This window comes from Jaculus jaculus, chromosome 9 (genome assembly GCF_020740685.1).
Source record: "Jaculus jaculus isolate mJacJac1 chromosome 9, mJacJac1.mat.Y.cur, whole genome shotgun sequence".
Lineage (NCBI taxonomy): Eukaryota > Metazoa > Chordata > Mammalia > Rodentia > Dipodidae > Jaculus > Jaculus jaculus.
Genome location: NC_059110.1, coordinates 2,821,610 through 2,964,686, shown reverse-complemented (window position 1 = coordinate 2,964,686; position 143,077 = coordinate 2,821,610). Strand labels below are relative to the sequence as shown.

Here is a 143,077-nt window from a genome sequence, read left to right as displayed (position 1 = left end):
ACAATTCTCTTTCCTTCCCTCTCTCTCAAATAAATAAAATGTTTAAAAAAAAATAGAACACACACGTAGCCGGGTATGGTGGTGCATGCCTTGAATCCGAGCACTTGGGAGGCAGAGGCAGGAGGATCACCATGAGTTCAAGGCCACCCTGAGACTACATAGTAAATTCCAGGTCAGCCTGGGCCAGAGTGAGACCCTGCCTCAGAAAAAAGAGAACACACATATGTATTGTCTAATCCCCCTCAGCCAACTTTCTTGAAACGCGTGTCATTTGTGCACTAACGTGTGTTTATTCATTGAGCAGTGTCTATAACTCTCTACCCTGAGGCGAGCTGAGCCTGATTGTTGAAGTTGCAGCCACCTTCGTGTTGCGGGGACAACACCTGACTAGAGGCAGCCTATGGACACGAGGAACGCCACGGCACAGCAGGAAGCAGCGAGGGTGAGCTGAGGCTAGTAAACTACCAGGTCCACTCCCAGGGTCACATCTCCCAGTAAGGCTCTCCAAAACAGCCACCAGCGGGGGGCTGAGTATTCAAACACATGAGGTCAGAGTGCCTCTGGGGTGCAGGCAACAAAACTTATGATCGAAATGATAGTAATCTCACCGACAAAACAGCATGGCTGGAAACATAAAATAATAAATAATGTCTACAGCCATACCACCCAGAACATGCCCAATCTTGTCTAAAGTAACAATAATATTATAATTAATATCTTAATAATAAACAATATGATCATTTATCTTTTTTTTTTTTTTTTGGTTTTTCGAGGTAGGGTCTTTCTCTGGTCCAGGCTGACCTGGAATTAACTCTGTAGTCTCAGGGTAGCCTTGAACTCACGGCAATCCTCCTACCCCTGCCTCCCGAGTGCTGGGATTAAAGGTGTGCGCCACCACGCCCAGCTCATTTATCATTTTCAATAACAATCCTAGGGGCAAATTTCTCCCCTAGGTTGGTTCACACAGCCACTCTGCAGTGTCATCTGAGACTCAGGGTCTCCTTCAGTTAACAAGGGCCCTCTTTGACCAAACTTCCTCCAGTACTTTAAACTGGTGGTGTAGAGAAAAGTCCCCTGAACATTACAGATCATTGCCAAGGCTTCCCACCAGATATATGGTAAGACTCTATTGCTGAAGACTTCACATACTTGGGCATCAAGGTCACTAAGAAATCAAGCTGGAGCTGAGGTGAAAACCTCCTCCATGTAGACCAGCTGCCAGAAAGCTGGAAAAAGCTACTCTGCATGTAGCCCAATGAGAGAGAGAGAGAGAAATCATCAGTGGTGGAAACAGTGGACACTGCATGCCTTAAGTTTGGCCAGCCAGGCCAAATTAATGAACAGGTACAATAGTGGCATGTCTGTTACGGGGGAAACCAATCACTTTCTAATTGGACTGGAGGCCCACTCCATGGGAGGGAACACATGCCAGGTACTGAAAACCTACTCAAAAGAGTATGGCAGGGGCATCAGAGCCCTAGGAGTGTAACACCTGCCCGTGTCTGGATAAATGCATACTTATGCTCAAAACTGCCCATAAGCACGCTTCTTAACATTCATACCTATATATCAATGCTGCTCTCACTTCTGGTTAGAGAAGCTTCTCTTTTCTGATGGCGGTGACCACCGGGATGACCCGAAAGGCACCATAGTGCGGAGAAGAAGTGGCAGGGGAGTGCTCCGCACCGAAACATCTATGCTGCCTTCCAAAGCTCAGGGTCCACTGTGAAAGAAATGGTGGAAAGAACGTAAGAGCCAAAGGAAGGGTAGGACTGCTCACAATGCAATCAACCAGGCAGAAGTTGGCCTCAATGTCCATGACCTCACAGTGCCTAGCACTACCTTCACAAGACCCTCAAAATAGGAGGAAAAGATGATGACATCACAATAAGAGAGAGGGAAGGGATATGATGGAGAGTGGATTTGCAAAGGAGAAAGTAGGAGAAGGGAGGGGATGATCATGGTCTACTGTCTATAATTATGGAAATTGTCAATTAAAATGTTTTAAAGGGGGGAGCAATAAGAGTTAATATAAAAAGTAAATACAGCAGGCTGACTCAGTGGTTAAAGGCACTTACTTGCAAATCCTGATAGACCAGGTTCAACTCCCTAGTACCCATGTAAAGCAAGATGCACAAAGTGACACATATGTTTGGAGTTCGCTTACAGTGGCAGAAGGCCTTGGCATTCTCTCTCTCCCTCCCTCTCCCTCCCCCCCCCTCTCTCTGTCTCTGTCTCTCTCTCTCTCTCTCTCTCTCTCTCTCTCTCTCTCTCTCTCTCTCTCTCTCTTTTTTCTCTATCTCAAATACATACATATGTACATGTATGCGTACATTTTGTTGGTTGCAGTGACATAAACCAGTAGGAAATTGTTAAAGAGGTGGAGGCAGGAGCATCAGGAATTTGAGGCCAGCCTGGGTTACACATTTTAAAAATAAATAATTTCAAGAAGCAAACTAACCATGTAACTATAGGAGGTAGAGATGCAAAACAACCATGGGAAAGTTAGAAAGGGAAAGAAATTTAAAAAGCAGAGTGGGAATAAAATAAGGAAAATTCAAAACAACTATGAAGCCTTTTAAATATGTTTGGGCTGGGAAATCGCTGAGCAATTAAAGGCACTTGTGCACAAAGCCTGATGGCCCAGGTTCAATTCCCCAGTGCCCATGTAAAGTCAGGTGCACAAAGTGGCATGTGTGTTTGGAGTTATTTTCATTGGCAAGATGCTCTAACATGCTCATTTTCTCTCCCTCTCCTTCCTCCCTCCTTCCATCTCTTTCTTTCCCTCCCTCTGTCTGTCTTGCTCTGTCTCACAAATAAATAAAAATTGTAAAACACAAAATAAGTTTATTCCCTTTTATTAATTCCATTCTCACTTTTGGTCAGAGAACTCTCTTTTTACAGATGACAGCAAATACCAGGGAGACCCAGGACTCACCAAAATGACAAGAAGAGAACGCCCTGGTGCTTAGCACTGGAGTGATCATCTCTGTCCGCGAGCCAGGGCTCACTGGGGGAAAGTGGGGGAGTGCTGCTCTTCCCACTGCCAGCCAGAGAACCTTCTCTATGGAGATGGCAGCCAACACCGAGGAGATTCAAAACTCATCAGAGAAGAAAATAAGAGGCTGCTCAACACTAGAGGAGATTCCTATGGTGGCCTGCACAGGTTAGGGAATGTTGTGGGGAGAAAGAGGGTGGAAAGAACGTAAGAGACACAGGGTGGGGGCTGGAGAGATGGCTTAGCGGTTAAGCGCTTGCCTGTGAAGCCTAAGGACCCCGGTTCGAGGCTCGGTTCCCCAGGTCCCACGTTAGCCAGGTGCACCAGGGGGCGCACGCGTCTGGAGTTCGTTTGCAGAGGCTGGAAGCCCTGGCGCGCCCATTCTCTCTCTCTCCCTCTATCTGTCTTTCTCTCTGTGTCTGTTGCTCTCAAATAAAATAAATAAATAAAAGAGACACAGGGTGGGAAGGCATACTTCGGGGCACTGTCCTCCCAACATGAACTGATCAGTGTCCTCATGGTTAGTGATACCCCCACCAGAACGGCATGGTTCTGAGCTCGTCAGCATTTTGACATGGAGGACAGAGGACAGAAGGAACGCAACAACACACAGAGGAAGGATGACCTTGAAAGAAGAGGGCCCTCCATGGAATGGGGGCCTGGGAGAGCGACAAGAGAACAACATGACAAAACATGATCAAATTACAGTATACCCATATACTAAAGTTCTCTATTTACAAAAAAAAAAAAAAAAAAAGCAGCTGTTTAAAAAAAGATCAAAAAGCCCTGGTGCAGTCCAGTTCTCATTGCTGGTAGAAATCACCCAACCAAGAGCAGCTTCTGGGAAAAAGAGATTTATTTTGGCTTACAGGCTCAAGGGGAAGCTTCACAATGGCAAGGGAAAACGATGGCATGAGCAAATGGTGGACATCACCCCCTGGCCAACATAAGGTGGACCACAGCAACAGGAGGGTGTGCCAAACACTGGCATGGGGAGACTGGCTATAAAGCCCATAAGCCCGCCCCCAACAATACACTCCCTTCAGGAGGTATTAATTCCCAAATATCCATCAGCTGGGGAGCTAGCATTCACAACACCTAAGTTTATGGGGGACACCTGAATCAAACCACTACATTCCGCCCCTGGCCCCCATAAACTGATAATCATACATGATGTAAAATGCAATGCATTCATCTCATTTTAAAAGTCCCCATAGTTTTTATCAATCCCAATGATGTTCATACATCCCCATAGTCCAAGATCTTTTAACTGAGCCATAATACCAAAACAAATAACCTCAAAAAAACCCATAATGGCACAAAATAAATATTCACACTGCAAAAGATGGCATTGGGCATAGCAAAGAAACAGTCAACCAATACCATACTTAAAACAACCAGGGCAAATATCAAACTCTGTAGCTTCAAGTCCAGCAACTCTAACCAGTGACAAATCGTCAAGTCCGATAATTCTAACCAGCAACAAGTCTCTGGCATTCCAATTCCACCCCTCCAGCTAGGCTACTCACAGTCCTGGGAAATTTCATCGGGGCTGGCATCTCCTTGGCAGCCATCTCATGGTCCCGGCATCTCCACTGAGTCTCCACTGCAGCCCATGGTTCATCCTCATGGACCCATGGGGTCTCTATGTAGGCAACCAGCAAACCCGCTTCACACTGCCCATGGCCATTTCCAAAACACAAGACCGTGTTGCAAACTCAATGACCCTCTTTCCAGCATTTCTTATACTCCTTGATACCAGGTAGGGTGCCAATTTGTTAATCCAGGGGGAATAAAGCAGACTTTGAAGAACAGGACACTCCTTGAGCACCCAGGCCCCTTTAAAAGAGTGCACATTCTTCTTGTTGCCCCAGCGCAGGTCAGCTAGCCCAGTCTCAAAGGTTATAATCTCTCAGTTGCAGCTGAATGGGCAACAGTTCACCCAAAAATTTTTCTTTCTGTGCCATATCCCTCTGCATACACCAGTTCATTTCTACTCAAAGCAACCCTGCACAACTTTTCAGGACACAGGCATAACAGCAAGCTTTTCACAGTCTAAACCCAGTCCAAGCAAAGCTCTTTCTCACCCTCATAAGCCAAACCTCACAGTCCATGGTTCTTATTGCATTCAGGTCTTGCAGCTCAGACCAGAACGGTCCATCAAGCTGTACTTACAGCACTGCAAGGCATTTCTTAGGCCAACATTTCAAATCCTCCCATATTCCTCTTGAAAATCAGCTCCAAAAGGTCAAAGCCACACAGTCTGGTGTCTAGCAGCAATACCACTCCTTGGTACCACTTTACTGTTGCAGTCCGGTTCTCATTGCTGGTAGAAATCACCCAACCAAGAGAAGCTTCTGGGAAAAAGGGATTTATTTTGGCTTACAGGCTCGAGGGGAAGCTTCACAATGGCAGGGGAAAACGATGGCATGAGCAGAAGGTGGACATCACTCCCTGGCCAACATAAGGTGGACCACAGCAACAGGAGGGTGTACCAAACACAGCCATGGGGAAACTGGCTATAAAGCCCATAAGCCCACCCCCAACAATACACTCCCTCCAGGAGGCATTAATTCCCAAATATCCATCAGCTGGGGAGCTAGCATTCGCAACACCTAAGTTTATGGGAGACACCTGAATCAAACCACCACAAGCCCCAAACTTGGAAGACTTTGTCCCTGGACTCCTGTGATCAGTGGATCTCAAATTGTTGACAAGACTGAGTGGGCTCTGACCTTGAATCTGAGTTGCCCCTGTCTGGCCACTGAGGGTCCCAGTCAGTCTCAGATGGATTAAGATTAGAACCCAGGTTTCCATTCCCCAGAAGAGCCTTCATCTCTGCAGGGGAAACCCCACGGGCAACAGCAGGGCCTCTCTGGCCAGGTCATAAAGGTGGGAGGTAACCAGCATTGGAACAATGACATTGTCCCCTGAAACTCACCCAGCCTTCCTCCCCTGACACCCTCAAAGCAGGATGATGCAAATGTAGGATATCATCTTTTCTTCCCTGTAAACCCAATCACAACTTCTGGCTGTATAAGATGCTTTGACAGTTCAAACTATGACCTTCTGGCTCTGTTTTAAATTAACAATGATGGGGCCTGGAGAGATGGCTTAGCAGTTAAGGTGCTTGCCTGCAAAGTCAAAAGACCCAGGTTTGATTCCCCAAGACCCTCATAAACCAGATGCACAAGGTGGTGCACGCATCTGGAGTTCATTTGCAGTGCTGGATGCCCTGGTGCACCCATTCTCTAACTCTGTCTGCCTCATTCTCTCTCTCTCTCTCTCTCTCTCTCTCTCTCTCTCTCTCTTTTCCCTCCCTCCCTCTCTTTCCCTCTCTCTCTCTCCCTCTCTCTCTCTATCAAATAAATAAATAAAAATTAAAATATTTAAAACTAACGATGATGGTAATGAAGTGATGTCTTGAGGCCATTGGTTTGGACAGGCCCCCTAAAGGCGCCTCTGGGAGTGAATTAGTTCCACATGAATATTAGGGCCTGAAGGGTGAGCTGCAGCGCCCTCTGGCGGTTGCTCCCAGAACGTCGTTGAAGTCCAGGTCAACATCTCAAGTGGTAAAAGCAGGTGAGGAACCCAGCTCCAGGGGAGACCCCCAACAGAGTCCTGAGGGCCGCGGTCAGTGACAACTGGTAGACCCCGTTCGTGTGCAAGGCTATGGAGCTCATGTCACCCTGCAGAGCAGCCCGTCCTCACGGGCGACAGGAGTGGCCTTAGAACTGCACGGACCACGGCAGCTTCAGAAACCCCTGCCAGGGACCCGTGTCCTCAGAGGCCAGGACTCCTGCAGGGAGGACATACTGATCCCTTGCAATCCACCTGCTCCTGCCCTGATCCCTTTATGGAACCCCATTTCTTTTTTTAATATAAATATGACAACTTCTATACTTACAGACAACAAACCATGGTATTTCCTTCCCTTGCCCTCCCCTCCCTCACTTTCCCCTTCATAACTCTGCTCTCTATCATACCCCCTCCCTCTCTCCATTAGTCTCTCTTTTAATTTGATGTCATCATCTTTTTCTCCTATTATGAGGGTCTTGTGTGGGTATTGCTAGGCACTACAAGGTCATGAATATTGAGGCCAAATTCTGTCTGGATTGTTGTATGTAAGGCGTGGTACCCTTCCTTTGGCTCTTACATTCTTTCTGCCACCTCTCCCACAACGGACCCTGAGCCTTGGAGGGTGTGAGATGTTTCAGTGCTGGACACTCCTCCATCCCTTCTCAGCACCATGTGCCTGCTGGGCCATCCCAGTGGTCATCACCATCTGAAAAGAGAAGCTTCTCTAACCAGAAGTGACTGTAATGTTCATACTCATATGTTAATGTTAAGTGTAGTGAGTTCAGGGCAATTTGGTGATAGTAATATATACATTTATCCAGACAAGAACAGGCTTTATACCCCTATGGCTCATGACCTCCACTGGCATAGGCTTTTCATTAGGTTTTCAGTACCAGCCATGTATTGCCTCCCAGAGAGTGGGCCTTCAGTCCAATTAGAAAGCAGTTGGTTTCCCCCAGAGCAGACATGCCACTATTGCACTTGTTCAGTCATTTGGCCTGTCTGGCCAAACTTGAGGTTTCCAGTATCCACTGTTTTCACCACTGATGACTTCTATCTCCCACAATACTGTGTACAATGCAGCTTTTTCCAGCTTTCAGTTGGCTGGGCTACAGGGAGAAGGTTTTTTGCTTAGCACCAGCTTGATTTCTCAGTGACTTTGCCTCTCAGGCATGTGAAGTCTTCAGCAATAGGGTCTTACTATCTCTTTCTCATGGGGAACCAAGGGCCCTGGCAATAGCCTGTAATGTTTTGGAGGCAACAGGGACCTCCCTGGCCAACGACTCACTGGAAGGTATCCATCTCTGGCCCTGGAAATTTTCTAGTAACAATCTATGGCTTCTGGATGTGCCATTATTTAAGAAAGTAGATTTTCATATGAAAGTAGATTTTCATATTCAGAATATCTTGAATTTTGATTGACCCTTCCCTCCTGCCCTTCTTTTATGCAGTGTCTTCCCCTGACCTCACGTAGGCCTTTCCCCTCCCTGTAATCTGTTCTTCTACTTACAGATATACAACACCATCCTTTTAAGCTCTTCCCTCTCCTCCCTCCCTTACAGCCTTTTTCTAGCTTATGGGCCTCTGCTACTGATTTTTGGTTCCAGTTCACACACAAGTCTATACATCTGTAGCTAGTATCCACATATGAGAGAGAACATGTGACATTTGGCTTTCTGGGTCTGGTTTACCTCACTTAGTATAATAATCCTTTCAAGATCCATCCATTTCTCGGCAAATTTCATTTTTTCTTTACTGCTGAATAAAACTCCATTGTGTAGATGTACCATATCTTTATTATCCATTCATCTGTGGATGGACATCTAGGCTGGTTCCATTTCCTAGCTGTTGTGAATAGAGCAGCAATAAACATGGTTGTGCAAGTATCTCTAAGGTAGTGAGAAGAGTCATTAGGATATATGCCTAGGAGTGCTATAGCTGGATCATATGACAATTTCCACAATGGCTGTACCAGATTACACCAACAGTGCATAAGGGTTCCCTTTTTACCACATCCTCACCAACATTTATCGTTATTTGTTTTCTTGATGTTACCCATTCTGACGGGAGAGAGATGGAATCTCAAGGTAATTTTAATTTGCATTTCCCTGCTAAGTATACAGATCACTTTTTTAGATGTTTATGTGCCATCTGTCGTTCTTCTAGTGAGAACTCTCTATTTAGTTCCATAGCCCATTTTTTGATTGGGTCATTTGATTTCTTATTGTCCTATTTTTTCAGTTCTTTGTATATTCTGGGTATTAATCCTCTGTCAGATGTGTAACTGGCAAAGATTTTCTCCAATTCTGTAGGTTGTCTGTTTGCTCTATTCACAGTGTCCTTTGCTGTACAAAATCTTTTTAATTTCATGAGATCCCAGTAGTTGGTTAGTGGTTTTATTTTCTGAGCAATTGGGGGTATAGTCAGAAAGTCCTTACCTATGACAATATGTTGAAGGGTTTCCCCTATGTTTTCCTATAGTAATTTCAGAGTTTCAGGTCTGATGTTAAGGTCCCTTATCCACTTGGATTAGATTCTTGTGCATGGAGAGAGACAGGATCTATTTTCATCTTTCCACATATAGATATCCAGTTTTCCCAGCACCGCTTGTTGAAGAGGCTGTCTTTTTTCCAGTGAATATTTTTGGCATTTTTGTCAAAAATCAGATGGTTGTAGCTGCCTGGGTTAACATCTGGGTCCTCTATTCTGTTCCATTGATCTATAAGTCTGTCTTTGTGCCAATACCATGCTTTTTTGTTACTATTGCTTTGTAACATAGCTTAAATCAGGTATGGTGATACCACTAGCCTTATTTTTGTTGCTCAAAATCGTTTTGGCTATTCATGGGGGGTTTTGTGTGTGTGTGTACTTCCAAATGAAATTTAGGATTGTTTTTTCTATTTCTGTGAAGAATGCCATTGGAATTTTAATGGGGATTGTATTCAATGTGTAGATTGCTTTTTGTAAAATTGACATTTTCACAATATTGATTCTTTCAATCCAAGAACATGGGATATCTTTCCATTTCCTTGTGTCTTTTGCAATTTCTTGCTTGAGTGTTTTAAGTTCTCATTGCAGAGATCTTTCACTACCTTAGTTAAGTTTATTCCAAGGTACTTTTTTTTTAGGCAATTGTGAATGGGAGAGATTCCCTGATTTCATTCTCTGCATGTTTGTTGTTAGTATATAGGAAACCTACTGATGTCTCTGTATTGATTTTATATCCTGTTCATTGCTAAAAGTGTTTATCAGCTCTAAAAGTTTGCTGGTAGAGTTTTTAGGGTCTTTTCTTTATAGAATCATATCATCTGCAAATAGTGATAATTTGATCTCCTCCTTTCCAATTTGTATCCCTTTTGAGTGTCTCTTGCCTTATTGCTACAGCTAAGACTTCCAGTACTATATTATATAAAAGTGAGGACAGTGGACACCCTTGTTTTGTTCCTGAATTTAGTGGAAAAGCATCAGGTTTCTCAACATTTAGTATTATATTGGCTATAGATTTGTCATAAATAGCTTCTATTATATTGAGATATGTTACTTCTAGTCCCAGTTTCTGTGATACTTTTACCATGAAGGGATGTTGGATTTTGTCAAATGCCTTTTCTGCATCTGTTGAGATGTTCATGTGATTTTTGTCTTCCAGACCATTCATATAATGTATCACATTTGTTGATTTGCATATGTTGAACCATCCCTGCATCCCTGGGATAAAGCCAACTTGGTCAGAGGGAATAATCTTTTTGATATATTCTTGTATTCTGATTGCCAATATTTTTTCAGAATTTTTACATCTATGTTCATGAGGGAGATTGGTCTATAATTTTCTTTTTTTGTTCTCTCTTTGCCTGGTTTTGGTATGAGGGTGATGCTGGCTTCGTAGAAGGAGTTTGGTAGAATTCCTTCCTTTCCTATTTTATGGGAAAGTTTGAGAAGCATTGATGTTAGTTCTCCCATGAAGGTCTAGTAAAATATGCCAATGAATCCATCTGGCCCTGGGCTTTTTTTAGTTGGGAGACTTTTTATAACTGCTTCGATCTCTGTACTTATTATAGGTCTATTTAAGTGGTTTATCTCATCTTGATTTAATTTTGGCAAGTCATGTGAATCAAGGAAATAATGCATTTCTTTCAGATTTTCAACTTGGAGGCATATATATTCTTAAAGTGTGTCCTTATAATTGTCTGAATTTCTTTGGCATCTGTTGTAATGGTGCATTTTTCATCTCTAATTTTATTAATTTTTGTCTCTTCTCTCTTTCTTCTGGTCAAATTTGCTAAAGGTTTATCAATTTTGTTTATCTTTTCAAAGAACCATTTCTTTGTTTCATTGATTCTTTGGGTTTTTCTAGCTTCTATTTCATTAATTTCTGCCCTAATCTTTATGATTTCTTCTCATCTACTGATTTTTCATTTGCCTTGTTCTTCTTTTTCCAAGGTCTTAAGGTGGAGCATTAAATTGTTTATTTGTGAACACTGTAATTTCTTAATATAGGCACTTAGAGCTACAAATTTTCCTCTTAGAGCTGCCTTCATTATGTCCCAAAGGTTTTGGTATGTTGTATTATCATTGCCATTTTATTCTATGAATTTATTGATTTCTTTTTTGTTTTCTTCAATAACCGATTGATCATTCAATAGTGTACTGCTAGTCTCCATGAATTTCTGTATGCTCTGTAGCTTTTCTTGTTGCTAGTTTGCAGTTTAATCCCATTATGGTCAGATAGAGTAAAACGGATTATTTCAATTTTCCTATATTTGTGGATATTTGCTTTGTGTCCTAATATATGGTCTATTTTAGAGAATGTTCTATGTGCTATTGAGAAAAATGTATATTCTGAAGAATTTGGATGGAATGTTCTGTAGATATCTGTTAGGTCCATTTGTTCTATGATATCATTTAATTCAGATGTCTCTGTTTATTTTTTGTCAGGATAACCTGTCAATTGATGAGAGTGGGGTATTAAAGTCTCCCACTACAGTTGTGTTTGATGTTATCTGTGACCTTAAGTCTAATAACGCTTGTTTGATGAAACTGGGAGCCCCCACATTAGGTGCATATATGTTTAGGATTGTAATGTCCTCTTGCTGGAGTGTTCCTTTAATAAGTACAAAATGACCTTGTTTATCTTTCCTCACTAATGTTGGTTTGAAGTCTATCCTGTCAGATATTAGGATAGCAACCCTTGCTGTTTCCTAGGCCCATTTGCTTGAAATACTGTTTTCCATCCTTTCACCCTAAGGCGGTATCTACCTTTTATTGAGAGATGAGTTTTCTGGAGGCAACACATGGCAAGATCCTGCCTTTTAATCCAATCTGCAAGCCTGTGTCTTTTGGATGGTGCATTGAAGCCATTGATATTAAGAGTTATTATTGAAAGATATGAATTTATTCCAGCCATTCTTCTTATTTTGTAGTGTTTCCTATTTTCCCTTTATGTATGTGTTTTAACTGTTATTTGAGTGTGGTTTATTTTTTCCTATTTCCTGCTATGTGTGTTTTGCTTTTTCTTTGGCATTAAGAATTTGTTCAAAGTATTTTCTGTACAGCTGGTTTAGTTGTCATAAATTCCTTTAGCCTGTTTTTGTTGTGTAATGTCCTTATTTCTCCATCAATTTGGATAGATAGCTTTGTAGGATAAAGTAATCTTGGTTGATAGTTGTTATCTTTCAGAATTTGGAATACATCATTCCACGTCCTTCTGGCTTTTAAAGTTTGTGTTGAGTAATCTGCAGTTATTCTGATGGGCTTGCCTTTGTAGGTGATTTGCTTCTTCTCTATAACTGCTTTCAGTGTATTTTCTTTTGTTTGCATGTTTAGTAGTTTAATTATAACATGGCGAGGAGAGGTTCTTTCCAGGTTTTGTGTGTTTGGAGTTCGAAAAGCTTCTTGTATCTGCATTGGTATTTCTTTCCTAATTTGGGGAAATTTTTCTTCTGTGATTTTGTTGAAAACACCTACTAAGCCTCTGGATTGAAATTCTTCACCTTCTGTTATACCCTGAATTCTTATGTTTGATCTTTTCATAGTGTCCCAGATATCTTGAAATTCCCAATTCATACCTTGCTATTAGCTTGTCTTTCTCTTTGTAGGACTGTATTAGATATGCCACCTGGTCTTCTAGTTTAGACAATCTGTTTTCTCCTTCATCCATACTACTGGAGAGATTTTCCACAGAGTTTTTTTATTTTATTAACTGTATTCTTCAGAGCCAGGATTTCAGCCTAGTTTTTCTTCAGTATTTCTAGTTCCTTACTCATGTCTTGTAGTGACCTCTTTAGTTCATTAAGACGGTTTCCTGTGTTCTCTTTCAGAAGTTTATTTTCTTCTTTAATTCCTTTGTTTTCTTGTTCGATTCCCTTAATTTCTTCTCTGATTTCTTTGAGCATAGATACCATCATTTTCTTGAAATCTTTGTCAGGCATTTCATGTAAAGCAGTCTCACTGGTGATCATTTCTGATGGATTTGTAGTATTTGGTGGGACTGTATTGTCTTGATTCTTTGAGTTTCTTGGATTAATGTAGCTACTTTTGCATCCTGAATTGATTTGGTGCTTGGGTTTTCTAATTATCTGCAATGTTCCCAGACGTGGCAATCCACCTATATACACCCTCAGGATGTGAGTTCAAGGTGCCAGGCGTAGCTCTTGTTCCCCAGTCAAGCCACAGAAGTAATCCTAGATGTTGAGTTTGCTTACTAAGCAAGTATTCTAGTGGATTGGGTGGAATAATTAACTGGAAAGTTCTAAACGTCAACCGAGTAACATACACAATCAATAAAAACCAGCACAAAGTATGCAATTGTGGGGATTAAAACAAACAGATAATCATATAAAGCCAAAATCCCTTAGGGTGTGTGCTGTTCTACACCCTTAATCTTGCCAACTGGGAGGTAGAGATTTCTGTTCTGAATTGGGTTCCAGATCAACCTGGATCTGCACCAAACCCTGCCCCCAATCAGATGCAAAAGACCTAAAGGCCCTACAAATATGAAAGCATCAATGGCAATAATATTCAACCCCCAAATACAGGTTATTTGAAAATGGTAAAGCCAACCAAGAATATATAACCTATAACCTGCCCTGACAAGGAAGGACTCTACCTGGTTTTTATTTGTTTGTTTGGTTTTTTTTTTCTTTGTTGATTTTTTTTTTTTTTGTCAGTCAGCCTCATTATTTTGGGGGGTGGCTTCCAATCTCACCAATGCTGAGTACCCCCTCCATCCCTCCGTGTTGTGCTGGGCAGCTGCACCTCTGATCCGCTCTGCTGGCTGCGCTGCCGCTGGGCTGAATGCTGGAGGTTCACGGGCCTGATGGTGGGGATGGGAGAGTTCAGACTTCTGGGGTTGCTCACACTTTCAGTAGCTCTTTAGTTGATCTCAGCCCTCTTTCCTTCAGATTTCTTAACTTTGCGAGGAAGCTGATGGAGCTGAACCATCTTTTGCTTGGACTCTGCTGCTGCTGCCTGGCAAGCCTGGCAGGACTGCTCCGGGTGGGCACACGGATTGCGGGCCATGGTCGCCTCAGTGGCACTCTGGCCATTTTCCTCCTTTCTGGTGGGTCTTGGTCTCTCCGTCTTCTCTGCTGTGTCTAAGAATAACCTATACTCCTTCGCTTTTCAGAAGAAGAGTGTATTTTTCTGGGGTTTTGCTTAAATCCTCCCTAGGCTGGCTTGGCATGGCTCCTAAGCCGCCATCTTACCCAGAAGTCCCACCTGGAGCCTATCTCTCCCAGCATTCCTCTCTTCCTACGCGGCCCTGCATCCACTGTTACCCGGACAGAAGCAAGAAGGAGGACCAGCCACCCCATAATAAGAAGACATCTAGATTTGAATTATTTTGGTTTTGGTTTGGGTCTATTTGGGGGACAGAGTCTTGTTATGCAGCCCAGACTGGCCTTGGTCTTGGGGTAATCCTCCTGCCTCTGTGCTCTTAAGTATTGAGACTGTGTGTGTGGCGCCACACCTAGCTACATTCATCATACTCTCGTTGCAGGAGACTCTGTTCTGTGTTTTCCTAGTTCTGAAACACAGCACCTAGGAATGGTCCAGCCAGCTATGTCACCAGCACTCCGGGACTCTCAGGCAGAGAGAAGAAAGCTCCAGGAGTAGAGATGTCCCCTGTGAAGCCTGACTGGACAGCCTACCACCCTCTTCTTTTCCCTGTGTAATAAAGTATGAGCCAATTCACTTTCACTGGATAATCAGACAAAGGAATAGCGGGGTTTATAAAGTTGCTAGTATCATTTTAGGAAAGAAAAGTTTTAAGTCAGATCAATTCATGTCCAGCCATATGTGGTGTGATGGTTCATAGTGATTGTCAACTTGACAGGATGTGGAATTACCTAGGAGACAAGCATCTGTGCATGTCAGTGATGGAGTTTCTAGACTGGGTTAGCTGAGGGGGAAACCCCACCCCAACTGCATACAGCACCATTCTTCCAGGGGCCGGGGTCCTTGAGTGAATGGAGAGAAGAAAACTAGCCGAGCATCAGCGGTCCTCCCTCCCCCCCCCTCCCTCCCCCCCTCCTTTCCCCCTCTCTCTCTCCCCCGCCCCCGTCCTGACTGTGGCTGCAATGTCACGGCTTCTTCATCCTCCTGCCACCACACCTTCCCCACTGCAATGGACTGTGGCCTCAGACCGTAAGCCAGAATAGACTCCTCGTTCCTTAGTTACTTTTGTCAGGGGTTTTCTCACAGCAAGGAGAAAAGCAATTAGTGCCAGCCATCAACCATGAGAAGAATTAGTCTCCACATGGATAAATGACTTGGGATGGGGCAGCAAGACCCGCCCCACAGTGCTGGTGTGTCAGGACCCTCTCGGCACATTCCGTGTGAAGAAACTCCAGATGCATGTACCTTCTTGTACCTCTGGTTTACATGGGTCCTGGGGAATTGAACCTGGGGCCTTTGGCTTTGCAAGCAAGTGACTTAACCACTAAGCCATTTCTCCAGCCCTAAATAAATATTTTTTAAAGATGATGTGTTGTTGCCTTATTTTTTAAAGCCTCTTTTTTATATTTGTCAAGACTTTTGTTGTTGTTTTTTTTTTTCTAGGCCCTGTGGACATTTTCATGGGCCTTTAGACCACGTGGGTGTACCCACTCCTCTCCCTCCAGTTCCTGGATGGAATATAGTACAATGATCCACGAAAATAGTCCTTCTCAGTCTTGTTTTATGTCAAGTCTTTAAGTAAAACAGACACGGGCTTGGGTTTGGGGTTTGCATTTGTACCCCAAAAATAAAGTTTTGTCTTAGGTAGAAGTGTGAGTGGGTAGATGGTGAATGGCCCACCCGGGTCTCTGTGTCTGCCCGCCAGCTCATTCCCTGGGATGCTCAGTCTTCACACTCCCGGTGAGCAGTCCGCTGAGCGAGCGCTGCAGCCCACCGACCTTCCCGGGCAGCGAGGTCTGCGCAGCTCCCGCAGTGCCGGCTCGCCCTCTTGTGGCCTGCGCTGCTATTGCAGCGGGAGGCCCCGCCAGCGCAGTATGAGGTCCCCCGCGCCCGCCCCTAGGAAGTGGGTCTGCGGCACAGGACCTGCCACCTCACTTGCTTCTCTCTAGCTTCCCTCAGAGCTGTCTCCCTAGACCCAAACCTGACTTCTGCTTTGTCGCCATGATGTTGTACGGGCCGGTAGCACCTGGGGGCTAATGCCTGTTAGCTCAGCGCCAAGACCCTTGTCTTCCCCAAGCTTGCAGCACCCTGGTAGGCACTGAAGGTGACCAGCTGTTCTCTAAACATCAGCTGCAAGGCCCACAGAGTCCCACGTGCTGTGTTTTTGTTATTGAGCAGGTAATGGAGATATTTTCTTTAGTATTTTGCTTTCGTGTGTGTGTGTGTGTGTGAGGTGTATGCACATGTGCGTGCAGATGCACCTATGAGCAGACATGCAGAGGCCAGAGGAGAACGCCAGTGTCCTCTTATTGCTCCTGTGCAGATTTCTTTGAGACAAGGTCTGTCATTCAACCCAGAGCTGCCTCTGGTTGTCCCAGCAATTCTCCAATATACATAAAATTAAGTGAGCTGCCTGTTTATTTTTCTGCACATCTAGCTGTTTGTGTGTGCATGCATAGGCACGCGTATGCACAACCTGTGTGTGTGTGTGTGTGTGTGTGTGTGTGTGTGTGTGTATTTAAAAACCTAACAAGAGAAATATAACCTGACTTTCAAGTGAGCAAAAAACATGAATGAATGGCATTTTTTCCAAAGAAAATGCAGTAATGACCTAGGAGCCCAATAGAGCTCAATAGAGAGATACAAACCAAAACCACAGTAAAGCCTGGTGTGGTGGCACACTCCTTTAATCCCAGCACTTGGGAGGCAGAGCTAAGAGGATCGCCATGAGTTTGAGGCCACCCTGAGACTACATAATGAATTCCTGGTCAGCCTGGGCCAGAGTGAGACCCTACCTCGAAAAAAATAAGAACCCACAGAGATGTGTGATGCTCCACCACATCACCTAGGGCAGTTAAAGTGGAAAGGTAATTATTGGTGAGGGTGGGGAGCCCCTGATGCCTTCCTCACACACATCTGCCTAAACTGGAGATGGTATAGCACCCCAGTGAGCATCTTGGAAGTTCTTCAAACTTTATAGAAAGTCATCATGCAACCCGGCCATTCCACTGCTAGGAAAATACCCCCAAAGAAAAGAAGAGAAAACTCTTAAACAAATGTTCAAATCAGCACTGTTCATAATGTTCCCTAAAGTGGAAACAAGTCAATTCTTCATTGGAGGATGGCTGGAGAAATAAAATTTAATACATCCACATAGAGTATTACTCAGAAATAAAAAGGGGTAAGCATGATGTGGTACTGCAAGCCTTTAATCCCAGCACTCAGGAGACAGAGGCAGGAGGATTGACGTGAGTTCAGAGGCCAGCTTGGGCCTACACAGGGGGTTCCAGATCAGCTTAAGCCCCCCTGCAAAAAAAAAAAAAAGAAGAAGAAGAAACACTGAATCGTGCACTTAAAAGAGGGAAATGGGGGCTGGAGAGATGGCTTAGTGGTTAAACGCTTGCCTGTGAAGCCTAAGGACCCCGGTTCGAGGCTCAGTTCCCCAGGTCCCACGTTAGCCAGATGCACAAGGGGGCGCACGCGTCTGGAGTTCGTTTGCAGAGGCTGGAAGCCCTGGCACGCCCATTCTCTCTCTCTCCCTCTATCTGTCCTTCTCTCTGTGTCTGTCACTCTCAAATAAATAAATAAATAAAAATTAAAAAAAAAAGAGGGAAATGGTTGTCCTGATCATTTCAATAGAGTGGTTACTTTAAAAATGAAGCCAGGGCTGGAGAGATGGCTTGGCAGTTAAGGCGCTTGCCTGTGAAGCCTAAGAACACATGTTCAAACTGCCAGATCCACATAAGCCAGACACAAGAGACACAAGCATGCAATGTTGCACATGCACACAAGGGGCGCACACGTCGAGTTCATTCACAGTGCCTGAGAGGCCCTGGAGTGCCCATTCTCTCTCCCTCTCTGTCCCCCCGCCCTTCTCCCTCTCTCTGTCTCTCTCAGAAATAAAGTTTTAAAAAAAGATCAAGGTCATTAGACCTTGTAGGCAAGCACCTAATCTTTCCAGCCCAACGAGTCTGTTCAAAAAAAAAAAAAAAAGAAGAAGAAGGCAGGCCTGAGAGAGAGCTTAGCTGTTAAGGAGCTTACCTGCAAAGCCTAAGAACACATGTTCAAATCTCCAGGTCCCACACAGCCAGACGCAAGTGAGGGAAATGTGCAATGTCACACATGCACACAAGAGGGTGTTCTGGAGTTCATTCACAGCAGCTGAAAAGTCCTGAGGTGTCCATTCTCTCTCACTCTCTCTCTCTCTCAAAAAAGTAATAATAATAAAATAATAAAAATGAAACCAGTTAGGCATGGTGGCTTGTGTCTTTAATCCCAGCCCAGAGGCTAGAGGAAGATGTCTATGATTTTAAAGCCAGTCTGGGCTACAGAGTGAGTTCCAGGTCAACTTGAGCTAGTGTGAGAGCCTGCCTCCAAATAAATAAAGAAAGAAATAGAAGGAAAGAAAGAGAAGGAAGAAAGGAAGGAAGAAAGGGGAGGTAAGAAGTTGCATTTTTCCCTTATCAGAAATACAGTACCTAAAATCTTAGTGCACAGAGCCGACAAGAGGGAGGGTATGTAAGCCAATGTTCTGTACCCTAAAGGTGGTCATGAAAGTAGGCAAACCTCTTTAAGGGGTAATTCTGCAGCTGCTATTATTCTCAGTATGACAATTTATGCATTTTCATGCAGAATTTCCAAATGTTGAAAAAACGCCCTATTAGTAAAAAATCACTTGTGTACGGCAAAGGCCTGGCAGGTCTGTGAGCACACGGGGTCGTCTCTTCCACGACAGGAACTGCTGAACTGGCAGGACGTGAATAAGGCCTGTGGTTCCTTTCGCAGTGTTGATGACTTCCCGACCGGTTAACATTTGGGGTCAGCTGGGTGAAGCGTGTGGACACTGCTGTGACCGCAACACTGGAAGTCCTGAAGTGTCATAAACTAGAACATCCAAAGTATGGCAGTGGCTCTGAGAGAAGATGCGGGCTGTGAAAATGAGTCCGTGGGATGGGGTGAGCGTGTGGGTGAGGGCGAGGGTGAGCGTGTGGGCGAAGGTGTGGGTAAGGGCGAGGGCGAGGGTGAGCGTGTGGGCGAAGGTGTGGGTAAGGGCGAGGGTGAGGGTGAGCGTGTGGGTGAGGGCGAGGGTGAGCATATGGGCGAAGGTGTGGGTAAGGGCGAGGGTGAGGGTGAGCGTGTGGGTGAGGGCGAGGGTGAGCGTATGGGCGAAGGTGTGGGTAAGGGCGAGGGTGAGGGTGAGCGTGTGGGTGAGGGTGAGGGTGAGCGTGTGGGTGAGGGTGAGGGTGAGCGTGTGGGCGAAGGTGTGGGTAAGGGCGAGGGTGAGGGTGAGCGTGTGGGCGAGGGTGAGGGTGAGCGTGTGGGTGAGGGTGAGGGTGAGCGTGTGGGCGAAGGTGTGGGTAAGGGCGAGGGTGAGGGCTCCAGGGGCAGAAGGTGGAAAGCGTCCGGAGTGGTGCCCAGGCTGCGGCAGTATTTCACTCGCGTCTGCCAGGCGCCTGTAACACAGCACGTTGTCAGTTTTGAATATATTCATTTTAAAGTAGTTATTTATTTATTAAAGAGAGAGCGGTGGGGGGTACGCTAGAGTCGAATAAACTCCCGTTGCATACGCCACTTTTGTGCATCTGGCTTTACATGGGTAATGGGAATCAAACCGGGGCATCAGGCTTTGTAAGGACGGCCTTGAACTGCTGAGCCATCCCTCCAGCCCCAAATGTATTGTTTTTATAATAAATTACTGAGAGGAAAATGTACAGAAAAACATACAAATCTGGTGTGGTTTCATGAGCCGGAACGTCTCCCTGACTCCATGCCTGAGGCCCAGGCTTCAAGCTGCTGGTGCAAAGGTGTTTGTGGTGTTAAAGAGCCCGTTTGCTCCCCAGGGATGCTCTCTTCTCCGGGACTGGACGCGCTCAGAGAGGAGCACACTCTGGCGGGGACGCTGTTCTCTCACGAGCACGAAGGACAAGAGGATCAGGTGGATCAGATGGGAGCAGGAGGAGAAAGCCCCCGGGACCATTTGTCCCGGGCTCTGCTGCCATCTCACCAAGGTGCTGCCTGCCACTCAGGAACGGGCAGGACACCCTCTCCCTGGCTCCACGCACTCGTGTGAGCACGGGTTTGTGTGCCGTGACTCACAGATTCCCTGGAAACAGTAGCTAGTCCCTAGCAACAGCCTATCACAGTGGCCCAGGCATTCATCAGGGCCTGGTCTCCGTCTTTGCTTCCACTTTTGTGTGATGCAGATCGGCAGCCCGAGAGTGCTTCTTCTGTCTGGTCAGCGCTGGCCCAGATGCCCTGAGCCAAAGCCCCCAGGCTGTGTAGACCAACAGCACCGAATAGCCAGGCCACCTGGGCACTCGTTGAGCCTTAAGGAAGAGACAACTGACTCCCCGTGAGCCCCATCTGCTTCCTGGACTGCAAAGGAAGGGAGCCACAGGCCAAGCGTGCTGCAGACAACATGGCCGCAATTGCATTCAGCAAGACCCAGTGGGCATGAGTCAGAGGAGCAGCTCCTCATGAGGACGGGGGAGGAACGCGGAGCTGCTTCCTGCCCAGTGTTAGCTTAAGCCAGACTCCTTTTCCTTTTGCATGTGGTGTGTGTGTGTGTGTGTGTGTGTGTGTGGTGTGTGCACACGTGCAGATGCACTCACAGGCGTGTGGAGGCTACAGGAGAATGTCTAATTCCTTCCTCTAGCGCTCATCAGTGTTCTTCCTTGAGATGAAGTCTCCCTCTGAACATGGAGCCCAGCAATTCCCTCTCCTCTCCACTTTCCACAGAACTGGGGTTACGTACACGTGTGGCCATGCCAAGCGATTGACTTGGGTGCAGGGAATTGAACTCGGGCAGTCTCAGACCCTCTCCGGCCCTCATGCGTGAAGCAAGTGCTCTTATGCAGTGATCCATCTCCCCACGGCTTTTCCTCTTTTCTGAGGCAGGTTCTCGCTCTTGCCCAGGCTGCCTGTGGGGTTTGAGTGTGAACAGTCTCCCATAGACTCACGTCCTTGCACACTTCACCCCAGTTGGCAGTGCGGGTTTGGAAGATAGAAGAACCTTAAGGTGGTGGAATTTTGCTGGAGGAAGGTTGTCACTGGGGCAGGTCTTTAGGTTTGATAACCTGGCCCCGCCTCTCTCTCTCTCTCTTTCTCTCTCTCTCTCTCTCTCTCTCTCTCTCTCTCTCTCTCTCTCTCTTCCTCCCTCTCTTTTTCTATCCCCCATCAATATGACCATGTGACCATGTGTGCCCTGCTTTCTTTACTTCCCTTAAAAACTGCAAGCCAAAAATAAACTATGTTTTCATAAAGCTGCTATTGATTTGATATGTTGTCCCAGCCATGAAAAAGTGACTGATACACTGGCCTTGAACTCACAGGGATCTTTCTCCCTCAGCCTCCTGAGTGCTGAGATTATATGAGTGACCCACCGAGCCTGGCCTTTAAGCCGACGCCTTACTGATCGGTTCCCATCCTTTAGTCCTCAGCTTCCCATGCAGGGTCTGGCTTACAGTGGATCCTCGCTCTTTATCGACACCTGTCTTCCCCACCTCTCAGCTCAGTGGGTGACTCTTCCTCCCCAGCCTCTCCTATACATGATAGTTTTCCAGGTTTTCATGCTAAGTGCTTTTATCTGCATGGTATGAACACCTGTCTAAGACTTGCCTATCTTGGCTCAATGCCCCCCAAAGGTCCCAACACCTCCCAAACATCTCCACTCCAGCGCATCTCCATTTCAGGCCTCTTCACTTGGTTAACTGACAGACACACAAGGCAACCACACAAGGGTGTCAAACTTAACATATCTAAATGGTGCCCAGGGTCGGCCTCTGGCTTCCTCCTCCAGGCTTTGCAGTGAGCCCCCATCTGCTTTAGGCTTGAGGCAGACCTGGCCTACCCCCACTGTCTCCCCTCCTTCTTGTGCTCCTACTTTTCTGTCCCCTTATCCTGCCCCTGCTTCCTACTTGTCAGCGTCTCCTCCCTCTCAGCCTGCTGAGTTTTAGGGGTGGGGATCATGAAGGGACACTTCAACCAGAGTCACTGCATAGAGAATGGCAGTGCCCATGGCATCGGTATCCCCCGGCTGCAGCAACAGACAGAACAGAGGATGCCCCTGGTGGGGAGATGGGGGGAAATGGGGGCAGCTGGGGCTCAGTGAGGTCTGCTGGGAGTGGGAGGGGATTCCTGAGGAGGCAGGCATCAAAAAGACCTGGACCTGAGCTGTCAACAAGCATAACCCCCCCCCAACACACACACACACACACACACACACACACACACACACACACACACACGTCGCCTCTAGGCTGGGCTTTTTCCACTGACTGGTTCCACCTCCTCCCCTGGGGAAGGACTGCCAGCAATGACAGTGGTGTGAGAAGTGGCACCTTCCCTCACTGCTGCGGAAAGCCAGGCTCCTCCTGATGCCAGCTCTAATCATCCAAATCCTAAGAGAAATAAAGGACCATACATGATCGTGTCGTGGACTGTGGAAGCTGCATGCCATGTCACAGAGCAGAGCTCCCTCCTCAATGCTAGCCATCGCTGCCCTGGAGGGACAGAGGTGCTGGAGAAGGGCACGGAAGGCCTGACAAGGTGTCACACACAATCCTGAGGGGTTACTTGGAACATGGAAACCAATTCGCAGCCAAGAAACATGGCCTGTGGTACGTGCCAGGGCTGAGGGAGCGCAGGAGCCAGGGTGCACTGTAAGGCCTCAGAACACATAGAAGGGCCCTTTGTGGCCGGAGGTCTGTGTGCAGGCAGAGCTGAGCTAGGCATTCCGGGGGGGGGGGGGGGTTCTGAAAAGACTTCTGGACTTAAGCCTGGGAGACCAGACTGCATGTTTCAGTCATCCATTAACTTTAATAATATGAATTATGCCAGGTGTGGTGGCACACACCTTTAATCCCAGCACTCAGGAGGCAGAGCTAGGAGGATTGCCAAGAGTTTGGGACCACCCTGAAATTACACAGTGAATTCCAGGTCTGCCTGGACTAGAGTGAGACCCTACCTCGGAAAACCTAAATAAATAAAAACAATATGCATTATTAGGGCTGAAGAAATAACTCAGTGGTTAAGGTGTTTGCCAGAAAAGCCTAACAACCCCTGTTCAATTCCCCAGTACCCACATAAGGCCAGATGCACAAAGTGGCGTGTGCATCTGGAGTTCATTTGCAATGACTGGGGGCCTTGGCTCACCCGTTCTCTCTGCTTGTCTCCTCTCTGCTTGCAAGTAGATATACAAATATAATAATAATAATATGAATTATTAGTGAGAAAATACTACCTATGAAATAGTTTCCTCATTAAATGAGAACACAAAAAGGGCTGGAGAGATGGCTTAGTGGTTCAAGTGCTTGCCTGGGAAGCCTAAGGACCCACGTTTGACTCTCCAGATCCCAGTTAAGCCAGACACAAAGGTGAGGCAAGCACAAGGTTACTCATGCCCACTAGGTGGCGCAAGCATCTGGCGTTCCATTGCAGTGGCTGAGGCCCTGGTGCAGCAATTCTTTCTCTCACTCTCACTCTCTCTAAAAATAAAAGAAAATGAGAACACATATGTGTGAGTGTATGTATACATATTTTATATATATGACTGTATATTTCATATATATGGATATTTAAATGTGTGAGTATATGTACCTATGAATGCTGTGAATATGTGATACATTGTGTTCACATGAGCAGATGTATATGTGCATATACAAATGTGTGCATGCATACATGTACAAATATGTGTGTTGTGCATGAACACGTGTGTGCTTGCACAAGTGAATGTGTGTCTATGCACAAGGACTGTCACATGACCACATACATAAACCCTGCTGCAGCTGGGCCAAACCCTGCCACCACCAGGACCCACATCACTTCAGAGAGAGAAGATTCTCCTGCCGTGCCCCTCCCCCCGCCCCTGCCCGAGAGACAGAGGCCTGAGGGGCCTGTGATAGTCCTTCCTGGGCTGGCCATGTCTGCAGGAAGTAAGCAGTACCCGTAGACCCAGGTGGTCCAGCTTGACTTGGCTGCCCACCTCCAAAGCAGATGCCCAAAACTGGCGCTCTCAGCTCCCTCAGGCCAGCGCACGCGCCCTCCAGCAGCCAGGGCCAGGCGGCCTCTGCTCTGCCCTGGGCGCTCCCTCACCCACCTTCTCCGAACCCTTCAACAGGCATCAGAAGTCACCCTCCGCGTCTCAACATTTGCGCCGTCGTTGGGGTGTGCGTGACGTGCAATGAACTGCGCAGACTTGACTGTACGAAGGGACGACTGGCAGGCGCGGGCTCCGGAGCAGGTTGTCATGACCCTGAGCACCCAGTACCTGCTCATGCGCTCTATGAGCCCGCCCTCCTCCCAACTTCCCATCCCGGCAACCACAGAGGTGACTAGTTTTTTTTAACGTTTTTATTTGGACTGGAGAGATGGCTTAGTAGTTAAGGAACTTGCCTGCAAAGCCAAAGGACCCAGGTTCAATTCCCCAGGATACACGTAAGCCAGATGCAGATGGTGGCACATGTGTCTGGAGTTCGTTTGCAATGGCTGGAGGCCCTGGCATGCCTATTCTCTCCCTCCCTCTCTCTCTCTCTCAAATAAATATAATAAAAATAAAATTAATCTGGGTGTGTTGGCACATGCCTTTAATCCCAGCACTCAGGAAACAGAGGTAGGAGGGTCACTGTGAGTTGGAGGCCACCCTGAGATGACATAGTGAATTCCAGGTCAGCCTTGACTAGAGTGAGACCCTTCCTTGGAAATCCAAAAAATAAATTAATTAAATTAAATTAAAAATACATACAAATTTTAAAATATTTTTATTTATGTGTGTGAGAGAGAGAGAGGAGCACATGGGTGTGTCAGGGGCTCTTGCTGCTACAAAAGAACTCCAGACACAGGCACCCACCACTCTGTGCATCTGGCCTTACATGAGTATGAGGACATTGAAGCTGGACCAGAAGCTTTGCAAACAATCATTTTAACAGCTGAGCCATCTCCCCAGACCCAAGATATAAGCTCTGAACCAAATACTAGTTTTCATTTTGTGCAACTTTATATAGAAGTAGCAATATGCTGATCCTTCTACTGTTGAGCTTCTTACACACAACATAAACATTTTGGCCATGTTGGGTCATTTCCACTCCCACTTAAATTTCACAGTTAGCTTCTGAACTCGTAAGTGAAAGAGCCTGCTGGGGTCTGATCAGTGCTGCCTTCAACCCACAGGCCACTGTGAGAACCGACCCCTGGGCAATACCAGGTGTTCTAATCCGTGGACACAGTGCATTTTTCCACTCACCTACATCTTCAGGTGTTTTCTTCAGCAGTGTCTGGTGGCAAGTTTTACAAGTAAAGCAAATGTCTGTAATCGGGTAATATAGACTGTGATGTGTCCACTGCATTATCAGGTATTATGCCAGGTAAGACAGGAAACTCACATGTCAGAAGAGTAAGCAGATCGGGACTTAGTTTTCCTCCAGTGCTCACCTTTGAGGGGCAGGCAGTTCAAGGCATGTTTGGAAGAACACTAGGGCCCTAGGCCTTCTGCATTTCTTCTCGATCTTCCTTATCCATCCCTGGTCACAAAGACCCTGGGGGCTATAAGTCAATTCATCCTCAGTTCAAATAAAAAAAAAAAAAACTTGGAGGAGGGTTGTGGGTGGGAAGAAACTTGCTCAAAATGTATAAGTGTGAAGCAGGACTGTCAGGAAAAAAAAAAGACAGCTTAATAAGGTAGAGGAGAGCAAGCATTTGAGGAATTGAAAGTGAGGAGGGTGTGCTCAGGTCCGTGAGATCCAGCGGATGCGCCCGAGCAAAGAGAACAGAGTGTCAAGCTCCACAACATAAAGCAATTGCAGGCCAAGGCGATGTTCAGTCAGGAACATTCCCGCCTTGCCGCACGAGGCTGACTTTGAACCCCTGGACCTGTGTCAACAAGCAGTTCAGGATCTGGAGAGATGGCTACCTGGTTGAGAGCTCTTGCTGCACAGCACAAAGAGCTGAAGAGGCCTGAGGCCACTGAGTGTTATTCCCCAGAACTCCCATGAACGGTTGGGTGTTATCTCAAGCATGTGTAGCTGCAGACCTGTGAGGAGCAGAGAGCAGAGGCTCTGCGGCTGTGAAAGCACCAAAGCTTTGAAGTCAGCGAGGAGACTCCACCTCGAGAGAACAGCCAGATGAGCGACGGAGGCGATGCCCAGCACAGCTGACCTCTGTGCACACTGGTGGGCATTGCGTCCGTTCACACACATGGACGTGAACGTAACAACATACACACATGTAACACACAGCACATCACACCTGCTGCAGGCACACACGTGTGTAACATATACACACTGCATCGCGCTTCCCACGCACATATCCACAACTCCAGGCATGGCAGCTCACTTATCACCCCAGGGCCGAGAGGTGCACAAGTGCTCCCTGGAGCTCACCAGTCAGCCTTCTCATTGAGCTCCAGGCCAAGGACAGATCCATCGCAAACACAGGTGAACGACGCCTGAGAAGGACACCTGAGGTTGTCCTCTGGCCTCCACCCATGCGCACAAACATATAAAAATAAGTAAAATATAATACTAACCTATCAGTTACAATCACAACCTTACAAACTGTTTTGAAGCCATATTCTTTACATGGAGAAGCCCACATAGCCACTGAAAGTTCCACAGAGTGACCCACAGGAACGGGAGAGCAGTGGTAAAGAACAAACAACTCTGGGCTGGAGAGATGGCTCAGCAGTCAGGTGCTTACTTGCAATGCCTGACGGCCTGGGTTCGATGCACCAGTACCCAAGTAAAGCCACACGCGCAAAATGGCACATGCATCTGGAGTTCATCAGCTGTGGCAAAAAGCCCTGGCATACCCATTCTCTCTCTCTCTCTCTCTCTCTCTCTCTCTGCAAATAAATATTTTTTTAAAAAAACTTGCAAGTAATTAGCAAGTTATTTTAATTTTTTTTTAATTTTTCATTTATTTGAGAGCGACAGACACAGAGAGAAAGACAGAGGGAGAGAGAGAGAATGGGCGCGCCAGGGCTTCCAGCCTCTGCAAACAAACTCCAGACGCGTGCGCCCCCTTGTGCATCTGGCTAACGTGGGACCTGGGAAACCGAGCCTCGAACCGGGGTCCTTAGGCTTCACAGGCAAGCGCTTAACCGCTAAGCCATCTCTCCAGCCCATAAATATTTTTTTTAAAGAAGCCGGGTGTGGTAGTGCACACCTTTAATCCCAGCACTTGGGATTAAGAGGTTCACCAAGAGTGTTTGAGGCCACCCTGAGACTACATAGTGAATTCCAGATCAGCCTGAGCTAGAGTGAGACCCTACCTTGAAAAATTAAAAAAAAAAAAAAAAAAAAAAAAGAAACTTTTGACCAAGCAAAAAAGGTGGTCTGTAAGGGAAAATTAACCTCCTGGCCCATATGGTCCCAGGGGCACTCCCCCACACACAGCAGTGGGGCAAGGTCTGCCTACACCCACAGAATTGTCTCTGTTCAGCCAGGGAGTTCCGTGCTCAGCCAAACTGCTTTGTACATCTTTGTCTGTAGACAGAGAGCCACCACCCCCAGCAGGCTGTTTGTTACATGCTGAGACACTAATTCTAAAATGGAAATGCAAATGCCAATGGCGGAAATGGCACTGCCAAAGAGCAGTGAGATGGTGCATCCTGTACGGTTTGCAGACACGGTGTGGAAACGTGCTGATCGAGGCTGCATGGTGCTATGAAACGATGGAGGGCACAGATGGACAGTGGCCACAGCGCAAGTGCCCAGCTTGCTAGAAGTAGACACGTAGTATGAAACAAAAGAAATGATCACAGATCAACTCAGCGGGAACTGAGTTTGACACGCAGAAGAGACTGTCACTGTAGCATAAAAATCGGGACAAAATGAGCACTAAAAGTTCTCTTCACAACAACGAATGTTTTCAGTTGTTTGAAGTCAAACTAGGGGCTGGGGCGAGGCTGAGTGGAGAGAGATCTTGTCTCACATGTGCCTGAAAGCACGGTCACCCTGGCACGTGTCACGTGGAAACCAGCACTCCTCATGCCGGTGACTTACACGAAGATGAGGCAGTGCCCAGACAGGATGGTTCTACCCCACCTTCAGAGTATTTACTCTCTTCTGTGAAGTTCACGGTCATTCACTGGAAATCACTTTCAGACGTGTTAACTACGACGTCGGTGGACCTCAGTAAGGAGAAGATACAGTGCTGATCTTCTTTGCAGTTATCTTCTCAGTCTAGATATGGATGAACACTGAGCCTGGGTCAGGCGTCATCTTGTTCGAAACATTTACAGTCATATTTTATAAAGTGATGGTGTTTATGGAAACAATGGAGCAGGCTGGAGAGATGGATTAGCAGCTAAGGCACTTGCTGGCAAAGCCAAAGGACCCAGGCTCAACTCTCCAGTATCATGTAAAGCCAGATGTATGAAGTGTCAAATGCATCTGGAGTTCATTTGCAGTGGCTGGAGGACCTGGTGCACCCATCCCTCTCTCTCATAAATAAATAAAATATTTTTAAAGAAACAATGGAGCAATGCCTCAAGTAATACAGATTAGCTGCACAATTTAACTTGGAATTAGTTATACTAAGGTGAGTGACCATGTTATGTGGTAAGTACTTTTTCCCTCTTACAATTATTGCAGCCATGACATACTGGAAAGACTGTGGCTTTGGAACAGACATGCCAGGTTTTGACCTGCACTCCATTAACATGCAGATGGGGACAAGCCCCCTAGTCCCCTAGCATCTACTGTGGCTACAACAGTAAAGCAACCCATCACCTCCCCATCAAGGTTGTGGTGGAAAAAATCACTTTGGAAAAGCACTGGCTGACCTCTAACCCATCTGTTGCTGTCTGTCTCCTTTTCCTTCCAAATTTCCGAGGGGCACATTTAGAATTTGGTGATATGTCATCTCCCAAAGGGTCTTACTGGTTCCATTCTATAAAACACAATGTCTGCCATGGTGGACCCTTGTGGGGTGGGATAGGAACGCATAGATAGGAACCAGTCCTCGATCAGAGGGCACTTGAGACATTAGCTAGCATCCTGGTGCCTTTCCAAGGTCCTGCCAGATTCTCTGAGGAGACGATAGCTATAATACGAAAAGAAAATGAAGTTATAGAAAAAAATATTTTGACTTATCAGAAGGCCAAGAACAGAAGGGAAAGTGTCTATATTGTGCAGAGACATTCAGTAAGATCAAGGCAAAGACACAAATGGAGTTACTATTAGAAGCAGAATACACAGAAGTGATGGTACCGTTACCCATAAGGGTTATAAGTGGAACAATTCACAAAGACCAAAGCCATAAGCTAACACAGAGGTAACTGGGCACCGTTACCAATAAAGGTTATAAGTGGAATGATTCACAAAGACCAAAGCCATAAGCTAAAACACTGTTTACAAAACATACACACATGTACTAGATACATTTCCAAAATTGGAGCTATAATTAAGTGCCATTTAAAGTGTTTGATTCTGGGATGGAGATATTGTTCCACGCTTAAAGGCACTTGCTTGCAAACTCTGATGGCCCAGGTTTGATCCTCAGTACCTACATAAAGCCAGATGCCCAAAGTGGCACATGTCTCTGGAGTTCCTTTACAGTGTCAAGAGGCCCTGGTGTATCCATACTCTCCCTCTCTCTCTCTGTCTAATAAATAAATAAAATATTTTTAAAGTATTCAATTCTGAATGTATAGTAAATTTAAAAATGGAATACATGGGCTGGAGAGATGGCTTAGCGGTTAAGCGCTTGCCTGTGAAGCCTAAGGGCCCCAGTTCAAGGCTCGGTTCCCCAGGTCCCACGTTAGCCAGATGCACAAGGGGGTGCACGCGTCTGGAGTTCGTTTGCAGAGGCCGGAAGCCCTGGCACACCCATTCTCTCTCCCTCTCTCTGTCTTTCTTTCTGTGTCTGTCGCTCTCAAATAAATAAATAAATTTTTAAAAATGGAATACATAATTAATCTTTCATGAGTGTTTACAATGCTTTTAATGTAAGAGCTCTAAAATGCAACTCTTTTTTCCTTCTAATACTTACTAATATAGTGGTATTCCTTTTTTAAAAAAAATAGGTTATTCCAAATTCTAAAATAGTTTAAGTGTCTTTTGCTTGAATTCCATCTCAGTTCCTTGAACAACAATATGCAGTTAAATTATAAGCATTTTAGTTCATAAAATACTATTCTTGGTGTATGTTCTTGAAGGTATACAACCTCAAAATGTTTTCCCAATGTGAAAGTAAAATATATGAGCAAGTCTATGTAACAGACACTTCACAAAGTAATCACATATAAGTCACCACTCAAGCCCTACTTAATTATCCACGTCAAATATAAATCCTCAAGACACTGTTGTGATTGCACCATTAAAAGACAAGACACACCACCTCCTGTTTCTCAGTCCATCATCCATCAATCACTTAGACACCAGGAATTTTCCTCAGCACAGTCTGAATCATTTCTCCTACAAGGACATTCTCCTACCTAGGTGAGGAATGGCATGCATTTCCAACACTCAGCCTCTAAGAGCAGAGCACACAGAAATGACCTTGGGAGGGACCTTCTCTGCCTCGGGCTGGCAAGGAGCCAGGACCAGTGACTTCTGCGTGGGCTTGCTGGGTGGCCAGAACAGCAACTCTCACGGAGGGGGCTTTCCTGTGTGGGGAGTGCTGTCTCGCCTCTGCAGTGCAGACCAACAGATGAATGGTGACCCCATTCTGGTCTTTGACAGGAAAGTAGGACGACCACATATTGAGAGGGAAACATGTTTGTCATGAGGGAAATTGTCTGGAAGAATGTAAGAGAACCAGGGACGTTTCAGGTACAGTATCCGGGCTGGAAGAAAGAGTTGAAAGAACAAAGTGTTCAATGAAGCCTGCTTTACATCTTACCCTCTGTCATGGACACTGTGACAGAAAGAACTTACAACCCAAAGGAAGGGAAGGCAGGATTACAGTACTGTCTTCCAGACACAATGTGGCCAGGACAGTCACGACCTCACCCAAGACCCACATAATGCAAGGGGAAGATGGGATCAAAATACGAGAGCAACTAGATGGAAAGAAGAGATTCAGTGAAGAGGGGACTTCGGAGGGGAAAGGGAGGGAGGTGGGAAGAATTATGACCATGTTATATGTTCATATCTATGGAAGGAATCAATAAAAGGGTTTTTTTAAGAAGCAGAAAGACACCTATCTCTGGCTGGGGAAGTGGCTCCATGGGAAAGGGCACTTGTTTGCCAACTCTGCAGGCAGGTTTGATTCTTCAGCACCCAGGTAAAGCCAGAGGTGCAAAATGGCAAGTGCATCTGGAATTCTTATGCAGTGGCAAGAGGCTCTGGCACACCCATTTGCACTCTTTCTTTCTTGTGAATAAATTAACAAATAAATCTCTCTCCATACTTGATGTAATGATTTTTAAATCATTTTTGTTTGTCTCCTAAGATATTACTGAATGGAGTTACTGAGTCGAAAAATAAGACAGAGCTGGGCATGGTGGTGCACACCTTTAATCCCAGCAGTCAGGAGGCAGAGGTAGGAGGACAGCTGTGAGTTCAAGGCCACTCTGAGACCACATAGTGAATTCCAGGTCAGCCTGGGCTAGAGCGAGACTCTACCTTGAAAAACAAAAATAAATAAATACATAAATAAAGCTACATGATGCTACCACTTTAAAGGTACTATTTAGTTGCAGTAGGAAATAATTGTACTCAGGAATGAATTTTATTACTCAGAGTTGACCAGTTTGGAAAATTCTATTACTGTTCCCCAAATAGTCACTATTCCACCAACTCCCATAGCAGGAATGTAATTGCCATCCCACTGAGGTTTTGGCTACAGCCTTGCTTTGGTCAACAGAATGGCCTGGAGTGAAAGTTTGCCAGCTATCAGGTGCCCAGCCATCTTCGGCCAGCTCGCACTGTCTATCACACGAGGTTCTGTGAGCCCTGACGAGAAAGCCCTTCTGCCTGGACCTGTCGGTAGCCACCAATACCATGTGAGCAAGAACTGGCCGTGGTTCTGTGAGGTTTGCAGGATGTTTGCTCCATACCATTCTCACCCCAGACCCCATTTAACATGGCTTAGGGTAGAAGTATGTTTTATAAAAATTGAGAATATAGTAAGCTATGTGCCACCCAGTGGGAACTTGGAAGGACCTGAAATTCTGTGTCTGAACACAAACATGTAACAGCCTCAATGCTGCACCCGAGCTGGGTGCAAGACAGAGGTTCATACAGATGCCCAATGTGATACTCCAGGATCAGGGACGGTGTTCCTCCTCGCAGGCACAAGTCTGGGCCTGTTTTCAGAAGCAGAGTGGAAGAAGTGTCCACAAAGTGATTTCTACATGTGTCAAGGGTGAATTATTTGCTTCTAAGAACAAGAGGAGAACTTTGAGAATAAGGCCTTTCTAAGCTATCATAGATAAATGGTCTGATCTTCTACCCCAAGACATGGGGGCTCCTCATAGCCCAAACCTGAGGCAATGAGGACTGAAAAGAAAAAAAATCGACATCAGTTCCCGTCTGAAGGCTTGATGCCTCCTGGGTGGTGGGCAACTTGACTGCAAGGCCGGCCAGACCCCAATAAGGTGCCTCACTTCAGGAAACTCCGCAAGGAACACTGCTCGGTGTGCCTTTTGGCTTCAGTATCGAAGAAACAGAGGGTGGATTTCAGGAGGTCATTGGATGCTAGTGTCCACTGCTCACAGAGCTGCTCAGAGAAGACCTCTGGCACTCTGCTCTTCAAAAGGCAGAACCAGGACCCTGGACAGAGGTGAGTGGTTTTCCAGATGGTTCCAAAGTCACCTAGTCACTGCCGCCATGCCCAGCCCCCTCTGGTCTACGTCCCTGCACTAAGGGCAGTGGGGGCTGCTGTTAGATCAGGCTGTGCGCCGGCGACCACCATTTAAGGGCGTGATGTGCCTTTACTGAGGTCTCCCAAGGAGCTCACTGGCACGGCTCTTCCCGCCGTCATCACTGGCCGGGGGCCACTCCTGGTTGGAATAACGTCTGGCACAAGGAGTGTCTTCACGAAGTCGCTTCCTCTGCCCCGCACAAGTGCTTATTGTAAGTTGAGGAACAGCCTGGGAGTCACACACCCTTCTTGGATACATAACCGATGCTTCCAAATCATTTTTTTTTTCTTTTAGAAATGTGTTGGAGAATACGTTTCTTATTTACTTCTGTATCTTTCAACTCTGCTCTTTCCATCCCATTTATAATCCTGGGTGCCTATTCCCTTTTCAGAGATGGTGTGACTACCCAACTTCATCAGGAAACACCATTCTTGGGGGTTTGGGAGACAGCTCAATCAGCGAGGTGCTTACCTTTCAAACATGAGACCTTAAGCTTGATCCACAGTAAAATGCTGGGCATGGTGGCCCAACCCTGTAATCCCAATGCAAGAGGACCCCTGGGATTCATTGACGAGTCTCAATGGGTGAGTTTCAGACCAACGAGAGACCTTGTCTCAAAAGAGACACCCAAGGTTTACATGTGCACGCATGCCCACACACAAACAAACAGCATATATTCACCCACATATCCACATTTGCATGCACAAATACACACAGGAGAAAAAAGATTTTTTTAAAAGAAAGAAATTTCACTCTTGGGAGCTGGGGAGATGGCTCCGCTTGTTTGCAAAGTCAGCTGACCTGGGTTCAGTTACCTAGCAGCCCTATAAAATACCAGATACAAAAAGCAGAATGTTTGTAGCAAGAGGCCCTGTCCTGTGCACTCACACTGTGCACCAGCCCCAATGACCAGAGCAGACATCTTGGCTACCTGTCAACCAACAATTAGGACGTCACGGGGCTTATGTTTCAGTCTTACTCTCTGTTCAGTCCCTTACTCTACTCAATAATGGCTGCTGTAGTGGTTTAAATATATGTCCCCCGATTAATTCAGGTGTTTTATTAAAACTTGGATCTCCAGCCGCCTAGGTGGAGAAAATGTCACTGAGGATGGACGGAATTTCCAGCCCAACGGTGTGCAGGGTGGCGTGGGCTCTGTCCGGGGCCTGCTCCTTGCTGCAAGTTTTGCGCTCGCTTTTGGCGCTGCCTGTTTGATGCTGGATGTCTGCCTGGATCTGGGAGAGGGGCCGGCTTCTCCCATCCTCATGGGACTTCCCCTGGATCTGGAAGCCTAAAATAAACCCCTTCCTCCCGTAGACTATGACAGGTTTGGAAGTTCATCTCAGCAGTGTGGAGCAGAACGCAACATCCCACACATAGGGTAGTGGTACTGACAGCGTTCTTACAATATATTAAACATCCAACTTTACTCTGAGTTATTTTGTTGATCTCTGGGTGTGCTTAATTTATAAATCCAGTGCTTTCACATATTTGTGTACGTGAGGGAAGCATATACACAGTTTGGGCACTGCCCAGTAGCAGGCATCCTTTACAGGTCATAGGACATGTCCCCTGTGGATGAGAGAGGGTTGCTGTATCCAAATCCAGGTCTTTTATAGCAATTTCCAGGGGTTTTGTTTAAATATTTTTATTTATCTGAAAGAAAGTATTGGCACACCAGGACTTCTTGCCACTGCAAACTTCAGACATATGCTTCACTTTTTGAATCTGGCTCTATGTGGGTATTGGGGAGTGTCCCATGCCAGCAGACATTACAAGCAAGCACCTTAAGCCGTTAAGCCGTCTCCCCAGCTCCAGCGCCCTTTTTATTCTAGCCTCCCATTGTTCCTACAGTATAACCAGAAATTTTGGATTATTTAAATATTCTCAGGATGGAGGAATGGCTTAGATTAAGGTGCTAGCCTGCAAAGCCAAAGGACCCAAGTTCAATTCCCCCAGACACCACATAAGGCAAATGCGCAAGGTGGCACAAGCTTCCGGAGTTCGTTTGCACTGGCTGAGGCCCTCGTGTGTCCATTCTTATCTGTTTCTTTCTCTCTCTCTCTCAAATAAATAAAATAAACAAATAAACCAATACAAAATTTCTTTTTGAGGTTGGGTCTCAATCTAGCCCAAGCTAACCTGGAATTCGCTGTGTAGTCTCAGGGTGGCCTCAAACTCATGGTGATCCTCCTACCTCTGCCTCCCGAGTGTTTGGATTAAAGGTGTGCGCCACCAATCCCAGCTCCAAAAAAGATTTTTTAAAACATATTTTCTGAAAAGCCAGGTGTGGTGATGCATGCCTTTAATCCCAGCACTCAGGAAGCAGAAAGAGGAGGATTGCCATGAGTTCGAGGGCACTCTGAAACTACATAATGAATTTCAGGTCAGCCTGAGCTAGAACAAGACCCTACCTCAAAAAAACTGTGTGTGTGTGTGTGTGTGTATATATATATATACATATATATACATACATATATATACATATACATATGTATGTGTGTGTGTGTGCATATATATATATAAACTATTCTCTGGATTTGAAATCTGGACTTTCAGAAATTCAAGCAGGTCAAGAACCTACTCACTGTTCATAATAGAACTCCCCACCGTGGTGTGAGGCTTGGAAAAGACATGCGTAGGACTTGGCCTCTCTGTTCCCTAGCAGTGAGGTAGGAGGAGACATGTCCCCTGGGGCAACTCAGAAGCTTGTAGCTTCTTTGTCCCCCAGTATTGAACCAGTCTCTGCCAAAGTACTGAGAATACAAAACCACAGTCCTGTCCCTGAGGAGAGATAGGATCAGAGTGGGAGTCACCACATATAATAAAGACACCACAGAAGTGACACCTGTTCCCACCTAGACTCCTTCCCAAATGACCCCCCAACCCTGGCCCATGCCTGAAATGCAATACCTATCTAGTCCAGATAAAAGGACCTGTTTTGTTTCCCAATTCTGACAGTAGATTTCCTCTGAAAATACTCTTCTGAGAAATCTGCTCCGAGGAGATTTCAACATAGAGTTATAAACAGCGGTAACACAGCGAGAAGCACATTCCACTGGAAAAGCAGGGAGCCACCAAGCACTCCGCCACTAGATGGAGAGATTTCCCCAACCCAGACCCCTCAGCTGGACCCCACCACTGGGAAGGAACAACAGAAAAGATATTTGCAAAGGCCACCATGTTCAAGTTACTAGGAAACCACAATTTACACTGGTCAACTTCTTTTTCAAAATGTTTATTTTTTTACAGTGCTGGGGATTGAACCCAGGGCCTTGTATGTGCTGAGCAAGTGATCTACCCATCGCACACTGATCTACTTTCCATCCGCCCACTTCAGTGACTCCCCTTGCGATGGGAGCATCCTTATTTTTATGTCCTCAGTAGGTTTACATCCCACAATTACCCACTTTCATCCAAGAATTTAGACCTCTTGAAAGCCATTTAATTTTTAATTTTGTGACAATAAGCACATGAAATTTTTACCTCCTGCAACTAATCAGCTGCAGCATTGAATTTCATAGAAGATGGAAAGGTTGCTTTGCAAGAGCATCTTTCTGGCCAGAGAAAACAGCCACTAAGCAAACTCTTCCCACAAGAGGAGGAACTTCAAGGATTGACCAACCGTATTTTGCATATTGCTTTTATTTTGCAGAAAATGTTTTCTGCTGATTGTCTCCGGCTACTTCGTCAACAGAACAAGTTGATTTCACAACACTTGAAGCTGCATACACTCGGTACACACCAAGTGGGTAGAGTCGAGTCTCCAACCCAACTACGTTTGCTGACATCGCCTGCTGACCTCAGTATGACCGGTTATGTCCATAACTACTCAAAAGCAACAAGGAATGGGGATTAAAAGTGTGCCTGTGGCTCCCTAAATAAAGACCCCTGAAGTTGAGATCCCAGTGCAAAGTCACCTACATAAGGTTTATGACCCTGGAAAAGGTTCAGCTGTGAGCCATGGGGAACTGGGTCTGCCACACACACAAGCGAGAGGTGGTGGGGAGTGACGGCTATCGCACAGCTCCTCTGCCCTCCTTGACCCCAGAGGAGGCCACGCTGGGCCCAGGGGATGCGTCTCATCAACACCAGCTGCCACAGCAAAGTCACAGTGCCTGTGCGACAAGGGCACATTCACATGGAGGGAGGCGACACAGGTGTCCATGAGGCTATGAGACGGTCCTGGGTGGAGGCGTCATACTGCCCATCAGGAACATCTGGGACCGCGGCAGCCCCTTCGTACAGCGGAGAGCCGGAGGAGGACGTGGCGGCCTGGATGGCGTGGGTCATGGGCGTGTAGTGTGCAGGGGAGCCTCGAAAGAACTGGGCTCCCAACCCATTGGATACCCCGGCTGTCTGGGAACCTGGGGTGATCGTGCCATTGCTCACAGACCACAAGCTGGGATACTGGCTGAAATGAAAAAAACAAGGATGTCAAGGGCCTGAGAAGAAGCTCCAAGTGAGCCACGTGGAGGATGGGGACCCGTGCTCAGAAATCTTCCTGGCAATAATGCTTTGCATGGTTTTGCAAACCGGTCATTTTTTTCCCCCTCAAATTAGTAAGTGACCCACAACCACATTCTAAGGTTAGAGGCTATTGTCATTCCCAGCAACACAAAACAAAATCAGGTAGGAAGCAGGCTAAAAGGATGAGGGGCATGCCTTCTAAGTGTCCATGCCCACAGCTGAGTGCTATTCTCAGCGGGGTCAGGGCTGCTTCTATTCAGTGACTGGTTGGGACTGGGGAAACCCAGCACAAGGTGCTGAGGGCAAGCAGCACCTCTAAATGGAACATGTGTACATCACCCCCCAAGGCCTAGGGAGCAAATGGGCAGAAAGAATGTGAGAGACCTGGAGAGATGGCTTAGTGGTTAAGGTACTTGCCTACAAAGCCTAAGAACACATGTCCAACCCTCCAGGTCCCACACAAGCCAGACACGCAAAGTGACAGAAGCACACAAGGCGGCGCACGCATCTGCAACTCAACTGTGGCGGCTGGAGGCCCCGGTGCGCCAGTTCTCTGTCTCTTCCTTACACAGAAATGTTTGTGAAGGCCAGTGTGTTGAGCTTGCCATAAGTAAATAAATACACAGCCAAGGGCTGGGGAGGAGTGCTGTGGAACACCTTCAAAGCACGACATGGCCCTTGCACCCATGGATTCATGGGAGCCATCCTTACACAAGTCTTGCACAAGATTTCATCTCAGGGGGGTGCAGAGGCTCCTGAGGCCTCACCCAACCCTGAGGAGATATTATGCATTAGATATTAGATTAGACACATATATTAGATATTACAAATGGTTGCTTGGGGAAGTGGGGTCATGTTCTTCAGTGGCCAATGGTACGTTGCCCTGTGCCTGTAAATAACCCTCCACCCATGCTCATGCAAGCAACATTAATTTAACTCAGTGAACCATCAAACAAAAGACATCAAAATGGAAGGGAAAAAAAGAGGTTTAGGCAGAGAGCAGTAAGAAAAGGGAATGGGGTGAATATGATCAATGCATAAAGATTACCAAAGTTATCTTAAAGGCATCATATGTACAGTTCACAGAAGAGTGCTATTAAGTTCTGCTACCAGAAACAGAGTAGTTTCTCTCATCCAGCATACAGGACTCCCTGGTGCTGAGCACAAAAGTCCAGCAGCTTCACGGAGCCGCATCTCTGTTAAGCAACACACACTCAAACCCAGTGCTCAGCAATTCCTGACATCCAAGAAGAAGTCCGGGAGTGATGCAGAGTGGAGCCCTGACCTGTCCAGTGGGCTGGGCCGTTAGCACAAGGCAATGTGACAGTCCAAGAAGTGAGACCATGTCCGTCTGAGCTCTGTCCCTCATGTTAGCTGTGCCCTTAGACTTTTTCCAGGCTGTTTCCTACTATATAAACTGAGAGGGTTAGAAGTGAGGCTAAATCCTCCTGCCTGAGCAAAATTGATGCGAACTCCATCAAACTATGCTAAAATTGTTTGAAGAAACAACTATACTATAATTTAGGGAAACCTTCTCACGGTTATTCTGTGAACAGCTGAGACCTGATGTAATCCTATATTGTCTGTCTATGGTCTGCAGTGCCTCAATGCATTAAATGACCAGAACCAGCAATGCTGAGTTAAACCACAGCAGATGTCCTTCCCACTTTCCTCTCTGAGACACCCAGCTGGAGCCACACTGACACCCCAGGTGACTCCGAACAGGCAGTGTGCTACCTAAACATCAAGTGACTGGTGGACAGGCTTCTTAGGGTGCCGGAGCCATTGACACGTTTGTGGTTGGTAGCTGTTCTCTGTTTTCAGGAGCAGACAATTAAGGTGCATGGTGGCGCAGTCAGGAGGCTGAGATAAGAGGATCAAGAATGTGAAGTCACAGGTTGGAGATGGCTTAGCGGTGAAGGACCCAGGTTCAATTCCCCAGGACCCACGAAAACCAGATGCATAAGGGTGGTACAGGTGTCTGGAGTTCGTTTATAGTGGCTGAAGGCCCCAATGCACACATGCTCGCTCGCTCTTCTTCCCCCCTCCTCAAAATAATAAATTTTAGGAAAAGAATTTGAGGCCAGCCTAGACTAGGTACTGAATGAGTCCAAGGCCAAGCCTGGGTTACATAGTGAGATCCTGTCTAAAAAAAAAAAAAAAATCCGGGCTGGAGAGATGGCTTAGCGGTTAAGCGCTTGCCTGTGAAGCCTAAGGACCCCGGTTCGAGGCTCGGTTCCCCAGGTCCCACGTTAGCCAGATGCACAAGGGGGCGCACGCGTCTGGAGTTCGTTTGCAGTGGCTGGAAGCCCTGGCGCGCCCATTCTCTCTCTCTCCCTCTACCTGTCTTTCTCTCTGTGTCTGTCGCTCTCAAATAAATAAATACATAAAAATTTTTAAAAAAAAATCCAACCTCCCCTCGCCCCCGGCCCCGCCCCCCCCACCTGAGAAAACTCACTAGAACTAGGGTCTTCTGTACAGAACTAAACAAAGACAAGGAGATCTTAGGTCTATTTCAATTCTAAACCATCAAGGTACACTGCCTCTGCAGTCAAGGTCGCTTGACAGTAGACTCCCTGTGCTAGGAACTAACAGCCACCATTCAACCTGGCCACGCTGCTTTCCTCACTAGAGGGCTGGCTCCTAGCCTTCCTACTTTCGGCTACTGTATTAATCCCATGGAGGATTAATAATCCTGGGAAGGAAATGCATTTCTTCAAACTTCTGGCTTATCCCATCAGCCTGCAAGAAACAGGCCGAGACTGGGCTCCATGTCATTTTACTTATGGAGAATCGGAGGCTCAGAGAAGCTAGGAAACTTGTCCATCATAGGAAGCAGTGTAGGGCCAGGCATGGAGGCGCACAGTAAGTAATCCCAGCACTAGGGAGGCCGAGGTAGGGTGACTACAGTGACCTTGAGGCCATCCTGAGCCAGAGTCGTAAGTCTGCCTGGGCTACAGGGAGACCCAGCCAAAAAGATCGGAGGGAAGAGTGGGAGAAAGGAAGGAAGGGAACTAGACAGGAAGAGAAGAAAGAAGTACGCAGGAGAGGCAGAGCTGCGGTGGGGTGGACCCTTTCTGGGTTAGGACACCGCAGGGACCACTGCGGGCCATCATGAGAAGTGTACAGAGCCCATCACAGCAAGAACTCGGCACTCTGGGAACCAGGCGTCCCTAGTCACGCCCCGCTAAGAGCGGAATCATCCACATAAACCCAAGCACTCACAGGTGTCACAGACACAAAATAAGGAGAGAAGACCGAGAGGAACTGTAACCAGTGTGAGGCCACGGGCCGTCATGCCTCACTTCCCAGACATACGTGCCTAGAGCCAGTGGGTGGGCTGCCGTTGTGGCTCATGGGGAGCATGCTGGCGTGGGCAGGCATGCCGAGGCTGGACCAGTTGTCATGAGACTGCAGCATCGATAAACACGCAGACGAGTTGTCGGCATAGGCTGAGGAAGGAAAGCAGCGGAGGAGAGTCACTGGACGGGGCTCCCAAAAGCAAAATACTAGGAGCTGTTACCAATCACTGGAACTACCCAATGCCGAAAGCAAGCACTGCAGGGCTCTTAGATGCATTTAGTAATCTACTCTTCTGCCTAACTGACCATCAGGTAGATACTTATTGTCTCAAATGACAGTACACCAAAGCTGTGTCTTCCTTTATCACTTGACCAGGACATACCCTGAAGAAACGGAAATCCACACTCAGTGGCAGGGGCGTATTTATTTTCTTTCAGCTATTTATTTGTTTGTTTGTTCATTCTGTTGTGCTGGGGATCAGACCCAGGGACCCCTGATTGCTAGGCAAATGCTGGACCACTGAGTTCCGCCACAGCCCAGATAGCTAGAAATGAAAGTACCTGTGTCTTTAGCCTGCCCTCCCTTGAGGGTTATCCGTAAGGGTTGAATGGGCTATGGCAAGCATGACTCTGGGCAAATTAAAAATATGATCTTCCTGCTCAGTCTGGCCTCTGGCTGAACAAGTTCCAAGGACCATTTCCTTTCATTTCAAATCAGCTGTAATGGCTGAATTGTTTTATGGTGTTCCTGGGCCACTCTCTTCCTCCTGGGGCAGACAAAATTCAGTGTGAGCAGGCAGAGGCCAAGTCTTCAGACTGTCCTGTGGCTTGCAGCTCAGGGCAAAGCTAGCATCAGGTTACCAGGAGTTCTTGGCCTGGTGGATCTAGAGTGGGACCTGAGATGTGGCCAGTTCTCAGGCAACACTAAGGCTATGGGTACTACACTCAGAGAATCCTGAGTTGAATCAGGAATTTTGAGCCTGGCTGATGGAACATAGTCTTCGGAGAGTACCATGAAACATTCAAGCCAGGGCTCCTCCCTGGAGAATGACCCATGCTTCCCTGCAGAGACTCAGAAAGCTGTCTTTTTAAAGGCCTGGTGCATGCACTGAGGGACCTGGACGTCGCAAGTCTCCCATACAGACCTCGCACCTCTCCAGAAGGCTTCACCACCCACCAGGCCCCAGCGAGTGAGATGTGGAACCTACTTGGAGAACTGTTCCGATGAGCGTACGGGCTGGGGTAGGGTGAAGAGCGGTGGTTCCTCAGGGCTGGGTATCTCTCGCAGCCATGTGTGGAAGGGAGGGAGAGCGTGCCTCCAAACTGAGGATGGGAGCTGGCTGGTGGGCAAAGGGTGCTGGTGCCAGGAATAAGCCACCCCCCTGCTGTGAGAAAAGAATGCTGGGTAACTGTCACTTGTACTGGCTCTGTGATTTCAAGGGGGGAATGGCCCACGCAAAGTGTCACAGACCATGGGGTCCAAACTGTAAGCCCAGCAAGCCCAAAGCCCCTGAGTGGCCAGAGCTGAGCCACAGTCCTGTGGTCCTTCAGTGGAGCAGGAACAGGAACACAGTGTCAAAGGATTTCAGTGTGAGGACACGGGAAGGCAGGGAGCCAGGCAGAGGTGAGTCCCAAGGGGCTGGGAGCTACTGCTCCTCTTTCTCCTGCTCTTTCTCAACTGCTGAGGTTGCAGCCCTGCCTGGGGACCCACCTCCCAGCTCACTACCTTCTGATGTTTCCAGGGTCTCCCCACATTCTCACCACTGTGCACCTGAAAGTTGCTAAGGCCATAACATGCACCCCCCAAACTTCAATTTTCTTTAAGAAAAGTTTTCCTTTAATTTAGAAGATGCAAACCTCAAGAAGACAATTAAGTACTCTGCTCCAATTTCCAAACAAAACAATTCCCCACACAACACTTAAAAGAGAAAGGGTCACAAGATGCCCACCCCCCACACACAGCTCCTTCATTTCTTTCTGCTCAAGCTGCAGAGGAGCCACTGCTGGGAAACCTGTTTGCTAAATTCACTGTCAATTTAGCCCAAAAGTTGGTGTTTAAATACACAAAGAGAGCCACATGTGGTGGTGCACTCTTTAATCCCAGCACTCAGGAGGCCAGTATGTAGGAGGATCACTGTGAGTTCCAGGCCAGCCTGAGACTACATAGTGAATTCCAGGTAGGTCTGGGCTAAAGACCCTACCTGGAAAAAAAAAAAAAAAAAGAAGAAGAAGAAGAAGAAAGAAAAAAGACCATACACAAAGAGAAAACCAGATCATGGTTTAGGGAGGGATGCTAGGCTGGCTCAAGCAGCCTTTGCAGTGGGCCACAAGCTTGGTGCTAAGCTCTTGGTCACATCCATCCTTGGGGGAGAAGAACTAGAACAGGCCTTTTCTCTTCATACATATCTTATCGCTGTAGAGACCTGCTCACCCTTTGCTCAAACCCACAGAATTCCTGAAGGACAGCAGACAAAGCAGACAGACAACTCTTCTTACAAGCCAGTTTCCACCAAAATCAACAACCTGACTTTGTATCCCCTGAACCAGGAGGACTAAGTGACCAAGTTGCCCCAAAGGTGGACCTGAATTCAGTCTTCCTCCACTCCTAAAGGGAGGCGTCCTCTCCAAGGTAATGCCGAGGCTGACCCTCCTCGGAGCTCCCAGCGGCCCACCCCAGACCAGCTTACCAGGTTACAGCGTCCAGAACAAAGCCCCACAGCCCCCTCAGTGGGTGCTACAGGCTACGGAAGATTAGGAAGCTTCTATAGCACAGGGAAGACTGCTCCAGCCACACCCAGAAATGCCTCCGCTCCCCTCTGGTTTCTGCAAGCCTACTGAAACAAGCCACGTGAGGACCTGGGGGGGGGGGCAGGGTTGCATCAAACCGTACATTGGGAATACCCAGGCTGCTGGCTGTCCCCTGGTTCTTCCATCAGGTCTTTGTGATCGCTTCTGCCAAAAAGAGGATGGGATTATCAAAGGGAGAGCTGCCAGGACCCCATGTGTACACTAACAGGTCATCCCTGCAAAGTGCTGTGCCCCAGGATGAAGCTAGAATTCTCTCACCTTTCCTTTGCATCAAGGAAAGCTTTGGCAAACGGGTTGTATTTGATTTTAAGAGCTGTGATCTGAAAGAGAAGAAAGGCCATTTACTGGCACGTTGTCCACGGACCAAAAACACCACAGGCCTGTAAACCCAGCATTTGGAAGGCTAAGGTAGGAAGGACTGCTACCAGCCAATGCTACAGGAAGGAAAGAAGGAAGGAAGGAAGGAAGGAAGAAAGGAAGGGAGGGAGGGAGGGAGGGAGGGAGAAAAGAAAGAGAAGGACAAAGAAGGGAAAAGGAAAGGGAAGAAGGGAAGGAGAAAGTGAGGGATGGGTTAGAGATACAGCTTAGTGGTTAAGCCACTTGCCTGCAAAGCCAAAGAACCCAAGCATTGTCCACATAAGCCAGATACACAAAGTAACGCATGTATCTGGAGTTCGTTTGCATCGGCTGGAGGCCCTGGAGTGCCCATTCTCTCTTCCTCCCTCTATCTCTCCCTGTCTCTCTTAAATAAATAAATAAAAAGAAAATAGTTTTAAAAAGAAGTGAGTGAAAGAAGGAGGGAAAACAGATACAGTGTAGAGTACCAAATCGAAACATGCAAATCAAAGACTAATCTTCTGATATATTTTTTTCTATTTGGGTCAAAATTCACTGAGAAATTGCAAAGAAGAGCAATTTATGAGTAGCATATATAATTTTCTGTGTGGACGTTACAGTAAATTTAGCCTTCCAACATCACCTGGGGTTGCAGAGCAAACGGGAGAGAGCTGTGGTTTGCGGTCAATACCAGCAATCTCTCATCCACTAGTCACATATTGTTAATACTTTGTGGTTAGAATTAAAACATTGAGGCACGGGCCCCACCCAGCCAGCATTCTCACAGGCTGGGGGTTGGAGGGCTGTCCCGTGCCCTTGTGCCCTTTTCAGAAGTTTGGAGGAATAAGATTGTGGACACCTCACTCAGGATGCTCTCCCAGTTCTCAAACTACATCCTCTGTGCACCAAGAATGTTTCTTGTCTTAAACAATTTTTTGGAAATAAACAGGAAAACTGCTTGAATGCTGATTTAAATGTATCTCCTCTGTGCCACCCAGCGTGGATCTCAACCTCTGTGGTTTGCCCATGCTGGAATGCACAGGGAAAAGGCTCCCTCCCTCCCCGGTGACCACCTCACCTCCTCATTCTGATAGGCTGTCACCGCAATAAATTGGGTCTCCGGAAAGCAGTGGCTAGTGATCATGCGCTGCGGACCCCCAACTCTCACGATGTGAACCCGAGGTTCATACTTGTGCAAGGAATTCAGCATGATCTGTAGGTGACAGAGCAGTGATGGTGACCCCAACAAAAAGTCCATTGGAACTGCTCTGTAAGAAACAGGGATACAAGTCCCCACAACGTTCTCCCGGTCCCAGAAAGTATTGACAGTGTTGAGGGCCAAGGAAGGCACAGGTGACACCTCAACATTTTATACATCTGGTCTGGAAAGGGGATGTGAGATGCCCCGCGTCCTAACAGTCACCACTAAACGCTCGCGCCTGGCGAAATATAGCGCTAAGGTGGGCAGGCGCGTACATCTTAAGAACCTTGGCTTGTTTGCTTGCTCGTGGCCGAGTTATCCCCGAACCACCACTGCCTGGAGACTTGAGAAATGGGATTCACGATTCATAATTCAGACTTCTCCCAGTATTAGTGGGGTGCACAGGTGGCAATAACGCGACTACCAAAGCAAACCCTTCATCATCTGGCTTCCCAGCTGTGGACATCTGCCCGGCTCGGCTCCCGTTTTCCAGACTTTGGTGTGACCCTCATCAGCTCAGGATAAACACAGCTCAGGAGTTAATTGAGGAAGGCTGTGGCGCTTCTCCAGAGCAGGCGGCAGCACTCGCTCCAGGGCTCCAAGCTGGCTGGAGTAGGGCCGAGCCCTCAGCCCCGAGCCTAGGGTCTTCCAGCCCCTCCACGCCTACCTGGCCCCCTCCGTTGAGCTTGTTGGTAAGCTTGACTTTACTAAAGGACACCGGCGCCTTCATCCAGTGCGCCCCGAAGTTGGGCGAGTCCGGGTGGATGTAGACACAACTCGGGGCCTGTGGCTCGGGCTTGCCTCCAGGCACCCACTCCCCGTTCACGTACTTCCAGCGGTGGTTGTCAGCCGCCACGAAGTCCAGCAAGAAGGAGTACATGGCGTTGGGGTCCAGACCCGACACGCTCACCTTCAGCACCGGGAACATCCTCCTGGGAAAGACAGGACGCGGCGGGAGGGCGCATCAGGCTGGATGGAGAACTCCTGGCAAAGAAGTTCTTATTACCTGGCCAGGAGGAGCCCCTGAGGCCTACAGAGGGTCTCCTAAGAGCTCCTTTGTTCCAACCTTCGGCCAACCCTGAGCCCAGGTGACCTCCATGCCTTGCCTACAGTCCCCAGGGGCAGCATCAGTGCGGACCTGGCCACCCAGCGCGGGTCAAGGCGCGCTTTGCCTCCGAGGTTGGAACCCAGAGGAAGTTGGAGTACCCTCTCCCCAAGTTTCCAGGGTAGTGAACAGCAAAGGAAAGGAGCAGAAACTTCGCCTGGGGAGGGAAGAGACAAGGACTCCACAGGAAGGTGCTCTGGGACCCTAGGGTGCCAGGCTCCCGGCGCGCGCTCACCTGCCGTTCTTGGTCACGATCATCTCGTTGGTGAGCTCCTTGAAGCGCAGCCACAGCTCGCTCTCCTCCAAGCCCACGCGCAGCTCGCGCTCCGTGGGGTCGCCCTTCTCGCTGCCCGCCTGCAGCTCGCTCTCCACGGCGCTCAGGAGGTGGTCCACGCGGTACTGCAGGCTTTTCCCCGCGCCCTCGGCGCCGGTGCCGGGCGAGCTCATCCTTGCGCCCCCGCCTCTCCGCCGCTCCGGAGCGGGGACTCGCTATCCAAGAGCCACCTCAACCCTCTGGCCGCCGCTTTTCCGAAAAAGAAAAAAAGGGGAGGGAGAGGACGCGGGGCCCAAGGCCCGCCGCGGTCGCTCTGGGATCCCAGCACCGAGGCCAGTGAAAGCCGGGATGGGACGTGGGGGGAAGGGGCAGGGGCGGGGGAAAGGGGCTGGGGGACCGGCGATTCCACTTGAACTCCCACAAGGCGCAACTAGAGTAGGTCTCTGGGGAGAGAAATTGGGTCCCCTCCCCATAAATAGAGCGGTGGCGGGTGCGCAGGGGGCGCGGCGCATTGGGCCGGGCGTCCTTTGATGTGCCGGGCCTCTGCCCATTGGCGGCGCGCGGCCATATCAGACCCGGCCGGGCGGGCCCCGGAGGCCGGGGGGCCAACAATGGGATCCCGCGCGCCTGCTTCCTGTAAATCCTTCGCTCCGGCGCAGTCTCTACACCCCGGCCCTCCCCCAAATGTTTGCACCTCCATCAAAGCGGCGGGGCGGGGCGGGCCCAGGAGGCCGGAGGGGAGCCGGGCGCTGGAACCGCACCTCGGTGAGGGGTTGCCGGGCCGCCCGCCACGCTCCCAGGCTCCCCAAGAGCATCGGTACCCGCGTGGGGCGTCCGCTGCTAGCGCGCACCTGAGCGGGACCGGGGATGCTTCCGTCCCCTCGCGACGACCTGCGCACCGACCGTCTCCGGGAGCGCACGACCTCTCCACTCCCCTCGCGCTCCGCGGTGTAGCGGAGCAGCTTCGGTACCTCGATACCGACTCGTCCCCGCCCCGGGATGTCTCGGGGAGTGCCACGGACGTCCACCTCGGCGTCAGGGTGCCCTAAGCCATCTATACAGAAAGAAGGAAGCCTGGTGTGCGGACTCTGCCGGGAGTAGGAAATAGACCGAAAGCTAACGACCCCTTTCCTTCTAGGAGGTTCCTTATTCCCCTGCATAAAAATCAGAGTTTGATGATGGAGTCTGCGCGGGTACTGAGTGTGGCCACGACTGTGCCCGGCTTGGCTCCTCTTGGGATTGATTGCTGTGGGCGGTGGGCGCGTCTCCCCACCGACCTCAGCGCCAAGCGGTGTCGGCAGCAGTTGGTTTATTACCTTTCGGTGAGAACTTCCGCGGGCAGAGCGAGGGGAAGGTGACAATGAGCAGGAAACAGTTCAATGGGGTCTCTTTAAACAATGGCATTCCTCTAAAACGCGAGCCCCGGAGCGGGAAGGAAGCCGAGGTCCGCGCCAACGCGCACTGTGCGGGACGTGCCGCGCCCGCCTCATGAACGGGGCCTTAGGTCCAGCCTCAGTTTCCTGACCTTCCTCGTGCGCACCCCCTCTCTGGAAGAAGACAGTGCATGTGGTGGGTCACCGGGTCCTGAGAACCCCGCGCCTCAGCAAGAGCGCTCCCGGGAACGTGGAGGCCACGCTGGGCGGCTCGGGGGTCGGGAAGTGCATTGCGGGACCTGCTGCCCAAGACTTCCCAGTCCGGATTCCTGGCACTGCCTGTCTCGAGCTTCTGGGAGAGTGCTATCCGGGAACCTATCTTGGAGGAAGAGGCCCCTGGAGTAAACTAGGGACAGGTCCTGGGCTCCCCTCCACCCCTTTCTAACCTGAGGGAGGGGGTCGTTTAATACCGTCCCTGCAGGCACTTTCGTTGTCTAGGCCGTATGGAAATTTCCAGGGGGCTGACCTGAGGGGGTCGCTTCCTTTGGCAGAGACACCAAAAGGCTCTCATTTGCGCCCAGCCCCGGACGGACCCTCCCGCGAAGCTGAGCAGACGGCTTGTGTCAGTGAGCTCCCTTCTTTGGGGACTTTAATGAGAGACTCTGCGCCTCCACACTTGGAATAAAACGTCCGGGTGGAGAGGGGGTGGAGGCAGAAGGAAGGGTCCACGTGATTTAGGGTCTCCAAAATTATACTCTCTTAACCGCTGAGCCATCTCTCCAGCCCAACTGATGCCCCTTTGAAAGGAAGGTGGAGAGGTGGGGCATCTAGAGTCCAAGGATGGGTCTGCGCAAGGTTCAGGAAGCTCGTAGATACTGTCTCTAAGACACAGGGGTTCAGGTCACATAAGTAAAGACTGTTACATTTCTGATGTGCAAAATGGAACCCCAACACTGGAGGGCTCCAGTCCTGAAGACACCATCCTCCTGGAGCTAGATCCGAAAGTTAGACTTTGGTCTTGCCTGTCTTTCTCTGCGCAGCCACCAGCCCACCCTCCTGGGTGGCTGATTTCTGATCTTTGTCCCTGGGTCCTGGGGACCAAGTCCTCACCCACAGCCTTTTCAAGGGAAGCTACAGTGCATGACAGTTTACAGCCAAAAACTTCCTCTGGCGGGCTGTAAAGAAGTCCCAGTTAATAACAAGGCTTCCCTGGGTGGGAGGCGGGGCTTGGGCCTCTCCGGTAACTTCTCTCAGGTTGGCCAGTCTCAGGGAAGCCCAGCCATTTCCAGAAAAAGACTGGGGAAGCCTCGCGCTAAAGCCCCAGCTTGCAACTCCTCCCCAAAACAAACAGAAAGACCTAGGAACCATAAAGGTGTGCTCACCGTGGTCCAGAGTGACAGTTTTCCCTGGGCTCAGTCCCTTCTCAGACATCAAAAACAGCTGTCTTTAGGAGCTGGTACCACAGAGGAGTGTCCTGGGTCCTGACCTCAACTGCAACCTCTTCTTTCCCGAGAGAGAGAACTCCTCTCTTCTGATCCTGTGAGGCGCGCCCCCTCCAAGCAGCGCGCTTGTTCATAGAGCTGGTGTCTTCACCATCCAGATAGGAGGGCAGAAACCTCTGCCCTCATCAGCTTTGGCCTTCTGGGGTGCCATCCATGCCTTTGTTTCTACTCACGAAGAGACAGGGCACTCCCAAGTCCTAGATCTAAAGTGATAAGGAGACACTTGCAGAGCAAATAATTTTATCACCAGCTAGTTTGCCCCTCTCTACGCAGCAGCCGGAGAGCAAGAGGGCTCAGACTCTGAGCACTGAGCAGTTGTTTTTAAAGTCCACTGGACTGTTACAGGGTGATTTGTAGGAGAAAAAAAAAGACAGGCTTTTAACCCCCCCCTTTTTTTCTTTCCCCCTTTCTCTCCCCCCCTCCTCTCTCTCTCTCCCCAGCACTAGCTCCTCCAGCACTGACTAGGCTCCGCACTGCCGAGTGGGCCTCGGCCAGGGGCAGCTGAAGGCATCAGGTTCAGGCCCAATCCCACCCTGGCTGCCCTTTGTGAACCCCTGAGCTTCGTCACACATGACAGTGTTTGAGGACAGGCAGCCACACATTGAAAATAACTGGCCCACCTCTCCTAACACGCCAGCTCCCTGCTCCCTGCCTCAGGATTCAAGGCTGCAGAGGGCCCTTTGGGCGGCTTGCGGTCTCTTGGGGTGGGGAGCTTGACTCTCCTCAGGCTCCATACCTGGGAGTCTCCTCGCACTGGTCTTTCCCCCGTGTGGGGAGAGTTCTTTCCTCTCCGCCTCACCTGAAGGCCTCTTAGTTTGCGTTCTGGTTGGGCGAAGGTCTTGGGGCTCCATTTCTGCCTCAGGGCTTACCTGTACTTGCCCCTGCCTATTTTCGCCTCTCCCACCTTCTGCTCTGGACCGTTTCACCCTCTGGTCTTTCTGCTTGCATTAAATGGCCTGGGAAGTGTTTGCGCCACACCTCTCTGCCAATTCACCTCCATGTGACTTTGGGTTTTACTGCCTCCCATGCGGGCTTTATTTCTCTGCTGTCCCTTTGAGCCCCTTTCTGGCAGTCTTGGGTCCCTCTGGGTCCCTGTCATGCTATTTATTCCATAAAGTTTAGTCTATCACAGCCTGTTGTCCCCTTAGGTTTGCTGTGGCTGTGGGTCTCTGTCCTACAGTGATGACCACTCTGTGGGTCTCTGCCATATTGATGACCATTCTTTAAACTTGGTACTGACAGCTTCCCTAAGTATAGACAATATACCATGATCATAATCTCCTTCCACCCCACACTTCCCCTCCCAAGTCCCCCCTCCACTGAATCTCCTCTTCTTTCCAATTAGTCTCTCTTCTGTTTTGATGCCATTATTTTTTTTCCTCCTGTTAGACAGGCCTTGTGGAGGCAGCGTCAACCACTGTGAGGTCGTGAATATCACGGCCACTTTGCATATGGAGGACAGAATTGTAAGCACTCCTTGCCTTCCTTTGGCTCTTACATTTTTCTTTTTCTTTTTCTTTTTTTTTTCGAGGTAGGATCTCACTCTAGTCCAGGCTGACTTGGAATTCACTATATAGTCTCAGGGTGGCCTCGAACTCACCCTCTGCTGGGATTAAAGGCATGTGCCACCATGCCTGGCTCAGTCCGTACATCCTTTGGTAGGCAGCTATGCTCACCATTCTACCCCCCAATGCTGCACACCTCACATTCCTTCTGCCAGCTCTTTTGCTATGGTTGCTGGGCGGCGTAGGGTGTGATAGAGATGATGAGATGTCTCATTGCGGGCTAAGCACAGCACTGCCAGCGACACTCTGCCAGTGTCTACAGAGAATCATTTCTTCTTCATCACAAATAATCCTCATTCTCTTTAGCCTTTTGTTTTTTTTTTGGAGGGGGAGTTCTGAACTATTTCTTCTCCACCCCACCCAGGCTCTCTCTTCTCCACACCTCCTTGTGCAGCTGGCTCTGTGCCCAGTGGGGCACCCCATCATCTTGAGTGTGAGGTTGACTGTGTAAGCACCAGCCTCTGCGTTCGAACCCACTCAGACGGACCAAATGGCATACTTCCTGAAGACAGGGCCATAGAACATGGAGTGGCCTTCCTGTCCTGGTCTCTCACTGCTGGGATCAACTAGCTGTTCGCTTTGGGAGGACATAGGAAGAACTCCCCGAGAAACTGTTAGCTGAAACCTTAAGAAAGAACTAAAATTCTCAGGGAGCATTGTGGGAGAGGCAGCAGAAAGCATGTTACAGCCAGAGGATGGGGAGGGGCATCGTCTCCAGTGACATGTTCACTGTGCCTGTGACCTCACAACTGTCATCTGTACTAGACCCGCACACAGCAGCCATCAGTGTTCCCTCGCGGATGATGGAAGAGGGTGTGAGGCCCCCACCCTCCCTGAGTTCTAACTGCAGCTAATAGTTGCTGGAAGAGTCAGTGACAATTTTTGCAGTGGAGTGGCTTCTCTGACAAACAACCCCCCCTAAGCTCGTGCAAGCAGCCCTAATTAAATGCAGTAGGGCACACGCACACAGAGACCACACCAAAGTAGAAGAGGGTCTGTTGGGAAGGAGGGGTTCGGTAGAAGGAGGGCAGGAAGGGGAAAGAAGAGAAATAATAAGAGGGAATTATGATCAAAATACATACGCAGCCGGGCATGGTGGCACACGCCTTTAATTCCAGCACTTGGGAGGCAGAGGTAGGAGGATTGCCATGAGTTCAAGGCCAACTTGACACTACATAGTGAATTCCAGGTCAGCCAGGGCTAGAGCGAGAACCTACCTCAAAATAAAACAATATATATATGTATATCCACACACCATATACATGTACAATAATTAAAGGCATACGCCACCATACCTGACAGATTTTTATGCTATCTCCCAAGAGTGCTACAGATAAAGACGATAATAAAAGAGGGGCGAGGCGATGATTGTGAGTGGTAGGAACAGGACAAGGCATCAGTGGGCAATACCCTGCAGGCCGCTTCCCTAGAGGGAGAGGGAGTGAGGACAAAAGCTGAGCCACCTGCAGCCAGGCGGGCACTGAGGAGCACCGGGGGTCAAGCAGCCAGGGCCCCAGGGGAGCTGGGTGGCAGAAGGAGGCGCTAAGTCTCTCCTCCCCCCAACACACACACACACAATTGAGTAGCATGGTGAGAATAAAAATAAGACAAGAAGTGCTTAGCACACCTGTGAGAAAAGATTTAGAATCAATGTGTTCCAGCATGGGACCTCTGCCAGCTGAAAAGAGCCCCGAGAGAAACACCCTTACAGAAATTACACTCCGCGTATCCCATGCTTTCAGAACAGAGGAGCTGCTGGTCTCTGGGTCCATTCTACGCAGGGAATTGTGCACACATGTCACTTATATGAGGCCACCCATGTGGTGGCAGCATCTCCTCTTTATACACAGGCAGCTGAGGCTCAGAGAAAAAGTGACAACTTGAAGGGAAATTGGATTTCTGACTTCTTTTAACTTAAACCCATCTTTTTGTGTTTGTTTGTTTTGGTTTGTCTTTGAGGCAAGGTCTCACTCCAGTTCAGACTGACCTGGAATTCACTCTGTAGTCTCAAAGTGTCCTCGAACTCATGGCCATCCCAATTTAAACCCATCTTACTTTCACTGGACTGGTTAACTTTACAGGAAGCAGAAGCAAATACATCTTTCTTTAGCCCATCACCCTCATCACACAGCTAGTTACCACAGGGAGGGATCTGACCTGGGCAGGAGGAGGAAGAGGCGGAGGAAGGGACAGTTGCTTGACTTGATACCTTTTGAGACCTCGAGAAAGAGAAAGGGCTGTGGTCCAAAAGACATCAACAATGAGAAAGTCCTAACGTCCTTGCTCTCCAGGGCTGGCGTGTAGCTCAGTTGGTAAGGTGCCTGCCTGGTATGTACAAGCCCTAGGTTTCACACGACCCAGGCATATAGTGCCTGCTTGTAATCTCAGCACTTGGAAAGTGGGGGTGGAAATAGGAGGACCAGAAATATGGTTACACAGTGAATTGGAGGCCAGCCTGAGCTACGTGAGACACTGTCAAAAACATCTTGTGTGCTGGGGAGATGGCTTAATGGCTAGAAGCACAAAGTCTGCCAGCGTAGGCTGAACCAGGTTCGATTCCCCAGTGCGCACCTAACTCCAGATGCACAAGTGATGTATGCATCTGGAGTTTGTTTGCAGCAGCAAGAGGCCCTGGCATGCCCATCCATTCATAATTCTCTCCCTCTCTTTCTCTCTCTCTCTCTCCCCACAAATAAGTAAAAACCCACATTGGTATCGACTTGATATCTCCATCCTCCATCCCTTGATATCTCCATCCATCCCTGTCCCTCCCTTCCTCTTTCTATCCCCATTTTCCTTCATGTCACAGGCTGGTTTGCACCTCCTGGGCTTAAAAGATTCTTCTACCTCAGCCTCCCCACAAGCTCCGACTTCTTGCACAGATTATCACACGGACTTGCGAACTCCACCCAGGCCTGCCTGTGCAGGTGAGGAAGGCGCCGCCCAGAGCAGTCAGGAGGAAGGTCCTCTGAAGTAAAGCAGAGAGAACACTGCAGGCGCAGGGGCCAGACACTGGGCGGACGTCCAAAGACCGAAAGCTTGATGCAGCCATTTCTCTTCTCTGTGAGACCAGGCAGACACTGTCTGGGAGGAAGGACTGGCCAGTCAGCAAACACCCTAGACCCAGCTAGAGGCCTCTCCCTCTCCTCCGAGTACATGCTTTCCTTCTACCTTTGTTTTCTGAGTGCAGGTCAAGCATTGCTTACCCCAAATCCCAAACTTTGTGTTTTGTTTTTTCGAGGCAGGGTCTCACTCTAGCTCAGGATGACCTGGAACTCACTAGGTACACCCAGGTTGGCCTTGAACTCACAGCAATCCTCCTACCTCTGCCTTCCCAGTGCTTGGGTTAAAGGCATATGCCACCACACCAAGATATGGTTTGATGCATCCCAGGTCTGAATGTGCTATGTTCCTTGAACTTCTGGTCCTCCTGTGTCCACCTCCAGGGCTAGGATTACAGGAGTCCACCGTCATGCCCAGTGTATGTGGTGTTGGTGACCAAACCCACTATGTGGTAGGCAAACATTCTGTCACTGAGCTACATTCCCAGCCTAAAACTGGAGACATTTTAAGAATCGGTGTGCTATGTAAAAACTTTGAGATTTTGGAGCATTTTGCGTTTTAGATTCTCAGAAGGGGATTCTCAACCCTTAAAATCTGTACAAATTTTCCAAAATCTAATAAGCTCTGAAGTCTGAAACTCTTCTGGGTGGCAAGTATGTTAGGTAGGGTGCTTCTACCTGCACAGTTGAGTTGACTTTGCTTTCAGTCCTCTCTGGTGGCCAGAATATGCATTCAGGAAGAGTGCTAAGGCTCTGTATTGGCTTAGACACTTCCTTTTTCTTGAATCCTTTCTCATCCTCTCATCCCTTCCTCCTCTCTCCATCCTTCCCTCCATTCCTTCCTCTCTGCCTTCCTTCCTTCCTTCATCCCTCCCTCCTTTCTTTCTTTTATGTCTATATAGCCCAAGCTGGTTTGCACCTCCTGGGCTTAAAAGATTCTTCTACTCCAGACTCCCAACAAGCTAGGACCTCTTTCTTTTTAATTTATGTTAAGAGAGAGAAAGGACAGGAGCTCCAGGGCCTTAGCCACTCCAGGCGTGCGAGCCCCTTTGTGCACATGTGCAATGCTGCACACTTGTGTCATTGTGTGTCTGACTGCATGGGACCTGGAGGCTCAAACAGAGTTCTCAGGCTTTTCAGGCAAGTGCCTTAACTGCAAAGCCATCTCTCTAGCCTTTTTCTTTTCTTTCCTTTTTGATGTCTTTCTTTTTTAAAAAGTTTTTACTGGGCTGGAGAGATGGTTCAGTGGTTGAGGTGATTGCCTGTAAAGCCCAATAACCCAGGTTCATTTCCCCAGTATCCACATAAAGCCAGATACACGAAGTGGCACATGGATCTGGGATTCATTTGCAATGGCTGGAGGCCCTGTTATGCTCATTCTCTTCCTCTGCCTCTCTCTCTCTCTCTCTCTCTCTCTCTCTCTCTCTCTCTCTCTTTCTTGTGTGTATACCTCCCTGCTTGCAAATAAATAAGTTAATTAATAATATTTTTAAACATTTTAATCTGTGTGTATCATGGTATAGGTGTGAAGGCAGGAGGACAAGTCTCAAGATGTCTGTACCCGGCCTTCTTTGAGGAAAGTTCTCTTGACACTACAAATAAACTGCCAGAGACACCCTGGGATCACATATGTGTGGGCCACTTTGCAATCAACTTTACATGGCTGCTGGGGACTTGAACCTGGGCTATCAGACTTTGCATGCAAGTGGCTTTAACCACTGAGCAATTTTTCCCAGCACAATTTCTTTCCTTTTGAATAAATGTGTTTATTATGCCAGTGATATAGTAGCTATAAATAAGATATCTAACTATTACCCACAAAATGAAAGAAAAAATTGCTCTGATTTATTCCATAACTTTTCAAAAAATCTTCATTTACCCTGGCTTGTCCTTCTTAACTAACTTCTTAATTTTCCCAGGAGCACTCATAACACAATCCACAGAGTTCCATACTCTTACAGGGCACAGTTCAATTTTGGATATAACTTCACATCCTACTTTGCTCATTAAATATTTATGTTCTTGCCCCTGAACGTCATCAGAACCTTTCAGAATGACAGCTTTTCCTGCTGCCTCTTAATATAAGCAGAGCATTGCTCCTGCAGGCCCATAAAAACAGGGTGAAGACAAAGGCTGCATCCCCATTGCCCAGTCCCAGCTGGTTGCCCCCACCAGGTGAGACAGAGGTGTAGCCCTGAGCGCTCAGCATAAGCAGGTAAGAGAACAACACTTGAAGCATAACTTCTGATTTCCCTGCAGGATATGAGGAGCCAGCACAGAAGTGTGGGCTGACTTCCCCTCCTTGGAACCTTCTGATAAGAGCTTCACCTAATGGAGGGCCTGTTCTGAAGTTGATGCGTGGATAGATATACAAAAAGATGCCATGGCTTTTAACCACCTTGCCCTGGTTAGTGAAGGGAATCTCTGTGAGTCTACTACTGAATCTCCTTTAATCCAAGTACAGATCTGTAAAATTTAGTAGTAGCAAAATATTCCCCTTCTTTGTTGTCTACTTTAGTTCTTTTTAACTTTCTGGGCTGGGGAGATGGTTCAATGGTTAAAGGCGCTTGCTTGCCAAGTCTGCCAAACCTAAGTTTGGCTCCCCAGTACCCACATAAAACCAGATGCACAAAGTGGCACATGTATCTGGAGTTTGTTTGCAGCACCAAGAGGCCTTGATGCACCCATTCATTTTCCTAATCTCTCTCCCTCTCTTTCTCAAATAAATAATTAAACTTTGGAGTGGAGAGATGGCTCAGCAGTTAAGGTGCTTGCCTGCAAAGCTTAATGGCCTGGGTTCAATTCCCCAGTACCTAGGTAAGCCAGATGCACAAGGTTGCAGGCACATGTATCTGGAATTCATTTGCAGTGGCTATAGGCCCTGGCACACACATATTCACCCACTCTCTTAACTGTCTGCTTGCAAATAAATAATATATTATTCTCTTCTATTTATATATTTGAGAGTGACAGACAAAGAAAGAGGCAGAGAGAGAGAGAGAATGGACATGCCAGGGCCTCCAGTCGCTGCAAATGAACTCCAGATGCATGTGCCCCCTGTGCAACTGGCTAACGTGGTCCTGGGGAATTGAGAATTGAACTGGGGTCCTTAGGCTTCACAGGCAAGCGTTTAACTGCTAAGCCATCTTTCCAGCCCCAATAATATATTTTTAATTAAGATAAATAAACTTTTTGAAAAATTCCTAATAATGTTTTGTTTTTGTTTTCCTTCCTCTATGAAGTGCTTGCACAGCTCTTCCAAAATTTATTATTACAAAACTCATTTTATTATTATTATAAATGGCAGACTTTTAAATTGTTTTTATAATTTTTATGTAAACACTTTTAAGTGCCTTTAACCTGTTTGTTTTAATTTTATTTCTTATTTATTTGCAAGCAGAAAGAGAGAGAGAGAGAGAGCCTTCCAGGGCCTCTTGCCACTGTAAAGGAACTCCAGATGCATGTGCCACTTTGGGCATCCAGCTTTTTTGAGGATCCTGGGGATTTGAACATGAGTGGTCAGGCTTTGCAAGCAAGAGCCCTTAACCACTTAGCCATCTCTCCAACACTTTCATTAACTCACTATGAAGCAAATGTGGAGCTGGGTGTGGTGGTGCACACCTTGAATCCCAGCACTCGGGAGGCAGAGGTGGAAGGATCGCCATGAGTTTGAGGCCACCCTGAGACTACATAGTGAATTCCAGGTCAGCCTGGGCTAGAGTGATACCCTACCTCAAAAAATGAAACACCCCCAAAAAGCAAATGTGGTTTGAATGTGAAATGCTCCCATAGGCTCATGTGTGTCTGAACATGTGGTCATCAGCTGATACTGCTGTTTGCAAAAGTTGCGGGAACAGTAAGAGGTAACACCTTGAAAGACGTGGATCCCTGGGGCAGGCTGGGAGGCCCTGGCTATCCTCTGCTGGACTGTGGATGAAATGCTATGAAACCCACTTCCTCGGCTGAAGAGATGGCTTAGTGGTTAAGGTGCTTGCCTGTGAAGCCTAAGGACCCATGTCAACTCTCCAGATCCCACATAAGCCAGATACACAAAGGTGAGGCAAGTACAAGATCACACATGCCCACTAGGTGGCACAAGCACCTGGAGTTCATTTTCAGTGGCTGAGGCCTTGGCATGCCAATTCTCTCCTCTCTCTCTCTCACTTTGTCTCCCAAATAAATAAATAAACCAGCCGGGCATGGTGGCTCACGCCTTTAATCCCAGCACTCGGGAGGCAGAGGTGGGAGGATTGCCATGAGTTCGAGGCCACCCTGAGACTCCATAGTGAAGTCCAGGTCAGCCTGGGCTACAGTGAGACCCTACCTCGAAAAACCAAAAAATAAATAAATAAATAAATGAACCAAAAAAAGAAAAAAATATATTGAAAAATAAAACCCCTCCTCTTTCCCCAGCATGATAAAACAGGTTCCCTCAAAATTATAAACTGAAATAATCCTTTTCCTCCATAAGCTGTTCTGGCAATGTATTTGGTCACAGCAATGAGAAGAGTCACTACTCCAGCAAGCATCAGAGTACCTACTACCCAGGCCAAGCAATAGCCCACTTTCCACATCCCAGAACACCCCCCCACACACACACACACCCTTCTCCCTTTGAAAGTTAACCACTTTCCACTTAAGAGCTGGATTATATCTGTAAACTTCCTTTTGAACTTTATTGAGGGCCACCAGGGTCACTCCTAAGGTCCATGCCAGCTTACTCAGCCTTGTGACCGCGAGATTATAACACACAGCAAGCTTTTCACTCTCATTGCTGTCTACAACGTCACTGTTTGAAAGTCTCTTGCCCCACTGCAGATGGACATTTGTGTTTGTAGCCTGAGCAGATGGGGGCTATTTCAGAGAGTCCTGCCAGGCGATTGTTTTTGCTCTTTCGCTTCTAGATGCACATGAGAAGATTGCTGGGGTACACTCATTCGTAGACTCACTGTTCCTTGATCAAGCTGAGAAGACAAGCTGTAGGACTGGCCTTGTCTTTTTCTGTTTCAGACATTCCGACCAGCCTAGTGACAGGTCACCACGACTTTCGCATCCCGCTCTGAGCCCGACAGCACCTGGACACGTCTTCAGCTGGTCACTGGCCGTTTGCTTGTCATCCTTTCTGACCTTCCCATTCAAACCTTTAGATGTTTTTTAACTGGGTTGTCTGCCTTCATATTATTTTTAAAACATTTATTATTTGGCAGAGAAAAAGGACAGAGACCAGGCATGCCAGGGCCTCCTGCCACTCTGAATGAACTCCAGATGCATGCATCATTTTGCACATCTGGCTTTATATGAGTACTGGGAAATCAAACCTAGGCTATCAGGCTTAGCAAGCAAGCACCTTTAACTGCTGAGCCATCTCTCCAGCCCTCTTTATAATTAATTTTAAGAGGTTTTTTTAATACTATGGCTACAAGCCTGTTATCAATTCAAGTATTATAAATATTTGACTCTTTTAATTAACTCATGGATGTCCTTTGGCAAGGAAAAAAATGTGGGCATAATTTAATGTATCCTAACTTTTTTTTTTTTTTTTTTTAGAAAACATGCCATCTGGGGCTGGAGAAATGTCTTAGTGGTTAAGGTGTTTGCCCATAAATCCAAAGGATCCAGGTTTGATTCTCCAGGACCCACATAGGCCAGATGCACAAGAGGGTGCATGAATCTGGAGTTTGTTTGCAGTGACTGGAGGCCCTGACACTCCCATTCTCTCTCTCTCTCTCTCTCTCTTTCTCAAATAAATAAATAATATTTTAATTAAAAAGAAAACATGCCATCTGAAGCCAGGTATGGTGACACACGCCTTTAATCCTAGTACTTGGGAGGCAGAGATGTAGGAGGATCACTGTGAGTTTGAGGCCAATCTGAGTGAATTCCAGGTCAGCCTGGGCTAGAGAGAGACCCTACTTCAAAAACAAAGAAAGAAAGAAAGAGAGAAAGAAAGAAAGAAAGAAAGAAAGAAAGAAAGAAAGAAAGAAAGAAAGAAAAACAGGCTGAGACTAATTTTAAATATTTTTAATGATAAATAATATTTGTTCCCTGTACATTTCCAACCTGTGAAGAGTTGATTTGTATCATTTTTCTTTTTTTTTAATTTTTTATTTATTTATTTGAGAGCGACAGACACAGAAAGACAGATAGAGGGAGAGAGAGAATGGGCGTGCCAGGGCTTCCAGCCACTGCAAACGAACTCCAGACGCGTGCGCCCCCTTGTGCATCTGGCTAACGTGGGACCTGGGGAACCAAGCCTTGAACCAAGGTCCTTAGGCTTCACAGGCAAGTGCTTAACCACTAAGCCATCTCTCCAGCCCTGTATCATTTTTCAATCCAACTCTACCCGATTGTCCCAGAACCACTTACTGAAGAGACCGTCTTCTTCCCGCGCCCCAGCACCACGCGTGTTAGAAGTCGGGCGCAGCTCGACGCTCCCCCTGGTGTGCTGCCTAAAAGCTGTTTGTTCTGTGCTTAGCATTCACGTCACTGTTAAAGCAACTCGCGGAAACTCTTCAAGAGAGAGATTTTGATGTTTCCCATAATGGAATTAGGGTCAATTTGTTATTTTTCAGTTAAAGTAAAACTGTAGGATATTAACCAACATTGCATGAAAACTACATTAACTTGTGGAGTACTTCAAACCCACAGACAGGTATGCACACTCATTTATTTATATGAAAAAAAAAAAACCTTTCCCAAAAATCTTACCTAGTTTTCTGGGTGTACAACAGGATTCTAGCAATATTTTAATTCTACTATAAATAATGCTTTGCTACACCTTTGTTTATTTTTTTATTTTTGCTGGTATGCAGAAATACAATTAATTTTTATACTTTTAACTTTATTCCAGCAATCTTCCTAATTCTTTCCAATAGTTCATAGATTCCTCGGGATATTTTTTTATTTGGATTATTTTGTGTCTTCTTTTACAGCATTGATAGTTGTTGTACCTTCCTCTTGTCTATCAAGGGGTCAAACCTCCAGCACAATATTGACCAGATCCGGGAAAGACAACTGTCCTCTTGTTCTCAGCCTGGAAAGACCTTGGTGTCTTACTATTCAGTGTGCTGTGTTTACATAAGCATATTAAACACACAATCAGATGGAGGCATCTCCCTCCTGCTGGGTGTGGTGGCTCACACCTCTAGTCCTGCACTCTGGGAGGCTAAGGTAAGAGGATCCCAAGAGGTTTAAGGCAGGCCTGAGGCTACAGAGTGAGTTCCAGGTCAGCCAGCCAAGGCTAAGGTAAGACCCCCACCTTCAAGACAACAATAACGAAAGAATCTCTCTCCTGTTCATAGTTGGCTATTATTTTAATTTGGAGGAGTTCCTGAAATGCAGTGTTACTAAGATTGATTATCGGTGTTTCTTTAGAAGTTTCACACGTGTGTTCTTGAATGAGACTACCACCTCTCTGCTCCAGCTGTGGTCTTGATGCTGAGAGTACGGAAGAATGAGGACATGCTCTTTTCCTTCTTTTTTCTTATTTTCTAGAGAATTTATGTGTGAGCATTGCATTATTTCCCTTTCGTGTTTGTAGAATTTGCCAGTGAAAGACTATGTGCCTAATGTTCCCTTATTATCTGTGTGGGAAGGTTCTAAAGTAGTGATTTATTTAAAACTTGCAGGACTACTTATGGTTTCTATTTCTTCCTCTAAAATAATCCTCTATTAATTTGCTCTTTGTTTCTACTGGGAAGGGTCAGTATTTTGGTGTCACTTCTCAGTAAGTGAGCTGCTTTTCCTCCCAAGATCCCCTCAAGAGGTGCTCCCCTCAGGAGGTGCTCCCCCTCAGGAGCTGCTCCCCCTCAGGAGCTGCTCCCCTCAGGAGCTGCTCCCCTCAGGAGCTGCTCCCCCTCAGGAGCTGCTCCCCTCAGGAGGTGCTCCCCCTCAGGAGCTGCTCCCCCTCAGGAGATGCTCCCCTCAGGAGCTGCTCCCCCTCAGGAGCTGCTCCCTTCAGGAGCTGCTCCCCTTCAGGCACTGTGCCCCCTCAGGAGGTGCTCCCCCTCAGGAGCTGCTCCCCCCTCAGGAGGTGCCCTGCCCCAGGAGCTGCTCTTCAAACTTAGGCTGCTCTTTCACTAGTCATGTTTGTGATTCTTTGGTTCCATAAAATCATGGATCTTATGACTCATGTTTTCAACCAATTCTGGAATTTACATTTCTCTTTAGGTATTGCCCTCCCTCATTCCTACTGGTTCTTCCTCACTCTGGCCACCTGTCCCTCATTCCTCTGTCCTGTAGGTCACCACTCTGTTTCTCAGAGCTGTATTTCATATTATGTCTTCTGAACCATCTAGTTCACAGTTTGTCTTCAGGTATGCTGAATCCAGCCCCTTGCTGAATATTTATTTCCAACCCCTTGATGAAAACATAGTTTCCACTCAACACACACCCTATCGCAGCCTTCTTTGAGCACCCTTGTTTCGTGTTCTACCTCTAGTCTTGACTCACAATCTGAAGCATCATTTTTAGTTTATTTAGTCATTGTATTGTCTGATCACCACCATGATCTGACTGCATGGTGACTTGGCGTCTATGGACATTTGTTTCTGTGGCTCCCTTTCCACATGGAAATGCCGCGTTCACGGTGAAGACAGAGCTGAAGCTTGTGTCAGGAGCGCTCTGCACTCGGTCCCATCACTGCTCATAACTCTGAGCCAGAGAAAGAAAGCTGATGTTTCCTGTTTGCTCGGATTTCTTCATCTTTTTAATGTAGTTACTGTGCTGCAACTTTATTGCTCATCCACGTAGTTCACCCAGTATCGACTTGCTGTCTTAGCCTCCTGGAATGAATAAAAGAAATATATACATATATTTGTATAAACTCAGTTTACTATAGAAAAAATATACATTCTGAAGGCAAAGTGCCATGGGAATGTATTATGCATGGTCTTTTTAAATTACATATTTTATTTTTAATTTTTGTTTATTTGTTTATTTGAGAGAGAGAATGGGCATGCCAGGCCTTCAGCCACTGAAAATGAACTCCAGATGCAATGTGCCCCCTTGTGCATCTGGCTTACGTGGATACTGGGGTGTCAACTGGGGTCCTTGGGCATTGTAGGCAAATGCCTTAACAACTAAGCCATATCCCCAGCCCTGCATGGTCATTCTTGACCCTTGATTTTGACCATTTGCTCCTACTCACCAGGGTTCAGGAAACAAATCATTCCTCTCCAACATCCACCATTATCCTGACAATTTCCATACTCCATCCATGGGCAGCTGACCCATCTAACTCACCATCCCTGAAAACATCAAAAACCTCATACTTTCTTGGATCCTGCTTGGCCACACCTCCTTCTAGCATCCCCCACTCTCATTTTTCCTTTGCTCTTAAGGCAAGGCAGCCACCACTCCCAACAACAGAGAACAGGGGCTAACCACCACGTGATGCGTCTGAGCCACATGCTCCAAGGTCAGGGGTGCTATGAGTCCAGGGGCGGTGGCTTCCACAGCGGGACCAGGCTTGCCCTTCACATGCTCTGGAAGGTTACGCCTAGGAGGAAAAGGAGAGCTCCTTCTCAAAGGCTGTCTTCACATGCTCTGAAAGGTTACACCTACGAAGAAAAGGAGAGCTCCTCCTCAAAACAAAGGCTGTTTTCACTTGCTCTGGAAGGTTACACCTAGGAGGAAAAGGGGAGCTCCTTCTCAAAACAAAGGCTGTCTTCACATGCTCTAGAAGGTCACACCTAGGAGGAAAAGGAGAGCTCCTCCTCAAAACAAAGGCTGTCTTCACATGCTCTGGAAGGTTACACCTAGGAGGAAAAGGAGAGCTCCTTCTCAAAACAAAGGCTGTCTTCACATGCTCTGGAAGGTTACACCTAGGAGGAAAAGGAGAGCTCCTCCTCAAAACAAAGGTTGTCTTCACAGGCTCTGGAAGGTTACACCTACGAGGAAAAGGAGAGCTCCTTCACAAAACAAAGGCTGTCTTCACATGCTCTGGAAGGTCACACCTAGGGGGAAAGAAGAGCTCCTTCACAAAACAAAGACTGTCTTCACTTGCTCTGGAAGGTTACACCTAGGAGGAAAAGGAGAGCTCCTCCTCAAAACAAAGGCTGTCTTCACTTGCTCTGGAAGGTTACACCTAGGAGGAAAAGGAGAGCTCCTTCTCAAAACAAAGGCTGTCTTCACATGCTCTGGAAGGTCACACCTAGGAGGAAAAGGAGAGCTCCTTCTCAAAACAAAGGCTGTCTTCACTTGCTCTGGAAGGTTACACCTAGGAGGAAAAGGAGAGCTCCTTCTCAAAACAAAGGCTGTCTTCACATGCTCTTGAAGGTCACACCTAGGAGGAAAAGGAGAGCTCCTTCTCAAAACAAAGGCTGTCTTCACTTGCTCTGGAAGGTTACACCTACGAGGAAAAGGAGAGCTCCTTCACAAAACAAAGGCTGTCTTTACTTGCTCTGGAAGGTTACACCTAGGAGGAAAAGGAGAGCTCCTTCACAAAACAAAGGTTGTCTTCACATGCTCTGGAAGGTTACACCTACGAGGAAAAGGAGAGCTCCTTCTCAAAACAAAGGCTGTCTTCACATGCTCTGGAAGGTCACACCTAGGAGGAAAAGGAGAGCTCCTCCTCAAAACAAAGGCTGTCTTCACATGCTCTGGAAGGTTACACCTACGAGGAAAAGGAGAGCTCCTCCTCAAAACTAAGGCTGTCTTCACTTGCTCTGGAAGGTTACACCTAGGAGGAAAAGGAGAGCTCCTCCTCAAAACAAAGGCTGTCTTCACATGCTCTGGAAGGTTACACCTAGGAGGAAAAGGAGAGCTCCTCCTCAAAACAAAGGCTGTCTTCACATGCTCTGGAAGGTTACACCTAGGAGGAAAAGGAGAACTCCTCCTCAAAACAAAGGCTGTCTTCACATGCTCTGGAAGGTTACACCTAGGAGGAAAAGGAGAGCTCCTCCTCAAAACAAAGGCTGTCTTCACATGCTCCGGAAGGTTACACCTAGGAGGAAAAGGAGAGCTCCTCCTCAAAACAAAGGTTGTCTTCACATGCTCCGGAAGGTTACACCTACGAGGAAAAGGAGAGCTCCTCCTCAAAACAAAGGCTGTCTTCACTTGCTCCGGAAGGTTACACCTAGGAGGAAAAGGAGAGCTCCTCCTCAAAACAAAGGCTGTCTTCACATGCTCCGGAAGGTTACACCTAGGAGTAAAAGGAGAGCTCCTCCTCAAAACAAAGGCTGTCTTCACATGCTCCGGAAGGTTACACCTAGGAGGAAAAGGAGAGCTCCTTCTCAAAACAAAGGCTGTCTTCACATGCTCTGGAAGGTCACACCTAGGAGGAAAAGGAGAGCTCCTTCTCAAAACAAAGGCTGTCTTCACATGCTCTGGAAGGTTACACCTAGGAGGAAAAGGAGAGCTCCTTCTCAAAACAAAGGCTGTCTTCACGTGCTCTGGAAGGTTACACCTACGAGGAAAAGGAGAGCTCCTTCTCAAACAAAGTCTGTCTTCACATGCTCTGGAAGGTTACACCTAGGAGGAAAAGTTTTGGTTTTCGTTTTGGTTTTGGTTTTGGTTTCGGTTTTGGTTTCTCGAGGCCCAGGATCTTGCTCTACCCCAGGCTGAGCTAGAATTCACTGTGTGGCCTCAGGATGGCCTCGAACTCATGGTGATCCTCCTGCCTCTGCCTGCCGTAGACTTATTTAATAAGATAATTTTTTAAAATGTTTCATTTATTTGAAAGTGAGAGAATAGGAAGGAATGTAGGGTCTCTTGCCCCTGCACATGAACTCCAGACACATGCACCACTTTGTGAGTCTGGATTTACATGGGTACTGAATATTCGAACCCAGGGTTGCAGTCTTTAAAAGCAAGTGCCTTTAACTGCTGAGCCATCTCCCTGGTTCCAGTAAGCTAATTTTAAAAATATACATGATGCCAGATATGGTGGTGCACACCTTTAATCCTAGCACTCGAGGGGCAGAGGTAGAAGTATCATCATGAGTTCGAGGCCAGCCTGAGACTACATAGTGAATCCCAGGTCATCCTTGGCTAGAGTGAGACCCTAGTTCAAAAAATGAAAAATATGGGCTGGAGAGATGGCTTAGTGGTTAAGCGCTTGCCGGTGAAGCCTAAGGACCCCGGTTTAAGGCTCAATTCCCCAGGACCCACGTTAGCCAGATGCACAAGGGGGCGCAGGCGTCTGGAGTTCATTTGCAGTGGCTGGAAGCCCCGGCACACCCGTTCTCTTTCTCTCTCTCTCTGTGCCTCTTTCTCTCTCTGTTGCTCTCAAATAAATAAATAAAAATAAACAAAAAAATAAAAATATGTGTGTGTGTATGTGTGTATGTCTTTTCTCCAAGAAAACTGTATGTACTTCATCACGTATAATTTATTTTAAAGGGGTTTCACCTCCCCACCTTTCTGAGTCTTTAGTCAAGCATCTCAGTTACCGCTTCCCACCTGACTTCCTCCCTCAGTAGGCTCTGAACATTGCTTTCCTTACAAACCATGCCTTCAGTGAGCTCACATCACATTGCATAGACAGCCCCTCTTTCTTTCCTGGTTACTTGAATTCACAAGGCAAATGAATCAAAAAGTAGAGCTAATCATGGGAGAAGGCATGGAAATAAAGTGGATAAATGTTGGGATGAGCATTTTGTAACAATCCTACATTGGCTATTGTTTTGAGATTCTGGCTAGAACAGCATCTCCTTCTGTCAAGACACTCTGCTCCTCAGTAAAGGCAGTGCTCAGGGCCATGGGAGCAAATACCAAGCGACAAGGGGGTGCGCATGCCTGTGTCTCTGTATGTCCATGCGTGTGCACCTGTTGTGTAGAGAAGACAACACCTGCCTTGGAACCTGCAAGAAAACCAGACAAATGAGTAAAAAGCTCTTCCTGCCAGCTACACGGGCTGCGTGTCAACATGTGCAAGTACGCGTATGCGGATGCGTGTGTGGCCCGAGGGCCTCACTGGGGGTCTTCCTCCATTGCTCTCCACCTCATCTTTTAAATATTTATTTATTTATGAATGGAGAAAAAGAAGGGGAAAGAGAGAGAGTCCATGAGCGCTGGCTATCCAGACTCAGGTCCTCGTGTTCAAAGTGCCTGACTGACCCACTGAGCCATTTCCCCAGCCCTGGCTCCCTTCTCCTGATGAGGTCTCTGCTCAGGATTGTGAGGTAGTGGGTATATGCTGAACACGAGCTACGATTGATAGCTCATCTGATGGACTCAACATTCATCAGCTGCTGCTGTCCCAAGCGGAATGGGGGATGGCTTGCCATATGACTGATGTGGGTCCTTCCAGTAACCCAACAAGCAGATAACATTCCGTCCACAGCCACACTGAGGACACTGAGGTGGAGCTTAGCTGAGGCCTGTCCTTGCTGGGGGAAGAGGACTGGCACCAGCCACGCTGATGGGCAGTACCTGTAACGCGGCTCAACTTCCCAAGAAAAGCAAAGGAAAACAAGCGTGGCTGGGATGTAACTCAGGGGTAGAGCGTTTGCCTGACACACAGATCCCAAGTTTAAACTTCAGCACTGAAAGTTTTTAAGTAAAATAACCCAAAGGAGCTCATTCATTCATTTCAGAAAACTCAAGGGCTGGAGAGGTGGCTCAAGGGTTAAAGGTGCTTCTTGCAAAGCCTGACGCCCTGGTTCATTTCCCCAGCGCACATGTAAAGCCATTTGCACAGAGTGGAGCATGTGTCTGGAGTTCATCTGCAATGGCAAGAGGCCCTGGTGTGCCCATTCTCTTTCTCTCTCTCTCCCTCTTTCTCTACCTTTCAAATAAATAAATTTTTTGTTTATTTTTATTTATTTATTTGAGAGCAACAAACAGAGAGAGAAAGAGGCAGAGAGAGAGAGAATAGGCACGCCAGGGCTTCGAGCCACTGCAAACGAACTCCAGACGCGTGCACCCCCTTGTGCATCTGGCTAACGTGGGTCCTGGGGATTCGCGCCTCGAACCGGGGTCATTAGGCTTCACAGGCAAACGCTTAACTGCTAAGCCATCTCTCCAGCCCATTCAAGTAAATAATTTTTTTAAGAAAAATTGAATTCTACTATTTTCCAATTCCTGTACTAGAAGCAGTAGACGTGACAGTATGCCACGCTCCCCTGTCTCAGCGGGGTGCCCCACATGAATCGAGGGCGCTGGGAGGCAGGAGACAACACGCTGCCACCCTTGGTCTTCCTAGAAAGAGAAGCTGTGAGGGCGGAGTCTTGAGCGAACAGGGGATGGACACCTGCCCCACCTGGGGTGGGGGGCGGCAGGAAGGACTCGTGGGGAAGTGGTCTCGATTCCTACAGCATGAACCTGGGGGTGCAATCTGGAATTCACATCGGCCCCGTCTCAGTTCCTTTCACCTTGCCACTGCCAAATTCTTCTCAAATGCTGAGCACACTATGATTTTGTGTGCTTTGAGCAAAAACCTCCCATTTTTTTTTCACATGAACTTGATGACTCACATGCCACACAGGGTCCCTCGGGGTCCTGTTCTCGGGTGGGAAGCTCCCCGTGGACTTGCTGTGCTCTCATGCTTCAGGAAGCAGAGGGCAGGCGGTGCCTGTGACTGCTGGGCAGTGAGCTCACAGTCCCCCCTCCCTGCCCCCACCACACTGGGGGGGGCTTCCGGGGGCTGCGGGTGTCCATCCGGGATCATGTAATCTAGCTGCAGGGAGCAAAGTGTACGTGCATCTTGTAATTGTATTCCAAACATAAGAGTTTCTAGATCAGAATTTGGGAAAACAGGCTGAGCAAGGCACATTAATATCCATAGTCATTCCTATTTTAAATTTCTTCATTATTTAATACACACTACTTTGGAAAATGCTGCTTTTTGTAAAGAGCTACCGCTTAGGTCCCCTCTCATACTACATGAGTTAGATGGCACCATTAGAGTGACAGTCACACCGTGTCATGAGGGAAGGGGTGAGAAGTGAGACCAGAGGAGAGCAGGGTGGTTAAGGTTTTGTTTTGTTTTTACGTTGTACTTGAAATTTTTATTTGGTTACAACCCAAATGGACCTGTCTGGCCCCTGCCCACTACCGCATAGGAGTCTGAGCTGAATCACAGTTCAGTGTGAATAGACTGGATCTCACTCTGGCTCTAGATGGCAGTTACTGTGAACTGGCAACCCGTATAGCCACAAGAACCTCAGGTATGAAGTCTGGCGCCCTGAGGCCATGAGACACTGTGTGCCCCAACCCAGTCTACTCAGCCTCCCCACCCACAGGCCTCTGCAGATCTGGCCTAGACAGGATAGATGCACGAGGGCTGCCCCTGGGCCCCAGGACACTGACCAGACCTCCAGCTCTGCGCTCGGTATGCATGTCTGCAAAGCGGCCGTCTCTCTCCAGCAGTCTGCCCAGGTGGCACCAAACAGAGAAAAGCAAACACAGAGGAAGCTGTCAGGCTTGGCACCCCTTGAGTACACAGAGGCCCCGTCCCAGGCCCTCCGCATCGGGAGAACGTGCACCCTTGGCTGGGACGCATCCTGCAGGAGGCCATGGCGATGGATGGAGCAGCTGCGGTCACACTGGGTGAGTGGCGAGGAAGCGCATCCACTGCTCAGGACGCAGACGCTGCTGTATTTTCCTTTTCTTCTGACCATGTGTTGGAAATAAAGCCTCGGGGCTGGGGAAGACGGCTGAGCGGTCCAAGCGCTCTTTTGCAAAGCCTGTAAGCTCTGGTTCTATTCTACGTAAAGCCACACGTATCGGAGGACCCCTGGGGCTTGCTGGTTAGCTAGTCTAGCTGAATTGGCACACTCCAGTCCAGTGAGAGACCCTGTCTCAAAAAATAAGAGAGTATGGGCTGCATAAATGGCTTAGCAGTTAAGACGCTTGCCTGCAAAGCCAAAGGACCACTCACAGTTCGATGCCCCAGGACACACATAAGCCAGATGCACAAGGTGGCACATGAATCTGGAGTTCATTTGCAGTGGCTGTAGGCCCTGGCACACCCATTCTCCCATGCTTTCTATCTGCCTCTCTCTCAAATAAATAAATAAAAATAAAATATTTAAAAAAAATAAGAGATGGGCTGGAGAGATGGCTTAGCAGTTAAGCACTTGCCTGTGAAGCCTAAGGACCCTGGTTCGAGGCTCAGTTCTCCAGGACCCACGTTAGCCAGATGCACAAGGGGGCACATGTGTCTGGAGTTCGTTTGCAGTGGCTGGAGGCCCTGGCGAGCCCATTCTCTCCCTCTCCCTCTCTCTCTCTCTCTCTCTCTCTCTCTCTCTCTCTCTCTCTCTCTCTCTCTGTTGCTCTCAAATAAATAAATAAAAATAAAATTAAAAAAATAAGAGAGTAAATGAGGAAGACACCAGACATCAATCTCTGGTTTATCCACACATATGCACACACACACATATGAAGATGCATACACATATGAACACCCCAGACACACACACAAAAGAATAAAATAGAGGCTGGGAAGATAGATCAGCAGTTAAAAGTACTTGTAAAACCTGCTGGCCCAGATTTGGAGTAGGGTCAAATCCCCAGGAACCGTGTAAATTAAGATGCACTAAGCAGTACATGCAGCTGGGGTCTATTTGCAGTGACAAGAGGCCTGGGAACCCCCATTCTCTCTCTAACTCTTTCTCTGTCCTCTCAAATATATAAATAAAATATCAAAACTACATTTTAAGTCTTTAATCCCAGCACTTGAGAAGCAGTGGTAGGAGGATCACCATGAGTTCAAGGACAGCCTGGGACCACCAGGTTGGCCTGGGCTAGTCTCAAAAAATCTGATCTCAAAATAATAAAACCAGGGGCTGAAGAGATGGCTTAGCAGTTAAGCGCTTGCCTGTGAAGCGCAAGGACTCCAGTTCGAGGCTCAATTCCCCAGGTCCCACATTAGCCAGATGCACAAAGGGGTGCATGCGTCTGGAGTTCGTTTGCAGTGGCTGGAGGCCCTGGCGCGCCCATTCTCTCTGTCTCTCTCTGCCTCTTTATCTCTATGTCGCTCTCAAATAAATAAACAAAAACTTAAAAAATAAAATAAAACTATGCACATATATATGCATGTATTTTTTAAAGAAGAAAATAAAAATAAAGCCTATCATAAAAATGGCCCCAAGCCCAGAGAGGAGCAGCTGAAGGAGTCCGCCACGGTGGAGGGCCGGCTGCTAGGACAGGCTGGGGTCAGTGATGCCCTCTCCACCTCTTGTTGGCTGTGGTCATGAATCCACTTTACTAGCCACTCTGGGCCTAGTTTCAGATCTGCAGTGAGTGGTGATTTTGTCACTTATAGTGTCAAGGGCAAGGACTGTCCACCGTTAGGAAAAACACTTATAGACCCAGTGCAGTGCCGGCTCTTCCCACAACGCTTGGGAAGGCACACGGGGCCCCCATAGTGCCCTTCGGCTGCATGGCTGTGTGTGTGTGTGTGTGTGTGTGTGTGTGTGTGTGTTTCCTAGCCCAGGGGACATCCATAAGACCGTCTTAAGGACAACCCTCTATTAACAATTCCTCTGTAGGCTTCCACTGGGTTCTCATAGCAGCTCTGAGACTACGGGGCGAGTATGCCCAGCTGTTTTAAACTCATGGGCTCTAGAACCAATAACGGTGCAGTCAAGGCCTTCCCTTCCCCATTGCCTCTCTCTGAGAGCCGGGAGCACCTGGTGAGGAAGGGCAGGGCGGGCCGGCCACTCCCCACGGGCCTCAGCTGGGCTGACAGCGCAGCCAGGGGCTGTGGGTCACCCGGAAGCAAAGGCAAACAAGTTGGGGCTGGACCCTCCCGAGCCAGGACAGGCCAGGTGCCATTTGTCTCTGTACACAGGATGCAGCAAACACCAAGACAGGGACAAACACGCAAGCCTTTTATCAGCTCCCAGAGTTGCTGTTTGACAAATTGCTTTCCTTGGAAAAGTCCTCTGGCCTGTGGGAGGATGCTCAGTAATTAGGAGACTGGGTGACTGCCTTTGAGGCACTTAGAGACCTCCAACAACCAAATGCAGCCCAAGAAAGTTGCTTTACACTGTCTCCCAAAAGGAGCTTGGTGTGCACTCAGAGGTGCATGAGGGGTGACCCTCATGGGGGGGGGGGGGTTCTTCCTGGAGTAGTGATGGGTGGCAGAAGCCAGCCTCAGACGGAAGTGGCCTTCAAGGTCAACAAGATGGAGGGGAAAGCAAGCAAGCACAGGCGTCAGCTGGGATAGCCGAGAAAATGCATGGTGGTGCCTATGGTTGCCTCTGGATAGGCGATCTAACACCTGTATGGCACAGGGAGGCTGCAGTCCATTCCAGCCCCACATGCAAAACAAGCTACGAGACTGGCTGCGGACACAGCACCACCCCCCTTCACACAGAAAGTTGGGCTTCCTTAGTCATTTGCATTTGGGAAACCCTAAAGTTTTATGTCTCTATGTCCAGCGTATGAAACATGTAATATGTAACACAAACTCGGGAAAAAGAAGCAGGATTTTTTAAATTTCTATTTTTATTTACTTATTTAGAGAGAAAGAGGCAGAGAGGAGAGAAAGAATGGGCGCATCAGGGCATCTAGCCACTGAAAATGAACTCCAGACACATATGCCACCTTATGTATCTAACCTGAGTCCTTTGGCTTTGCAGGCAAATGCCTTAACTGCTAAGCATCTCTCCAGCCCAAGAAATAGGATTTTGCTTGGCCTTCCCTCTTTTTAACCTAAAAATTGCAGCTTTTATTACTACAGTTCCCTTGTGTGCAAAATGTGGATCAGCTAGTGGAAGGCAAGACCTACCATCCAACCCACTGTTTCCCTAACTGTGTGGATTGGGTCCAAGCAAACAAAGGGAATGTTCTGCAGGTACTGGAGGAGATTCTAAGTGAAGGGCAGCACTGAGTAGAGCTCCCCCCGGAGCCACTGCCAGACCCCGGATCCGGGGCTCACAGCCTCTGGAGCTCTGGGAGAGGAGGCCTTTTGCACTCCCAGGCCAGACGGGCTTTTCCTAGCCATGGCCATTTCCCCCCATTCCAACTGATTAAAGGAGGCCAGAAAATGACTAACCCCTTAAATTGCAACAACAAAGGCTTGCCTTCTCTTTTCAATCAAAACAGCTTGGCTGTCTGATTCAAATGCTAATAGAGGGGCCTGAATTGGTCCCTAAATGAGGGAGACACTCCCCCCACCCCCACCCACCACCCCGCAAATGATCAGCAAGTGGTCCTTTGCTCTAGGGATCTGCAGGCTTCTTCTCCCAGGTGGACGGTCTGTTAAAATGTTTCTTGGGAAACACCTAGTAGGGTTAGATTTCCCCGTGGATAGGAGAGGGGGAGGGGAAAGCTTTGGCAGCACAAAGCTCTGGTTCAGAAAGACCTTGGCCTCTGCCTGCGGGGCCAAGTCCCCAGTAGCATGTTTGGGAGATCTGGCCCAACTGCAGGATCTTTACTGAGAAGTAAGGCTCCAAGTTTAGGGGTGGTGGCCATGGGCCTCAGTCCATCTACTTCCTAGACAGCCTTACTTCTGTGAGTGCCTAACAAAGAACTGGCTTCTGAGGTCAACAGGGCTGTTTCCTGCCCCAGCCCCCACCTGGTGGAGGCCTGCAGAGCGCAGCCTGCCGGCCAGGTAACTGCTGGCTGTGCCCACCTCTACCGCACAGGGCAGGCCAGATGGCCCAAGTTCAAGTGTAACTCGCCCACTGCGAGAGCAACCTCAGGCCGTGTTCTGAGCCTGGACACCAGGACTTCCTGTGTTCCTGGTCAGTGTTTGGGGACAGGGGGCGAAGGCTGTAGGGAGACACACACAGCAAGCACAGACCCCCACCCCACACCCACGTTAGTCTGAGCCTGGCTCCCCTTGCCTGTGGTGGGCTGAATCCCAGGTCGGGCTCTACGCCTGGAACCCCGCTGGCGTGAGGTGAGGGAGCTCTGTCCATCGCAGGGAAAGAGGACGGCGGGTTTGCAGGCTCTTTCCCGTTGTGACGGCACGTGTCTTGCGAACTTTACATTTACTGCTCTCGCTCTCCCAGCATGCTCAGCGGTGTGGACGCCCAAGGAGTGACATGTCTAAGGCCCTGGGAAGCTTACTTCCTCCAGTACACACACATGGCTGGGAGCAGAGCTCCATCTAAGTGATTAATACACTTCAACGATTTCAGCTCTAGGGTTAATGAGTCTCCCTCTCTCTCTCTCTGTCTCTCTCTTTGTCTCTCTCCTCCCCACATTCTTAGGAAGCCTCACAGGACACAGGTCACTGAGTTGACATTTTATGTTTACACTATGTCAGGTTCTCTCATATGATATTAAAATGTATATTCTTTTTAAATTTTTTTTTAGTTTTTTTATAATTATTTATTTATTTAAGAGAAGCACATAGATGTGAGAGAGAGAAAAAAAAAAAAAAAACTGCCAGAGCCTCCAGCCACTGCAAATGAACTCCAGACCCATGTACCACCTTGTGCATCTGGCTTATGTGGGTACTGGGGAATCGAACCTGGATCCTAATACTTCACAGGCAAGTGCCTTGACCACAAAGCCATCTCCCCAGCTTATTTTTTTTAAGTATTTTTATTTATTTGTAAACAGAGAGAAAGAATGAAGGAGAGAGAATGGGCACACCAGGACCTCTTGCCACTGCAAATAAACTCCAGATGCATATGCCACTTTGTGAGTCTGGCTTTATGTGGGTACTGGAAAATTGAACCAAGGCCATCAAGCTTTACAAGCAAATGACTTTAACTGCTGATCCATCTCTCCAGACCCACATTCTTCTTTTTAAATGTTATTTATTTACATGTGCGCATGTGCATGCATGCAGGACTTCGGGCCACTGTGAACAGATGCCTGTGGCAGCTGGGGAGCTGAACCTGGGCCAGCAGGCTTTGCAAGCAAGTGTCTGTGACCACTGAGCCATCTCCCCAGCCCTCATTTTTCCTTCTCGGGGAGAGAATGTGCTGGAACAGCAATTCCTTAATCCACCTATGGGCACAGACCGTGGGGGCGACTGTAAAAGTTGAAAGTTGAGAGTGCCGGCTCTGTGCGGCCAGGTTCTGGGTCCCATCCCCAAGTCAATAACAACAGCAATCTATTAAAGCAGCCCTTGGGAGGTTAAGGCAGGAGAATTATGAACTCATAGCTAAAGTGAGACCCTGTCTCAACATGCAAACAAATAAACAATAAACCATACCTTCTAGAGAATTCCCTGTTGGCAAGAGAGGTCGAGTACATCTGATACAGACGCCTAAGATAAATCTGACTTCGGGAATTCTTCTCCTTTGTTTTATCAGTGATCTTGTTCTGTAATGAATATTTCATGTTGAGCATTTTTTCATATCTTTGTGCCTCACCTTGCTGCTGGTGGGAGGGGACACACACTGCTCTGTATGCCACAGGTCACAAGCAGCCACACCCTGCACCGCTCCTATGGCCGGGCGGTGACGGGCCTTATCCCTAGCTTACGCTTCTGCCTGGGGTGTGGGGACAAGCGTTCCAGTTCTATGTGCAACATCGGTGCTCGGTGTCCTCAGCCAGAGCCTTAGCTAAGACGCTGGGAGCGCTAAAGACAGCCACGCCAGGCTAAGATGCTAAGGAGAGCCCACATCAAGTTAAGATCTGGGAAAGAAAGGAAATGTCGTTGTAGCTTGACGCAGCGAAAGGTGACATGAGACTGTTTGGGATAATTTTTTTTAAAACTCCAAACACAATGACATGAATTACTCTTTAAAAATGTAAGGAAGACTGAGCGTGGTGGCTCACTCCTTTAATCCCAGCACTCGGGAGGCAAAGGTAGGAGGATCACCATGAGTTCAAGGCCACCCTGAGACTACAGAGTGAATTCCAGGTCAGCCTGGGCTACAGCGAGAACTTACTTTGAAAAAAAAGTAAGGAAAGAGCTGTGTGTGGTGGAGCAAGCATTTAATCCCAACACTCAGGAGACTGAGGTAGGAAGATCACTATGTGTTCAAGACCAGCCTAGACTACAGAGTGAGTTTGAGGTCAGCCTGGGCTACAGTGAAACCCTGCCTAAAAAGGAAAAAAAGAAATAGAAAGCCAGGAGCTGAAGAGATTGCTCAGTGGTTAAGGTTTGCCTGTAAAGCCTAAGAACCAGGATTCTATTCCTCAGGACCCACATAAAGCCAGATGCACAAAGTGGCACATGCACCTGGACTTCCTTTGCAGAGGCTGGAGGCCCTGGCATGCCCATTCTCTCGGTCTCTCTCCTCTGTCTGCTTGCAAATAAATAAATGAAAATATTTAAGCCAGGTATGATGGTGCACGTCTTTCATCCCAGCACTCCGGAGGCAGAGGTAGAAGTTGAAGACAGCCTGAGACTACATAGTGAATTTCCAAGTCAGCCTGGGCAAGAGCAAGACCCTACCTCAACCCCCCAAAAAAAGTTTAAAGAAAAAAAAAGAAAGACAGATGGAAGGAACAGGAAAGAGAGAGAAGTGTTTTTTAGTTATCTGAATATTTAACCATTATTATCGTCATTATTATTTGTAGTTCTTGAAGGGAAAACCCGGCTGCTGATTGAGTTCAGTATGTAGTCTACCACTGAACCATACCCCACTCCAGAAATCACCTTTTGCATGTAGGTATTTAGTTACTCAGGAGACGAGGTCAAGACTGTGAAGCGCAGGCTGGACTAGAGCTCACTACCTCTCTAACTTTACCTCAAGTTCACTGTCCTGGCTCAGACTGCTGATCGCTGGGGTTATAGGTGTGTGCCGTCACTCCTGGCTTTATCTAACCATTTAATTCAGTGTGGGAATGCTTGTCTTTCTTTTTTAAGATTTTCTTTTTTTAAAAATTTTATTTATTTATTTGAGAGAGGGAGACAAAAAGAGAGAGAATGAGCCTCTAGGCTCTGCAAATGAACTCCAAATGCATGCTCCACCTTGGGCATCTGGCTTACTTGGGTCCTGGGGAATTGAACAGAGGTCCTTTGGCTTTGCAGGCAAACGCCTTAACTGCTAAACCATCTGTTCAGCCCTGTTCCTCTTTTTTTTAATGGCATGTGCCACTGTACCTCATTTCTTATGGCTCATGTGGATTTATTATTTTTTCAACTTTTTATATATGTATTTATTGACAAGTAGGATGGGAGAGAGGTGAAGAGAATGGATATGCCTGGACCTCTTGCCACTGCAGAAGAACTCTAGACTTATGTACCATTTTGTGCATCTGGATTCATGTGGATACTAGGAAATGGAACTGGGACCAGCAGGCTTTGCAAGAAAGTGCTTTTAACGGCTAAGCCATCTCCCCAGCCCAAGATTTATCTTATTTTAAAAAATTTTATTTATTTATTTAAGAGAGAGAAAGAGGGAGGGAGAGAAAAATAGGAGTACCAGGGCCTCCAGCCACTGCAAACGAACTCCAGGCACATGCACTAACTTGCATATCTGGGTCCTGGGGATTCAAACCTGGGCCCTTTGGCTTTGCAGGCAAGCACCTTAACCACTAAGCCATTGCTCCAGCCCAGGATTTAATTTTTATTGAAATAAAAATTACTTTTTGAAAGAAAAAGTAGTGGGAAAGCAAAACCTAATTAACTTGTAAATGATAGATTTCTAGATGAGAGGAAGTTTCAAAAAGAAGAAAATAAACCAGGAAATGATGTGATATGTGAGAAGCTGAGGAGGCAGATGAGGGCGAAGGATCAGATTGTGCTGGTGGGAACGTTGAGCCCCGTGATGGAGAACCGATTACAGAGAGGCTCTCCCACACTCAGGCTCTGTGTGAGGTGCCCTGGGACCAGGAGCACCCCCCTCTGAGCCAGGAATAACCAGCCTACAGCAGTCACACACAGGCCTCCCAGGGGCTCCCAGGCTGGCCTGGAATTAGATCCAGAAGGGTGATAAAATTCAGGCTCTTGGGTCTAACTCAGACACCCACCCCCAAATTGGAACCAGAAAGAACCTAGAATGTATGTATGCTCCTATCAAGTACCCTAGATTACTGCTACAGTCCTTCTTGTGTGGAGACGCTTCTGTGGCTCAGAAAAAGATATGGGAAACAAAAACAGAGGCTGGCCAGACCTGGTAGCACAGGTCTGTTGTCCCAGCTCCTTGAACGACTGAGGTAGGAGGATTGTGCCTGGGCTACACAAGTTCAAAGCCAGCCTAGGAAACTTAGTGAGACCCTGACTCAGAAAATAAATAAATAATAATAATACAAAAAGGACTGGGGATATAGCTCAGTGGTAGAGTGCTTGCTTGCCTTGCATGTGCTGGGATCAATGCTGGGTATCATGCGAGAAGGAGGAGAAGGGACCAGATAGGAGGAAAGGGGAGGGATGGAGAAGAGATGGGATAGCAAAGGAGGGGATGGAACCGAAGGGAAGACGGGAAGGGAAGAGCCAGATGAGAAGGGGAGGGAAGGGCAGGTCTGTGTTTCAGACAGCCACAAAACATATCCACATAAACAAATTAACAACCATGTTCTTGCTCAAAGCATAGAATTAAAAGGTACATTATATTAATTATATGACAAGATGTGATTTATAAATGAGAGTCCCCAGGGTCCATGTGTGTGTTTTTCTATGGTGTGTGGTGTGTGTGTGTGTGTGTGTGTGTGTGAGTGTGTTCCTAGTTCGGCACCTCCAGTTGGTTGGCGATTAGAACCTGGTTCTCAGACTTCTACACACACTCGTCAAACTTCACAGTCAAGGTGAGTCCCTGAGAAGTAAATCTTGTGGAATCCCTTTTTTTTTACGGGGAGTAACACGTGCACCCCATGTGCTCAAGTGTCTGTGCATAGGTGTTTTTGTATGCTTGGGTCTGAGTTGGGGAGACTTCTGTACTGACAGTGTGAACTAAACTAAACGTGGCCCAATTCTAACCTTCAGGATCCCTGACAGCAAGTCTCAGAACCAAGTGTGCTCAAGAATCCACCTGATCCCACCCGCCATCAGGGCTCCAGCCAGCCTCCATTTCATCACCACTGCAAGGAGGCAACTGTGAGCTCCATTCCTGTCCTCCACCAGCAGGTCTTCTGACTGTCTCTGAGCTCCCACCCCTCTGGAACGAAAGGTGTTCTGAAGGCCCAATAGAAGAGAGAAGCCACTGCAAACTGCTGTGGGAATTGTGCAGTCCCACACGCTCATTTCCCTGTCCTCCGCCACACTCACCTCCCACTGTCCTCCCCCACACTCACCTCCCACCGTCCTCCCCCACACTCACCTCCCACCGTCCTCTCCCACACTCACCTCCCACCGTCCTCCCCCACACTCACCTCCCACCGTCCTCTCCCACACTCACCTCCCACCGTCCTCCCCCACACTCACCTCCCACCGTCCTCCCCCACACTCACCTCCCACCGTCCTCCCCCACACTCACCTCCCACCGTCCTCCCCCACATTCACCTCCCACCGTCCTCCCCCACACTCACCTCCCACCGTCCTCCCCCACACTCTCACCTCCCACCGTCCTCCCACACACTCACCTCCCACCGTCCTCTCCCACACACTCACCTCCCACCGTCCTCTCCCACACACGCACCTCCCACCATCCTCCCACACACTCACCTCCCACTGTCCTCTACCACACTCACCTCTCACCACCCTCCCCCACACTCACCTCCCACCGTCCTCTCCCACACTTACCTCCCACTACCCTCCCCCACACTCTCACCTCCCACCGTCCTCCCACACTCACCTCCCACCGTCCTCCCACACTCACCTCCCACCGTCCTCCCACACTCACCTCCCACCGTACTCCCCCACACTCACCTCCCACCGTCCTCCCCCACACTCACCTCCCACCGTCCTCTCCCACACTCACCTCCCACCGTCCTCCCACACTCACCTCCCACCGTCCTCCCCCACACTCACCTCCCACCGTCCTCCCACACTCACCTCCCACCGTCCTCCCACACTCACCTCCCACCGTACTCCCCCACACTCACCTCCCACCGTCCTCCCCCACACTCACCTCCCACCGTCCTCCCCCACACTTTCACCTCCCACCGTCCTCCCACACTCTCACCTCCCACCGTCCTCCCCCACACTCTCACCTCCCACCGTCCTCCCCCACACTCACCTCCCACCGTCCTCCCCCACACTCTCCCCTCCCACCATCCTCCCACACACTCACCTCCCACCGTCCTCCCACACACTCACCTCCCACCACCCTTCTCACGCTCACCTCCCACCGTCCTCTCCCACACTCACCTCCCACCGTCCTCCCTCACACTCACCTCCCACCGTCCTCCCCCACATTCACCTCCCACCGTCCTCCCCCACACTCTCACCTCCCACCACCCTTCCACACACTCACCTCCCACTGTCTGTGGGGTGGTCTTCCTGCAGCTTCTCTCGTGCAGCATCTTTTGCTCCACTCCGTAAACCGAGAAAGAAGATTCTTGGAGGAAAACAAGAAAGGTCTTCTTACAAATGGGAGTTTGGGGTTCGAGAGATGGTTCAGTGGTTAAAGACATTGTTTGCAAAGCCTGGTGGCCTGGGCCTGGTGGCCTGGGCTCAATTCCCCAGTGCCCGCATAAAGCCAGACCTACAAAGTGCCTCATGAATCTGACGTTCATCTGCAGCAAGTCTCTCTCTTTTTCTCTCTCCTTCAGATGGGTAGATTAGATGATAGACATTTACAAATAGGACTAGGGAAACAGCTTAGCAGTTAAGGCATTTGTCTGTGAAGCCTAAGGACAATAGTTCGATTCCCCAGGACTCACGTAAGCCAGATGCACCTTGGGGCACATGTATCTGGAGCTCATTTGCAGTGGCATGCCCATTCTCTCTTTCTATCTGCCTCTCTCTCTCAGATAAGTAAATAAATAGATATTTACAAATAACACAGTTTATTTACACTGCCCACAAATTATGCTCCTCTAATTCTTCACAATTTAAAAAGCTAAAAGTTTAACTGAGTGTTTTGCTTGTAGGCAAAAGGAGCAGGGTGGCTGACCCCCCCACACACACACACACACAGCTAAGGAAGCACAGTGGGGGCCCTCAGAGCCCACCTCAGTGACATTTCCTTCCTAATACTAAGATGCAGATATACAGCATTTTGGCTTGACAGTTCCAAGAGCCTTTTTTTTTCTTTTCTTTTTTTAATTGTATTGTGACAATGTCTCATCTATGCTGGATGCCAGGGGTTGCATGGGGCCTTCTGGTTGGTTGTATAGCAAGTACAGGCAATATTTAGCAATGTTGATGGTTTCCTCTTTGTTTGTTTCTGTTAATCATGTTGCTCATTTCACAGGTTCTTGGGTTTTCTTAGTGTAGTGATTATCACATGTACCTAGCACAAGTTTAGGGATTTCAGTTCTTAGCCTTCCCTAGAGTCTGTGTAATTGTTATTGGAGTGTGTGTGTGTGTGTGTGTGTGTGTGTGTGTGTGTGCATGTGTGTGTCCTGTAGTAGAGACTGGCCTTAAACCCTATGTAGCCAAGGATGACCTTAAAATTCTGACCCAACTGCATCCATCTCCCAGAGCTGGGGTTACTGGCCTGTGCCACTGCACTCAGTTTTATGCAGTGCTGGGGTTCAAACCCGGTACCTCAAGTATGCTAGGCAAGCACTACCCACTGAGCTACACTTCCAGCCCCTACGATGCTGTTTCTTAAATGACTTCCACAGGCAAACCAGGAGACATGCCAATGGCCTGTGCATGCCACTCTCCCGCTTCTACAGGATAGTGGGGGTGATAAATTGGAGTTGGATCTTTCTGTGTGAAAACCTCCCGTACTGATGAAGGTTGTCTGTGACCTCTACACACGCACGATGTCACACATGCATGCCCACACTCAAACATGTAAAAATGCACACACACACACACAAAGTAGAATACACCATAAACGTAGGTAAAGAAATCAACTGATACAAAAAAATGATGAATTCTACACATGCTCATGCGTAGGAACAGAGGAAAACCTCACCTATCTCCGGCAACATCCACAGAATGCCCACAGCCAGCACCATTCCCATCTGTACAGCCTAGCCCTCAGCAACCCTGTTCTCCAGGCAGGTTCCTCCTCCCAAAGGTCCGGTGGCCTCCCAAAATAGCACCCGCAACTGGGGGCCAAGCGTTGCAACACATAAGGCTGTGGTGGACATTTCACATCTGAGCCCTAACTTCAGAGCGGTCAGGATCCCCAGGCTGGTGGCCCTCTCCATCAGGACCACGTGGAGCAGAGCAACTGTGATCGGCCACCTCCAGAAGCCTCCGTGTGTGCACACTTGCTCTCCTCACCTGTTCTCTTTAGGGTCACTGTCTCACAGCACATCTGTGACCATGCTAGTATACCCTCAAAACACTCAATCTTTCCCCAAGAGAGGGACGGACACCCTACCACGGTGGCCACAGTCCACACAGCTCCTCTCTCCTCAGTGACCATCCTTGGCACATCCTCATAAAGAGCAAAGTGGTCACCTTCTCCTTCCTGTATGCCCCGTGTCCCTCCTCAAGCTCCCCTGCGTCCCTCCTGCACGATGGGCTGACCGCTTGATCTGTGCCAAGCCCAGCCTTTCCAGTTCTCAGGGATGAGGTTCCATCCCAGCAGCTCTTGCCCAGGGGCAGCTGCAATCTCTCTCAGTGATCTTTCGTCTCTGGTGGCCTATGGGCTCCACACAGGATCACCATGGCCAGCAAGGGTCTGAGCTAGGGTCCTAATCATAGCCCATGAGATGTATCCATGTAAAGGCACCCTTCCACATTATGACTCCTTTCCCTATCCTCCTAGTTGGCTGAGTGGTATCCCATTTCTCGTTACGTGGAATACTTCAGACTTGAAAACTATACCAGGCATGGCCGGAGGTAGAGCGGCATCCACATCAGAGATGCTTCTGCACAAGGGGGAGTGTGGATATGAGCAAAGCTCTCAGTAAACACAAGAAGAAGTTTTCTCCAGAAAGAAGGCTGTCTTGAGAGGAAGGAGAAATGACTCTGTAGCTCTTCAGCCTGTGCTTCCACAACAGGGAAGTTCCAGGTCAGGTCCAAATGAGGTCACGGTAGTCGTGGGCTCTTTCCTGCACCCTTTGCCCTGCTGAGAGAGCTGGTGGGAGCTCCAGGTTCTTGTGGGATCCCCTCCCCAGGTTGTTCCGACTGTCCAGCAGGACTCCCAGTTAGAGGAAACCCTGCCCATTGTCCTGATCACCTGGGTTAAAGAAAGCAGCATTCAGAGGACCAAGCCCACAGTTAGCATATCACAGTGCTTTTAGGAAAAAAATGTACTTTTTGTGGGGGGGGAGGGTGGTGTTTGAATGACTCACTGACTAGCATGAGTCAATAGTAGGTTTGGGAGCTTTTGTTTATATTTTCCACTTTTTCTGTATAAGGCTGGACTATAACATGTTAGGTTTATGGGAGAAATGACATCTCTCTTCCTTCTTGAATAAGCCAGGCTCTTCATCTCCGTCTCCACCCCCAGCCCTTCCCCAGTGCCTGTACCCTGACCTACTCTAATTACCTGGTGCTCCGCCATCCCAGTCCATTCCGCCTAGAAGGCTGCTGGAGAAAGTCCAGCCAGGGAGGGATCTTCCCAGCCAGCCTCTCCTTCCCTCGGAGGGGAAGACCTCCTCCTGCCCCAGCTCCGCCCCTTACAACGGACATTTGCCTGCCTCATCACTCAGCCCTTCTTTTGTTTCAAACTTTAATATTTTATTTGTTTGTTTATTTATTTGTTTAAGAGAAAGAGGCAGCTACATAAAAGATAAATGGAGAGTATGGGCATGCCAGGGCCTCTAGCCACTGCAAACGAACTCCAGGTGCACATACCCCTGTGTGCATCTGGCCTATGTGGGTACTGGGGAATCGAACCTGGGTCCTTAGGCTACTGAGGCAAGTACCTTACCCGCTAAGCCATCTCCCCAGGCCTCATTCCTTCTTTTATCTTCACCTGCTTCTCTTTCAAAGGCCATCCATGTCTCATTGTCTCCACCACACTGTTTTCCATCTTAACCTTGAATCCAGAGCCCTCTTGGTACACAGGGGCTTGCATATTCACAGCGCAGGATGTCTGGGTGGCCCTTAGACCAGCACCTCAAGTTGAGGAACACATCCATTGCTCAGCGTGACGGAGGAGAGCCATATTAAGGTGCCTAGGACACATAGACCGCAAGCTGGGAGGAAGGGCGCCTTCCTTGTAAAGTTAGCCTGTAGCTGCTCTCAGTATAGTATCTGGGACACCCACTAAAGAGGAAAAAGGAAGTGGTCAAAGTCATGCTTTTTGGCAAACTTCAAAGGTGGCCCCTCCCCCCTCTTTACATTTTACTGTCTGGGGAGCTAACTTGTCTGCAGCTGTTGCCAGAGACTGTCTCTGGCGTCAAACCTGCCTCCTCCCTGGCCCATAAAACTATAGCAGGGAGGCAGGCACAGGTGTGGAGGGAGAGAAGTGGGGTGTCTTAATGATCTCCCTGACACCCCTGGGAGCTGCTGAAAGCGAAGGGCCAGGCTGAAGAGACTGCTGAGGTGGCCTGAGCACATGCCACAGTGAGGTGTTATGGGCAGCAGCCCGGGGACAGCTGGAGTAGAGTCCCCTCACCCCACAGAGCTGCAGGCCCGGCCACCTCCCAGTGGAAATCCCTGTGCAATAGACGGCCTTCAAAACATCCTCTGCTCGGCGTCCAGGAGCAGCCAGATCAGCTCCGACATGCTGCCCCCACCTCAGGAGGCACCAGACGCAGCACCAAGGACGCTGCTGAAACCTGCAGGCTGGAAACATCAAAAGATGTTTCCCAAAGGGATGGGCTTCGGTTGACATTTGCATAAAGCATTTTGCTTTCTTTGTCGATTGATTGATTGACTGATAGATTACAATTACAGAGCACACCTGTGGGCTATCGCAACTCATTCTGTCTGGCTCATTCATGCCAATATTTTGAAACTGAAGGAAAGAAAACAAAACAAAAAAAATCATTTTATTTGAAGCAATCTTAAATGACTCGTGTTGGTTTTATTGAGAAGATTAAGAAATAAGCACATTTCTGCCAGGCTTGGTGGCGCACTCCTTTGATCTCAGCACTCGGGAGGCAGAGGTAGGAGGATCTCTGTGAGTTCAAGGCCACCCTGAGACTAAATAGTGAATTCCAGGTCAGCCTGAGCTAGAGTAAGACCCTACCTCGAAAAAACAAACAAATATAAAAGAAATAAGCACATTTTTTAAAAGAAAACGAGAAGGAAGAGGAGGCAGAAAAGGAGGAAGAGGGGGAGAAGGAAGAGGAAGAAAAGGAGGATAAAGAGAAGAAGAAAAGAAGGGTTTTTGAGACCCACTGTACAAGAGAAGTGAGGACTTCCCTACCTGGGGAGGGAAAGGGTGAGGGCAGAGAAAGGGAAGACCCTAGAAGGAACAAAGTCAATCCTGGCCCGGCCCTCTGGGACTGCCGTGTTTGCATCCCACGCCTTATCAAGGTTCTAATTTGGATGAATTGTATCTATTGAGTTCTCTGTTTTAAATTCTACAGAAAGCTGGGGTTGGGGTTGGGGTAGTCCATGAAAACATTTCTATTCAGGCTGATGGTAAAAGCCCATCCTTTGAAACAGAAATCACCTTTCAATACTGTAGAGTTGGGTGGCAATAAGAAATGATGTCACAGGAAGAGAACGTAAAAGGAAACAGAATCCGACAAGATGGAAGTCATTTTGTGATGTTCTCCATTTTACTGATAATTTGTTTGTCCAGTACAAACACAACAAGCCCTGGTTTCCTGGAGGCGGGAGGGATGAGCGGAGTGTAGCCCCGCTCTAAGCGCAGGGCTCTCTCAGTCCCTCAACGGAATGGCCCCATTTGGCCTCTATCTTTCGAGGCCATCAGTGCCATTTGTACTACACAGGACTGTGGCCACCTATCACGGGCTGCGGGTCCAATGGGGACTGACCCTGAGTTCTGCACTGTGACCTGTGGCGGACCTGCAGCCCCAGCAGGGTCTGAGCCTGGGCATTTTGTCTGCCACAATTAGGCATCTGCCTGTAAAACTCCCAGCTGAAGCTATAAAGGAAGGAAGGTTCTAAATGCACAAACTGACAAACAGGCCTGGCAGCGACAACTACGCCACGTCCTCCCACAGCTGATGTTCACAGTCCCTTTGCACAGGACTTACAGGGACAAATCTCTACAGCCCAGCAAGCCCCGCAGAGTTGCAATGTGTAGGGAGTCATGCTTCAAAACAGACCCAAGTGGGCAGGAGAGATGGCTCAGTGGTTAAGCTCTTGTCTGTGAAGCCTAAGGACCCCGGTTCAAGGCTCAGTTCCCCAGGACCCACGTTAGCCAGATGCACAAGGGGGCACACGCGTCTGGAGTTTGTTTACAGTTGCTGGAGGCCCTGGCGTGCCCATTCTCTCTGCCTGCCTCTTTCTTTCTCTCTCTGTCACTCTCAAATAAATAAAAATAAACAATTTACAAAACCAAAAAAAAAACAGACCCAAGTGACCGTTCATGACACTTCTGAAGTAAGTCTGAGGACAAAGAAGGCTGAGAGGTTACCTTAAGTGTTCTAAGTAACCTGGGGAAAAGGAGTGTCTAGAAGCATGAATGAATAGCCACGCACATTATCTCAGGCCCTGCTCATAACAGAACTGTAGACCATGGCTTCATTCATCCATTCTGTCTTAGTGTTCTCATCATGTTATTTATTTATTCATTCATTTTTTCCATTCATTTATTCTTTCATTCATGTATGTGTATGGGCATGCCAGGGTCTCTTGCCACTGCAAACAAACACCAGACACATACACCACTTTTGGCTAGCTGTCTGTGAATGGGTACTTGGGACTTGAGCGGAGGCTGACAGGGTTTGCAAGCTGACACCATCAACCTCTAGACAAGGGTTCTACCGTGGAGCTGCACCCAACCCTAAGTCTTCCAGCTTAAAAATAAACCACCAAAGTGAGCTGGTGCCCTGTGAGCTGCTAAGCTCTGCGTCATGCCCGGGAAACTCTGAGCCACACTGAGTGCTGGGGAAAAGTTTTGACTCAGACCTAAAGCACTGTTGGTGGCATACTGAGTTTATCTGTGTCCTTAAACAACATTAATTTGTCTTATGCACATGGGACTTCCAGAGACCTGAAGGCCAGAGCCCAGGGTGACATGGCTGGGGTGGGTCATGGAGTGGGTTGGGAGCAGTGGCCTCTGTCCCCCTTGTCATCACTAGCCCAAGCCCCCGATCCTGGGAAGACGCATAAGCTTCCTAAAACCAGTGCCATGTCTTTTCACAAAGAAAAGCCAAATGTGGACAACACAATGAGAGCTTTTAAGAATTGCCCAAAGCCTTGGGTTACAGAGGTGGCTTAGTGGTTAAGGTGCTTGTCTGTGAAGCCTAAAGAGCCATGTTCAATTCCCCAGGACCCAGCTAAGCCAGAGCACGGGGGGCACATGTCTCTGGAGTTTGTTTGCAATGGTTAGAGGCCCTGGTGCCCCCCCCCCATAAATAAATAAGTAAATAAATAAATAGAAAGAAAAGTAAAAAGAAAAAAGTAACCCGGAGCCTCCAGTGATCTGGCAACTGCATCACCTTGAAGGCGGTAAAGCGCACGGCCATGTTTACAGGCCGGCCAAGCAAATGTTCCACGGGGATTCAGGCACAGCCAACAGATGGCAGACGGGAAGGTCAGAGTGCACTCTGCCAATACCCACAAATGAGGAAGTTTTTTAAGCATTTGAAGACTGTTTATGGTCTGAGCACTTACCACTCTCAACCCCTGTAAGCTCCAGGGACACAAGACACCGTTAGAGTGTGTCGTTGTCACATGATGAAAGGCTCACCTTTGTGGCCCCCTGCAATGAGGTATTTTTTTCCCCCTAAGCACATGACTTTTCCCTTGCAAAAGCAGCCAGATTCTCCACCTTCTATGTGAGGTGAATAAGAAGCCTTGTACAGCGGGGATCTGCCCGAAGGAGGACAGAGGCCCAGGAGGAGCCAACCTGACCTGCTCCTCCCTGGCTCCAGCCCCGGAATCCTGCCACTGCACCCAGTCATTGGTAAGTCAGCTTTCAGACTGGAGAGATGGCTCAGCCGTTAAAGGCTCTCGCTTGCAAAGTGTGCTGGCCTAGGCTCTGTTCTCTCCAGTACCCACATAAAGACAAATGCACAAAGTCACATGAGTCTGGAGCTTGTTTACATCAGCAGGAGGCCCTGGGATGCCCATTTGCCCCCTATAAATAAATAATCATATTTTAGATAAAACTTCATTTTGGAGGTTGGGAAGATAGCTCAGCAATTAAAGGCGCTGGCTTGCAAGTGTGGCACACTGAGTTTGATCCCCAACACATGTTAAAGTTGCACAAAAAGTGACACGCTCACACCAGTGATACAAATGCACCCCCAAATTCAAGGTGAGGCATAGCCAGGCAAATCTGGAAGCTTGAGGGCCAGCTAGACTGGCAAACATCGAACAGCAAAACCACAGAGAGACCTGTCTCAAAGAAAGTAGGCAGCGAGGACAAGCACCCGGAGACTGTCCCCCATGGTAGTTGGTGCTGACTGTCAACTTCACAGGACCCAGAGCCACCCGTGAAGGACTGTGTAGATGAGGTTGGCCTCCATACATGTCCGTGAAGGGTTTTCTTGATCAGGTCAATTACAGTGGGAAAACTTGCCGTAACTGTGGGCAGCATATTCTCTGGCCTGAGCTCCAAGGCTGTATAAAAAGGATAGGGGCTGAAGAGATGGCTCCGTGGCTACGTGGCACTTGCTTGCAAAGCCTGGTGGCCTGGTTCCATTCCCCAGTACGTACACAAAGGCAGATGCACAAAGTGACTCATGCATCTGGAGCTTGTTTGTAGTGGCTAGAGGCCTGGTGTACCTATTCTTTCTCTCTCTCTTTTTGTTTCTTTCTTTTTTTTAACTTCTTAAATACATTTTTTTTTAATTTGAGGGAGAAAGAGGCATAGAGAGAGAGAGGGAGAGGGAGAGACAGATACAGAGAGAGAAAGAATGGACACGCCAGGGCCTTCAGCCACCGCAAATGAACTCCAGAAGAATGTGCCACTTTGTGCACCTGGCCTCCGTGGGTCCTGGGGAATCGAACCTGGCTTCTTTAACTTTGCAGGAAAGTGCCTTAACCACTAAGCTATCCCTCCAGCCCTTCTTTCTTTCTGTCTTTCTTTCTTTCTTTCTTTCTTTCTTTCTTTCTTTCTTTCTTTCTTTCTTTCTTTTCTTCTTCTCCTCCTTCTCCTCCTCCTCCTCCTCCTCCTCCTTCTTCTTCTTCTTCTTCTTCTCTCCCTCTCTCTCTCTCTCTCTCTCTCTCTCTCTCTCTCTGTCCTCTCCCTCTTTGCAAACAAATAAAAAAAATTTAAGGAGAAATGTCAGAGCAGCAGCATCCATTTCTCTCTGCTTCCTCCATGTGGATATGATCGTGTGACACTGGCCTCCTGCTCCTGCCGTGTTTTCTCTGCTGCGATGGACTCGACCCCCTGGAACTGTGAGCCAAAATAGACTCTTCTCTTCCCAAATTGCTTCTGATTGGGAAATTTGTCCCAATAATGAGAAAAAAACTGTACATCCTCTGACCTTCATTTATTTATATCTCATATGTATAAGGGGAGAGACATACCAGAATCTCTTACTATGGCAAGTGAATGCCCACCTGGCTTTATGTGAGTTGCTGAGCAATTGGACCTCAAGCCAGAATGCAAACAAGTACCTTTGATTGCTTAGCCATTGTGCCAGCCTCCAAATGAGAGATTCTTAATGTATGGATGAGTAGACTGGCAGGTGGATGGACAGACGGCACAGTAGACAAACCCATGGACTGATGGACCAACAGATAGATGAGTATGTGAGCAGACAGATGGACGGGCGGATGAGTGCGGGAGTGCGTGGATTTATATAGAGATGCATAGATCAATGAGCAGATATGAGTGAAAGGGTGGAAGAGTAAATGGATGATGGGTGGAGAGATGGATGGGCTGGTGGGTGGGTGGGTAGACGCCATGTGGTTAAATTTAGAAGCAAACATTTTGGTTTGAAAGACCAAGCTTCTGGCAGAATACAGCTTCTCTCATGGGGTCACATAACTAAATGTGAGGATTGTCAAAATGGTAGCAACATAAAAAGCTTCTGAAAATAAAATGACCAAAGTGTAATTCAAAATCAACTGAGGAGATGGAGGGATGGCTTAGTGGTTAAGGCGTTTGTTTGCAAAGCCAAAGGACCCAGGTTCGATTCCCTAGGACCCACGTTAGCCAAATGCACAAGGGGGCACATGTGTCTGGAGTTTGCTTGCAGTGGCTGGAGGCCCTGGAGTGCCCATTCTCTCTCTCTCCCTCTTTCTCTCTGTCAAATAAATAAATTAATTAATTAAAACAAAATCAGGTGTGTTGTGAGTCTGAGGGATACCTGGAAGCACCTTCCCACGTTGCACTGGGTGACTTTACTCCAGCTTTGGGTTTGAACACACAGTATGCATGCCTGAGGTGAGAAGAGCAGCCTTCACTCTGAGCAGTGCCACGGCGTGGGCTAGTGAGTAAAAGCGAGCACTGGCTGAGGGCCAGCAGTCGCCACCTGCTTCCTCGCCATGGACGGCCACCAGGCCTTCCCGCCATGCCTTCTTCACCATGACCACGTCCATGGACCTTGGCCAGAACTATGAGCCCAAATTAACACTGCCTTCCTAAAACCAACTTCTGTCAGGTATTTGGTCACAACAATGAGAAAAACACTAACACACTCAATAAGCTGATAAGTAGCCTTCGGGCTTCAAGGCCACAATGGAAACTTCATCACTTACCTTGGGAGGTGGCTGTTGAGCCACTCCTTGTGCTTGAGGCAGGCAGGGCCCTGGCACCCGAGAAGACGCCCTGGTCTGCAAACAAGAAAATGCCCATGTCTATTCTTACAGTAGGACAGAGTCCAGACCCCGGCAGGAAGTGTCATGTACACTGCACAAGAGCGGAGCATCCCTGCTTGGAGCTGTTACTATGTGTGTTAATATTTTTAGAATTAAACATCTATTCTTATACACATTTTGCAGTTGATATAACTCTTCACTCACTCAAATGAGCACAGTCATTGTATCTATCAGGATTCTCAGTATAGACCAAATGCCTAACATATCACAATAATAGATGTGGCTATTGTTTCATGCCATTTATAGATGAAAATTCTTTGGTTCTCATTGCAGTTACCTTCTCATTGCTGGGGCCAAACACCCAACCAGAAGCAGGGAGGGAAGGGTTTATGTTGGCTTATGTGTCAAGGAATGCTCCGTCGTGGCAGGGAGATGTGGCAGGTCTGAACAGGAAGTCTGGGTCACATTTCCACATCAACAGGAAGGAGGGAATCTGCCGGCTCGCTAGAGAACACACAGTAGGCCCGACTAACAAACCCCAAGGTCTGCGCACCAACCAGCCAGGCTCCGTCCTCCAGCTAAGGATCAAGTACGAGCCTCGGTCACCACAACACGAAACTGTGGGGGACACTGCGTTCAAACCACCATGGTTCTTGACAACGTCCCTATAGAAAGTTCATAAGGACTGCATTGATTATTACTCTTCAGCCCTCTGATGCTCAAATAAAGCCTTCTTCCCTTCTAAGCCATCTTCCCCAGCCTCCAGCTCTCCACTGGGCTCTGGGACCCTGGAACTATGGTCCATACTTTTACAAAGTTGCCTCTCTCTCTCTCTCTCTCTCTCCTCCCCCTTGAAAACAAACAAATAAATAAATGTGCTTTCTAAAAAAAAAAAACAAATAAAAGATGTATGCACTGGTGCAACAGTGGCATGTCTGCTATGGAGTAGCAAATACCTCTCAAACTGGATGTGAGACCTGCCCCAAGGGAGGGAACTGGAGCCTGATTCTGAAAACCTAGACAAAAGTCTCTGGCTGGGAAAGTCCTAAATCCTTGGGGGAGGGGGGAAGCTACTGCTGTTGATTGGCTACGTGATATATTACACCCATCAAATCACCTTCTAAATGCTTATGTCTATGTCCATAGATTAATGCTGCTCTCACTTTTTTTGATTTTTCAAGGTAGGGTCTCAGTGTAGCCCAGGCTAACCTGGAATTCACTATGTAGTCTCAGGGTGGCTTTGAACTCACGGCGATCCTCCTACCTCTGCTTCCCAAGTGCTGGGATTAAAGGCATGCGCCACCATGCCCGGTTCTGCTTTCACTTTTGGCTAAAGAAATGTCTCTTTTCAGATGGTGGTGACTGCTGGGGAGACTCAAAACTCATCAAAGGGCTGGAGAGATAGCATTTAAGCTGCTTTGCCTGCAAAGCCTAAGGACCCAGGTTTGACTCCCCAGTACATATGTAAGCCAGATATACATGGCGGTACATGTATCTGGAGTTAATTTGCAGTAGCTAGAGCCTCTGGTGTACCCATTTTCTCTCTCCCTCTCTGTCCCTCTGTCTCTAATAAATAAAAACAGCTGACTGTTGAGCACTGAGCAGCCTGCAGTGGCTCAGGGACTACACAGGAAGAAGTGACAGAAAGAATGTAAGAACCAAAGAATGGGGAGGAGTGTCTGGAAAGGAGCACTGTCTTCCAGACCCGAACTGGTCATTGTATTCATGACTTCAGAGTTGCTGTCATTGTCACCACAAGTAGCATAATATCAGGCCCATCAGCAGAATGAGGGAGGAGGGCAAAAAAAAGACAAACAGGGCATTAAAACAGAAGCAGAAGGCCAGGAAAGCCAGGTGGGGTGGCTCACTGCCTTTGATCCCAGCAGAGGTAGGAGAACTGTCGTGAATTTGAGACACCCTGAGACTCCAAAGCGAATTCCAGGTCAGCCTGGGCTATAGCAGAGAACCTACCTCAAAAAAAAAAAGAGGAAATGGTAGGAAAGAAAAGGGGTTCAGAGGAGGGAAGGGGAGGAGGGGAGACAAAGAAAGGTGGTAGGAAAGGATTAGGTAAATTTTAATAGTTTTTTAAATTTTTTAACAAAAATAAATTAAATTATTTTAAAAGATAAGTAAATTTGAAAAATTAACTGCCTGCAGTGTCATCCTAAAGCCACCCCTCCAGTGTCCCTTACAGCCTCCCCTTTAAGAGAGCACTTCTTGGCTGGGGCTGGGGCTCAGTGGCAGAGCACCTACACAGCACCCCAAGGTCCCAGGTTTGAGCCCCAGCCCCACAAGACAAAAACAACAACGAGAAAGCTTCTCCAACGTCCTTGACAAATGACTTTTGTAAGAACTTTCCTTTCTGTCCCAGTGTTTTCTCCTCCTCCTCACCCGTCCCTTCTCCTCTTCTTCCAATTCTCCGAGGCCTAGCACTAGGGTCTGCGCAAACCCCTTTGGGTGCCCAAGCTGGACCACCTGCGGAGGAGGGAAAGGAACCCAATCGGTGGAGCACAGCACGGGCAGGGCAAGTACTGGCCAGCCCTGGAGCCCCAAAGCACCCCAAAATAGCTCTGCCCAGTGCTCAGGGCTCCGCCGCACCAGCAGAAGGCAGCCGTGTACAGTGCTCAGGGTTAGGGTCAAATTACAGCATGCTCACGTATGGAAATTCTCACCAGTGTGGTGGCGCACACCTTCCATCCCAGCGCTTGGGAGGCAGAGGTTGGAGGATTGCTTAGTTTAAGGCCAGCCTGAGAGTAGATAGTAAATTCCAGGTCAGCCTGGCCTAGAGTGAGACCTTACCTCAAAAAACAAAAGACAAAAATCAAAAAACAAAGTCTCAGCATAATCAATAATTTTTTTAAATAAAATCTCCCAGTGGAGCTCATCCTAGGGTTTGGTTTTGAGTGGGCAGTTCCCAGTGGACAGAACTCAGGTTCTCCAGTGACAGCACCCTTGATATGTCACCCGCACCTGAGCAGGGAACGGTGGGGGGCGGGGGGGCGGAACATGACTTCTGGGAGTTACCCATAGTTCCCTGTCAGGCTTAAGCGTGTCAAGGGCGCTCTTGCCAGGGCCATGAAAGCCCAAATTCAGAAGATCCACACTTGGTTGTTTAAATATCACCCTCACAGTGCTGACTGCCATTGCACACCGACCCAAGTCACATCACTGGCAGAAGCCGTGGCATGAGCTACCTGGTTCAGACAACCACGTGGCCCTGCACACGCAGAAGCTATGACACCACAGGGTGGGCCCCAGACACAGGCGTCCATCCTGGCTGGCACTGTGGGCATCTCCGTCCCTCATCCTCCTCCTCTACAGCTTCCGGTGTCCACACTACATGGCCCTGCTTGTTGACAAACTCTGGGTGGGGGGGGAGGCTCACCTTAAATTCATTTTGAATTTAATTTCAAGTGGCACTTCTTCTCCTTTTCATGTTTAAAACAGTCTTGCCTCATTTGGGTTTTATTTTTTCTCACCTTACTGTGAACCATCCCCTCCTCAGGAGCAGCTTCTGAGTAACCGTGTGGAGCCCAGATGTGTGTGCCTAGCTAGCTCAGACCTAACAGGAGCTCTGGCCACCCGCTGGCTGGGCCAGATTAAAGGAGGGGGCTTTCTCACAGTTTGGTGTGAGCTAGTAGGCCTCCAGCACGGAAGCTAATTTCAAATTCACCTGACCTTGCTGGGCAGAAGGGCTGCTGGGAAGGATGATGCAACAAGAAGCAAGGGCAGGGGCTGAGGGATGGCCCAGTGGTTAAACGTGCTTGTCTGCAAAGCCGGCTGGCTCAAGTTCAATTCCCCAGTACCCATGTAAAGCCAGATGCACAAAGTGATGCATGCATCTGAAGTTCAGTTCATTTGCAGCTGCTGGAGGCCCTGGCACACCCATTCTCATTCTCTCTCTCTCCCCTTATGAAATTGCACTGCAAGAAGGGCCTGCAGGGGCTGGAGAGATGGCTTAGTGGTTAAGCGCTTGCCTGTGAAGCCTAAGGACCCCGGTTCGAGGCTCGGTTCCCAGGACCCACGTTAGCCAGATGCACAAGGGGGCGCATGCGTCTGTAGTTTGCAATGGTTGGAGGCCCTGGTGCACCCATTCTCTCTCTCTCTCTCTGCCTCTGTCTCTCTCTGTGTGTCTGCCTCTCTCAAATAAATAAATAAAAATTTAAAAAAAGAAGGGCCTGCGGGTGTGGAAGACATCTCATAAATGCCGTGCTCCCCGAAGTGTCTGGACAGCGTGTCAGCAGCAGTTTCACCTAAGTCTTCTCCTTTCCTCACTTCTAGAATGAATTTACTAAAAATGATTTGAGATGCTGCCTTTGTATGGCTGCGTGCAAATGAACCAGCCAGCTGTGTGTGCAAATGAACCAACCTGCTGTGTGTGCAAATGAAGCAAGATAATCCAGTGCTTGGGATCGGGCTGCTTTGTCCGGCTCACGGGCGTGACTTACACGTACATGCACTTCAGCAGGCCACTGGTCATTTTTAACTCTTTGTCCAAAAGTCTTTTCCCACAGCATTTTAATTAATGCAGACAGCTCCATAAATAAGATAGAAAAGCCTTATTTGGGCTTGTTTCTTCTTTATATATAATGATGTGAACATCTCATACAAAGCTACGAGACTGAAACTGGGTGGGCGGGGGGGGGTGACACAGGCCTGTCATCCATGAGGATCAAGCGCTGGGGGCTAACTGGCTATACAGTGAGTTTGAGACCAAACACGCAATGAGCCCCATCTCAAAAAAACAAGAGCCAGGGTGGAGAAATGGCTTAGTGGTTAAGAACCCAGGTTCAATTCCCCAGTACCCACATAAGCCAGGTGCACAAGGTGGCGCATGCATCTGTGCATCTGGAGTTTGTTTGCAGTGGCTAACGGCCCTGGCACACCCATTTTTTTTTCTCTCTCTGTCTACCTCCCTCTCTCTTTCTCTTTCAAATAAATAAAATAAAATAAAATAAAAACAAGAGCTAGAGATGTAATTCTAAGGGTGGAGGACTTGCCTATCATGAAGAAGGCCTTGGAGCCAATCTGTAGCACCAAATAAATGGCACATAGATGATAGATAGATAGATAGATAGATAGATAGATAGATAGATAATAGATAGGTAAAGAGATAGATGATAGATAGATAGATAGATAGATAGATAGATAGATAGATAGATAGAGCACTGACATCTTATAAGCTTTCCAGCATATGGACCAGAGAAATAGAGACAGACAGAATGGGCATGCCAGGGCCTCCAGCTGCTGCAAATGAACTCCAGACACATGTGCCAGTTTGTGCACCTGGTTCTACGTGGGTCCTGGGGTCATTAAGCCAGGCAGGCCAGCGCCGTAACCCCTGCGCCATCTCTCCAGCCGCGGCCCTTACGTGTGACGAGCTTTCTGGTGCATGGACCAGTGCCAGTGGCCTGATCGTCACACTGCATCCTGTCCTTAACATCGTGTGTTGTATTTTTGTAGTTGTCTTAGCTCCACATACATTAGCATGCATTTTGAGCTTGGGAGCCATCAGATTTCTCCTAAGTGAGACGCCATTTCTCTCAGAACCACATCCTGGTGGGGGTGGGGGGCCCCCCGGGACGTCCGTCCGTCCACCCACACTGTCAAAGTGGGCCTGTCTGAGGGTTCCCGTTCCATCATCAGCAAGAAAGCACCCCTCCCACTGAGCTCAGCTGCAGTGTTCCCTGCCTTCCTCCCACCGGCCATCTGTCTGGTCTCTAAGCCACACAGGACAGGTGTGAAGTAAACACGTGACATGTTTACCAGCCACCATCTCCGAGTACCACAGGCCGGTGGTTTAAACAGTAGAGGTTTACTTTCTCACCCTTTGAAGGGTGCAAGCCCGCTGGAGAGGGGAGCCAGCGCAGAGCCCTGGGGTGCAGAGTGGCAGGAGGAGAACAAGCTCCCTGGGGCACCTCTCCACCACGGGGTCCCCCTCACGACCTCGCCCAACACAAGCTCCCCAAGCTGCGCAGACCGGCTGCCTTCCCTGTAGGAAGGGTTTCGGCGCCACCCTCCAGCCTGCTGCCTCTGCTCTCTTTCTGAAAGAAGCACTCGTTCACTCTCCTCCCGAAACCAACAACAGCCCTTTACTCCGCGGGACTAAGCAGTGCCCCACACACTCCATGTGGACACATGAGCCTCTTGAGAACTTTGAACACCGGAGGACAGCCAGAAGTGATTTCTGGAGAGATAGGAAAGACGCTGATTGTGTTCAAAAGCACATTAACAACACTATGGGGAAAAAAAAAAAACACAGGAGGCAGAGGTAGAAGGATCGCTGTGAGTTCGAGGCCACCCTGAGATTACATAATGAATTCCAGGTCAGCCTGAGCTAGCGTGAGACCCTACCTAAAAAAAAAAAAAAACAGTCTTCCCTAGGTCATTTGTAAGATTTATTTTGATTCAGAAGTGCTGGTTAGAGCTGAGTCCAGTCATGGGGCCATCTAGCCTCTCTCCTGAGAGCACAATGCATAAGACAGCCGTTTGCTGCAAATAAAACTTTCTGCCACGTTTAGCTGCATGACAGACTGGCCCCAAGCATACCGTCCTGTCTAGAAAACTGAGAATGACGCACGCCTTACGCCCAAGTGTGAGGCCTAGCCCTCCCCAGCCTGCCAGGAGAGCAAGGCTCCGTCAAAGGAGGAGAGCTGTCCTCCAGGCAGCACTGGTCAAAAACAAGTTCAGTGGAGAAGTTCAAAATACGCCACTTCTCCAAGATGCCCAGACCAAAAAAAAAAAAAAAAAACCTTAAGAAAAAAATGTAGTCATGCTGTTGCCCCCATAATGTCACATCCTGGAGACTGAAATGGGAGGCGCACAAGTTCGAGGGCAGCCTGGGCTAGGTTAGCAAGGCTCCAACTCAAAAGGAGAACAACAAGGTGATAAGACCATATACAACCGAACAAAATACTGCAGCAGCACTGAGTCTCCGTATTCATGTTTAGAACCATTTGCGCCAGGCCCTTTCCGTGTGAGCGCCCTCACAGAAGCCTTCCAGTGCAACCACTACTGTTGACCTCTCCAGACGCGGAAGCGGCTTGGAAGGTTGAGAGTCTGTCCAAACTATCTGTTGGAAGTCAAGTTCCAAAGTCAAGCCAGGGGCTGAGGATGTAGCTCGGTTGGTAGCGTGCACAAACCCTGGGTTGGATAGCCAGCACCATACATCGGAAATGCTTGCTCATGCCTATAATCCCAGCACCTGAGACACGGAGGCAAGTGGACTAAAAGTTCAAGATCGGGCCTGGGGAGTTGCCTCAATGGTTAAGGGCACTTGCTTGCAAAGCCTTCTGGCACAGTCAGGTTCTGTTTTTAAGCCACCTATGTGAGCAAAACGCAAACAGAGCAAGCAGCAGCAAGCTTGTTTGCAGAAGGCACTTGTTTGCAAAGCCTGACAGCCTTGGTTCCCCAATGCCCACATAAAGCCACATGCAAAATGTGGCCCATACATGAGGAGTTCAATTGCCATGGCAAGAGGACCTGGTGTGCTCATACATTCTCTTTCTCTATCTACTCGCAAATAGATAAATATATTTAAAAAAAGAAGAAGCTCAGGGACTGGACAGATTGTTCATTTGTTATAGGCATTTACTTGGAACTCATTTACAATGGCAGGAGGCCTCAGTGCACCCGTTGTCTCTCTTCTTTCTCTCTCATAAATAAATAATTTTAAAAAAAGAAGTTCAGAGGCTGGAGAGATGGCTTAATGGTTAAGGCACTTGCCTGCAAAGCCAAAGAACCCGGGTTTGATTCTTCAAGTCCCACATACACCAGATGCACAAGGTGGCAGATGTGTCTGGAGTTTGTTTGCAGTGGCTGGAGACCCTGGCGCACCCATATTCTCTCTCCCTCTTTTTCTCTCTCAAATAAATAAATAAATAATATTTTTAAAGGGGCTGGAGAGATGGCTTAGTGGTGAAGGTGCTTGCCTGCAAAGCCAAAGGACCTCAGTTTGATTCCCCAGTGCCAATGTGAGCCAGATGCACAAGGTGGCACATGCATCTGGAGTTTGTTTGCAGTGGCTGAAAGCCCTAGCACACCCATTCTCTCTCCCTCTCTCTCTCTCTCCCTCTTTCCTACTCTCAAATAAATAAATAAATAAAATTATTAAAAAATATTTTTAAAAAGAATCAGGGGCTGGGAGGATGGCTCAGTGATTAGAGGCGCTTGCTTGCAAAGCCTACTGACCCAGGTTCAATTCCATAGTACCTACATAAAGCAAGATGCAAAAAGTGGTGCATGCTTCTGGAGTTTGTTTGCAGTGGCAAGAGGCCCTAATTTATCGATTCTCTCTTTCTCTGTCTCTCTCCTTGCAAATAAATAAAAAAAGTTCATGGCCAGGTGTGGTAGCACACACCTTTAATCCCAGCACTCAGAAGGCTTAGGTAGAAGGATCACTGTGAGTTCAAGGCCAGTCTGGGGCTACAGAGTGAATGCCAAGTCAGCCTGGGCTAAAGTGAGCCCTACCTCATGAGGGAAAAAAAAAAATCAATGTCATCCTCTGCTACTTGGTGAGTTCAAAGCCAGCCTAAGATATATAAGACTAAAAAAAAAAAAAAAAAAGTCAAACCCAGGGCTAGAGAGATGGCTTAGCAGTTAAGGTGCTTGCCTGCGAAGCCTAAGGACCCAGGTTTGATTCTCCAGGTCCCACATAAGCCAGATATACAAGGTGGCTATGCATGGGGAGTTCATTTGCAATAGCTAGAGGCCCTAGCACACCCATTCTCTCTCCCTCTTTTTCTCTCCCTCTCCCTCTCTCTGTCTGTCTCAAATAAAATTAGAAAAAAGCCAAACCCTGATTTCCTTGCTCCATTACTGAGCGATTCCACTGCCCATCCCAGCACTGCTACGGAGGAGTATGCCACCAAGAGCCCAGCAAATAAGATCCCGCCTGGCCTCCAGACACCATGAGCCCCACGGCGCCTCCCGCCATGATGGGCCCGGCCGCCCGGTGAGCCTCTGCAGGCCATTTGCGTCACAAGGACCCAGCGGCTACTGCTCTGCTGTTTCGCTCCTTGTGAGTCCTGTCCTTCATGTGGGTCTCTTCCCTAGACATAGCTGGAAGGTGGACACCATGATGTTTTTTAACATATGCCAAATGAAACTATGTGGATTCTGTAAAAGATATGATATTACATGCAGTAGGAATTTACAACTTCCTGTTGTACCAGTTACTTTCTTTTCTATGCTTTTTTTCTTAGATATGGACATATTTAATATGTAAACATCACATGTTGGTACCATCCTTTCCCTCCTCCCTGCCGCTTTTCTGAAGAGGCCTTCCTCGTTGGGGATGCAAGGCAACCCCATGGGGATTGTGGGTCACTCATTATGGGGATGGGGGAGAGGCAATGTCTCTGTGTAAAGTATCCCAACTTGTGGCTCTAACAATTTTTCTTTCCCCTCTTCCGCAAAATTCCCTGAGCCACGCTGGGAGCCAGTTACTTTCTTAATGGCTATTTTAATGCTAAATAATTTAAAAGCTTGTAATACAGCAGGCATGAAAACAGCTTTTCCCAATAGAAATGAAAATTCAGCATTAGAGATACAGTTCCCACGTCTGAGGAACAGCTCACCTGAGTGCCCTGGTGGAGCCCGTTGTCCTGAGCAGTACCAACCCGCAGCCTGACTTCCTTTCTCCTGGGAACAGCAAAAGCCCTAGGGTTCATCACTGGAGAGAGAAAATTGAGAGTTACTAGGAACCCAAATGTGTGATAAAATGTCCAGTACCCTCTATGCAAAACAAGTGTGAATTCATTGAGATAGACTGTTTAATGTTTCAGATGTCGCTTAGTCTTTGAACAATACACCATTCTAATCCCATCACCTGGGAGGAAGATCAAGAATTTCAGAGCTAGCTGCTATACCGAGAGACCCTGTCTTAAAAGACTTATTTTAAAATGAGAGAGAGCAGAGTGTGGTGGCACACTCCTGTAATCCCAGCTATTTGAGAAGCTGAGACAGAGCAATTACAAGTTCAAATCTAACCTGGGCAAACTAATAAGACTGCCTCAAAAAATATACATACATATATATATGTGTGTGTGTGTACATATATATATATATATATATATATATATATATGTACATATATATATGTACACACACACACATATATACATATACACACACACACACACATATATACATACACACACACACACACACACACACACACACATTAATAAAGGGCTGGGGGAAAAGCTGAGTGGGATAGCACTTGCCTAGTGTCCTAAGGCCCTGGATTCCAGTGAGAGCTTTGATGCACTTAGAAAGATTTCTCCTTCACTCCTTCACACTACTCATTTACAGACTAGAGAAAATTATTTTCTTAATTTTTAAAAATTTATTTATTTGAGAGAGAGAGAGAGAAAGGCAAATGGAGAGAGAATTGGCATGCCCAGGCCTTCAGCCTCTGCAAAGGAACTCCAGATGCATATGTCACCTTGTGCATCTGGCCTACGGGTGGGTCTTGAGGAATCGAAATTGGGTCCTTTGGCTTTGCAGGCAAGTGCTTTAACTGATGCCCTAGAGACAATTATGAATGTCCAAGAGCAGAGCACTGATGGTCGACACACTTCTAAACTGACCATGGCTTTCTGCCTTCACAACAGTAAGGCTAGTGCTCTCTAACGCTGATTTATATCCTAAATTACCCTTGCCCGGGTGGCCCAGCTTCCTGCGTTCATTCAGAGAGACCCTCAGGCCGAGTCTCCGCAGTTTCCACTCCTGACGCACACGCGGACAAGTCACTGTAAGGCGCATAGGCCCCTGCAGCCGTGACACTGCCAATGGCCGTCTCCTCGCCTTCCCCAAGCTGGGACACCAGCACGCCCCAGGCTTTGCAGAGCAAGGGAAGTGCGCCCCCTTCAGGAAGTCGGCCCCACGGCAGAAAGAGCAAGGGGCGCTATCCTCCAGCACATGTCCCCAACATTTTCACGTGAACTTCCCATTCTCACAAACCAGGACAACTGCTGATAAAGAATGATTAGGCCATATGCTGCCAAAGTGAGTCCTCAGACGAGGAAGGGCGTGATCTCCTCTGAGAGCTAACTTTTCGTGTGGAGTCTGAGAAATCCGCTAGAGGAGGCAGAGGTAGGAGGATCGCCAGGAGTTCGAGGCCACCCTGAGCTACACAGCAAATTCCAGGCCAGCCTGGCTAGAGTGAGACCCTACCTTGAAAACCAGCAAAAGAAGGAAAGAATGAAAGAAAGAAGGAAGGAAGGAAGGAAAGAAGGAAAGAAATCTGCTAGAGCCAGGCACGGGGGCGCACTCCTTTAATCCCACCATTCAGGAGGCAGAGGTAGGAGGATCGCCGTGAGTTCGAGGCCACCCTGAGACTACATAGGGAATTCCAGGTCAGCCTGGGCTAGAGGGAGACCCTTGAAAAAACCAAACCAAAGGAAACCAAAAAATAAATAAATAAATAAGAAAGAAAGAAAAGAAAAAGAGAGGAAGGAAGGAAGAAGCCTGTTAGACTGATGTGCATAATATGTATGTGCGTGAATACTTGTGTGTGTGTGTGTGTGTGTGTGTGTGTGTGTGTGTTTGTAGAGGTCAGAGGTTGATGTTAGGTGTTGTCTGTCTTCCTCAGTCACACATAAATACACACACACACACACACACACACACACATATATATATATATATATAAAATGTAGCCCAGGCTGGTCTCAAATTCACTATATGGGACTATAGGTACATTATGACTGAATCACACTGAATTCTTTTTTTCGAGGTAGGGTCTCGCTCTAGCCCAGGCTGGCCTAGAATTCACTATGCAGTCACAGGATGGCCTTAAACTCATGGCAGTCCTCCTACCCGTGCCTCCCAAGTGCTGGGATGTAAGGCGTGTAACACCACATCCAGCTTAAATGTCTTTTCTCCTGATTATGCACATTAAGTTGTTCCTAATTAGACTAATGAATATTCTATATGAACATTTTTGTACACATCTCACTACGCATGTAAGGATTTTCTGTGACAATTACCTTAAAGTAGCTGGGGCACATAGTGTACATATATCCAATGTTACTGGTAGTTCTACACTGCTGTCTATAGAACTTTGTATCAATTACATAGTGTTTTCTTTGCTTAATGTTTGAGATATTTTGCTTATCAAAAGAATATAGAATAAATTTAAGTGAATGAAGAACATGGGTTAAAAAGAAAACAGAGGGCTGGGGAGATAGCTCAGTGGATAAGGTGCTTCCCTGCAAAGTCAAAGGACCCAAGTTCAATTCCCCATGACCCACATAAGCCAGACACAAAAGGTGGCACAATCATCTGGAGTTTGTTTATAGCAGCTGGAGACCCTGGCATGCCCATTCTCTCTTTCTCTCTCTCTCTCTCTCTCTCTCTCTCTCCCTCTTTCTCTGTGTCTCAAATAAATAAATAAAAATAAAATATTTTTAAAAATCATCAAGCTGGCACCAATTTCCTTTAAACACTGTGCAGGTTAAACATCACCTGTAAAGGCAGACCACAGGTAACAGCAAGAAATCATACAGAAATGGGATCAGAATTCCCACCCACCCAGAGCTATGACCAATAAAAGATCATTCTTCTTACACTGGATGCATTCTGTTTTAGAGAGTAAGCCCTGTTTCATCATCTTCATCTGCAGTCCTGTGAAAAACTGAGAACTCACTTTTTATTTATTAATAAAATGTAATTCAATTACCTTAGGTCGATGATTTGGTGATTTACTCAGTAAACTCTCTTTGTTTTTTATTTTTATTTATTTATTTGAGAGCGAAAGAGGCAGAGAGAGAGAGAACAGGAACGCCAGGGGCTCTAGCCACTGAAAACAAACTGCAGACATGGGCACCACCTTGTGCATCTGGCTAACGTGGGTCCTGGAGAATCGAGCCTCGAACTGGGGTCCTTAGGCTTTACAGGCAAGCACTTAACCACTAAGCCATCTCTCCAGCCCTCTCTTTGTAACATTTAAGTTATTTATAAAAATGTTAAAACTGGGGCTGGAGGGACAGTTTAGGGGTGGAGGTGTTTGCCTGCAAAGCCAAAGGACTCAGGTTCGATTCCCCAGGACCCACGTTAGCCAGATGCACAAGAGGATGCACGTGTCTGGACTTGGTTTGCAGTGGCTAGAAGCCCTGGCACACCCATTCTCTTTCTCTCTCTCTCTCTCTCTCTCTCTCTCTCTCTCTCTCCCTCCCTCTTTCTCTGTCAAATAAAATAAATTAAATTAAATTAATTTTTTAAAGTTAAAGCTTTCATTCTTAAAAAAAAAACAAAAAAAAAACAGAATTCTGTTCCCTTGAAAGTATTTTGCCTCACCATTTTAATGAGCAAAAAAGGTGAACTTGAAAAAAAAAAAAGTTAAACTTGGGCCTGCCATGGTCACCTCTGTACCAACGCTGCCTTGGGGCCCAAGAAGCTTAAATCACAGAACTAACTGAGATAGGGCGGCAGGAGTCTGCTAGGTGCTGTGGGCTCGTATCCTGGGTCAGTCAGACCAGTGATCTCAAAGGCCTCCAGCCACCCAGGAGAGACTGATTCATTTGCCCTTTCATGGTGTTGGTCTGAATTCCATTGACTCTCAGATTTCTGACATTCTATACTTGATCATAATCAGGATCAAATAATAAGCTGGAAACAGGGTGTGGTGGTCCACATATTTTTGGAGGTAGAGGTAGGAGGATTGCCATGAGTTCCAAGGCCTACCTAAGACTACATGGTGAATTCCAGGTCAGCCTGGGCTAGAGTGAGACCCTACCTCAAAAGAATTTTTTAAATAGGAACATAAAAATAATAATTAGCTGAATGTGACACCCCCCAGAAGCTAAGTGGCTCTGTGGTGGCAAGGCCTTTTGGGAATTGTTGATTGCTACCTATCTTGGGAAAGTAAATTTACAAGGAAAAAATTTTTTGAGACAAGGTCTTGGCCTTGAACTCCCTACATAGTAGAGGATGACTTTGAACTCCTGATTCTCCTCCCTCCACCTCGAGACTGCTGGAATTACCCACGCACACCGCCCCCCTGGTGCTGGGGATAGCGCCAGAGCCAAGGTCTGCAAACGGGATCAAAGCCCCAGCTCAAATTGATGAAATTCTCGCAGTCTCACTTCAAAATCTCATGTTCTCAAATGCTGAGACATTTCTTGGGGACATTAGACTATCAACTACATGTGTTTGCACACTGTGCTTAGCAAGAAGCAAAGAGTCAATGTGTCTCACGATCAGAAAACGCCGACTGGAGAACAGGAAAAAAAACTATCTTTGCTCAAGGCTCAGAGGGAAGTCACTTTCCAATATTATTTTATTAACAAAACAAAGTATTAAAAAACAGTATCATTTTTAACCCTTTAACAGCTGTCATAAGAGAGAATCCAGCTGTCAGATGATGTCACTACTTATAGGACCTACTGCTAAAAAGTTCACTTACCTAAGTCAACAATTGCTGGGCATGATGGCTCACCACTTTAGTATCAGAGGTAGGAGGATCCGTGTAAGTTCAAAGCCAGCCTGAGACTACACAGTGAATCCCAGGTCAGCCTGGGCTAGAGTGAGGCCCTACCTGGGGACAGGGACTGGGGGAATACACAATAACCAGGGCACTCATGATACATGCACACCTTTAATTCTAGCACTTGGGAGGCGGAAGTAGAGGATTGACATGAGTTTGAGGCCAGCCTGAGACTACAGAGTAAGTTCCAGGTCAGCCCAGGCTTGAGTGAGAACCTACCTTAAAAAACAAAAACAAAAACAAAAACAAAAAAACAAAACACATAATAATAACGATGAGGAGGAGGCCCACAATAAAAATAAAATAGGAGCTGTACAAACTTTTACATTTTATCTTCTGGAGTTTTTCTTTCATTTCGGTTCCAAGCACTTCCTCCTGAATCAGCTTCCAAAAATCTTCATAGTCGCTCATGCTCTTCAGGGCTCCGTGTTTGGTCAGTTCATTCTGCAGCCCTACAATCTTAGGGGAGTATAAGAATGAATCTGTATGGCAGATGGACATCTTTAATGGTGAATCGTAAGTAAGAGGTGATGTGACACTCAACTTCCCTTCCTGAGCAATGGAGTGCAACTCCTGCGGAATTTATGGCTTATCTGGTCAGGGAAGGGCCAGGAGAAAGGGCCACCACGCCTTTGAAAGTCTCTGTCCCTAAACTCAGTGTGTTCCTTTACATTTTAACATTAAAAAGGAACAACCCAAGGCTAGCTGCTCTGTTTCCCTTCTTTTTAGCTCATTAGTAGCAGCAGGACATTGACATTCGGGGACTGTTGGGGGTAGGGGCTGTGAAAGGGGAGGGGGAGCTGGTTTGAGAGTCCGGGGAGGAAGGAGGTCGCTTTCCAGTGTTATCTGTCTCCCTCTGACCATCACCGCAGCTCTACACTAACTGCCGCACAGGAGTCTGCGGGCCTGAGATAAAACAAGCTGCATTTCCCAGTTAAGCAGAAAACAGGCGTCAGAACGCCCCCTCTTTCAAGGATAATTTTGCTTTGTTACTGGGACCCACATCTAAGGCCTGGCTGAGAAGTGCCACCAGGATGCAGCGCCTCAAACCCTCTAAGGGAACTGGAGACTCGAGCTTTGAGGTCGCTCTTTCCGCTTCCAATTTGGAAAGTCACAATTACTCATTTAGTGACAGTTATTCCGCATCACGCAGCTCAGCTGGCGGCTGCACCGTGCGCAGAAACGGGAGAAGCAGAAACAAGAATGAGTGGATAGGCCATTCCCTTATGTGGTTTTTTTAAAAAAAAAAAAAAAAGACTTCCTTGTCATGTCAGGTAAACCGGTCAGGACTCATTGCTGGCTGCTAGCCACCTCTTGGACACTGCGGGACGTGGAGCTCTGGTTTGGCCTGCGTGCGCTCTGGCGCTGAGGACGCCAGAGATTTAACCCATTCAAGCATAAAATCCGGCGTGCACTGCTCTCTTAGAAAGATCGTCTGTTTTGGGAGACGTCTGGAAAACGTAGCTTACATCAGCACTCCAAAGACCTTTTTCCCTAGTCTGACCTCTGGGGCAGAAATGAGGGGTTTAAGTGGGCTTCCCTCCAAAACCGGGCAGTGGCACCCTGGGACAGGAAGTGCTTTTCTTCCCAGAACTGCAACTTTTAAACCGCGGGGAGGGCGAGAGGGGGGACCTCTATCCACCCCCGCATCTCCAGGGGTGCTGAGGGCTTGGGTCCAGGTACTGGGTCTCCCTTTCGCCCCAGCTCCAATGCAAGTGGGCCTGGCTCTGCGTCTACCCTACCCTAGCAGAGGATACCCTATCCCTGGGCAGAAGGAGGTCATGCGCATCCCTGGCCTAGGGCGAGGCCGTGAGCATCCCTGGGCAGGGGGGAGGCTGCTTCGGCGGTGTAGGCTGCGGGTGGCGTTGGCGACCCCGAGCGCCCAGGGCTTACCAGGTAGACTTTGGGGCGCGCGGGGGCCGCGGGGCGCGGGGAGGCCGGCTGCAAGGCAAGAAAGAGGAGCGTGTGAGTGCCGGGCAGCGGGAACAAAGCCGCACACAAATGACAAGTAAACAGCCAGCCACGGGAAGCCATTAGGCAGAGTGGGCGCTAATGAGCGCGCCGCGGGGCCCCGCCGCCCGCCGCGCACCCGCCCACGCCGGGAAAAACGACCGGGACTGCCGAGCCCGGCTATTTGGAGCCCAGGAGCCCCCGCTGGCAGGCCATAAACCTGTTTGTAGTCTCCCTCGGCTCCCCTTCAAGTTTGTGTCGTTAGGGAAAAAAAGGAAGAGCCCTCGGAGGCTGTGATCTCGGCCCTTCCCACGTCTTTCCAGACCCGGGAACCGCAGTTGCAGAGGGGGCGGCTCCGTTCCCAACTCCAAGGTAAAGGGTCTGCCGCGGTGCGAAGGTAGAAGGGAGAGCCTGGCTCCAGAGAGCTTTGGGGCCTTATGAAAAGATTTCTCATAAAATGCAACAACGAGGGGGCGGGGGAACATGGCTGGAGAGATGGTGGTTAAAGGTGCTTGCTTGCAAAGCCTGATGACCCGAGTTCGATTCCCCAGTACCCACGAAAAACCAGATGCACAAAGTGAGTCATGTATCTGGAGTTTGTTTGCGGTGGCAGGAGTCCCTGGCGCGCCTGTTCTTATTCTTTCTATATATCTGTCTCGCTCCCTCAAATAAATACATTTTAAAAAATAAATAGCCTTTTTGACCAAATGCCCCTCTGAGCTTCCTCAAGTTGTCAACCACGCTTCCAATATTTTTTTCTTTAAGGAGCCGGGGCTCGTCCTGCCTTCGGGTCTAAGGACTCGGGATGGCTCACAGGTGGTTTTGGGTTTTCCGAGGACCGCTCCTCCTGGGCGCGGGTGGACTGCGCGCTCCGACCCCGCGGCAGCGGCACCTAGCGGCCAGCCCGCGCGCCCGCCGTCCGCCCGGGCCGCCGCGGGGGCCTTCCCGGTCAGCGGCGGAGGCGGACCACACACCGAGGGCCTCAGGAATGCCCAGAAGAGCCCGGCGGGTCGGACTGGGACATTTCAGGAGTCAGTTACGTGGAAAGCGCGTAAATCTCAGAGCCTCCTTAGAAGTCTCTGGAAGCAGGTGTTGACCAAGCATTGCCTAAGAATTGCTGATGACTTCCTTGGTGGGAAGAGGAGAATGTTAATCATAAACGGATCGTCATGAGTTCTTCCGTGGTCCCACTTAAGCGGAAGGAGCAAGTAACTTAATGTGGAGTGTGAGGGCCTGCACCGCACCTTCACGCTATTGCCAGCTTAGTTTTCTCAGTGAAAATTACTTCAAATATATCTTATTCATATTTCATATGCTGTGCACGTTAGAATAGCGTAAGTTCACTGAGCGAAAACTAAGACACGCACACGCACGCACACACGCATGAACACACATGCACACATTTTCATATCTATAGTAACAGTTTGGGCCTGAAGTTGAAACCTTTCAGGGAGGTGGATTAGATAACTTCTTCATCCCCTTTTGGATCTAAAAGTTTAGAGTTCCTGATCATTTTGCCCTAAAACATAACACTCTTAGATGTGTTTGCCTTGTAAGAAGTCAGAGTGCTTAGAAAAGCTTAAAAGAAAAGCACAGCGATTCCTGCTCCTCCCTCTGCAGACCACACAGATCACAGCAGCCGTGCCTGTCCACTGGCTCTCGAAGCTGACCGAGCCAAGCTCAAACAGTACCCACTGAGCTACTCAGGGCTCCAGAGAGTGGTGTGCACCCTTCTCCTTCCTTCTTTCTTCGGATGTTTGGACCTTTGCTCTATTATTATTATCATTATTATTAACTATTTACCATTCTTTTCCTTTTATTGTGAGCTCATGAAGACCCTTTTAAGGGCAGAGACATCCAGAGAGAATCTTCATGTCAGACCCTCAACCTTAGAAGTTCTGCAACTAGGCATGGTGACCCCAGCCCTGGGAAGCCATTCCTCTCAAGAAGAAAAACACTAGAGAATGAGGTGAGGTGATTTTCCTTCTATACCTGTCCCTTCTCTCCAAGGCCCCTGAAAGCCACATAACTACTGGAAGTGATGGAAATTTTAACTGTCAGCAGTTATAAATTATAATATCTATGTACTATTTTTCTCTAAACTATATTCTATTATTCAAAGCTTGACTTTTCTTTCAAAGCAATATTTTAAAGATATTAACCATAGAAACACAAAGAATTCTATAAATATGAAATTATTTTAAAGGTATTTTCAGCCAGGCAGGGTGGCACACACCTTTAATCCCAGCATTTGGGAGGCAGAGGTAGAAGGGTTGCCGTGAGTTCAAGGCCACCCTGAGACTACATAGTGAATTCAAGATCAGCCTGGACTAGAGTGAGACCCTACCTCAATCATTTGTGTCCCCAATAAGCAAATATCAATGTGGCTTCCCCTACTGAGATGAGCAAATTGTACCATTAAAAATACACATTTCAAGCCACACATGGTGGCACATGTGTTTATCCCAGCAGCATTCAGGAGGCTGAGGGAGGAAGATCATCATGCATTCAAGGCCAGCCTGGGCTGGAGTGAGACCCTGCCTCAAGAAAGAAAACAAAAACACAATTTAATTTGCTTTTCCTGTTCATGTCTCTGACTGGCTGCAGTGCTGTCAGCCTGGGTAGAGGCATCAACCCCGTGGCACTTCCTCCTCCAGGGCTTCTTTCCCCAGGTCTATTACAAAGGGAGCTTCTGTAACTTTGGACTTCTCTCTGCAGTTGATTCCTGTGTTCTGAGTTCACTAAATCTACGCATTATCACTGCGTGAGGCGTTCTACCCTGTCACCATCTTTACCCCCGCGTGGGGTACCCATTGGTGTCAGATGGAAGAGCTAAGATGGGCAAGGACAAGGGTCACCCAGGGCTTGCCAGCAGCCTGCAGCTCCTCAACACTGGATCTAGCAGCCTACCCGGCCCCCCTCCTGCTGTGGAGTCCCCTCAGTGTCTCCTGAACCAGGAGCATGTCTCCTTGGCACCCTCTAGTGTCCCCTGCCTATGGGTACAGCTGCCAGCCCCTATCTCCATGGCTGCTGTGTCCTGCTTGGGTACCATCGCCACTCCACGGGAGCCAGGAATACAGCAGACCGTCCCCTTGTCCCTGATCATTGCTGTGTTCCCAGCGTGGGTCCCTCCCTGGGGACAGACAATGAGGAAGACCCTCCCCTCAGTGCTAACAGCAGTGTGGCCCCTAGCAGAAGGGAACTCTTTCAGTTTGAAGAATCAGTTGTAAGTTCCAAGGAGCCATGGCAGAATCACTATATTGTGATGAGACCAACATCAAAACCACCCCGCCAATGACTGACCTGTCAGTAGCAGTCCACCCTTCAGGTCAAGGGCGTCTGCACAAGCTGTCAGGTACTGCTTAACAAATGATCTCTGAGTGAGAGCTCCAGTGATGCTGAGGCCCCAGGCAGGGCTCACTCCAGACCGGGACAGAACCTGCTGAGCCCCAGGAGACAGCCAGGCCTTGGTGACCAGCAACCCCACTGTGCTTCCCTGTGGTGACCCGTTCAAGCTCACCTAACACCCACCATGCCTGGCTTCACTTCTCATCACCCTGGTCCTCTAATTTCTCTTCCTGGTTTATAATCTAACCCTTTCATGCCAGTGGAATGAAGGAAACTTTAAAAAACATGGAAAAGTGAAAACAAAGTCAAACTGAGCAGCTGAGGCACCGTAAAACCTGTGACCATATCCATCTTTAACATAACATAGCATTGTAAGACTCTGGCTACAAACCTTCAAAATGGAAACACTGAGTGAGAAATCAATAAACTGTACTACTAAGAAAATAACCCATTTTAAATACAGCATATTCAAAACCCCATTTTTTAATGCTTAAGAGCCTAAAAGATCTTCAAGACACAGCCCATCTAATTAAGTAAATAAGGAGCCGGGGCAGCCGGTATGTATGTAACTGTTCACGTAAATGGTGACTCCGAAACCCGCGACCCTGCGGGAAGGAGAGCACATGGTCTTAGGTCTAGGGTTAGCTCTCCAGCCCACGAGAAAAGTCTCAGGCAGAGGGTGGAGCTCAGTAGGCATGTATGAACTTAGGTGAGACGCCTTGGGTTCTGTCCCTAACACCACACCACCAAAAAATAAAAATAAATAAATAACATTTAAAATGACAGTGCTATCCCTGAAGTGAGTTTAAAACTCCTTCTACCCGCTCCCTTCTGATGTTGGGATTCCCCTCTGCTGTATCTCTGCTCCTCCTACCTGAAGTCCAGTATTTGAAACACCAGGAGTCACCTTCTCACTTGGCCCTTCATACTGAGTCTCAGGTAGACACATGACATGGAATTGTTCCCCATCCCTCAAAGTCAACTTTAAGAATGTGTGTGACCGCAAAGGACACAGTGAAAAAAGCAAAGAGGCAACCTACAGAATGGGAAAAAATCTTCGCCAGCTATATATCTGATAGAGGATTAATATATAGGATATACAAAGAACTCAAAAAGTTAAATAATAAGGAATCAAACAAGCCAATCAAAAAGTGGGCTATGGAGCTAAATAGAGAGTTCTCAAAGGAAGAAATACGAATGGCATATAAGCATCTAAAAAAATGTTCTACATCACTAGTCATCAGGGAAATGCAGATTAAAACTACATTGAGATTCCATCTCACTCCTGTCAGATTGGCCACCATCATGAAAACAAATGATCATAAATGTTGGCAGGGATGTGGAAAAAAAGGAACCCTTCTGCACTGCTGGTGGGAATGCAATCTGGTCCAGCCATTGTGGAAAACAGTGTGGAGGTTCCTAAAACAGCTAGAGATTGATCTACCATATGACCCAGCTATAGCACTCCTAGGCATATATCCAAAGGACTCATCTCATTTCCTTAGAAGTACATGCTCAACCATGTTTATTGCTGCTCAATTTATAATAGCTGGGAAATGGAACCAGCCTAGATGTCCCTCAACTGATGAGTGGATAATGAAGATGTGGCACATTTATACAATGGAGTTCTACTCAGCGGTAAAGAAAAATGAAGTTATGAAATTTGCAGAAAAATGGATGGACCTGGAAAGTATTATACTAAGTGAGGTAACCCAGGCCCAGAAAGCCAAGCACCACATGTTCTCTCTCATATGTGGATCCTAGCTACAGATGACTGGGCTTCTGCGTGAGAATGAAAATACTTAGTAGCAGAGGCCAGTAAGTTGAAAAGGAGACATAAAGGGTGGAGAAAGGAAGGGAGGAGGATACTTAATAGGTTGATATTGTATATATGTAATTACAATGATTGTAATGGGGAGGTAATATGATGGAGAATGGAATTTCAAACGGGAAAGTGTGGGGGTGGGGAGGGAATTACCATGGGATATATTTTATAATCATGGAAAATGTTAATAAAAATTAAAAAAAAAGAAAATATAAACACATAAAATTAAAAAAAAAAAGAATGTGTGTGAAGGAACTGGAGAGATGGCTTAGTGGCTGAGGCACTTGCCTGTAAAGCCTAAGGACCCAGGTTTGACTCCCCAGTACCCACATAAGCCAAATGCACAAGGTGGCACAATCGTCTGGAGTTCATTTGTAGTAGGTAAGGTCCTGGCATGGCCATTCTCTCCCTCTCCTGCCCCCTCACTCAAATAAATAATATATTTTTCTGGATGGACCTGGAAAGTATTATACTAAGTCAGGTAACCCAGGCCCAGAAAGCCAAGCACCACATGTTCTCTCTCATATGTGGATCCTAGCTACAGATGACTGGGCTTCTGCATGAGAATGAAAATACTTAGTAGCAGAGGCCAGTAAGTTAAAAAGGAGACATAAAGGGTAGAGAAAGGAAGGGAGGAGGATACTTAATAGGTTGATATTGTAAATATGTAATTACTATGATTGTAATGGGGAGATAATATGATGGAGAATGGAATTTCAAATGGGAAAGTGTGGGGGTGGGGAGGGAGGGAATTACCATGGGATATATTTTATAATCATGGAAAATGTTAATAAAAATTAAAAAAAAAAACTCAAAAAAAAAAAAAAAGAAGAAGAATGGAAGAGATTGGGCTGGGCATTGGCGGAGCACGCCTTTAATCCCAGCACTCCACTCGTGAGGCTGAGATAGGAGGATTGCTGTGAGTTTGAGGGCACCTTGAGACTACATAGTGAATTCCAGGTCACCCTGGGCTACAGTGAGACCCTACCTTGAAAAACCAAAAAATAAATAAATAAATAAAAATTTAAGGTCATCCTCATCTTGAGACCTTGTCTCAAGAAGAGTTTTTTATGCCAGGCATGGTGGCACACACTTTTAATCTAGCACTCAGGAGGCCAAGGTAGGGATCACTGTGAGTTCTAGGTCAGCCTGGGCTAGAACAAGACCCTACCCTGGAGGAGAGGGGGGAAAGGTTTCATATGTTCTATCCTGAAGAATTTAATATTTCCTTTGCAGCCATTTTTTTTTAAATGGTAACAATGATTCAGAAAACAATTTGGGGGGGGCCAATGAAGCAAGTGTAATAAAATGCTGATGTTTGAAGAAAAAAAAATAATAATATATTTTTCAAAAATGTGTTTGTGAAGACAGCCTGTCATCTGCCTTCAGTGTCTGATGGGTAGTGACAGGAAAATGTGACAGGATTCCCACCCAAGGTTACTGAGAGCCAGTGAGACCTGAGTGAGACCTGAAGACCGTCCACTCCATGCTCCACACCTGTGGGCACCCAGCCCACCCCCCACGCAATATGTTTTATGAATGAAGAAACTAAGGCTGACATGCGTGGAGCTCAAGGAGACTTTTTCTAATTTTAATTTTATTTTAGAGAGAAAGAGAGACAGAGAGAATGGGCATGCCAGGGCCTCAGCCACTCCAATTGTACTCCAGGCTTTGAACTTGCACCACCTAGTGGGCATGTGTGACCTTGCACTTGCCTCACCTTTGTACATCTGGCTAAGGTGGGATCTGGAGAGTCAAACATGGGTCCTTAGGCTTCTCAGGCCAGTGCCTTAACCAGTAAGCCATCTCTCCAGCCTGAGACTGTTTTTTTTTGTTTTGTTTTTAATATATTTTTATTTATTTATTTGAGAGAAAGAGGCGGGGGGGGGGAATGTGCACGCCAGGGCCTCCAGCCATTACAAACAAACTCCAGGCACATGCACCCCCTTGTGTACCAGGCTTTTGTGAGTCCTGGAGAGTCGAACCGGTATCCTCTGGCTTTGCAGGCAAACGCCTTAACCGCTAAGCCATCTCTTCATCTCAAGACTGTTTTAAGAGCACTAAAATCCCGATCTCAGCTCCACTGGCCATGAGCACAGACTTGAAGGGTTCACACACAAGGCACGCGGGCTAGCACCTGTAACACTGCACCAGAGGAGCTGAGGCAGCAGGGAGGGAGTCCCAGGTCAGGGCCACAGAGCCAGACCCCGAAGGCAAACAAATGCCAGGCCAGCCTTGATCAAACCAGAGAAGCGGAGGGAGCCGCTGCCCAGGTAGGGTAAACAGCAGACGCACTGACAAGCACTGCGACAGAAGGCTGTGTCTGGAGCCTGTAGTTCGGGCGGACACCAGGGACATCAGGTGTGAGGCTGGACTATGCCAGACAGACACCCTGCTGCTGGCCAAGGCAGCTCTCCCCGCCATTGTCGAAAATGAAAGGCTGGGGGAATCATTTCTACAGTTTGCTGGGCTACAAAATTGTACAAATTTTTGGGCTGGAGAGATTGCTTAGTGGTTAAGGCATTTGCCTGCAAAGCCAAAGGACCCTGGTTGGATTCTCCAGGACCCACGTAAGCCAGCTGCACAAGTGATACATGCATCTAGAGTTCGTTTGCAGTAGCTGGAGACCCTTGCACCCCCATTTTCTCTCTCTCTTCCCCCTCTTTCTTTCTCTCAAATAAATAAATAAAATATTTTTAAAATTGTACAAATTTTTAAGTTTTCACATCTTTGGTCATGAGAAAAAGGAGCTATGCATGTGGCACATGCCTTGTAATCCCAGCACTCAGGAGGCAGAGGAAGGAGGATCACTGTGAGTTCAAGGCCAGCCTAAGACTACATCATGAATTCCAGGTCAGCCTGGGCTAGAGTCGGAAGACAGAGAAAGAGAGAAAGGAAATCACTCAAAAATTAAATTGCAACCTTAAGTCCCCAGTAAGTCAGTTTGAGAAACAAACTTCTGCCAAAGTTAGAAGTATTAAACATGAACATGCCAACAATATTTGCTGAGTGTTAGTAAATTCTTTAAGCCTGCAGGTTGAAGTTGTTTTCCTTAAAGAAACAGAGAGTGGGAGAAAGGAAGGAAGGAAGGAAGGGAGGAAGGGAGGGAGGGAGGGAGGGAGGGAGGAAGGAAGGAAGGAAGGAAGGAAGGAAGGAAGGAAGGAAGGAAGGAAGGAAGGAAGGAAGGAAGGAAAGAACTACCACTGAGTAGCATTTTAAGACAGAATGGTGAAAATAATGAAATGAACTTTGAGTAGGAAATCCGTTCTTTTGTGCTATAAACAGTGTGACAGAGATCTTGCCACTTCTTCACGGGAACATTACTTATGGTCTCCTTCATTTTAGTGACTGCCTTACACCAAACCAAAAAAAAAAAAAAAAAAAAAAAAACCCAAAACAAAAACAACAACAAAAACCCTCAAGCATTGGTTGGATTTTAATATAAATTCCATGCAGAATGCAAGCTCTTCCTAGCTTCTGAATTTCCTGGGAAGGTACACTGAAGATTCTCACTACAGCTGGAGGAAGGACCGGGGAAGGCGGTGGCAGCCTCGCTCTCATCATGGGGTCACCATCAGGAACCGCTAGGGAGCCGGGGAATGGGTGATTTCCTTTTAAAATGGAGAGCAGTTTCTTTTTGGAAGGAAACTCCTGCAGAAGTTGTTTCAGAACTCGTCAAAGTTCCGGAAGAAGCCAGCCAAGGGTGTGAAGGAGCTTGCTCTCCCAGTTTGTGTATTTGGGCTCAGACAAGGTTCTATGCGCATATTAATCGAATGCTAATCAACCTCCTGGGAAGATGGGGGCATTTGACACTAGGTCCTGTGGATAGAAAGGGTTGGGTGTATTTTTAATCCCATCAAGGTTGGGGGGGGACATCCTGGGGGAGGAGGGAGCCTGGGAATGAGTTCCTCAGCTCTTGAGCCAGAGATCTGCGGAACTATCTCCACATCAATGGGTTTCTGAAGCTCCCCTCCAAAGCCTTCAGGTGAGTATTTATTTATCCCTCCCACCCCTCTGTGGGGGTTCACAAACTTGAGTGTGCAACAGAATCACCAGGTGGAGTTAGCAGGGACCCCACTGGAGCTCAGGCCCTGGTCAGAGTCTCAGATGCTGCAAACCCCTGATTGTTCCCAAAAGGTGGCGGCAGGCTGAAGGATAAAGGAACTGGGCTCGTGGGGTGGAGACTGAGAGGGAAGTCAAGTCAAGGGTTGTTTTTGTTGTCTTTTTCATACAGAAGTGTTTGCCAGTGGATATAAAAACACCATTCAGAGTTCAAGGCCACCCTGAGACTACACAGTAAGCTAGAGTGAAACCCTACATCAAAATAAAACAAAACAAACAAACAAACAAAAACACCATTCAAACAAAAATCATACCTGAAACCACTCTAAGGTCACCTCCTTCTGGACATAGCTTGTATTTTCCTGAGGACCACAGACAGATTGCATTTCCCTGTATCTGGACCCCTGGGAGCAGAGGGTCCAGGTAAGATGGCTTAGCTGTTAAGGCACTTGTCTGCAAAGCCAAAATCCCAGGTTAGATTCTCCAGGGCCCATATAAGCCAGATGCACAAGGTGGCATGTGTCTGGAGTTCGCTTGCCGTGGCTGAAGGCTCTGGCACACCCATTCTATCTGCCTCTCTCTCTCTCTCAAATAAATAAATAAAAATAAAATTAAATTAATCTCTTTCCTTAAATTGCTTCTGGTCAGGTATTTATTTGCATCAAAAAGAAAGAAACTGATATCGATGTGGATTTGGGGATTCAGGAGGGTCACCCAAATGTATGAATCCCAATTTTGGGTCCTTATCCTATTTTAACAAAGAATTGATAAAAATGGACTTAAGAAGGATAAATTATGAATTATTGAGTTTATTTAGGGAGAACTCACAAATTGTGGGGTTTACTTATAGGAAACTGGGGCCTAGAAAAAGTGGAGTAGAGTCACAAGCCCAGGGAAGATAGGACACACGTACTCGTGTGGAAGGCACAGCACAGGTCCTGAGGTTCAGTTAAGAGAACTGAAGGCCTAGGAAGAGGCTGGGGCAGAGCTTCAGGCATGTGGGAGACAGGACCTGGGAGCTCATGTAGGGAAGAAACACTCACGTGGAAGGCACAGCATCTTCCCTGAGCCTCCCCATGAAGAAAGCTGAGAGTCAGTGGTGAGAAGGTCAGGAAGACTCATAGAAGGAAAATGCCAAGGCAGAGACCAGGAAATTCAGATGAGTGGTAAAGAGAGTTACACCCATGGTTACCCCAAGTTTAGAGAAATTACACAGGTTTAGTGGAAATACCCACGTGTAGGGGAGGCACATGCATGGTAGATTCAGAGATCAGAGAAAAATCATTCATGCGATTAAAGTGAGAAGTTACCCCAAAGCATAAAGCAGAAGCAAGTAGAAAAGTGATCTTCCCTACCCAGCTTGGCTTACAGGTTTAGACAGAGATCACAGGGCACAGAAAGATGGGAACAGCACCGATATGCTTTTATAGTTGATTAAAAATGGATTTGAAGCTGGGCATGGTGGCACATGCCTTTAATCCCATCACTCAGGAGGCAAAGGTAGGAGGATTGCCATGAGTTCAGGGCCACCCTGAGACTCTATAGTGAATTCCAGGTCAGCCTGGGCCAGAGTGAGACCCTAGCCTGGAAAAAAAAAAATAATAATAATAATTTGGGGGCCAGAGAGATAGCTCAGTGGTTAAGATACTTGCCTGCAAAACCTGACGACCTGAGTTCAATTCCTCACTACCCACATACAGCCAGATGCACAAAGTGACACATTCATCTGGAGCTCATTTGCAGTGGCTGGAGGCCATGGCGCCCCCATTCTTCCCATCTGTCTCTCTCTGTTTGCATATAAATAAATAAAATATTTTTTAGAAATGGGTTCTTTCAGGTATGTAAGGATAAGAACTGATTAGTTTGCAGAGTCAACAGACCGACCCCAAAGGCCTGGCCCACCTAAATGTGGGGGCAGCTGATGTGGAGGAGAAGGGATCCGACAGGAGCTCCACTCCTGCCGTGGTGGGCGGCATCTTCTGGTTCTCTCTGGGGGCTTTTGTCCCAAACTGAAACTTCCTCCTGATGCTCCTTTGGAGCAGTGCCCCGTGGGTAAGTGTGGAGTGAATGAGGTGGACATGGCTTCCAGGAGAAGCAGGCCCTTGCCCCGTATAGGTGCTCACTGCTGTTTGCTCACTTCCCTTCCCCACGGGGCTCCCGCAGTGTCTGACAGTGCTGCAGCCAGGCTGAATGGAATGCGGCTTCACTACGGTGCGGCTGGCCCCAGCACAGAGACGGAATTGTGTCAGGAGAGCAGGGACTTGGAGAGGGATACATCAAGATCAATGCGCAGAAAGATGACAATGGCAACCAGTAGAGTGGGAACTGGTGACACGTAACACCCGGACATGCACATGCATGAAGTGCTGCCGAGGCGAAGGCCATGTGAGGACCCTATGAAGGGAGCTAAAGAGATGGCTCAGCAGTTAAGACACTTCCCTGCAAAGCCTAATGACCCAGGCTCAGTTCCCCAGTACCCATGCAAAGCCAGATGCACTAGGTGGCGCATGCGCCTGGAGTTTGTTTGAAGAGGATAGAGGCCCTGGCACACCCATTCTCTATCTCTCTCTATCTGCCTCTCTCTCATAAGTAAATGAATAAAATCTATGAAGGGCCATGAAGTTCATGGCGCCAGGCCTTTGGGGTGGATGTCTTTTTCAGCTCACTAGCCCACTTCTGATCTCATGAGCGCCTCTCTTCTTAACAAACTCTCTGTTTCTACTGCCTCTCTGTGAGCCTCTGGTACAACTCATTGCTCAGAGACACAAGACCTGTGGGCTTCTGTGCATGGTCCCTGAGAACACAGATTGGCACTGACCCATGCCAGTTCCATCGAAAGCACTGGAACAAAATGAACCAGAAGGACTCAGGCAGTGGGGATAGAGGCCGCTAGTGGGCACAGCCAAGACAAATAGGGTCAGAGTGTAAAGGGGAAGCTAAGAACTTGGGGAGTCCCAGCTTTGTCCCCTCCTCTGAGAACTTAAACAAATGGCATGCATGTCACTGGGGAGCTCAGCTCAGCCCCAGTCTACACAGTAAGTTGAGTGACATCAGCACCTGAATTCACTGTTGAAGCCCCAACACGTGCAAATGCATCCATTTACTGAAAGGCGTGGCCCGACTGGAAGTCCTGAAGGGTTCATGCTCACAGACAAGCTCAGGACAGCAAGGGCTGGCCTGCCCCGCCGAGGCAGCGCCTCCTCACCTCCTCTCTTTGCAAGGTCTATCTAGTGCCACATTCTTCAAATGCTGGTACTTTTTTTGTTTGTTTGTTTTAATTTCCAAGGATGGGGAGAGAGAGAGAGAGAGAGAGAGAATGAACAGGTGCACCAGGGCCTCTAGCCACTGCAAACTAACCACACATGCATGTGCCACTTTGGGCACCTAGTTTTATGTGGGTAGTGGAGTTGGGAATTGAACCCCGGTTATTAGGCTTTGCAGGCAAGCACCTTAACCACTGAGCCATCTCTCCCCAAAGTCTTGTACCTTTTATTGGTGACTTCATTGTATCCATGGCACTGCTGACCATGCTCTGTGTGATTTCCTGAGATCTACAGGCTGTGACGTGTTTGAGGAAACTATTGTGCATGAGAAAGCTTCCTCAGGCCTGAGCAATGGTGCTGTTGATTGTGAGTTCAGGGTTAATGAGCCAACAAGAGAAACTAGAGGGACAGAAAACCAGTGTATTACTTTTCTCATTGCCATGATCAAATACTTGATGAGAAGCAATCTAAGGAAGGGTTATTTTGACCGTGGTCCAGCACAGCAGGGAGGGCATGGTGTGGGAGCAGCTCCAAACGTGGCAGCAGGAGAATGGCACTGCTTGCTCACATCTAGCAGGATCAGGATGCAGAGGGACAGGAATGCTGATACTTGGCTCACTTACTCCTTTTCCTTTTCTTCAGTGTGGGCCCCTAGCCCATGGGATGGTACCACCTTCATTCAGGGTGGATCTGTCCCACTCAGTTAAAGCACTCTGGACACACCCTCACAGACACACCCAAAGGTGCATCTCACAGGTAATTCTAAATCCAATCAAGTTGACCATGAATATGAACCATTACAATAAGGTTATGTATGGTCCAGTGCATGAAAATGTTGAGGCTAGGGTTTCTCAGGAACATAGCTCTAGGCTCTATAATGGCGTTGGTCCACTTGTGAGGGCTCAGACCTCCAGACCTAGGCAGCCAGGAGCTGTGGCTGCTCACAGAGAAGAACCATCATGGGTAAGAAATCCTGAAAGCATTTTCTCTCACTGTGCACGTCCCATGTGGGTGCCAGAGTGCAGCAGGTGGGCTCGCTTAGGTTTAAAGACCAGATTGGCACAACAACCACCTCTGCCCCATAGTGCTGGTGACAATTACAAGGTGTGGCTAGCAGATCCATGAGCACAAAACAAAAGTCAGGAAGGCTCATTCTTGGACTCTCAGTCAGAAGGAGCATGCATTACCTGGGCCTCATGCAAAGTCCCTTAGAGACAACACCCTCCTTAAGACCTTGACTCATGATGGGCCCACTGTGCACCCTAGCAAACTACTAGAACTGCCAGGGTCTGGGTGCTGATGGGTCCAGAGCCAAATATCGTTGTGGCGTTAGAGGGAATGGCAGAAGAGAGCAGGCCTCTCCCCCTCCTCCACTCTTCTTTCTGAGCAGGACATAGACCAGCGTCCACAGGTGCTCACCTGACACTGGAACAGAGGACCATCCTTGCCTCTGAAGAGAAAGTCTACACATTCAGAGAGAGCGCGCAAGCTGAACACAGGCCTTGCTGAGCTCCGTAGTTGATTACCATAAATCATCCCTCTGTCCAATTACTTAACCATCCACCTACTGCTATTTCTTCTTCTCCTTCCTCCTCCTCTTTCTCTTCTTTCTCCTTTTATTATTTTTGTGTATGTATGTCGTCTGCCTGATGTTTATGCATGTTCACATGTGTGTGGACCCTGGATGCACGTGTGTGCAGAGGTCAGAGGTTGATGTTGAGCACTTCTCTGTTCTCCATCTTATGTACAGAGCTGGCTTCTCACATGGACCCAGACATCACTGGCCCTCCTAGTCCATCTACCCAGTCTGCCTCCACCTCCCAAGCACCGGGGTCCCAGGCAGGACACGCCTATGCCCACCCAGTTGTTGCGTGGGTGCAGGGAATTCCACAAGACACTTGTAACACTCCCCAACGTTCCCAGCCCACCACACACCCGAACTACCCACCAGATTCCTTCAAAGAAACGTAACATGGGGATGATTTCAGATGCTGCCACAGGCTCTCGTGGCCTCCTCTACCCCATGGGCTGAGGGGTCCTAAGGAGTGGGAAGGTCGCCCTCCCCAAGACCCTGGCCTCACCACGCTCAGGAGCCACAGCACAACCTCCTCCAGATGGCAAGTGTCTTGATCCTAAAGTTCCAAGTGGACTCAGAGGATCCGGAAGACTCACACCACCTGATCCATGGTGTTGTGGCCACCCTGAGTGAGTTTGGGTCACAGGTCCTTGTTTGGGGACAAACCTCTCACACCAGATACACCACTTCCTCTCTTCCCCACCAGAGGGCGCCACAGAACCAGGACCCAGCGGAGCAAGAATTGATCACGCACCTTGTCCATAGGCTTCCCAGACATATGATACACTGACTGGTGGCTCAGTTCATCCTGCCTCCTTCAGTGACCTTGGGTGACAAGGCACTGTTCTGAATTTTTCATAGCCATTCATGTAAAAAAGAAAACTCACCTTAAAAACTTGGTTAGATTTATGAAAGTTGCCAATGAATAAAAAAAAAAGACTTGGTTAGAAATTTTAAAGTGTGTGTGTGTGTATGTGTGTGTGTGTGTGTGTGTGTGTGTGTGTGTGCGCACACCTGTGCGACCGGGCCTCTTGTCACCGCAAACAAATGCCAGCTGTGTGCCCCACTTCTTGCACCTGGCTTTGCATGTGCACTGGGCCTCTGAACCTGGGCCACTAGGCTCTGCAAGCAGCCACCTGTAACCACTAAGACACCTCCTTAGCCCCTTGTTAGAACTCTATGTTCTCGAAGTTTTAATTCTCCAGAGTGATGGGGCTTTAGTTGTTGATCATTCCATGGCCGTGCTGGCAGGAAATGACCAGACGTTGCGTTGAGGAAGGCCAGCAGCACCATCCCCCCCTCAGTGCAAAGTGTGGGTACCTGTTCCAGGGGGCTCTGCTCTGCTCTCTTCTCTCTGTCCTCAGTGTCTGCACGTTTGTGCCCGCACTTCTCGGTGTGGGCATGCTGGCCAGCACACTTCTGTCCACTGGCCTTCTCGGGTGATCTGTCAAGATCCAGGACATCCTGCCACACACAACAAGCACATGAATACACAAACACACACACACACACACACACACACACACGGAGGAAAAACAAGATGCATATCACATTTTGGATCAGGATTATTTTCAAAGCATTAGACTTTTATCCTGTGGTGCTCTGTATGTATTTAGTGAAACGTTGCATCAGCTATGGCTGGGAGCTAGGCAGAGATGCTCAGCTGGCCTGTGTCTGTGTGTACCCCCAAACAAAAAGGATGTGCGAGCCAGTTGTGAAGGCACTTGGAACCAGCAGAAAGCCCTTTCCCAGAGCACAGCAGTCCAGCAACGCCTGGGCACTGCAAACTGGCCATCTTCCCGTGCTGGCTGAGGCACATTAAAAAAACACACACAAAGCAGGCACTGAACAGGAAATGGTTACGGGAGAGAAAGGCTTGATTGAGTGTGGAGCAAGACAAAGCAGCAGGCCCGACGACCCAGGGCTGTGCAGAAGCCACTGGAAGGGGTTGTCTTCCCAAGCACAGCAGCGCCGGATCCTGCAGGCGGGAAGGCTGTGTGCCCAGAAGCTTCCAGGCTCTGGCTGGCCAGCACTGTCCCTCAGCTCAGCCCTTCTCCCCTGCCGTCTCCCTCTGAGGCTTGGCTCTGCTCTCCTGGCAGCAAGCAGTGTTCTGATTTGTCGCTGAGCAACAGGCCCGAGAGGTTCTGAATGGGGAAGGACGTCCTGGCAGGTGGCCCCACAAAGACAGTTGGAAATGGAACGGGAGCCGGAGCCAGGGCCCCCTGAGCTGTGGCCTAAGAAAGACAGACGTTGTCGCAGGCCCACAAAAAGGCCATCTCAATTTTATCTGAAACTCTCTTCCCTCAGACACCTCTAAGATCTCTTCCTGAACCTTATAGAATGTTACTTTTACTTTTAAAAACTGACTTTTCTAAAAAGTCTTTTTTAAAAATTTTGTTTATTTTTATTTACTTGAAAGTGACAGAGAGAGAAAGAGGCAGCTAGAGAGAGAGAGAGAGAGACTGGGCGTGCCCGGGGCCTTCAGCCACAGCAAACAAACTCCAGATGCAATCGCCCCCTTGTGTACCCGGCTAACGTGGGTCCTGGGGAATCGAGCCTCGAACTGGGGTCCTTAGGCTTCACAGGCAAGCGCTTAATGGCTAAGCCATCTCTCCAGCCTAAAAGTCTTTTCTGAAAAGCCCCAAATTTCATGGTTTTTAGTGATTGTCATTTTTTGTTTCTTTTATTATTATTATTGGTTTTTGTTGTTTGTTTTCTGAGGTAGGGTCTCACTCTAGCTCAGGCTGACCTGGAATTCCCTATGTACTCTTAGGCAGGCCTTGGAACTCATGATGATCCTCCTACCTCTGCCTCCTAAGTGCTGTGATTAAAGGTGTGCACCACCACACCCAGCTTTCGTGAATTAAAAAAATTTTTTTTTTAAATTTGTTGGCAAGCAGAAAGAGATAGAGAAAAGAGTGACACAGAGAATGGGCCCAGCAGACCCTCTAGACATTGTTAACAAACTCCAGACACATCGCCCCTTTGTGCATGTGACTTTACGTGGGTACTGGGAAATCAAACCTGGGTTGTTAGACTTGGCAGGCAAATGCCTTAATGCCTGAGCCGCCTCTCCAGCCCCTCTTATAGCGGTTTTTCCAGAGCTCTGCAGTATTTCCCACACTTAGGTCTGAAGACCAGAGGAAAGGCAAAGCTCCTCCGTCTTCTCTCCTGCTTTAGCTCTAAGCTGACAGTCACTTACCCACTTCTGGCTTTACAGATGTTCAAGCTGAATCATGTTCCCCAACATTTACAGGTTGAAGCCCCAACCCCAGTACCTCAGAATATGACTGCATTTGAGACTGGGCCTTACAATAGGTAATCAAGTTAAACTACGTCTGAGAATGGGCCCGAGCCTCATCTGACTGGTTCTCTTAGGAGGAAATTGGGCCACGTTGGCATCAGGGCTGTGGGCACTGAGCATAAGCGGGTGGGGGAGCACTAGTTGAAAGCAAGGAGAGGGTCCAGGGAGGAACCAGCTCCCTGACACCTTGACCTTGGACTTCCAGCTGAGGGGAGCAACCTTCCTTCTCCACGCCATTCTGCCATGATGGTTTTGTCTTGCTCCAGGCCTGAAAACAGTGGAGCCAGTTGATGATGGCAGACCCTTTGACACTGAACTGAAACAAACCCTTCTTCCCTTAGGTTGTTTTCTTGGGTATTTGGTAGGAGCTATGATGTGCCAAGTAGGTAATACGCTGCTCCCTGGGAAGTAAGGAGAGCCAAGTCAGAGCTCTCCTGCACCCCCACAAGGACAGAAACTGCGGCCACAGGCAGGCTGAGAGGTGAAGGTTGTGGATGCTGGGTACACACAGCACACGTGATCATCTACAGTCTGATGAGTGAACTTTAAAAAAAAATTATTTATTTATTTATTTGAGAGAGAGAGGTAGAGGCAGATAGAGAGAAAGAGAGAACGCCAGGGCCTCCTGCTACTGCAAACGAACTCCAGATGCATGTGCCCCCTTGTGCATCTGGCTTACATGGGTCCTGAGGAATCGAATCTGGGTCTTCAGGCTTCATAGACAAGTGCCTTAACCACTGAGCTGTGTCTCCAGCCCCGGCCAGTGAACTTAGAAGTGTCCTCCTGCATAGTGCTGCATGGTCTTCTACAGCCAGTGCCTTCTCCACCAGGAACCCTGACAAACCAAACCATCCAACCCGGCAGGGGTTCTGAGGAGATGGCTCTTTGAACTAAATTTCCCAGAAAAGTGCTGCATCTGCTGCAACGGGCTGACGGAACTCCTGGGACCACAGCAAGATGGAATGTTGCCAGTCAGAGCCAGATTACCTTGGGCTACCTCTAGCCCCTCAGTAGCCATTATTGGCCACTTCTGTGTCTGACCTAACATCCACCTGACTATCAGGTGACCAGGTGCAACCATTTTGGAATGTACTGAGAGACTTCAGCTTTCACCAACCCAAGGGCTAAGAATGTCATCAGACAGCATCTGAGGCCCATGGTGGAGATCTCCCCGCTCTGCTGTAACCTGGCGGTCAGCCAGTGTGTTTGAAAAGTGCCTTGATTTATGACTTTCTTTTGTTCTGTATCTATAATACCTTAATGAAATTGTTAGTATGTTAGAATGTGGAATTTGGGGTAACCTAAATCTGTTCCCAGGCCATGACCACTCATATTTGGCTCCAGCATAAACTATCTCTTGTCCTCTTTGAGATGAGAGCGTGTCTTTTATGTGGGCAGCTCAGTGGATAAAGCGCTCGTGGCCAAAGCTGGAAATACCAGAGTTGTATCTTCAGACATGCAGACCTAGAGGCTGTGGGGGATCATCTGTGGAGCCCCAGCACACTGACGTTTAGCCAGCCCCTCCTGCTCAGCCTTGGAGCCCTCCAGCCAGTCCAGGGACTTGAGTCAGGGCAGGGTACTCCAAAAACGATGAGACCACTCATGGCTCAAGTACTCAAGTGGATGTGGTCAGAGTTGTTTATGAACTAGAAGAGAAAATGACTGCTTCCTTAAGCTGTGGCTCCCCATGCATGCGCACCACATGCTGCGTACGCTTTTCTTCCTGGGATTCACAGCCAAGGTTCTGCTTCAGGAAGGCGCAGCAAGGACAGGGTGTGGAAGACGCAGGCGGTGAGGCCCAGAGAGGCCCAGGGATGCAGGGGCTTGGTGCAGCATGCAGTGCTGCCTGGCACCACCTTTGGAAGCAAAGCCAGGACCAGGGAGCGGTGGTGATGAAGACATGCTTTCACAGCTGAGGAGGGGCAAGCAAGGCTGCAGGAACACACCCCGATCTCTCACCCAAGCTTCCGCCTGAAGCTCAGCGGATCCTGTGACCCTAGCAACAGTGGACACGTGCTGGTGCCGCAAGGGCCAACGCAAGAGGGCCTCCAGTGCAACATCCCAGAAACGCCAGCTGCTGTGTTGCCACGGCAACATCTTCCCTGCCTCAGCCTTCTCGCCATTATCTCCTCACCACCTCCCCCCTGCAGATGCTGGCAGGGCCCACCCCAGGTCACGTGGTCTATTCTGACCGCACACAGTCATTCCTGGCCCACCTGAACCTGGTCCAGAGGCCTGGGAGGGGGAGGGGCAGACACAGCTCAGCTCCCTCCATGGCAGGACCTTGGATCAGGACATGATAGCAGAGTCAGGCTGGGCTCCCCCCCTCTAGATGATGCGGAGGCCTCAATACCCCAAGGCCATCCATGCCATCCCTCCTACTCCAAAGAGAGTACCGTAGAACAGATAGGAAGGCACCCACAGGGCAGAGTGGCCCAGCTTCTGTAGTGGTCCTGGCTCTCGTCCCTGCTTCTGCATCCTACCATGTAGTATTTGCCCTTGCGCCTTCTGTCACGGAAGAAAAACACTCTGATGCTTAGTAGCGAAAGCTCCAGGCAGAAAGGAAGTTAAGAAAACCACACACTGTGGCTAGGTCTGCGCTAGACCTGGAAAACCACACACTGTGGATGGGTCTGCGCTAGACCAGGCAAACCATGAACTGTGGCTGTGCTAAACCAGGAAAACCACACACTGTGGCTGTGGCTGTGCTAGACCACGAAAACCACACAGTGTGGCTATGGCTGTGGTAGACCAGGAAAACCACATACTGTGGCTGTGGCTGTGCTAGACCACGAAAACCACACACTGTGGCTGTGGCTGTGCTAGACCAGGAAAACCACACATTGTGGATGGGTCTGTGCTAGACCAGGAAAATCGTGCACTGTGTCTGGGTTTGTGCTAAACCAGGAAAACCACGCGCTGTGGCTGTGGCTGTGGCTGTGCCAGCCCGGGACAATCACACACTGTGGCTGTGGTTGCCCTAGACCATGGGTTTCTATGCCATATGGTTTCCACCAAATACTAAATCACATCCCTGGAGGTCCAGGGACTCTGCAAGACTGGAGTGAGGCTAGCAATTAGCAAAACAAGGGCTGTAAAGATGGCTCAGCAATAAAAGATGCTTGCTTGCAAAGCTGCTGGCCCAGGTTCAGTTCCCAAGCCACCCATATAAGCCAGATGCAAAAAATTGGTACAAACATTGGGTGTTCATTTGTAACAGCAAGAGGTCCTGGTGCACACATGCACAAACATACATGCAAATAAATTTTAAAAATGTGTGTGTGGGGGTTTGAGGTAGGGTCTTACTCCAGCCCAGGCTAGAGTGGCTTTGAACTCACAGCAATCCTCCTACCTCTGCCTCCCAAGTGCTGGGACTAAAGGCATGTCCCACCACACCTGGCCTCAAATAAGTAAAAATTTTAAATTAAGTAAGAGATGGGAACACACAATTCACTAAAGAAGGTTTTATATACAGACAGAGATGTGGGAAATCAACATGATGGCCAACAGTTTGTCACTTAGGAAAAGAAATTCAAAACCAAAACAGGGGGTTGGAGACATGGCTTAGAACATAAGGCGCTTGCCTGCAAAACCAAAGGACCCAGGTTCAATATTCCAGGACTCACGTAAGCCAGATGCACAAGTCAGCTGGGGCGCATGCATCTGGAATTCACGTAAGCCAGATGCACAAGTCAGCTGGGGCGCATGCATCTGGAGTTCCTTTGCAGTGGTGAAGGCCCCTGGTGTGCTAATCTTTCTCTCTATCTGCCCCTTTTTCTCTCTCTCTCAAATAAATAAAATAAAAAAACACAGGGCTGGAGGGATGGCTTAGTGGTTAAGGCACTTGCCTGCAAAGCTAAAGGACCCAGGTTTGATTCCCTAGGACCCACGTTAGCCAGATGCACAAGGGGGCGCAAGTGTCTGGAGTTCGTTTGCAGTGGCTGGAAGCCCTGGCATGCCCATTCTCTTTCACCCTCTTTCTATGTCAAAGAAATAAATAAAAATAAAAGACAAAACAATACAAAATATAAAACGCTGCAGGGATTAACAAATCAGATGTGACACCATCTGATCCATCATGACCCAACATTCCCCTTCTGTGGTTGGAATGCCACATAAGTGCAGCCACTTGGGAAGTACCGGCAGTCTCTTTATAAGTTTAGCATTCATTTACCATGCTCTGGAAGTAGGCCAATCAAACATTAGTTTGTTTTACATCTTTTCTTCCAAAATAAAAGTAACAAGTTGACTGTGATTCTTAAGTTGAGACCAGGGCAGCAGAGATCTCACTTTAAATTTTTCTTTTTTCTTTGTGACTTTTTTTTTTTTTGCATAGCGCATGGCTTGAATTAGTTTTATTTTTCTTAACTTTAAATATATATATGGAAGTATATATTCAAATGTTCTCTAAGTATGTTCTGCTTCTTGCAGGTCTCTTTTTACTAGATCATGGCCATTCTTCCCACCTCTTTGCTCTGAAAAAAATAAAAATAAAAATAAAGAGTAGCCCTTTCTACCACCCATAGCCAAATAACTAATTTGACTTAGTTCACAACAAGGATCTCCTGCAGCATTTTGCAGAGCCAGTGTGTGCAGACAGGATTTGGCTTTGGGGGTTCCTGATGGCTTTCTAGTTTTAAACTGTGTGTGCCTGTCTCACGTTTGGCCTCAACCTCAGGATTCCCTCTGCCTTTGTCTGCAAGGTACTAGAGGAACCTCTCACCAGTCCACCTGGGAGTCAGCCACCCTCCCTCGTGCCTCTGCAGGAAGAACTCGCCTGCATGACACATCTCAGCTCTTCGTCCTCCGGGGCTGATTTTCTCTTCTGAGAAAGCTGGAGTCCATCTACTCCGGCCTTTCTTTAAGTCTATATCCAGAGCCTCTAGCCCAGGAAAAAGCTCGAATGATCTTTAGTTTCTCTTCTCCTGCCATCCTCCTGCTCTTCGGCCCCCTCTTACCACCTATGATCTTAAAGCTGATGCATTTGTAGGTGCTCAGCCAATGGGCAGAAAATCTGGAAAGAATTTCTGGACTTCAGCCCTCCAGTTTGTCTGGGTTGACTCTCCTGCTGAGCTGAAACTGGCACGTGTTGCTCCTGTGCCCTCAGGGTGGTCTCATGGGGCATGGTGTGCCAACACCTGAATATCAGGCACTGAGTGGGACATGGTGATGCTCATGTGACTGGCTAGAGCTTTGGGGGTGGGGTGGGGGTTAACTTTTTTTGACCATGATCTCTGTTCCCTTTCTTTTTTTAAAATTAAATAAATGGATCAAAACTAAATAATTCAAGCCCTGCCTTCAAAATAGAAATTTTTTTTAGTATTGTTTAGCAAAAACAATAAAACCCAAAATTTTTTAACCATCAAAAAAATAAAAAACAAAACATTGGTTTACCCACTTGGGTTTGGGTAGAATCGTACGTTGGTCTGTTGGAGCCTCATCTAAGAGGAGCAGACGTTTGCTCACGTCTCCCTGGAACAAGCTCATGGAGTCCACGTCTCACTCATCAGTCACCAGTTCTTACGGAATCTGCCCTGCAAGTAACTTTCAAAGCCACCCTCCCTCCACATCCTTCCCGAACTTCAGCCCTCATCACCTCCAGCCAAACCCTCTTTAAATCCTCCACCTGGCAGAGGGATCCTCTGAAAGGACAAGTCTGAGAGGCCATCCTCTGTCCCACCCTCACTTGGCTCTGAGTCTTCCCAGCTTGGAGGCAGACAGCTCCAAAGTCTGTAGAATGGCTGTCTCCTGCGGGTTGGACATGACCACTGCCATCTTGAAGAAGAGCAGCTATGGTGACCACATGAGTCAGGCCAGTTAACTGTCCCTTGTGGACAGAAGTGGGAGGCACAGGATGTTCACAAGAACTTCATGAGGTCCTCAGAAGGCCCCTTTTCTCCCTGAGATTATACAAGCAGTTAACAAGGGATTCAGGTGGGACCGGCCAGGGTAGCAGTGTCCTGACTATCACCCATGCGCCTGTAAGTAACCTCAGCCAACTTGCTGGCTCATCAAGCTAGACTTGGACACACTTCTTCCTTTGGTCTGTCAGTGAAATCTCTGTCTCTCTCTCTCTCTGTCATGAACAGACATTACTTTACATTTCTCCAAGAAAAATCAAACCATCCAGGAGCTCCTTGATAGGAACCATCTAGAAGGCTGATTTAAGAGAGACAGATCCAACCCTATTTCCAGACCTAGCTCTGTGATACATGGTGAAGGGCGAAGGGAAGGGAGGGGAGGGGAGGCAGGGAAGAGGAGGCAGGGGAGGGGGAAGGGAGGGAAGGAAAGAGAAGGTAGGAGGTGGCCCTCTGAGCGATCCTGCAGATATTTGTTATCTTGGGCATCATAACCAAGGCCAGGGGGCAGGTTGCTCCAGGCATCTAGTGGACAGCAGGGTCTAGACCAGTGAAACCACTAAACGTCCTACAACACAGAACATCCCCCTCCCCACCCACTCCACCTCTACCCCACCCTGGCCAAGAGTCACCCCGCCTAAAATGTCAGCAGGGTAGGGATGGAGACGCCCCAGCTGAGAGGTTGTTAGGATCTCCTCAGCCCTGCATGGGAGAATGAGATTCTCTTACCTCATGTCTGAGCAATGGAGTCAGCCAATTCCTGCCCACAGCTCTGGCATGAGGACCCCAGGGAGAAGCCATTCCGAGCTTGCCGAACTCACCTGCGCAGCTGTCCTTGGTTGCCAGAAAAGTCTTTCTTCCCTTGTCCACTGGGTAAGCTTGTCTCGTTTGCCCCACCTGTTCTGGGTGTCTCCTGCTCCCTTTCAATATTCATTGTACTTAATACTGGCCTGCCAGCCACCTCCCAGCATTGGCTGGAGCTGTCCGAATCTCACCTCCTTGGCAGAGTGCACCAGGCTCTAGCATCTACACTTGGCTTGTCATAAATTCTGGCTTGAGATACAAGTTGTGGGGAGAGCGCCCCAGCCTGTAGCCACCATACTGAGGATCCCACAGTCCAGGTGCACACCTGGATGACACAGTGCAGTGACAAGTATCCAGGGGTGTGTCTCTGGCCCTTTCTCCAAGCAGGCTTCCTAGACCACTTATCAAGCTAGTTAATAGTTTGACAACATAATGATGCTATTAAAAAACTTTTTTTGCATAAGTTTAACTTAGAATTAATTACTACTGTTTGGGGCCAAGTAGAGGAACTGGCATAGCCCCAGTTACTCAGCATGTTTGGCACTGGGAAGAATTCACTCAACTTGCGTATCAGCTTTCTCACTGCTGCGGCAAAATAGCTGGTGAGAGGTGACTTGACAAGGGGAGGGGTTTCTTTCAGCTTAGAGTTCAAGATCACAGCACACCGACCACAATGGAGTCATGGCGGCAGGAGCCTGAGGGCCGTTCACATTGCATCCAGGACGCAGAGTGAGAGCTGCTGCTCAGCTAGCTTTCCCCTCTCAGTGCAGTCCAGCCCACGGACCGTACCTCTCACAGCCCGCCTCACTAGATCTAGAGAATCCTTCCCAGACACGCCCAGGGCTTTGTTTCCATGGAGGTTGTAAAGTTGACAAAGGAGATCATCCATCACAACAAATGTTGAGTAAATATTATCAGGAAGGTAAACAAAGGGAAACCAGGCGGGTGGGGCGTGACTATTCCCCCAAGAGCTGAGCTAACACTCCCTCGTCACAGGTGTGGCAGCTGTTTGTGCAGAATCACAGTGTCCCTTCCCCGAGTGAGGAGGATAGAAAGAGGCAGCTGGGAGCTCCACCCTGGCATGGATGATGCCGCGGGCACCTCTCAGCTCCAGGCCGAAAGCAGAGGATACCACAGGTATGGGAAACGGGCATCACCATTCACATTCCCAAGGGAGTGAAGGAGCACAGCTCAAAGCTGATTGTTTTAATGGGCAATCACAAAAAGGAAGAGAAGTCAGATGGGGTTAAATCGCAGGATGAAAATGGGGCAAAGGGCCGGCACATGGGAGAGCTCGTTATCTGGGCCCTCCGTGCTTCTCCAACACTTCCACCAGCTGCCTAGTGTACAAAAGACAAAACTTTGTCTCCCCTCAGTGCTGCTGGCTGGAGACCCAAGATCAAGGCGTGGGCACCTGGTGTGTGGTGGGGGCCATGGCTGTGTTCTCCACAGCAGGAGGAGGGGAGCTAAGGGTGAGCTGGTCCAGGTCTGGATCCTCTTCATGGGAGGGGCTTCTTAATGCTGCCCTGGGGCAGCACCTGGATTTTACAACAGACAAACGCAACCATCACACTAAGAGATTGCTGTAAATTCTCTCTCCATTTCTCAGGATTTAGGGTCATTTCCTGATCATAAATAGGTGTGGGTGGAAGACCTGGAACATCAAAACCATGAACAAAAACAGAGGCAGCTTTCCTTAGAAAGAGGCTACTCTGTGCTATGCAGGAAGGTAAGCCCATTAGCTGACAGTCAGGATGTAGTGACTTTTGAAAACAACTAACCAGGGAAAATTTGTCTCTTTACAGCCAATATCAGAAAAATTTGGCTTATATTATTTAGGTCTCTTGTTCCATTTAACTTTTAAGATGTGCTTGAAAATAATAAAAGCTTGACTATGCACTATAGGTAAGTTTGGAAAGAAAGCACACAAAATAGTTAGCTGTGGCTGAAGGCACTTGCATGCAAAGCTTGACAACCTGTGTTCAGTTCTCCAGAATCTACATAAAGCCAGATGCACAAAGTGGCACATGCATCTTATAGCTCAGTTGCTGCAGTGGCAGGAGGCCCTGGCACTCCTCTCTCTCTCTCTCTCTCTCTCTCTCTCTCTCTCTCTCTCTCTCTCTCTCTCTTTCTCTCTCTCTCTCTCTCTCTCTCTGTCAAATAAATAAATATGTTAAAAAATAAAAACTATTAGCTTGGCTGGGGATACACCCAGAGGTAGAGTGTTTCTTCACATATGCAGGGTTCAGTTCCTAGGACCCCCCCAAATTATTAATATAAGTTAATAACTGGTTGATTCACTGGTGGAAAGTGGATCCTCCTGTTACTTCACTTCTAATGGAAGTGCGGGGGGGGTGTGTGCCTGAAGGTTTCCAGCCTGAAACAAAGCCGGGGGTGGGGGCATGATGTGTACTTGTACGCTATTGCCATTCTCCACCCTGGGCTATCCCTGCCAGGAAAATGAAGAGCATTTTCTTCATGAAGAAAGGCTGAGTCAAAAGCCACAAAGAACCATGGCCTGAGGACCTCCTGCCAGGAGAAGGAGCTGGTCAGGAATCCCTTCCTTGATGGTCCTCCACCTTCTGGCTGAAACATGAGCTACACGGGGCAAGGGGCTGCAGAGATGGATAGCTTAGTGCTTCAATGCGCTTGCGGAACCACAGGACTGGTAACAGCCTTGTATCTGTTCCCAGTGGAGGGAGATCTGCCCTTGTCAGACGAGGTCCTATCACCACATACTGGGAGTATGCCCGGAAGACACAGCATTCCTTTTTAAATGATTGGTTGACGTGGTGGTTTAATTCATAGGTCTCTGGGTCAAGAGGGCCTGCAGCCCTAAGGTGGGGATCATCACAGGGTCTTGGGCATTGAACCCCACAGGGTATTCAAGGTACCTCTTTTGAAGCTCACAGATAAAGAACCTTGAGCTTAATGGAGTCTTTGGGGTGTCTTCCTAAGAGGTTTATGGGAGCCTGGACATTGATTCCCCCTTGGGGGGTGAGTTTATTTTGCATAGGGCAAGAAGAGAAGCAAGTATTTGTGACCAGGAGAGAAAATTACAGCCTGCTTTATTTGCCCTAAACATTTGCTATCCACCCCATGCCACCCTCACCTGTCTCCAAGGGGCATTGCACCTCCATCTGCTGCCCATAGCTTATGATGGAGCCTGACTTCCAAAGGAACTGCCAAAACCCGGTGTGTGGTCGTCCTCGTGCTTTCTCCTCCATCTAAGACAGTGATGGGCAAGGCAGGGCCGCACCCTCAGCTGCATCTGCTGCGGGAAGACCACGAGAAGAACCATGCCAAGTCAGCCTGGCATGTGTGTAACCCTGGGGGCTGGGCATGATTTGTTGCCAATGCACAAGCAGACCAAGCCTACGGGCGAAGAAGCACAGAATGAACGTGTAATTAATGCCTAGGGTGGGTGCGGCTATCTGCGCGGTATATCCACACTGAGCCTCATGAAGAGCCCAGGTCACAGCTCCCCCAGTCCTGCCGGCACCTTGCTGCTGGAGGTGCTTCCTCCCTGGTGCCCCTGTGGCCCTACATCCTGGAGCCTCCCCGCCTGCCTTGGCCTACGCTCCACTGCTGCCTTGAACACGGGAGTTTCTTGATGCAAAAGGGAGAGGTGATTACAGAGATGAACAGGTGACAAAGTGATCAAGAATCAGTGTCTAGTTTGTGTCAGACCTAAACGTGGCATCTAAACTACGGCCTCTAAGGCTTAGGGAACAAGAGGAAAGAACGTACGAGAGGAGGATGAGGAGGGGGCTGTGGAATGCCGTCTTCTGGAGATGACAATTCTACTACACTGGTGCACTCACGGCAGGCTGAACCTCTTGCACGTGCTCAGTATTTCACCATAGAGAAGGGAGTCCATGAGACCCCACACTTCCCAGAGTCACTAGTGGAACTTATGATTGCTGGGAGGGGCCAGTCATGTCATGTACAGGGATAGCCACTGGGGAATTGCCCATTCTCTAGCAAAAACCTCCCACCCGTGATGAGGTAATTGACCTAATTAAATCAGCGGGTCAAATAGATAAATAAATACAAAACAAGGGCTGGAAGTGGCATGGTGATCTAATCAGAACAAGGGTTTTTATGGGGAGGGGAGAGAAAAGAAAGGCTAGATGGGGATGGGCGGTCAAGATACACCATATGCATGTGAAATTGTAAAAAAAAAAAAGTCACTTGGGAGATGGTAAATGACATGGCACTGTGTGCCAGGCATATAAAGGGAGAAAGAAAATGAAAGTGTACTTCTGGTGAGTCAGTGCCAGGCTGAAGTGTGGCACCATGAGCAGAACTGAGGGAGCAGAGGTGAGGCCATGCCGCCTCCGCCGTCAGGCAGACCAGCCAGGGTGCCGGGAGCTGTGGAGAGCAGCTAGGGATCCAGTGTCCAGGCAAGTGCCTTAACCACTGAGCCCTCTCTCCAGCCCCCCGAGTGTTCAAATACATGAGTCTGGAGGGGACATTTCGCCTTAAGAGCATTAACAACTGATTCTCTACTATGGCTGGGAAGAAAAACTCAGGGAAAAAAGGAAGCTGGGGGATTTGCAAATATTGCCAGACATCTTCATGAGTCAAAGGGAAGTAACACTGTGATCAGACACATTCTGCATCTGATGGAAAGGAGGGGTCTACAAGTTGAGGGAACCCCACTCCCAGTCCCAGCACTGAGGAGGTACGGTGTGCAAAGGTCAGAGTCATATTTAGGAACTAGAAAGTTCTCTTGCAATGGTGCACTGTGGTGAGTCCCCAGCTTATCTGTGCTTAGGACCCTAGAGAGCCCTTGGGGAAACAGGTCCTGGGCCCCAGGCCCACGACCCTGACTCAGCATGTGTGAGCTGCACTTGGGGGGTCTGCATGTCAAGTCAGCTCCCCAGGCATGAGAGCCAGGACCCCCTTTGAAGGTGGCAGAGCCATTATAACTAGCTCTGCTGCAGAGAACTGCTTGGCAGCATCGTGAAAGGTTCCAAAATCTGGGCTGGGGAGATGACTAAGCAGTTAAAGGCTCTTGCCTGAAAAACCTGCCAGCCAGGGCTTAATTCCCCAGAACACACCTAGAGCCAGATACACCAAGTAGTACGTACACCTCGAGCTCATTTGTGGTGGCAAGAGGTCCTGGTGTGCCCGTACTTAATCTCTCTCTCTCCCTCAGATAATTTTTTTTTTTTTTTTAGGGCTGGAGAAATGGTTTAGCAGTTAAGGCATTTGCCTGTGAAGTCAACAGACCCAGGTTCAATTCCCCAGGACCCATGTAAGTCAGATGTACAAGGGGCACATGCATCTGGAGTTCATTTTCAGTGGCTGGAGGCCCTGGCGTGCCCATTCTCTCTCTCTGTTTGTCTCTCTTCTCTCTTTCTCTTTCTCTCCTTGTAAATAAATTAATAAATAAAATTTTCAAAGGTTTGAAAGGGGCTGGAGAGATGGCTTAGTGGTTAAGCATTTGCCTGTGGAGCCTAAGGACCCTGGTTTGAGGCTCAATTCTCCAGGACCCATGTTAGCCAGATGCACAAGGGGGTACACGCATCTGGAGTTTGTTTGCAGTGGCTGGAGGCCCTGGCGTGCCCATTCATTCTCTCTCTCTCTCTCTCTCTGCCTCTTTCTCTCTCTGTCTGTCACTCTCAAATAAATAAATAAAAATGATTTTTACAAAAGGTTTAAAAATATATTTTTTTAAAGTTCTGAAGTCTATAATTGGGAACATGGCTCAGCAGGGAAGTGGCTTGCCATTCTAGCGTGAGGTCACGATTTGCCCTGCATTTCATTCTCAAGCATCCACAAAAAATACTGGGTATGGCCGCACATGACTATGACCCCAGTTCTGTGGGGAAGATTCCTGGGAATCGCTGGGGTTTGCTGGTCAGCCCGTCTGAATAACAGCAGCTCCAGGTTCAGTGAGAAACGGTCTCAAGGAGACGAAGCCATGTCCTTCAGCCAGTTTTACCGACCTCCAGCTTGGCAGAGGGCCTCAGGGACCCCAGGAACTCCAGAGGCTTAGCTCTCTGATCTTGACCTCACAAGGAGACAAGCACGCTTCTGTCTCCAACACTTGGCAGGTGTGCGGTGAACACTGTGTCTGGTGTCAATTCCTACCTCAATGGTTTAAGAGTAGGTGAGTCACACACACAAAATGTTAGGTATTGACCTAATATTGTGATTAGTGTAGAGACAAAAGGTCAAAAACAAAATTAAATTTGCCTACTTAACAACCAGGACACAAATACTCAGAACCTGACCCCTAGTGACTTAACGTGCCTTACACACATCTGGAGCCTAATTCCTGATGAACAAATGGCGCTATAAAATTTACTACTTAACAGGACAGTGCAATGACCACCTATCCATCCAGATACTGACCTTGTGCAAATGGCCCATGTGATAAGACTGAGACACCCCCCAGATGTTATAGAAGACTTCTAACCCATGTCAGCCTCGAGGCCCTTCTCTCCTGCAACCATCTTGTAGTGCATTTCAATAAACTCCCTTTTCACGCCCTGGGTGCATTCTTGAGCCCACCCCTGACTTCCTACACCTTCCTGCCAGTCAGATAGGACAAGAACAGGGTGTAGGAAAAGGGTGGGGGCTGCTGTCCTGGTCGCTGGCAGAGGCACTGTGAGCAGCCAGCTGGATGGAGGGGAGCTCGTCTGTGTGGCAGCAGACCTCCAGCAGACCCTCCCGGATCGGAGTGGGCAGCAGAGAAAGAGCTGTGATGGGGAACAGCATGAGTGAGCCCAGCATAGGAGACCAGTGCTGCCCTGTAGGGCTTCCTGAAGGAACCAAGGACAGGGCAGGGTTGGCAGAGTCGGGCCAAGGAAGGAAGGAGGAGGGGGTGATGAGGGCAGCAAGAGGCCATGGCCCCTCCATGACTCTGTGACCATGGGGTAGTTGCAAGGTGGCCACATGGGGAATGCTGGTGGCATTGATAAGGACCAAGTGACTCAGAGGTCTTAGGAACCAGCCCGGAAGAACCCGGACAAAACTGCCCAATACAAGGGGCTGCTGAGGGAAGGTTAGATGAAGCAGGTGCTGCAGGGTGGCGGCTAAACTCAGTGGCGGGTCTCCAACCACGAGAGAGGCCGCAACTCCCTCCACCTGGAGGTGGAAGGTCAACACCAGGTCGGCTTGGGCAACCCGCCAACCCTGGGCACACTACGGGGTTTATGTGAAGCGGCTTCGCCAGCTGCCGCCCACCATTCATCCTGCTCATCCCCGCCCTGTCCCTGCAGCTCCCGGGCCCTGCAGAAGCCGCACTGGAGAGGCTCTGCAGGCCCTCGGTGAGGCTGCCCTCGGCAGGCAGGCCATCCCCTTCTTGACTGACGAGTGACGTGGGGCCATCTCTTCTCCCAGGGGACCTGGAGGGCCCTGGGATGACTCACTGAAAGCGTGTGCTGTGATGGGAGTGGTTGCATTTCTGGGGTCTCCTCATTCTCCCTACTGGCCAGTTGCCCCCTTCACAGATGTCCCATGAGGACCCCTCACTTCTCCAAGGAGGATCCAGTGTCTGGCTCCTACCATGGTACCAGGGAACTATTTGCCACTAACCCCAACACTGACACAGCCCCTGGGCTTCCTCCCACCACCTAGAAAGCTGGTCTCCACTGGATTTCCTGGTAGAGGCCAGACTAGACAGGGGAGCCACGCAGGCCCTGTCACTAGCCCTGTAATGAGAGGAAACGCCCTGTACTCAGTCCACCCTCGGAGGCACAGAACCCTGGCTGCTCCCAATACCTCCCCCGCCCCCCCCCCCATGCCCTGATTATAAGTTAACTGTTCTGGTTCCTGTCTTGGGAACCTTCATCCACCTTCTCCCCAGAATAACAGCTGCCATCTGAAGGTGCTCCTGTGAAAATTGTCACTCCCCCACAAGTGAGGGCAGGCTATGCTCCTTGGATGTTCTGCTCCATGTGGCCAAAGGCCCTATAGACCTGTGGGTCTGTACACTGTTACATATGAACATTCCAGAACACAGGAAGGGGCCATGACACCTGGGGATGGGTGATCTGAGTCACATGTGCTATGGACTGTTGGGGGCAGGGGCAGCAGTGGGAGAAACCCTAGGAAGGTGAGGACTGCAGGACAGTCTCCCCCGGCAGTCCCCAGTGGAGCTGCCACGGCAAGTCCGCCCAGCCCACGACACGGGCACCTAAGCACTCGGGCTGCAGCTGCTTCCAGGGCCGGACGAGGGCAGGTGAAGTTCCGTCTCCCGCCTTCCTCTTCCTCATCCCTCCTTCCCTCGCTGCCTTTTCCTCTTCCTCCTCCTCATGTGACCTCATTTACATACTTGGATAAAGCACCCAGCCACCAGCAGCTGAAGGGAGGAAAGAGTTTGTTGTGGCTGACAGTCAGGGGAAAACATGGCATGAGCAGAGGCTGGACATCCCCTCTGTCACAGCATATGGCCAACAGCCGCAGGAGAGTGAGCCAAGTTCTGGCAAGGGGAGATGGCTGTTACACTCCAGAGCCTGCTCCCAACACCACTTCTCCTCCAGCAAGGCTCCACCTCCCCAGCTTCCATCAGCTGGAAACCAAGCATTCAAAACACACGAGTTTATGGGGGACACCTACCTCAAAGCACCCCACTGGCGAAAGGTATGCCCCACACAGGAAGGTTTGAAGCCATAACAGTGAATTTGCTGGAATATTTGTGGTTGCCATGAAATTGTGTTGAGTATTTTGCACACACATAAAATATTAGCACCAGGCATGGTGGTTCATGACAGCAATCCCAGCGCTTACGGGATAAAAAATAAGATTCAGGATGTCAAGGCCAGCGTTGGCTACAAGTGATTTCTAGTCTACCCCAGGCCTCATGAGACCTTCTCTAAAAATACAGAACAAGGGCTGGAGAGATGGCTTGGCAATTAAGGCGCTTGCCTGTGAAGCCAAGATGCCCAGGTTCGATTCCCCAGTACGCACATAAACCAGGTATACAAGGTAGCACATGCATTTGGAGTTTGTTTACAGTGGCTACAGGCCCTGGCATGCCCATTTTTTTTCTCTCTCTCTCTAAAATAAGCAAATAACATATTTAAAAACAAAACAGTAACAATAACAAAAACTCAGATGCTACTGTCATGAGTTGTAGTTGTAATAAATAGTTCACCTCTACATCCAGCAGCTGGAGAAGTGGGAACATAGATATACTATAGGCCTCAGGTCACTGGAAATACTGGTCCCTTCCTATGGCAAAACCACTGTGGCCTGTGGGCATGGTCTGTTTGTTTGTTTGTTTGTTTTCCCAAGTTAGGGTCCCACTCTAACCCAGTCAGCTCTGGAACTCACTCTGTAGTCTCAGGTGGCCCCGAACTCACAACCATCCTCCTACCTCTGCCTCCCGAGTGCTGGGATTAAAGGTGCGCGCCGCCAAGCCCAGCAGCCTGTCCAGTTTCTCCTGAGCTTCAGTATTCCTCTCCCATGTCTTGAGTCTGACCTTACTAAAGACCTGTCTTGTGAACAGTTTCAAGTCGGAAGCAGGAGAGAAAGGTGGGCCTGCCAGGTGTCTGTCTTACATGTACTTACTTATCTGCTCATGGTCAGCTGTCAAAGGCACTTACCTGTTGGTGAAAGCTTTTTGGAGGACACCTGCTCAGGGGCGAAGGAAGCTTGCTCCTCCGGTCACCGTGGAGGCTTGTGGCCATGTTTGAGGAGCGGCCCTCTGTGAAGACAGAGTGAAAGATAAGGACGTCTTTAGGAGGAGACTGCAGAGCCCTGCGAAAGCCACGCCACACCAGGCACCCTACACGCAGAGCTGCCCTTCCCTGTCCCTCCTCTTAGAACCCCGCGTGCAGTACCTTTCTGGAGCTCTGACACAGGACTGTAATTCACTGACGGACAATTTTCAGGGTCAGAATTTGGAGTTTGAAAGTTTGATTGTTGACTCCCCTTTGAGTGAACAAGAAAGAGAGCACTCAGGAGGCAGAGGTAGTGGTCACTGTAAATTCCAGGCTAGCCTGAGACTACAGAGTGAGTTCCAGGTCAGCCAGGATTAGAGCGAGACCCTAGGGAAAAAAATAAAACAAACAAACAAAAAATACATTTAATGAGAGCACTAGTACGACAGAGAAGTCTTGTCCTCAGGGAGGCTCTCGGGTAACGACGTTGGGTCAACGATGATAGGAGATGCACCTCTTGTGAGCACAGGGCAAGGTCTGGAGATGGGTCTGGGGCTGTGGCGAGTGGAATGAAGTTACCTGGCTGCAGAGGTCTTAGGGACAGAAAGAGCCCTGGGAAGAGGAGCCCTGGAGTTCATCATGGACCTCAGCTCTCATTAGCTGTGTGGCTTTGGTCACTAATCTCCAGAGCCGCACAGCTGCAAAGTGGAGCATCATCCGGGTTATCCAAGCCCTCAGGGAAATACTCAGTCTCCTGGGAGATCCCAAAGGCCTCATTTCCAATGGACCAGGGAAGGCCCCAGCGGGCCAGGCGTCCTCAGCTCCACCCCAGGGCTCTCTGGCTAGAAGTGGAAGGCATGTCTAGTAAGGAGCTGGGATGACATGTCCCTCACAGCCTCGTGTGATTTGAACACTTGGCTCCCAGCTGATGGCAGTTTGAGTGCCAGAGCCTTGCTGGAGGAGGTGTGATGCTAGGGAGGGCTTAGGGATGTTGTAGCCAGCCCCATCGCCTTCCTAGAATGCCAGCTCAGCCCACGCAGGCTGCCTCCTCCCAGATACCTGGCAGCCAGGAGGAGACTTTCAAAACTATAAACTAGCCGGGTGTGGTGGCACACGCCTTTAATCCCAGCACTCATGAGGCAGAGGTAGGAGGATCACCAAGAGTTCAAGGCCACCCTAAGACTACATAGTAAATTCCAAGTCAGCCTGGGCTAGAGCAAGACCCTACCTTGGGAAAACAAGCAAACGAACAAACAAAACCTCTGTAAGCTGAAATTAATCCTTTCCCCCCATAAGCTTCCTCGACAAGACAGTAACTACAGCAGCACGGGCCCTGGCCAGACTCACACCAGCCTCGGCCGCTCAGCTCTATTGCGTCAGCACCACCGGCTGCCTCGGATGCCCAGATTTAATTACTGGGAACAGAAGTGTCGCTAGAACTTTCTGTCCACTCGCCACATACCTCAAGCATGGAGTTTTCCTCCGGCTGGCATCTCCAAGTGTTACATCTATAAAGGAGGGTAAGAGAAGAAAGTGTGCGCTGGGTTCTGAGTTGCCACTGGTTTTTTTTTTTTTTTTTTTTCTTTTTTCAATTCAAACACCTTGTAATGAAACTCCTCGTGGGGGAGGGGCAATTTGGACAATGCCTCCCACGGTGATTCACCAAGGAGCTAGGGGACATGTCCGGGCCTTGCTCTTAGAGTCTGGCTCACTGCCCATTAGCCTTGGTTGGTTAGTTTTTAACTAGCTAGAGCTGGGGACAGGGTGTCCATTCCTGACACAGAGACCAGCTGTGAACACCGATGAGAATCAAGAGAGATGGGCGAAACCCAGTTCCCCGTAATGTCATCTTTAGCTGGGGAGAGGGGGCGACCCTCACATGAACACCAAGAGGATTTGGAGACATAATAAAAATTTTTTAAATTGAATCTTTTTCATAAAACTTGGAGGGGACACCAATCTGCTCTCCACTGCTGGAATTTTTTTGTTTGTTTTTTGAGGTAGGGTCTCACTCTGGTCCAGGCTGACCTGGAATTCACTATATGTAGTCTCAGGGTGGCCTCAAATTCACTGCAATCCTCCTACCTCTGCCTCCTGAGTGCTGGGATTAAAGGCATGTGCCACTACGCCTGGATTTGCTGGATTTATTTTTGCAAAATAAGAAAAAAATGACAAGATACCCAGAAACCACCATCCAGGATGACTGTGACCCCTCCTCCAGGCCGTCACCTCGGTTCCCCAGAGAGACCCTCCAGCCAGGGCTCCTCCTGGGTGTGTACAGATGGCCCGGAGGCAGGGAGGGCTGCAGGGCTCAGAGGACTGCGAGCCAGCATTCCTTGGACGTTGCTGGACTCTCTCCTTCCCCT

The 143,077-nt window shown here is 48.3% G+C and overlaps 2 protein-coding genes across 4 annotated transcripts; both read right to left on the bottom strand.

Moving 5' to 3' along the window:
- Positions 1-37,130: 37,130 nt before the first annotated feature.
- On the bottom strand, positions 37,131-46,662 carry Tbxt (T-box transcription factor T). Of its 3 annotated transcripts, none has more exons than XM_045159668.1 (8): positions 46,451-46,662; positions 45,778-46,042; positions 44,988-45,122; positions 43,832-43,893; positions 43,656-43,717; positions 41,974-42,150; positions 40,786-40,915; positions 37,131-37,407 (listed from the first exon to the last, which is right to left on the bottom strand). In XM_045159668.1, the coding sequence occupies exons 1-8, from the start codon at positions 46,660-46,662 to the stop codon at positions 37,131-37,133; spliced, it is 1,320 nt and encodes a 439-aa protein (XP_045015603.1). The 3 variants fall into 3 exon arrangements, with proteins under 3 accessions (XP_045015603.1, XP_004651143.1, XP_004651144.1); XM_004651086.2 differs by having other exon boundaries at positions 41,974-42,147; XM_004651087.2 differs by lacking the exon at positions 41,974-42,150.
- A 15,829-nt stretch (positions 46,663-62,491) lies between these two features.
- On the bottom strand, positions 62,492-142,245 carry LOC101602955. The gene is made up of 13 exons (XM_045158431.1): positions 142,174-142,245; positions 140,892-140,982; positions 140,655-140,755; positions 122,446-122,589; positions 106,995-107,042; positions 105,422-105,560; positions 100,189-100,283; positions 93,002-93,085; positions 75,056-75,165; positions 69,244-69,304; positions 68,413-68,611; positions 63,376-63,476; positions 62,492-62,774 (listed from the first exon to the last, which is right to left on the bottom strand). Exons 1-13 carry the CDS (start codon positions 142,180-142,182, stop codon positions 62,724-62,726), a joined length of 1,233 nt encoding a protein of 410 aa, XP_045014366.1. The 5' UTR covers positions 142,183-142,245; the 3' UTR covers positions 62,492-62,723.
- Between the last annotated feature and the right edge of the window lie 832 nt (positions 142,246-143,077).

What these genes read in the sequence shown, in the direction of transcription:
- Tbxt (XM_045159668.1), bottom strand. Translation starts at nt 46,662, where the DNA reads ATGAGCTCGCCCGGCACCGGCGCCGAGGGCGCGGGGAAAAGCCTGCAG. An exon ending in AGCTCAACGGAGGGGGCCAG is followed by an intron (nt 45,123 to 45,777) that starts GTAGGCGTGGAG and finishes TGTCACCTACAG; the next exon opens with ATCATGCTGAATTCCTTGCA. An exon ending in CAGCCTATCAGAATGAGGAG is followed by an intron (nt 43,894 to 44,987) that starts GTGAGGTGGTCA and finishes CTTCTCTTTCAG; the next exon opens with ATCACAGCTCTTAAAATCAA.
- LOC101602955 (XM_045158431.1), bottom strand. An exon ending in AACAGGGAATTCTCTAGAAG is followed by an intron (nt 69,305 to 75,055) that starts GTATGGTTTATT and finishes CCACCTGGGCAG; the next exon opens with ACTGCTGGAGAGAGACGGCC. An exon ending in CTCAGACGCATCACGTGGTG is followed by an intron (nt 62,775 to 63,375) that starts GTTAGCCCCTGT and finishes TATTCATTCCAG; the next exon opens with GAGGCTAAGACAGCAAGTCG.